The 121,896-nt window shown below is 46.9% G+C and overlaps 3 protein-coding genes across 7 annotated transcripts; all 3 read right to left on the reverse strand.

Moving 5' to 3' along the window:
* Nucleotides 1–52,755: 52,755 nt before the first annotated feature.
* LOC100195970 (fragile X messenger ribonucleoprotein 1) lies at nt 52,756–53,568 on the reverse strand. Its single transcript, NM_001140999.2, is given in 1 exon segment — nt 52,756–53,568. A coding segment is annotated over 1 exon segment (561 nt). The 5' UTR covers nt 53,479–53,568; the 3' UTR covers nt 52,756–52,917.
* On the reverse strand, nt 52,757–88,123 carry LOC106563646 (uncharacterized). Of its 5 annotated transcripts, none has more exons than XM_014129405.3 (8): nt 87,972–88,123; nt 86,788–87,077; nt 82,753–82,903; nt 82,470–82,587; nt 78,678–78,716; nt 78,558–78,599; nt 74,560–75,904; nt 52,757–55,821 (listed from the first exon to the last, which is right to left on the reverse strand). In XM_014129405.3, the coding sequence occupies exons 2-8, from the start codon at nt 86,951–86,953 to the stop codon at nt 55,595–55,597; spliced, it is 2,088 nt and encodes a 695-aa protein (XP_013984880.3). In that variant the 5' UTR covers nt 86,954–87,077; nt 87,972–88,123; the 3' UTR covers nt 52,757–55,594. The 5 variants fall into 5 exon arrangements, with proteins under 5 accessions (XP_013984880.3, XP_013984877.3, XP_013984884.3 ...); XM_014129402.3 differs by having other exon boundaries at nt 86,788–87,159; nt 87,972–88,104; XM_014129409.3 differs by having other exon boundaries at nt 86,788–87,035; nt 87,972–88,098.
* Nucleotides 88,124–108,040: 19,917 nt separating this feature from the next.
* Nucleotides 108,041–116,369, reverse strand: puraa (purine-rich element binding protein Aa). Its single transcript, XM_014129411.3, has 2 exons — nt 116,187–116,369; nt 108,041–111,093 (listed from the first exon to the last, which is right to left on the reverse strand). The coding sequence occupies exon 2, from the start codon at nt 111,014–111,016 to the stop codon at nt 110,159–110,161; it is 858 nt and encodes a 285-aa protein (XP_013984886.1). The 5' UTR covers nt 111,017–111,093; nt 116,187–116,369; the 3' UTR covers nt 108,041–110,158.
* Nucleotides 116,370–121,896: the final 5,527 nt, after the last annotated feature.

Raw genomic sequence — 121,896 nt, forward strand, 5'->3', positions numbered from 1 at the left:
CTACCAGACAGACACTCCAACACGACCAGACAAATACCCCAACACGACCAGACAGACTCCTCAACACTATCAGACAGACACGCCAAAACGACCAAACAGACACCCCAACACTATCAGACAGACACCCCAACACTACCAGACAGACACCTCAACACTATCAGACAGACACCCCAACACTACCAGACAGACACCCCAACACGACCAGACACCCCAACACTATCAGACAGACACCCCAACACTATCAGACAGACACCCCAACACTACTAGACAGACACCCCAACACTACCAGACAGACACGCCAAAACGACCAAAGAGACACCCCAACACTATCAGACAGACACCCCAACACTATCAGACAGACACCTCAACACTACCAGACAGACACTCCAACACTATCAGACAGCCACCCCAACACGACCAGACAGACACCCCAACACTATTAGACAGACACCCCAACACGACGAGACAGACATCCCAACACTACCGGACAGATACCCCAACACGACCAGACAGATACCCCAACACTATCAGACAGACACCCCAACACGACCAGACAGACACCCCAACACTATCAGACAGATACCACAACGCTATCAGACAGACAGCCCACCACTATCAGACAGACACCCCAACACTATCAGACAGACACCCCAACACTATCAGACAGACACCCCAACACTATCAGACAGACACCCCAACTCTATCAGACAGACACCCCAACACTATCAGACAGACACCTCAACACTATCAGACAGACACCCAACACTACCAGACAGACACACCAACATGACCAGAGAGACACCCCAACACTATCAGACAGTCACTCCAAAACTACCAGACAGACACCCCAACACGACCAGACAGATACCCCAACACGACCAGACAGACAGCCCAACACTATCAGACAGACACCCCAACACTATCAGACAGACACCCCAACACTACCAGACAGACACCTCAACACTATCAGACAGACACTCCAAAACTACCAGACAGACACCCCAACACGACCAGACAGATACCCCAACACGACCAGACAGACAGCCCAACACTATCAGACAGACACCCCAACACTATCAGACAGACACCCCAACACTACCAGACAGACACCTCAACACTATCAGACAGACACCCCAACACTACCAGACAGACTCCTCAACACTATCAGACAGACACACCAACACGACCAGACAGACACCCCAACACTACCAGACAGACACCTCAACACTATCAGACAGACACCCAACACTACCAGACAGACACACCAACACGACCAGACAGACACCCAACACTATCAGACAGACACCTCAAAACTACCAGACAGACACCCCAACACGACAAGACAGATACCCCAACACTATTAAACAGACACCCCAACACTATCAGACAGACACCCCAACACTACCAGACAGACACCTCAACACTATCAGACAGACACCCAACACTACCAGACAGACACCCCAACACGACCAGACAGACAGCCCAACACTATCAGACAGACACCCCAACACTATCAGACAGACACCCCAACACTATCAGACAGACACCCCAACACTATCAGACAGACACCCCAACACTACTAGACAGACACCCCAACACTACCAGACAGCCACCCCAACACGACCAGACAGACACCCCAACACTATCAGACAGACACCCCAACACTACCAGACAGACACCCCAACACGACCAGACAGATACCCCAACACGACCAGACAGACAGCCCAACACTATCAGACAGACACCCCAACACTATCAGACAGACACCCCAACACTACCAGACAGACACCCCAACACTACCAGACAGACTCCTCAACAATATCAGACAGACACCCCAACAGTATCAGACAGACACCTCAACACTATCAGACAGACACCCCAACACTACCTGACAGACACCTCAACACTATCAGACAGACACCCAACACTACCAGACAGACACCCCAACACGACCAGACAGACACCCCAACACTATCAGACAGACACCCCAACACTACCAGACAGACACCCCAACACGACCAGACAGATACCCCAACACGACCAGACAGACAGCCCAACACTATCAGACAGACACACCAACACTATCAGACAGACACCTCAACACTATCAGACAGACACCCCAACACTACCAGACAGACACCCCAACACGACCAGACACCCCAACACTATCAGACAGACACCCCAACACTATCAGACAGACACCCCAACACTACTAGATAGACACCCCAACACTACCAGACAGACACGCCAAAACGACCAAAGAGACACCCCAACACTATCAGACAGACACCCCAACACTATCAGACAGACACCTCAACACTACCAGACAGACACTCCAACACTATCAGACAGCCACCCCAACACGACCAGACAGACACCCCAACACTATTAGACAGACACCCCAACACGACGAGACAGACATCCCAACACTACCGGACAGATACCCCAACACGACCAGACAGATACCCCAACACTATCAGACAGACACCCCAACACGACCAGACAGACACCCCAACACTATCAGACAGATACCACAACGCTATCAGACAGACAGCCCACCACTATCAGACAGACACCCCAACACTATCAGACAGACACCCCAACACTATCAGACAGACACCCCAACACTATCAGACAGACACCCCAACTCTATCAGACAGACACCCCAACACTATCAGACAGACACCTCAACACTATCAGACAGACACCCAACACTACCAGACAGACACACCAACATGACCAGAGAGACACCCCAACACTATCAGACAGTCACTCCAAAACTACCAGACAGACACCCCAACACGACCAGACAGATACCCCAACACGACCAGACAGACAGCCCAACACTATCAGACAGACACCCCAACACTATCAGACAGACACCCCAACACTACCAGACAGACACCTCAACACTATCAGACAGACACTCCAAAACTACCAGACAGACACCCCAACACGACCAGACAGATACCCCAACACGACCAGACAGACAGCCCAACACTATCAGACAGACACCCCAACACTATCAGACAGACACCCCAACACTACCAGACAGACACCTCAACACTATCAGACAGACACCCCAACACTACCAGACAGACTCCTCAACACTATCAGACAGACACACCAACACGACCAGACAGACACCCCAACACTACCAGACAGACACCTCAACACTATCAGACAGACACCCAACACTACCAGACAGACACCCCAACACGACCAGACAGACAGCCCAACACTATCAGACAGACACCCCAACACTATCAGACAGACACCCCAACACTACCAGACAGACACCCCAACACTATCAGACAGACACCCCAACACTACTAGACAGACACCCCAACACTACCAGACAGCCACCCCAACACGACCAGACAGACACCCCAACACTATCAGACAGACACCCCAACACTACCAGACAGACACCCCAACACGACCAGACAGATACCCCAACACGACCAGACAGACAGCCCAACACTATCAGACAGACACCCCAACACTATCAGACAGACACCCCAACACTACCAGACAGACACCCCAACACTACCAGACAGACTCCTCAACAATATCAGACAGACACCCCAACACTATCAGACAGACACCTCAACACTATCAGACAGACACCCCAACACTACCTGACAGACACCTCAACACTATCAGACAGACACCCAACACTACCAGACAGACACCCCAACACGACCAGACAGACACCCCAACACTATCAGACAGACACCCCAACACTACCAGACAGACACCCCAACACGACCAGACAGATACCCCAACACGACCAGACAGACAGCCCAACACTATCAGACAGACACACCAACACTATCAGACAGACACCTCAACACTATCAGACAGACACCCCAACACTACCAGACAGACACCCCAACACTACCAGACACCCCAACACTATCAGACAGACACCCCAACACTATCAGACAGACACCCCAACACTACCAGACAGACACCCCAACACGACCAGACAGACACCCCAACACGACCAGACAGACAGCCCAACACTATCAGACAGACACCCCAACACTATCAGACAGACACCTCAACACTACCAGACAGACACCTCCAACACTATCAGACAGCCACCCCAACACGACCAGACAGACACCCCAACACTATTAGACAGACACCCCAACACGACGAGAGCAGACATCCCAACACTACCGGACAGATACCCCAACACGACCAGACAGATACCCCAACACTATCAGACAGACACCCCAACACGACCAGACAGACACCCCAACACTATCAGACAGATACCACAACGCTATCAGACAGACAGCCCACCACTATCAGACAGACACCCCAACACTATCAGACAGACACCCCAACACTATCAGACAGACACCCCAACACTACTAGATAGACACCCCAACACTACCAGACAGACACGCCAAAACGACCAAAGAGACACCCCAACACTATCAGACAGACACCCCAACACTATCAGACAGACACCTCAACACTACCAGACAGACACTCCAACACTATCAGACAGCCACCCCAACACGACCAGACAGACACCCCAACACTATTAGACAGACACCCCAACACGACGAGAGCGACATCCCAACACTACCGGACAGATACCCCAACACGACCAGACAGATACCCCAACACTATCAGACAGACACCCCAACACGACCAGACAGACACCCCAACACTATCAGACAGATACCACAACGCTATCAGACAGACAGCCCACCACTATCAGACAGACACCCCAACACTATCAGACAGACACCCCAACACTATCAGACAGACACCCCAACACTATCAGACAGACACCCCAACTCTATCAGACAGACACCCCAACACTATCAGACAGACACCTCAACACTATCAGACAGACACCCAACACTACCAGACAGACACACCAACATGACCAGAGAGACACCCCAACACTATCAGACAGTCACTCCAAAACTACCAGACAGACACCCCAACACGACCAGACAGATACCCCAACACGACCAGACAGACAGCCCAACACTATCAGACAGACACCCCAACACTATCAGACAGACACCCCAACACTACCAGACAGACACCTCAACACTATCAGACAGACACTCCAAAACTACCAGACAGACACCCCAACACGACCAGACAGATACCCCAACACGACCAGACAGACAGCCCAACACTATCAGACAGACACCCCAACACTATCAGACAGACACCCCAACACTACCAGACAGACACCTCAACACTATCAGACAGACACCCCAACACTACCAGACAGACTCCTCAACACTATCAGACAGACACACCAACACGACCAGACAGACACCCCAACACTACCAGACAGACACCTCAACACTATCAGACAGACACCCAACACTACCAGACAGACACACCAACACGACCAGACAGACACCCAACACTATCAGACAGACACCTCAAAACTACCAGACAGACACCCCAACACGACAAGACAGATACCCCAACACTATTAAACAGACACCCCAACACTATCAGACAGACACCCCAACACTACCAGACAGACACCTCAACACTATCAGACAGACACCCAACACTACCAGACAGACACCCCAACACGACCAGACAGACAGCCCAACACTATCAGACAGACACCCCAACACTATCAGACAGACACCCCAACACTATCAGACAGACACCCCAACACTATCAGACAGACACCCCAACACTACTAGACAGACACCCCAACACTACCAGACAGCCACCCCAACACGACCAGACAGACACCCCAACACTATCAGACAGACACCCCAACACTACCAGACAGACACCCCAACACGACCAGACAGATACCCCAACACGACCAGACAGACAGCCCAACACTATCAGACAGACACCCCAACACTATCAGACAGACACCCCAACACTACCAGACAGACACCCCAACACTACCAGACAGACTCCTCAACAATATCAGACAGACACCCCAACACTATCAGACAGACACCTCAACACTATCAGACAGACACCCCAACACTACCTGACAGACACCTCAACACTATCAGACAGACACCCAACACTACCAGACAGACACCCCAACACGACCAGACAGACACCCCAACACTATCAGACAGACACCCCAACACTACCAGACAGACACCCCAACACGACAAGACAGATACCCCAACACGACCAGACAGACAGCCCAACACTATCAGACAGACACCCCAACACTATCAGACAGACACCCCAACACTATCAGACAGACACCCTAACACTACCAGACAGACACCTCAACACTATCAGACAGACACCCCAACACTACCAGACAGACTCCTCAACACTATCAGACAGACACCCCAACACTATCAGAAAGACACCCCAACACATCCAGACAGACACCCCAACACTATCAGACAGACACCCCAACACGTCCAGACAGACACCCCAACACTATCAGACAGACACCCCAACACTACTAGACAGACTCCTCAACACTATCAGACAGACACACCAACACGACCAGACAGACACCCCAACACTACCAGACAGACACCTCAACACTATCAGACAGACACCCTAACACTATCAGACAGACACCCTAACACTATCAGACAGACACCCCAACACTATCAGACAGACACCCCAACACTATCAGACAGACACCCCAACACTATCAGACAGACACCCCAACACTACCAGACAGACACCTCAACACTATCCAGACAGACACCCAACACTATCAGACAGACACCCCAACACTACCAGACAGACACCCCAACACGACAAGACAGATACCCCAACACTATTAAACAGACACCCCAACACTATCAGACAGACACCCCAACACTACCAGACAGACACCCCAACACGACCAGACAGATACCCCAACACGACCAGACAGACAGCCCAACACTATCAGACAGACACACCAACACTATCAGACAGACACCCCAACACTATCAGACAGACACCCTAACACTACCAGACAGACACCTCAACACTATCAGACAGACACCCCAACACTACCAGACAGACTCCTCAACACTATCAGACAGACACCCCAACACTATCAGACAGACACCCCAACACATCCAGACAGACACCCCAACACTATCAGACAGACACCCCAACACTACTAGACAGACTCCTCAACACTATCATACAGACACACCAACACGACCAGACAGACACCCCAACACTACCAGACAGACACCTCAACACTATCAGACAGACACCCCAACACTATCAGACAGACACCCCAACACTATAAGACAGACACCCCAACACTATCAGACAGACACCCCAACACTACTAGACAGACACCCCAACACTACCAGACAGACACGCCAAAACGACCAAAGAGACACCCCAACACTATCAGACAGACACCCCAACACTATCAGACAGACACCTCAACACTACCAGACAGACACCCCAACACTATCAGACAGCCACCCCAACATGACCAGACAGACACCCCAACACTATTAGACAGACACCCCAACACGACGAGACAGACATCCCAACACTACCGGACAGATAACACAACACGACCAGACAGATACCCCAACACTATCAGACAGACACCCCAACACGACCAGACAGACACCCCAACACTATCAGACAGATACCACAAAGCTATCAGACAGACAGCCCACCACTATCAGACAGACACCCCAACACTATCAGACAGACACCCCAACACTATCAGACAGACACCCCAACACTATCAGACAGACACCCCAACTCTATCAGACAGACACCCCAACACTATCAGACAGACACCAACACTACCAGACAGACACCCCAACACGACAAGACAGATACCCCAACACTATTAAACAGACACCCCAACACTATCAGACAGACACCCCAACACTACCAGACAGACACCTCAACACTATCAGACAGACACCCAACACTACCAGACAGACACACCAACATGACCAGAGAGACACCCCAACACTATCAGACAGACACTCCAAAACTACCAGACAGACACCCCAACACGACCAGACAGATACCCCAACACGACCAGACAGACAGCCCAACACTATCAGACAGACACCCCAACACTATCAGACAGACACCCCAACACTACCAGACAGACACCTCAACACTATCAGACAGACACTCCAAAACTACCAGACAGACACCCCAACACGACCAGACAGATACCCCAACACGACCAGACAGACAGCCCAACACTATCAGACAGACACCCCAACACTATCAGACAGACACCCCAACACTACCAGACAGACACCCCAACACTACCAGACAGACTCCTCAACACTATCAGACAGACACACCAACACGACCAGACAGACACCCCAACACTACCAGACAGACACCTCAACACTATCAGACAGACACCCAACACTACCAGACAGACACACCAACACGACCAGACAGACACCCAACACTATCAGACAGACACCTCAAAACTACCAGACAGACACCCCAACACGACAAGACAGATACCCCAACACTATTAAACAGACACCCCAACACTATCAGACAGACACCCCAACACTACCAGACAGACACCTCAACACTATCAGACAGACACCCAACACTACCAGACAGACACCCCAACACGACCAGACAGACAGCCCAACACTATCAGACAGACACCCCAACACTATCAGACAGACACCCCAACACTATCAGACAGACACCCCAACACTATCAGACAGACACCCCAACACTACTAGACAGACACCCCAACACTACCAGACAGCCACCCCAACACTACCAGACAGCCACCCCAACACGACCAGACAGACACCCCAACACTATCAGACAGACACCCCAACACTACCAGACAGACACCCCAACACGACCAGACAGATACCCCAACACGACCAGACAGACAGCCCAACACTATCAGACAGACACCCCAACACTACCAGACAGACACCCCAACACTACCAGACAGACTCCTCAACAATATCAGACAGACACCCCAACACTATCAGACAGACACCTCAACACTATCAGACAGACACCCCAACACTACCTGACAGACACCTCAACACTATCAGACAGACACCCAACACTACCAGACAGACACCCCAACACGACCAGACAGACACCCCAACACTATCAGACAGACACCCCAACACTACCAGACAGACACCCCAACACGACCAGACAGATACCCCAACACGACCAGACAGACAGCCCAACACTATCAGACAGACACACCAACACTATCAGACAGACACCCCAACACTATCAGACAGACACCCTAACACTACCAGACAGACACCTCAACACTATCAGACAGACACCCCAACACTACCAGACAGACTCCTCAACACTATCAGACAGACACCCCAACACTATCAGACAGACACCCCAACACATCCAGACAGACACCCCAACACTATCAGACAGACACCCCAACACGTCCAGACAGACACCCCAACACTATCAGACAGACACCCCAACACTACTAGACAGACTCCTCAACACTAACAGACAGACACACCAACACGACCAGACAGACACCCCAACACTACCAGACAGACACCTCAACACTATCAGACAGACACCCAACACTACCAGACAGACACACCAACACGACCAGACAGACACCCAACACTATCAGACAGACACCCCAAAACTACCAGACAGACACCTCAACACGACCAGACAGATACCCCAACACTATCAGACAGACACCCCAACACTAACAGACAGACACCCCAACACTACCAGACAGACACCTCAACACTATCAGACAGACACCCCAACACTACCAGACAGACTCCTCAACACTATCAGACAGACACCCCAACACTATCAGACAGACACCCGAACACTATCAGACAGACACCCCAACACTACCAGACAGACCACCTCAACACTATCAGACAGACACCCAACACTACCAGACAGACACCCCAACACTGACCAGACAGACACCCCAACACTATCAGACAGACACTCCAAAACTACCAGACAGACACCCCAACACGACCAGACAGATACCCCAACACGACCAGACACACAGCCCAACACTATCAGACAGACACCCCAACACTATCAGACAGACACCCCAACACTACCAGACAGACACCCCAACACTATCAGACAGACACCCCAACACATCCAGACAGACACCCCAACACTATCAGACAGACACCCCAACACGTCCAGACAGACACCCCAACACTATCAGACAGACACCCCAACACTACCAGACAGTCACCTCAACACTATCAGACAGACACCCCAACACTAATAGACCGACACCTCACACTACCAGACAGACAAGCCAAAACGACCAAAGAGACACCCCAACACTATCAGACAGACACCCCAACACTATCAGACAGACACCTCAACACTACCAGACAGACACCCCAACACTATCAGACAGTCACCCCAACACTATCAGACAGACACCCCAACACTACTAGACAGACACCCCAACACTACCAGACAGACACGCCAAAATGACCAAAGAGACACCCCAACACTATCAGACAGACACCCCAACACTATCAGACAGACACCTCAACACTACCAGACAGACACCCCAACACTATCAGACAGCCACCCCAACACGACCAGACAGACACCCCAACACTATTAGACAGACACCCCAACACGACGAGACAGACATCCCAACACTACCGGACAGATACCCCAACACGACCAGACAGATACCCCAACACTATCAGACAGACACCCCAACACGACCAGACAGACACCCCAACACTATCAGACAGATACCACAACGCTATCAGACAGACAGCCCACCACTATCAGACAGACACCCCAACACTATCAGACAGACACCCCAACACTATCAGACAGACACCCCAACACTATCAAACAGACACCCCAACTCTATCAGACAGACACCCCAACACTATCAGACAGACACCAACACTACCAGACAGACACCCCAACACGACAAGACAGATACCCCAACACTATTAAACAGACACCCCAACACTATCAGACAGACACCCCAACACTACCAGACAGACACCTCAACACTATCAGACAGACACCCAACACTACCAGACAGACACACCAACACGACCAGACAGACACCCCAACACTATCAGACAGACACCCCAACACTACCAGACAGACACCCCAACACGACCAGACAGATACCCCAACACGACCAGACACACAGCCAACACTATCAGACAGACACCCCAACACTATCAGACAGACACCCCAACACTACCAGACAGACACCTCAACACTATCAGACAGACACTCCAAAACTACCAGACAGACACCCCAACACGACCAGACAGATACCCCAACACGACCAGACAGACAGCCCAACACTATCAGACAGACACCCCAACACTATCAGACAGACACCCCAACACGACCAGACAGACTGCCCAACACTATCGGACAGACACCCCAACACTATCAGACAGACACCCCAACACTATCAGACAGACACCCCAACACTATCAGACAGACACCCCAACACTACTAGACAGACACCCCAACACTACCAGACAGCCACCCCAACACTACCAGACAGCCACCCCAACACGACCAGACAGACACCCCAACACTATCAGACAGACACCCCAACACTACCAGACAGACACCCCAACACGACCAGACAGATACCCCAACACGACCAGACAGACAGCCCAACACTATCAGACAGACACCCCAACACTATCAGACAGACACCCCAACACTACCAGACAGACACCCCAACACTACCTGACAGACACCTCAACACTATCAGACAGACACCCAACACTACCAGACAGACACCCCAACACGACCAGACAGACACCCCAACACTATCAGACAGACACCCCAACACTACCAGACAGACACCCCAACACGACCAGACAGATACCCCAACACGACCAGACAGACAGCCCAACACTATCAGACAGACACACCAACACTATCAGACAGACACCCCAACACTATCAGACAGACACCCCAACACTACCAGACAGACACCTCAACACTATCAGACAGACACCCCAACACTACCAGACAGACTCCTCAACACTATCAGACAAACACCCCAACACTATCAGACAGACACCCCAACACTATCAGACAGACACCCCAACACTACCAGACAGACACCCCAACACGACCAGACAGATACCCCAACACGACCATACAGACAGCCCAACACTATCAGACAGACACACCAACACTATCAGACAGACACCCCAACACTATCAGACAGACACCCCAACACTACCAGACAGACACCTCAACACTATCAGACAGACACCCCAACACTAATAGACCGACACCCCACACTACCAGACAGACAAGCCAAAACGACCAAAGAGACACCCCAACACTATCAGACAGACACCCCAACACTATCAGACAGACACCTCAACACTACCAGACAGACACCCCAACACTATCAGACAGTCACCCCAACACTATCAGACAGACACCCCAACACTACTAGACAGACACCCCAACACTACCAGACAGACACGCCAAAACGACCAAAGTGACACCCCAACACTATTAGACAGACACCCCAACACTATCAGACAGACACCTCAACACTACCAGACAGACACCCCAACACTATCAGACAGCCACCCCAACACGACCAGACAGACACCCCAACACTATTAGACAGACACCCCAACACGACGAGACAGACATCCCAACACTACCGGACAGATACCCCAACACGACCAGACAGATACCCCAACACTATCAGACAGACACCCCAACACGACCAGACAGACACCCCAACACTATCAGACAGATACCACAACGCTATCAGACAGACAGCCCACCACTATCAGACAGACACCCCAACACTATCAGACAGACACCCCAACACTATCAGACAGACACCCCAACACTATCAGACAGACACCCCAACTCTATCAGACAGACACCCCAACACTACCAGACAGACACCCCAACACGACAAGACAGATACCCCAACACTATTAAACAGACACCCCCAACATTATCAGACAGACACCCCAACACTACCAGACAGACACCTCAACACTATCAGACAGACACCCAACACTACCAGACAGACACACCAACATGACCAGAGAGACACCCCAACACTATCAGACAGACACTCCAAAACTACCAGACAGACACCCCAACACGACCAGACAGATACCCCAACACGACCAGACAGACAGCCCAACACTATCAGACAGACACCCCAACACTATCAGACAGACACCCCAACACTACCAGACAGACACCTCAACACTATCAGACAGACACTCCAAAACTACCAGACAGACACCCCAACACGACCAGACAGATACCCCAACACGACCAGACAGACAGCCCAACACTATCAGACAGACACCCCAACACTATCAGACAGACACCCCAACACGACCAGACAGACTGCCCAACACTATCAGACAGACACCCCAACACTATCAGACAGACACCCCAACACTATCAGACAGACACCCCAACACTATCAGACAGACACCCCAACACTACTAGACAGACACCCCAACACTACCAGACAGCCACCCCAACACTACCAGACAGCCACCCCAACACGACCAGACAGACACCCCAACACTATCAGACAGACACCCCAACACTACCAGACAGACACCCCAACACGACCAGACAGATACCCCAACACGACCAGACAGACAGCCCAACACTATCAGACAGACACCCCAACACTATCAGACAGACACCCCAACACTACCAGACAGACACCCCAACACTACCAGACAGACTCCTCAACAATATCAGACAGACACCCCAACACTATCAGACAGACACCTCAACACTATCAGACAGACACCCCAACACTACCTGACAGACACCTCAACACTATCAGACAGACACCCAACACTACCAGACAGACACCCCAACACGACCAGACAGACACCCCAACACTATCAGACAGACACCCCAACACTACCAGACAGACACCCCAACACGACCAGACAGATACCCCAACACGACCAGACAGACAGCCCAACACTATCAGACAGACACACCAACACTATCAGACAGACACCCCAACACTATCAGACAGACACCCTAACACTACCATACAGACACCTCAACACTATCAGACAGACACCCCAACACTACCAGACAGACTCCTCAACACTATCAGACAAACACCCCAACACTATCAGACAGACACCCCAACACTATCAGACAGACACCCCAACACTACCAGACAGACACCCCAACACGACCAGACAGATACCCCAACACGACCATACAGACAGCCCAACACTATCAGACAGACACCCCAACACTATCAGACAGACACCCCAACACTACCAGACAGACACCCCAACACTACCAGACAGACACCTCAACACTATCAGACAGACACCCCAACACTATCAGACAGACACCAACACTACCAGACAGACACCCCAACACGACAGACAGATACCCCAACACTAAACAGACACCCAACATATCAGACAGACACCCCAACACTACCAGACAGACACCTCAACACTATCAGACAGACACCCAACACTACCAGACAGACACCCCAACACGACCAGACAGACACCCCAACACTATCAGACAGACAACCCAACACTACCAGACAGACACCCCAACACGACCAGACAGATACCCCAACACGTCCAGACACACAGCCCACCACTATCAGACAGACACCTCAACACTATCAGACAGACACCCCAACACTACCAGACAGACTCCTCAACACTATCAGACAGACACACCAACACGACCAGACAGACACCCCAACACTACCAGACAGACACCTCAACACTATCAGACAGACACCCAACACTACCAGACAGACACACCAACACGACCAGACAGACACCCAACACTATCAGACAGACACCTCAAAACTACCAGACAGACACCCCAACACGACAAGACAGATACCACAACACTATTAAACAGACACCCCAACACTATCAGACAGACACCCCAACACTACCAGACAGACACCTCAACACTATCAGACAGACACCCAACACTACCAGACAGACACACCAACACGACCAGAGAGACACCCCAACACTATCAGACAGACACTCCAAAACTACCAGACAGACACCCCAACACGACCAGACAGATACCCCAACACGACCAGACAGACAGCCCAACACTATCAGACAGACACTCCAACACTATCAGACAGACACCCCAACACTACCAGACAGACACCTCAACACTATCAGACAGACACCCCAACACTACCAGACAGACTCCTCAACACTATCAGACAGACACACCAACAAAACCAGACAGACACCCCAACACTACCAGACAGACACCTCAACACTATCAGACAGACACCCAACACTACCAGACAGACACACCAACACGACCAGACAGACACCCAACACTATCAGACAGACACCTCAAAACTACCAGACAGACACCTCAACACGACCAGACAGATACCCCAACACTATCAGACAGACACCCCAACACTATCAGACAGACACCCCAACACGACCAGACAGACACCCCAACACTATCAGACAGACACCCCAACACTATCAGACAGACACCCCAACACTACTAGACAGACACCCCAACACTATCAGACAGCCACCCCAACACGACCAGACAGACACCCCAACACTATTAGACAGACACCCCAACACGACCAGACAGACATCCCAACACTACCGGACAGATACCCCACCACTATCAGACAGACACCCCAACACTATCAGACAGACACCCCAACACTATCAGACAGACACCCCAACACTATCAGACAGACACCCCAACTCTATCAGACAGACACCCCAACACTATCAGACAGACACCCCAACACTATCAGACAGACACCAACACTCCCAGACAGACACCCCAACACGACAAGACAGATACCCCAACACTATTAAACAGACACCCCAACACTATCAGACAGACACCCCAACACTACCAGACAGACACCTCAACACTATCAGACAGACACCCAACACTACCAGACATACACACAAACACTACCAGACAGACACCCCAACACTATCAGACAGACACTCCAAAACTACCTGACAGACACCCCAACACGACCAGACAGATACCCCAACACGACCAGACAGACAGCCCAACACTATCAGACAGACACCCCAACACTATCAGACAGACACCCCAACACTACCAGACAGACACCTCAACACTATCAGACAGACACCCCAACACTACCAGACAGACTCCTCAACACTATCAGACAGACACACCAACACGACCAGACAGACACCCCAACACTACCAGACAGACACCTCAACACTATCAGACAGACACCCAACACTACCAGACAGACACACCAACACGACCAGACAGACACCCAACACTATCAGACAGACACCCCAAAACTACCAGACAGACACCTCAACACGACCAGACAGATACCCCAACACTATCAGACAGACTCCCCAACACTAACAGACAGACACCCCAACACTACCAGACAGACACCTCAACACTATCAGACAGACACCCCAACACGACCAGACAGACTCCTCAACACTATCAGACAGACACCCCAACACTATCAGACAGACACCCCAACACTATCAGACAGACACCCCAACACTACCAGACAGACACCTCAACACTATCAGACAGACACCCAACACTACCAGACAGACACCCCAACACGACCAGACAGACACCCCAACACTATCAGACAGACACCCCAACACTACCAGACAGACACCCCAACACGACCAGACAGATACCCCAACACGACCATACAGACAGCCCAACACTATCAGACAGACACACCAACACTATCAGACAGACACCCCAACACTATCAGACAGACACCCCAACACTACCAGACAGTCACCTCAACACTATCAGACAGACACCCCAACACTAATAGACAGACACCCCACACTACCAGACAGACACGCCAAAACGACCAAACAGACACCCCAACACTATCAGACAGACACCCCAACACTACCAGACAGACACCTCAACACTATCAGACAGACGACCAACACTACCAGACAGACACCCCAACACGACCAGACAAACACCCCAACACTATCAGACAGACACCCCAACACTACTAGACAGACACCCCAACACTACCAGACAGACACCCCAACACTATCAGACAGCCACCCCAACACGACCAGACAGACACCCCAACACTATTAGACAGACACCCCAACACGACCAGACAGACATCCCAACACTACCGGACAGATACCCCAACACGACCAGACAGATACCCCAACACTATCAGACAGACACCCAAACTCTATCAGACAGACACCCCAACACTATCAGACAGACACCAACACTACCAGACAGACACCCCAACACGACAAGACAGATACCCCAACACTATTAAACAGACACCCCAACACTATCAGACAGACACCCCAACACTACCAGACAGACACCTCAACACTATCAGACAGACACCCAACACTACCAGACAGACACACCAACACGACCAGACAGACACCCCAACACTATCAGACAGACACCCCAACACTACCAGACAGACACCCCAACACGACCAGACAGATACCCCAACACGACCAGACAGACAGCCCAACACTATCAGACAGACACCCCAACACTATCAGACAGACACCCCAACACTACCAGACAGACACCCCAACACTACCAGACAGACTCCTCAACAATATCAGACAGACACCCCAACACTATCAGACAGACACCTCAACACTATCAGACAGACACCCCAACACTACTTGACAGACACCTCAACACTATCAGACAGACACCCAACACTACCAGACAGACACCCCAACACTACCAGACAGACACCCCAACACTATCAGACAGACACCCCTAACACTACCAGACAGACACCGCAACACGAACAGACAGATACCCCAACACGACCAGACAGACAGCCCAACACTATCAGACAGACACACCAACACTATCAGACAGACACCCCAACACTATCAGACAGACACCCCAACACTACCAGACAGACACCTCAACACTATCAGACAGACACCCCAACACTACCAGACAGACTCCTCAACACTATCAGACAGAAACCCCAACACTATCAGACAGACACCCCAACACATCCAGACAGACACCCCAACACTATCAGACAGACACCCCAACACATCCAGACAGACACCCCAACACTATCAGACAGACACCCCAACACTACTAGACAGACTCCTCAACACTATCAGACAGACACACCAACACGACCAGACAGACACCCCAACACTACCAGACAGACACCTCAACACTATCAGACAGACACCCAACACTACCAGACAGACACACCAACACGACCAGACAGACACCCAACACTATCAGACAGACACCCCAAAACTACCAGACAGACACCTCAACACGACCAGACAGATACCCCAACACTATAAGACAGACACCACAACACTAACAGACAGACACCCCAACACTACCAGACAGACACCTCAACACTATCAGACAGACACCCCAACACTACCAGACAGACTCCTCAACACTATCAGACAGACACCCCAACACTATCAGACAGACACCCGAACACTATCAGACAGACACCCCAAAACTACCAGACAGACCCCTCAACACTATCAGACAGACACCCAACACTACCAGACAGACACCCCAACATTACCAGACAGACACCCCAACACTATCAGACAGACACCCCAACACTACCAGACAGACACCCCAACACGACCAGACAGATACCCCAACACGACCATACAGACAGCCCAACACTATCAGACAGACACACCAACACTATCAGACAGACACCCCAACACTATCAGACAGACACCCCAACACTACCAGACAGACACCTCAACACTATCAGACAGACACCCCAACACTATCAGACAGACACCCCAACACTACCAGACAGACACCTCAACACTATCAGACAGACACCCAACACTACCAGACAGACACCCCAACACGACCAGACAAACACCCCAACACTATCAGACAGACACCCCAACACTACTAGACAGACACCCCAACACTACCAGACAGACACCCCAACACTATCAGACAGCCACCCCAACACGACCAGACAGACACCCCAACACTATTAGACAGACACCCCAACACGACCAGACAGACATCCCAACACTACCGGACAGATACCCCAACACGACCAGACAGATACCCCAACACTATCAGACAGACACCCAAACTCTATCAGACAGACACCCCAACACTATCAAACAGACACCAACACTACCAGACAGACACCCCAACACGACAAGACAGATACCCCAACACTATTAAACAGACACCACAACACTATCAGACAGACACCCCAACACTACCAGACAGACACCTCAACACTATCAGACAGACACCCAACACTACCAGACAGACACACCAACACGACCAGACAGACACCCCAACACTATCAGACAGACACCCCAACACTACCAGACAGACACCCCAACACGACCAGACAGATACCCCAACACGACCAGACAGACAGTCCAACACTATCAGACAGACACCCCAACACTATCAGACAGACACCCCAACACTACCAGACAGACACCCCAACACTACCAGACAGACTCCTCAACAATATCAGACAGACACCCCAACACTAACAGACAGACACCTCAACACTATCAGACAGACACCCCAACACTACTTGACAGACACCTCAACACTATCAGACAGACACCCAACACTACCAGACAGACACCCCAACACTACCAGACAGACACCCCAACACTATCAGACAGACACCCCTAACACTACCAGACAGACACCCCAACACGACCAGACAGATACCCCAACACGACCAGACAGACAGCCCAACACTATCAGACAGACACACCAACACTATCAGACAGACACCCCAACACTATCAGACAGACACCCCAACACTACCAGACAGACACCTCAACACTATCAGACAGACACCCCAACACTACCAGACAGACTCCTCAACACTATCAGACAGACACCCCAACACTATCAGACAGACACCCCAACACATCCAGACAGACACCGCAACACTATCAGACAGACACCCCAACACGTCCAGACAGACACCCCAACACTATCAGACAGACACCCCAACACTACTAGACAGACTACTCAACACTATCAGACAGACACACCAACACGACCAGACAGACACCCCAACACTACCAGACAGACACCTCAACACTATCAGACAGACACCCAACACTACCAGACAGACACACCAACAAGACCAGACAGACACCCAACACTATCAGACAGACACCCCAAAACTACCAGACAGACACCTCAACACGACCAGACAGATACCCCAACACTATCAGACAGACACCCCAACACTAACAGACAGACACCCCAACACTACCAGACAGACACCTCAACACTATCAGACAGACACCCCAACACTACCAGACAGACTCCTCAACACTATCAGACAGACACCCCAACACTATCAGACAGACACCCGAACACTATCAGACAGACACCCCAAAACTACCAGACAGACCCCTCAACACTATCAGACAGACACCCAACACTACCAGACAGACACCCCAACACGACCAGACAGACACCCCAACACTATCAGACAGACACCCCAACACTACCAGACAGACACCCCAACACGACCAGACAGATACCCCAACACGACCATACAGACAGCCCAACACTATCAGACAGACACACCAACACTATCAGACAGACACCCCAACACTATCAGACAGACACCCCAACACTACCAGACAGACACCTCAACACTATCAGACAGACACCCCAACACTACCAGACAGACTCCTCAACACTATCAGACAGACACCCCAACACTATCAGACAGACACCCCAACACATCCAGACAGACACCCCAACACTATCAGACAGACACCCCAACACGTCCAGACAGACACCCCAACACTATCCGACAGACACCCCAACACTACCAGACAGTCACCTCAACACTATCAGACAGACACCCCAACACTAATAGACCGACACCCCACACTACCAGACAGACAAGCCAAAACGACCAAACAGACACCCCAACACTATCAGACAGACACCCCAACACTACCAGACAGACACCTCAACACTATCAGACAGACACCCAACACTACCAGACAGACACCCCAACACGACCAGACAGACAGCCCAACACTATCAGACAGACACCCCAACACTGACCAGACAGACATCCCAACACTACCGGACAGATACCCCAACACGACCAGACAGATACCCCAACACTATCAGACAGACACCCCAACACTATCAGACAGACACCCCAACACTATCAGACAGACACCCCAACACTATCAGACAGACACCAACACTACCAGACAGACACCCCAACACGACAAGACAGATACCCCAACACTATTAAACAGACACCCCAACACTATCAGACAGACACCCCAACACTCCCAGACAGACACCTCAACACTATCAGACAGACACCCAACACTACCAGACAGACACACCAACACGACCAGACAGACACCCCAACACTATCAGACAGACACCCCAACACTACCAGACAGACACCCCAACACGACCAGACAGATACCCCAACTCTATCAGACAGACACCCCAACACTATCAGACAGACACCAACACTACCAGACAGACACCCCAACACGACAAGACAGATACCCCAACACTATTAAACAGACACCCCAACACTATCAGACAGACACCCCAACACTACCAGACAGACACCTCAACACTATCAGACAGATACCCAACACTACCAGACAGACACACCAACACGACCAGACAGACACCCCAACACTATCAGACAGACACCCCAACACTACCAGACAGACACCCCAACACGACCAGACAGATACCCCAACACGACCAGACAGACAGCCCAACACTATCAGACAGACACCCCAACACTATCAGACAGACACCCCAACACTACCAGACAGACACCCCAACACTACCAGACAGACTCCCCAACACTATCAGACAGACACCCCAACACTATCAGACAGACACACCAACACGACCAGACAGACACCCCAACACTACCAGACAGACACCCCAACACTATCAGACAGACACCCAACACTACCAGACAGACACACCAACACGACCAGACAGACACCCAACACTATCAGACAGACACCTCAAAACTACCAGACAGACACCCCAACACGACAAGACAGATACCCCAACACTATTAAACAGACACCCCAACACTATCAGACAGACACCCCAACACTACCAGACAGACACCTCAACACTATCAGACAGACACCCAACACTACCAGACAGACACACCAACACGACCAGACAGACACCCCAACACTATCAGACAGACACCCCAACACTACCAGACAGACACCCCAACACGACCAGACAGATACCCCAACACGACCAGACAGACAGCCCAACACTATCAGACAGACACCCCAACACTATCAGACAGACACCCCAACACTACCAGACAGACACCCCAACACTACCAGACAGACACCCCAACACTATCAGACAGACACCCCAACACTATCAGACAGACACCTCAACACTATCAGACAGACACCCCAACACTACCAGACAGACACCTCAACACTATCAGACAGACACCCAACACTACCAGACAGACACCCCAACACGACCAGACAGACACCCCAACACTATCAGACAGACACCCCAACACTACCAGACAGACACCCCAACACGACCAGACAGATACCCCAACACGACCAGACAGACAGCCCAACACTATCAGACAGACACACCAACACTATCAGACAGACACCCCAACACTATCAGACAGACACCCCAACACTACCAGACAGACACCTCAACACTATCAGACAGACACCCCAACACTACCAGACAGACTCCTCAACACTATCAGACAGACACCCCAACACTATCAGACAGACACCCCAACACATCCAGACAGACACCCCAACACTATCAGACAGACACCCCAACACGTCCAGACAGACACCCCAACACTATCAGACAGACACCCCAACACTACTAGACAGACACCCCAACACTACCAGACAGACACCCCAACACGACCAGACAGACACCCCAACACTATCAGACAGACACCCCAACACTATCAGACAGACACCCCAACACTATCAGACAGACACCCCAACACTATCAGACAGACACCCCAACACTATCAGACAGACACCCCAACACGACCAGACAGACACCCCAACACTACCAGACAGACCCCAACACTATCAGACAGACACCCCAACACTATCAGACAGACACCCCAACACTATCAGAAAGACACCTCAACACTATCAGACAGACACCCCAACACTATCAGACAGACACCCCAACACTACCTGACAGACACCTCAACACTATCAGACAGACACCCAACACTACCAGACAGACACCCCAACACGACCAGACAGCCACCCCAACACTATCAGACAGACACCCCAACACTACCAGACAGACACCCCAACACGACCAGACAGATACCCCAACACGTCCAGACAGACAGCCCAACACTATCAGACAGACACACCAACACTATCAGACAGACACCCCAACACTATCAGACAGACACCCCAACACTACCAGACAGACACCTCAACACTATCAGAAAGACACCCCAACACTACCAGACAGACTCCTCAACACTATCAGACAGACACCCCAACACTATCAGACAGACACCCCAACACATCCAGACAGACACCCCAACACTATCAGACAGACACCCCAACACATCCAGACAGACACCCCAACACTATCAGACAGACACCCCAACACTACTAGACAGACACCCCAATACTACCAGACAGACACGCCAACACGACCAAACAGACACCCCAACACTATCAGACAGACACCCCAACACTATCAGACAGACACCCCAACACTATCAGACAGACACCCCAACACTATCAGACAGACACCCCAACACGACCAGACAGACACCCCAACACTACCAGACAGACACCCCAACACTATCAGACAGACACCCCAACACTATCAGACAGACACCCCAACACTATCAGACAGACACCCCAACACTATCAGACAGACACCCCAACACTATCAGACAGACACCCCCAACATGACCAGACAGACACCCCAACACTACCAGAAAGACCCCAACACTATCAGACAGACACCCCAACACTATCAGACAGACACCCCAACACTATCAGACAGACACCCCAACACGATCAGACAGACACCCCAACACGACCAGACAGACATCCCAACACTACCAGACAGACACCCCAACACGACCAGACAGACATCCCAACACTATCAGACAGACACCCCAACTCTATCAGATAGACACCCCAACACTATCAGACAGACACCAACACTACCAGACAGACACCCCAACACGACAAGACAGATACCCCAACACTATTAAACAGACACCCCAACACTATCAGACAGACACCCCAACACTACCAGACAGACACCTCAACACTATCAGACAGACACCCAACACTACCAGACAGACACAACAACACGACCAGACAGACACCCCAACACTATCAGACAGACACCCCAACACTACCAGACAGACACCCCAACACGACCAGACAGATACCCCAACACGACCAGACAGACAGCCCAACACTATCAGACAGACACCCCAACACTATCAGACAGACACCCCAACACTACCAGACAGACACCCCAACCCTACCAGACAGACTCCTCAACACTATCAGACAGACACCCAACACTACCAGACAGACACACCAACACGACCAGACAGACACCCAACACTATCAGACAGACACCCCAAAACTACCAGACAGACACCTCAACACGACCAGACAGATACCCCAACACTATCAGACAGACACCCCAACACTAACAGACAGACACCCCAACACTACCAGACAGGCACCTCAACACTATCAGACAGACACCCCAACACTACCAGACAGACTCCTCAACACTATCAGACAGACACCCCAACACTATCAGACAGACATCCGAACACTATCAGACAGACACCCCAACAGTACCAGACAGACACCTCAACACTATCAGACAGACACCCAACACTACCAGACAGACACCCCAACACGACCAGACAGACACCCCAACACTATCAGACAGACACCCCAACACTACCAGACAGACACCCCAACACTACCAGACAGATACCCCAACACGACCATACAGACAGCCCAACACTATCAGACAGACACACCAACACTATCAGACAGACACCCCAACACTACCAGACAGACACCTCAACACTATCAGACAGACACCCCAACACTATCAGACAGACACCAACACATCCAGACAGACACCCCAACACTATCAGACAGAAACCCCAACACGTCCAGACAGACACCCCAACACTATCAGACAGACACCCCAACACTACCAGACAGTCACCTCAACACTATCAGACAGACACCCCAACACTAATAGACAGACACCCCACACTACCAGACAGACACGCCAAAACGACCAAACAGACACCCCAACACTATCAGGCAGACACCCCAACACTACCAGACAGACACCTCAACACTATCAGACAGACACCCAACACTACCAGACAGACACCCCAACACGACCAGACAGACACCCCAACACTATCAGACAGACACCCCAACACTACCAGACAGACACCCCAACACTATTAGACAGACACCCCAACACGACCAGACAGACACCACAACACTATTAGACAGACACCCCAACACGACCAGACAGACATCCCAACACTACCGGACAGATACCCCAACACGACCAGACAGATACCCCAACACTATCAGACAGACACCCCAACACTATCAGACAGACACCCCAACTCTATCAGACAGACACCCCAACACTATCAGACAGACACCAACACTACCAGACATACACCCCAACACGACAAGACAGATACCCCAACACTATTAAACAGACACCCCAACACTATCAGACAGACACCCCAACACTACCAGACAGACACCTCAACACTATCAGACAGACACCCAACACTACCAGACAGACACACCAACACGACCAGACAGACAACCCAACACTATCAGACAGACACCCCAACACTACCAGACAGACACCCCAACACGACCAGACAGATACCCCAACACGACCAGACAGACAGCCCAACACTATCAGCCCCACACGACGACCCCAACACTATCAGACAGACACCCCAACACTACCAGACAGACACCCCAACACTACCAGACAGACCTCAACACTATCAGACAGACACCCCAACACTATCAGACAGACACCCCAACACTATCAGACAGACACCCCATACACGACACTATAGACAGACACCCCAACACGACCAGACAGACATCCCCAACACTACTCAGACAGACACCCCAACACGACCAGACAGACACCCCAACACTATCAGACAGACACCCCAACACTATCAGACAGACACCCCAACACATCGACAGACACCCCAACACTATCAGACAGACACCCAACACTCAGACAGACACCCCAACTCTATCAGACAGACACCCCAACACTATCAGACAGACACCCAACACTATCAGACAGACACCAACACACCGACAGACACCCCAACACGACAAGACAGATACCCCAACACTATTAAACAGACACCCCAACACTATCAGACAGACACCCCAACACTACCAGACAGACACCTCAACACTATCAGACAGACACCCAACACTACCAGACAGACACACCAACACGACCAGACAGACACCCCAACACTATCAGACAGACACCCCAACACTACCAGACAGACACCCCAACACGACCAGACAGATACCCCAACACGACCAGACAGACAGCCCAACACTATCAGACAGACACCCCAACACTATCAGACAGACACCCCAACACTATCAGACAGACACCCCAACACTACCAGACAGACACCTCAACACTATCAGACAGACACCCCAACACTACCAGACAGACATCCTCAACACTATCAGACAGAAACCCCAACACTATCAGACAGACACCCCAACACATCCAGACAGACACCCCAACACTATCAGACAGACACCAACACTACAGACAGACACCCCAACACTACAGACAGACCCCAACACTAAACAGACACCCCAACACTATCAGACAGACACCCCAACACTACCAGACAGACACCTCAACACTATCAGACAGACACCCAACACTACCAGACAGACACCCCAACACGACCAGACAGACACCCCAACACTATCAGACAGACACCCCAACACTACCAGACAGACACCCCAACACGACCAGACAGATACCCCAACACGACCAGACAGACAGCCCAACACTATCAGACAGACACCCAACACTATCAGACAGACACCCCAACACCAGACAGACACCCCAACACTACCAGACAGACACCTCAACACTATCAGACAGACACCCAACACTACCAGACAGACACACCAACACGACCAGACAGACACCCCAACACTATCAGACAGACACCCCAACACTACCAGACAGACACCCCAACACGACCAGAAAGATACCCCAACACGACCAGACAGACAGCCCAACACTATCAGACAGACACCCCAACACTATCAGACAGACACCCCAAAACTACCAGACAGACACCTCAACACGACCAGACAGATACCCCAACACTATCAGACAGACACCCCAACACTAACAGACAGACACCCCAACACTACCAGACAGACACCTCAACACTATCAGACAGACACCCCAACACTACCAGACAGACTCCTCAACACTATCAGACAGACACCCCAACACTATCAGACAGACATCCGAACACTATCAGACAGACACCCCAACAGTACCAGACAGACACCTCAACACTATCAGACAGACACCCAACACTACCAGACAGACACCCCAACACGACCAGACAGACACCCCAACACTATCAGACAGACACCCCAACACTACCAGACAGACACCCCAACACGACCAGACAGATACCCCAACACGACCATACAGACAGCCCAACACTATCAGACAGACACACCAACACTATCAGACAGACACCCCAACACTATCAGACAGACACCCCAACACCACCAGACAGACACCTCAACACTATCAGACAGACACCCCAACACTATCAGACAGACACCCCAACACATCCAGACAGACACCCCAACACTATCAGACAGACACCCCAACACGTCCAGACAGACACCCCAACACTATCAGACAGACACCCCAACACTACCAGACAGACACCCCAACACTATTAGACAGACACCCCAACACGACCAGACAGACACCACAACACTATTAGACAGACACCCCAACACGACCAGACAGACATCCCAACACTACCGGACAGATACCCCAACACGACCAGACAGATACCCCAACACTATCAGACAGACACCCCAACACTATCAGACAGACACCCCAACTCTATCAGACAGACACCCCAACACTATCAGACAGACACCAACACTACCAGACATACACCCCAACACGACAAGACAGATACCCCAACACTATTAAACAGACACCCCAACACTATCAGACAGACACCCCAACACTACCAGACAGACACCTCAACACTATCAGACAGACACCCAACACTACCAGACAGACACACCAACACGACCAGACAGACAACCCAACACTATCAGACAGACACCCCAACACTACCAGACAGACACCCCAACACGACCAGACAGATACCCCAACACGACCAGACAGACAGCCCAACACTATCAGACAGACACCCCAACACTATCAGACAGACACCCAAACACTACCAGACAGACACCCCAACACTACCAGACAGACTCCTCAACACTATCAGACAGACACCCCAACACTATCAGACAGACACCCCAACACTATCAGACAGACACCCCAACACTACCAGACAGACACCTCAACACTATCAGACAGACACCCCAACACTACCAGACAGACTCCTCAACACTATCAGACAGACACCCCAACACTATCAGACAGACACCCCAAAACATCCAGACAGACACCCCAACACTATCAGACAGACACCCCAACACGTCCAGACAGACACCCCAACACTATCAGACAGACACCCCAACACTACTAGACAGACACCCCAACACTACCAGACAGACACGCCAACACGACCAAACAGACACCCCAACACTATCAGACAGACACCCCAACACTATCAGACAGACACCCCAACACTATCAGACAGACACCCCAACACTATCAGACAGACACCCCAACACGACCAGACAGACACCCCAACACTACCAGACAGACCCCAACACTATCAGACAGACACCCCAACACTATCAGACATACACCCCAACACTATCAGACAGACACCCCAACACGATCAGACAGACACCCCAACACGACCAGACATACATCCCAACACTACCATACAGACACCCCAACACGACCAGACAGATACCCCAACACTACCAGACAGACACCCCAACACTACCAGACAGACACCCCAACAGTATCAGACAGCCACCCCAACACGACCAGACAGACACCCCAACACTATTAGACAGACACCCCAACACGACCAGACAGACATCCCAACACGACCAGACAGATACCCCAACATTATCAGACAGACACCCCAACACGACCAGACAGACACCCCAACACTATCAGACAGATACCCCAACGCTATCAGACAGACACCCCACCACTATCAGACAGACACCCCAACACTATCAGACAGACACCCCAACACTCTCAGACAGATACCCCAACAATATCAGACAGACACCCCAACACTATCAGACAGACACCCCAACTCTATCAGACAGACACCCCAACACTATCAGACAGACACCCTAACACTATCAGACAGACACCAACACTACCAGACAGACACCCCAACACGACAAGACAGATACCCCAACACTATTAAACAGACACCCCAACACTCTCAGACAGACACCCCAACACTACCAGACAGACACCTCAACACTATCAGACAGACACCCAACACTACCAGACAGACACACCAACACGACCAGACAGACACCCCAACACTATCAGACAGACACCCCAACACTACCAGACAGACACCCCAACACGACCAGACAGATACCCCTACACGACCAGACAGACAGCCCAAAACTATCAGAGAGACACCCCAACACTATCAGACAGACACCCCAACACTACCAGACAGACACCCCAACACTACCAGACAGACTCCTCAACACTATCAGACAGACACCCCAACACTATCAGACAGACACCCCAACACGACCAGACAGACACCCCAACACTATCAGACAGACACCCCAACACTACCAGACAGACACTCCAACACGACCAGACAGACAGCCCAACACTATCAGACAGACACACCAACACTATCAGACAGACACCCCAACACTATCAGACATACACCCCAACACTACCAGAAAGACACCTCAACACTATCACACAGACACCCCAACACTACCAGACAGACTCCTCAACACTATCAGACAGACACCCCAACACTATCAGACAGACACCCCAACACATCCAGACAGACACCCCAACACTATCAGACAGACACCCCAACACGTCCAGACAGACACCCCAACACTATCAGACGGACACCCCAACACTACTAGACAGACACCCCAACACTACCAGACAGACACGCCAACACGACCAAACAGACACCCCAACACTATCAGACAGACACCCCAACACTATCAGACAGACACCCCAACACTATCAGACAGACACCCCAACACTATCAGACAGACACCCCAACACTATCAGACAGACACCCCAACACGACCAGACAGACACCCCAACACTATCAGACAGACACCCCAACACTATCAGACAGACACCCCAACTCTATCAGACAGACACCCCAACACTATCAGACAGACACCAACACATCCTGACAGACACCCCAACACTATCAGACAGAAACCCAACACGTCCAGACAGACACCCCAACACTATCAGACAGACACCCCAACACTATCAGACAGACACCCTAACACTATCAGACAGACACCAACACTACCAGACAGACACCCCAACACGACAAGACAGATACCCCAACACTATTAAACAGACACCCCAACACTCTCAGACAGACACCCCAACACTACCAGACAGACACCTCAACACTATCAGACAGACACCCAACACTACCAGACAGACACACCAACACGACCAGACAGACACCCCAACACTATCAGACAGACACCCCAACACTACCAGACAGACACCCCAACACGACCAGACAGATACCCCAACACGACCAGACAGACAGCCCAAAACTATCAGAGAGACACCCCAACACTATCAGACAGACACCCCAACACTATCAGACAGACACCCCAACACATCCAGACAGACACCCCAACACTATCAGACAGACACCCCAACACGTCCAGACAGACACCCCAACACTATCAGACGGACACCCCAACACTACTAGATAGACACCCCAACACTACCAGACAGACACGCCAACACGACCAAACAGACACCCCAACACTATCAGACAGACACCCCAACACTATCAGACAGACACCCCAACACTATCAGACAGACACCCCAACACTATCAGACAGACACCCCAACACTATCAGACAGACACCCCAACACGACCAGACAGACACCCCAACACTACCAGACAGACCCCAACACTATCAGACAGACACCCCAACACTATCAGACAGACACCCCAACACTATCAGACAGACACCCCAACACTATCAGACAGACACCCCAACACTATCAGACAGACACCCCAACACTATCAGACAGACACCCCCAACACGACCAGACAGACACCCCAACACTACCAGAAAGACCCCAACACTATCAGACAGACACCCCAACACTATCAGACAGACACCCCAACACTATCAGACAGACACCCCAACACGATCAGACAGACACCCCAACACGACCAGACAGACATCCCAACACTACCAGACAGACACCCCAACACGACCAGACAGATACCCCAACACTATCAGACAGACACCCCAACACTATCAGACAGACACCCCAACTCTATCAGACAGATACCCCAACACTATCAGACAGACACCAACACTACCAGACAGACACCCCAACAAGACAGATACCCCAACACTATTAAACAGACACCCCAACACTATCAGACAGACACCCCAACACTACCAGACAGACACCTCAACACTATCAGACAGACACCCAACACTACCAGACAGACACACCAACACGACCAGACAGACACCCCAACACTATCAGACAGACACCCCAACACTACCAGACAGACACCCCAACACGACCAGAAAGATACCCCAACACGACCAGACAGACAGCCCAACACTATCAGACAGACACCCCAACACTATCAGACAGACACCCCAAAACTACCAGACAGACACCTCAACATGACCAGACAGATACCCCAACACTATCAGACAGACACCCCAACACTAACAGACAGACACCCCAACACTACCAGACAGACACCTCAACACTATCAGACAGACACCCCAACACTAAAAGACAGACTCCTCAACACTATCAGACAGACACCCCAACACTATCAGACAGACATCCGAACACTATCAGACAGACACACCAACAGTACCAGACAGACACCTCAACACTATCAGACAGACACCCAACACTACCAGACAGACACCCCAACACGACCAGACAGACACCCCAACACTATCAGACAGACACCCCAACACTACCAGACAGACACCCCAACACGACCAGACAGATACCCCAACACGACCATACAGACAGCCCAACACTATCAGACAGACACACCAACACTATCAGACAGACACCCCAACACTATCAGACAGACACCCCAACACCACCAGACAGACACCTCAACACTATCAGACAGACACCCCAACACTATCAGACAGACACCCCAACACATCCAGACAGACACCCCAACACTATCAGACAGACACCCCAACACGTCCAGACAGACACCCCAACACTATCAGACAGACACCCCAACACTACCAGACAGTCACCTCAACACTATCAGACAGATACCCCAACACTAATAGACAGACACCCCACACTACCAGACAGACACGCCAAAACGACCAAACAGACACCCCAACACTACCAGACAGACACACCAACACGACCAGACAGACACCCCAACACTATCAGACAGACACCCCAACACTATCAGACAGACACCCCAACACTATCAGACAGACACCCCAACACTACTAGACAGACACCCCAACACTACCAGACAGACACCCCAACACTATCAGACAGCCACCCCAACACGACCAGACAGACATCCCAACACTACCGGACAGATACCCCAACACGACCAGACAGATACCCCAACACTATCAGACAGACACCCCAACACTATCAGACAGACACCCCAACACTATCAGACAGACACCCAACACTACCAGACAGACACACCAACACGACCAGACAGACACCCCAACACTATCAGACAGACACCCCAACACTACCAGACAGACACCCCAACACGACCAGACAGATACCACAACACGACCAGACAGACAGCCCAACACTATCAGACAGACACCCCAACACTATCAGACAGACACCCCAAAACTACCAGACAGACACCTCAACATGACCAGACAGATACCCCAACACTATCAGACAGACACCCCAACACTAACAGACAGACACCCCAACACTACCAGACAGACACCTCAACACTATCAGACAGACACCCCAACACTAAAAGACAGACTCCTCAACACTATCAGACAGACAACCCAACACTATCAGACAGACATCCGAACACTATCAGACAGACACACCAACAGTACCAGACAGACACCTCAACACTATCAGACAGACACCCAACACTACCAGACAGACACCCCAACACGACCAGACAGACACCCCAACACTATCAGACAGACACCCCAACACTACCAGACAGACACCCCAACACGACCAGACAGATACCCCAACACGACCATACAGACAGCCCAACACTATCAGACAGACACACCAACACTATCAGACAGACACCCCAACACTATCAGACAGACACCCCAACACTACCAGACAGACACCTCAACACTATCAGACAGACACCCCAACACTATCAGACAGACACCCCAACACATCCAGACAGACACCCCAACACTATCAGACAGACACCCCAACACGTCCAGACAGACACCCCAACACTATCAGACAGACACCCCAACACTACCAGACAGTCACCTCAACACTATCAGACAGATACCCCAACACTAATAGACAGACACCCCACACTACCAGACAGACACGCCAAAACGACCAAACAGACACCCCAACACTATCAGACAGACACCCCAACACTACCAGACAGACACCTCAACACTATCAGACAGACACCCAACACTACCAGACAGACACCCCAACACGACCAGACAGACACCCCAACACTATCAGACAGACACCCCAACACTATCAGACAGACACCCCAACACTATCAGACAGACACCCCAACACTACTAGACAGACACCCCAACACTACCAGACAGACACCCCAACACTATCAGACAGCCACCCCAACACGACCAGACAGACATCCCAACACTACCGGACAGATACCCCAACACGACCAGACAGATACCCCAACACTATCAGACAGACACCCCAACACTATCAGACAGACACCCCAACACTATCAGACAGACACCCAACACTACCAGACAGACACACCAACACGACCAGACAGACACCCCAACACTATCAGACAGACACCCCAACACTACCAGACAGACACCTCAACACTATCAGACAGACACCCCAACACTAAAAGACAGACTCCTCAACACTATCAGACAGACAACCCAACACTATCAGACAGACATCCGAACACTATCAGACAGACACACCAACAGTACCAGACAGACACCTCAACACTATCAGACAGACACCCAACACTACCAGACAGACACCCCAACACGACCAGACAGACACCCCAACACTATCAGACAGACACCCCAACACTACCAGACAGACACCCCAACACGACCAGACAGATACCCCAACACGACCATACAGACAGCCCAACACTATCAGACAGACACACCAACACTATCAGACAGACACCCCAACACTATCAGACAGACACCCCAACACTACCAGACAGACACCTCAACACTATCAGACAGACACCCCAAAACTATCAGACAGACACCCCAACTCTATCAGACAGACACCCCAACACTATCAGACAGACACCAACACATCCTGACAGACACCCCAACACTATCAGACAGAAACCCCAACACGTCCAGACAGACACCCCAACACTATCAGACAGACACCCCAACACTATCAGACAGACACCCTAACACTATCAGACAGACACCAACACTACCAGACAGACACCCCAACACGACAAGACAGATACCCCAACACTATTAAACAGACACCCCAACACTCTCAGACAGACACCCCAACACTACCAGACAGACACCTCAACACTATCAGACAGACACCCAACACTACCAGACAGACACACCAACACGACCAGACAGACACCCCAACACTATCAGACAGACACCCCAACACTACCAGACAGACACCCCAACACGACCAGACAGATACCCCAACACGACCAGACAGACAGCCCAAAACTATCAGAGAGACACCCCAACACTATCAGACAGACACCCCAACACTATCAGACAGACACCCCAACACTATCAGACAGACACCCCAACACATCCAGACAGACACCCCAACACTATCAGACAGACACCCCAACACGTCCAGACAGACACCCCAACACTATCAGACGGACACCCCAACACTACTAGATAGACACCCCAACACTACCAGACAGACACGCCAACACGACCAAACAGACACCCCAACACTATCAGACAGACACCCCAACACTATCAGACAGACACCCCAACACTATCAGACAGACACCCCAACACTATCAGACAGACACCCCAACACTATCAGACAGACACCCCAACACGACCAGACAGACACCCCAACACTACCAGACAGACCCCAACACTATCAGACAGACACCCCAACACTATCAGACAGACACCCCAACACTATCAGACAGACACCCCAACACTATCAGACAGACACCCCAACACTATCAGACAGACACCCCCAACACGACCAGACAGACACCCCAACACTACCAGAAAGACCCCAACACTATCAGACAGACACCCCAACACTATCAGACAGACACCCCAACACTATCAGACAGACACCCCAACACGATCAGACAGACACCCCAACACGACCAGACAGACATCCCAACACTACCAGACAGACACCCCAACACGACCAGACAGATACCCCAACACTATCAGACAGACACCCCAACACTATCAGACAGACACCCCAACTCTATCAGACAGACACCCCAACACTATCAGACAGACACCAACACTACCAGACAGACACCCCAACAAGACAGATACCCCAACACTATTAAACAGACACCCCAACACTATCAGACAGACACCCCAACACTACCAGACAGACACCTCAACACTATCAGACAGACACCCAACACTACCAGACAGACACCCCAACACGACCAGACAGACACCCCAACACTATCAGACAGACACCCCAACACTACCAGACAGACACCCCAACACGACCAGACAGATACCCCAACACGACCATACAGACAGCCCAACACTATCAGACAGACACACCAACACTATCAGACAGACACCCCAACACTATCAGACAGACACCCCAACACCACCAGACAGACACCTCAACACTATCAGACAGACACCCCAACACTATCAGACAGACACCCCAACACATCCAGACAGACACCCCAACACTATCAGACAGACACCCCAACACGTCCAGACAGACACCCCAACACTATCAGACAGACACCCCAACACTACCAGACAGTCACCTCAACACTATCAGACAGATACCCCAACACTAATAGACAGACACCCCACACTACCAGACAGACACGCCAAAACGACCAAACAGACACCCCAACACTACCAGACAGACACACCAACACGACCAGACAGACACCCCAACACTATCAGACAGACACCCCAACACTATCAGACAGACACCCCAACACTATCAGACAGACACCCCAACACTACTAGACAGACACCCCAACACTACCAGACAGACACCCCAACACTATCAGACAGCCACCCCAACACGACCAGACAGACATCCCAACACTACCGGACAGATACCCCAACACGACCAGACAGATACCCCAACACTATCAGACAGACACCCCAACACTATCAGACAGACACCCCAACACGACCAGACAGATACCACAACACGACCAGACAGACAGCCCAACACTATCAGACAGACACCCCAACACTATCAGACAGACACCCCAAAACTACCAGACAGACACCTCAACATGACCAGACAGATACCCCAACACTATCAGACAGACACCCCAACACTAACAGACAGACACCCCAACACTACCAGACAGACACCTCAACACTATCAGACAGACACCCCAACACTAAAAGACAGACTCCTCAACACTATCAGACAGACAACCCAACACTATCAGACAGACATCCGAACACTATCAGACAGACACACCAACAGTACCAGACAGACACCTCAACACTATCAGACAGACACCCAACACTACCAGACAGACACCCCAACACGACCAGACAGACACCCCAACACTATCAGACAGACACCCCAACACTACCAGACAGACACCCCAACACGACCAGACAGATACCCCAACACGACCATACAGACAGCCCAACACTATCAGACAGACACACCAACACTATCAGACAGACACCCCAACACTATCAGACAGACACCCCAACACTACCAGACAGACACCTCAACACTATCAGACAGACACCCCAACACTATCAGACAGACACCCCAACACATCCAGACAGACACCCCAACACTATCAGACAGACACCCCAACACGTCCAGACAGACACCCCAACACTATCAGACAGACACCCCAACACTACCAGACAGTCACCTCAACACTATCAGACAGATACCCCAACACTAATAGACAGACACCCCACACTACCAGACAGACACGCCAAAACGACCAAACAGACACCCCAACACTATCAGACAGACACCCCAACACTACCAGACAGACACCTCAACACTATCAGACAGACACCCAACACTACCAGACAGACACCCCAACACGACCAGACAGACACCCCAACACTATCAGACAGACACCCCAACACTATCAGACAGACACCCCAACACTATCAGACAGACACCCCAACACTACTAGACAGACACCCCAACACTACCAGACAGACACCCCAACACTATCAGACAGCCACCCCAACACGACCAGACAGACATCCCAACACTACCGGACAGATACCCCAACACGACCAGACAGATACCCCAACACTATCAGACAGACACCCCAACACTATCAGACAGACACCCCAACACTATCAGACAGACACCCAACACTACCAGACAGACACACCAACACAACCAGACAGACACCCCAACACTATCAGACAGACACCCCAACACTACCAGACAGACACCCCAACACGACCAGACAGATACCACAACACGACCAGACAGACAGCCCAACACTATCAGACAGACACCCCAACACTATCAGACAGACACCCCAAAACTACCAGACAGACACCTCAACATGACCAGACAGATACCCCAACACTATCAGACAGACACCCCAACACTAACAGACAGACACCCCAACACTACCAGACAGACACCTCAACACTATCAGACAGACACCCCAACACTAAAAGACAGACTCCTCAACACTATCAGACAGACACCCCAACACTATCAGACAGACATCCGAACACTATCAGACAGACACACCAACAGTACCAGACAGACACCTCAACACTATCAGACAGACACCCAACACTACCAGACAGACACCCCAACACGACCAGACAGACACCCCAACACTATCAGACAGACACCCCAACACTACCAGACAGACACCCCAACACGACCAGACAGATACCCCAACACGACCATACAGACAGCCCAACACTATCAGACAGACACACCAACACTATCAGACAGACACCCCAACACTATCAGACAGACACCCCAACACTACCAGACAGACACCTCAACACTATCAGACAGACACCCCAACACTATCAGACAGACACCCCAACACATCCAGACAGACACCCCAACACTATCAGACAGACACCCCAACACGTCCAGACAGACACCCCAACACTATCAGACAGACACCCCAACACTACCAGACAGTCACCTCAACACTATCAGACAGATACCCCAACACTAATAGACAGACACCCCACACTACCAGACAGACACGCCAAAACGACCAAACAGACACCCCAACACTATCAGACAGACACCCCAACACTACCAGACAGACACCTCAACACTATCAGACAGACACCCAACACTACCAGACAGACACCCCAACACGACCAGACAGACACCCCAACACTATCAGACAGACACCCCAACACTATCAGACAGACACCCCAACACTATCAGACAGACACCCCAACACTACTAGACAGACACCCCAACACTACCAGACAGACACCCCAACACTATCAGACAGCCACCCCAACACGACCAGACAGACATCCCAACACTACCGGACAGATACCCCAACACGACCAGACAGATACCCCAACACTATCAGACAGACACCCCAACACTATCAGACAGACACCCCAACACTATCAGACAGACACCCAACACTACCAGACAGACACACCAACACGACCAGACAGACACCCCAACACTATCAGACAGACACCCCAACACTACCAGACAGACACCCCAACACGACCAGACAGATACCACAACACGACCAGACAGACAGCCCAACACTATCAGACAGACACCCCAACACTATCAGACAGACACCCAAACACTACCAGACAGACACCCCAACACTACCAGACAGACTCCTCAACACTATCAGACAGACACCCCAACACTATCAGACAGACACCTCAACACTATCAGACAGACACCCCAACACTACCTGACAGACACCTCAACACTATCAGACAGACACCCAACACTACCAGACAGACACCCCAACACGACCAGACAGACACCCCAACACTATCAGACAGACACCCCAACACTACCAGACAGACACCCCAACACGACCAGACAGATACCCCAACACGACCAGACAGACAGCCCAACACTATCAGACAGACACACCAACACTATCAGACAGACACCCCAACACTATCAGACAGACACCCCAACACTACCAGACAGACACCTCAACACTATCAGACAGACACCCCAACACTACCAGACAGACTCCTCAACAATATCAGACAGACACCCCAACACTATCAGACAGACACCCCAACACATCCAGACAGACACCCCAACACTATCAGACAGACACCCCAACACGTCCAGACAGACACCCCAACACTATCAGACAGACACCCCAACACTACTAGACAGACACCCCAACACTACCAGACAGACACGCAAACACGACCAAACAGACACCCCAACACTATCAGACAGACACCCCAACACTATCAGACAGACACCCCAACACTATCAGACAGACACCCCAACACTATCAGACAGACACCCCAACACTACCAGACAGACACCTCAACACTATCAGACAGACACCCCAACACTACCAGACAGACCCCAACACTATCAGACAGACACCCCAACACTATCAGACAGACACCCCAACACTATCAGACAGACACCCCGGCACAACCAGACAGACACCCCAACACTACCAGACAGACCCCAACACTACCAGACAGACACCCCAACACTACAACTACCAGACAGACACCCCAACACTATCACTACCAGACAGACACCCCAACACTACCAGACAGACACCCCAACACTACCAGACAGACACTACCACTACCAGACAGATACCCCAACACGACCAGACAGACAGCCCAACACTATCAGACAGACACCCCAACACTATCAGACAGACACCCCAACACTACCAGACAGACACCCCAACACTACCAGACAGACTCCTCAACACTTTCAGACAGACACCCCAACACTATCAGACAGACACCCCAACACTATCAGACAGACACCCCAACACTACCAGACAGACACCTCAACACTATCAGACAGACACCCAACACTACCAGACAGACACCCCAACACAACCAGACAGACACCCCAACACTATCAGACAGACACCCCAACACTACCAGACAGACACCCCAACACGACCAGACAGATACCCCAACACGACCAGACAGACAGCCCAACACTATCAGACAGACACACCAACACTATCAGACAGACACCCCAACACTATCAGACAGACACCCCAACACTACCAGACAGACACCTCAACACTATCAGACAGACACCCCAACACTACCAGACAGACTCCTCAACACTATCAGACAGACACCCCAACACTATCAGACAGACACCCCAACACATCCAGACAGACACCCCAACACTACCAGACAGATGGTTGGTATGTCCCTTAGTTGCCTTGGATGGTTGGAGCTGTCTGGCTGGTGTTGGTGAGAAAGAAGAGGCAAGAAGAGGCAAGAAGAGGCAGGAAGCAGAATATCCAGTGCATGGTTTTTACTTCATGTCTCACGAAACAAGTGCTGGTATTTACAATATATACAAATAATCCAACAAGATGCTGGACCAGGCTCAAGGTAAATTATTGAACTGTTAAAAACAATTCAAATGTATATTAAGACTGAAGATCAGCCTGACTAGCCCCTAGGACTCACAGCAAATGTCATTAACCCTTGAAGGGACAGGCAGTCATTTTAAATCTCAACCTACCATAAAGCTAAACTCCTACGCATTTATACCCTCCAGCCACTGGCAGAGACCAGGTGACCGGAAACAGGAAATAGTATTACAATTGAAAGCACTTTGTCAAATCAAAGGCAAAGCAAGAGGATTTCCTCTGCCCAAAATCTGTCCACATGAGATAAGCCCTTTTTTGTATGGGGCTCTATGAGAGAGTGGTTTGAGGTTTATTTGATCGAATAGAAGTTTCGTAATGTTTAGGCTGTTACAAATGTACTGATATAAGTGGATGCACGTGGCATTCTGTCAACTTTGAGAAAAAATACTTAGTTGTGCCTGTTGTTCACAAGTTTATCTGCCCTCTCATTGTCTAGAATGGTCCCACCTGATCTCGCATGCCTTCCATCGTTGAGGCAGACACCCCAACACTATCAGACAGACACCCCAACACGACCAGTATGTCCATTGTTAGAGCGGTCACTCGGCTATCTTGTCAAAATAATAGATCATCTTTGGTCAAACGAAGGAATCTGTAATTATTACAACATTCCTATTCTAAACTGGTTTACTGTTATTTGCATACAAGTTTGATTTTAAGGCACATGACAGTTCATACGTTTGTGAAGGCATTTCTGCCAAAAACACATTTTGATATAAAACTTTTTTTTTTACGTTCAAACAGCTCTCCTGTGAAGTCGTGACTTGCTACATAAGCCTTGTTTCCTGAATCGGGTCACATTTGAAAATGACTTCATTATCGTATGTCTAAACTGAAAGACACATCTTGGAGAATCTCTGTGTGTGTGTGTTTGTACAGTTGATTCATTGTGTGCTCAGTGTTGTCTGAATGGCTAATGGACTCTCTCTGTGTGTGTGTGTGTGTGTCAGAGGAGGAAGGTGGGAGGAGCATGTATGTGTATATGTGTGTGTACTGTACATGTGTGTGCATGTGTGATCTGGCTGTGTGTAGTCTTTGTTCCCAGGATACAGATAAATGTGTGATCTGGCTGTGTGTGGTCTTTGTTCCCAGGATACAGATAAATGTGTGATCTGGCTGTGTGTGGTCTTTGTTCCCAGGATACAGATAAATGTGTGATCTGGCTGTGTGTGGTCTTTGTTCCCAGGATACAGATAAATGTGTGATCTGGCTGTGTGTGGTCTTTGTTCCCAGGATACAGATAAATGTGTGATCTGGCTGTGTGTGGTCTTTGTTCCCAGGATACAGATAAATGTGTGATCTGGCTGTGTGTGGTCTTTGTTCCCAGGATACAGATAAATGTCTTCCTGCTGTGTCCTCTTCCATAAAGAGGCTAGAATGGTCTGCATTGGCGTGACCGGGCTCTCTCTCCGTCGCCTGGGGATGGGCCACAGTTACACAAACCCTCTGAGTTCCTCACATATTTCCTCACATATAGTTGGTGAGGACTGAAATCAGCACAACCCTGACCTGAGCTCCATGCTCTGGACTGACATGCTTAATGAACTTGATTGGCAATCTTCACTCGCTCTCACTCACTCTAACAACCTAACACGCAGCCATCACTGGCAGAGCTCATTTCCTAGCAACATGGACACTCTCCCTTACTCCACCTCTTCCCCCTCCCCCCTTACTCCCCCTCCTCCCCCTGTAACTGTGGCCATCCCAGAACGCCAAACCGAACACCCCACAGGCAATAACAGCCATCATGTGCTTGCAACATCTACGGTATCCTGGCAACCACAATGATTGGAGTGGTCACAGCTCACAGAGGCCATGTTGGCTGAGCCAGCCAATTGACGCAGCTGCAGGTGTTGTTGGTGCTGATGGTGCCCCCTAGAGACACTACACCCTCCAACACTGTCTAGGAAACTACCCATATATCTTGAGCTGCTTGTTTTCCTGTCACATGGGCTCCTAGACAGTGTGGAGTAGAGTCCCATCCCTGTTCCACATTAGACCCTCAGCATGGCAACACTAGACCCAACGCCTGTCTCCTAGCAACGATGATCGCGTCCCCTGACTGCGTCCCCTGCCCCAGGAGGAATCTGGTGGTCTGTACACTACCACTCACATGGTGCAGTTCTTGGAGGGCAAGTCAAACCCCCACCCCCCTGTCACCCACATCCCCCCTCCCCTTCGCTCCCCCCCTCTCTCTCCGTGACTCTCTCTCTCCCTTCCTCTCTCTCTCTGCTTCCCTCTCTCCCCCTCTCCCTCACGCTGGTCTACTCCAACTGGCTCCTACGCCAGGATTTGGAAGTACTCTCTCACACAGTCCTCTGCATGCATGCAATAACAAGGCCACAACAATGTCCCTCCCTGCCTCACAGAGCCTCACAGAGCCTCAGAGGGCCTCACAGAGCCTCAGAGGGCCTCACAGGTTCTCACAGAGCCTCAGAGGGCCTCACAGAGCCTCACAGAGTCTCAGAGGGCCTCACAGAGCCTCAGAGTGTCTCACAGAGCCTCACAGAGCCTCAGAGGGTCTCACAGAGCCTCACAGAGCCTCAGAGGGCCTCACAGAGCCTCAGAGAGACTCACAGAGCCCCAGAGGGCCTCACAGAGCCCCACAGAGCCTCAGAGGGCCTCACAGAGCCTCACAGAGCCTCAGAGGGCCTCACAGAGCCTCACAGAGCCTCAGAGGGCCTCACTGAGCATCAGAGGGCCTCACAGAGCCTCACAGAGCCTCACATAGCCCTCCTTCTTCTGGTTGGACATGCAGTAACGATGATGTACCGTCTCTCCAACACAGTTGGTCTCTCAGGATCACTGGATAATGACCCTCCCAGATGACTCTGCTGAGAATCACAATATCAGTTTAGTCTTCCAATTTTCAATCCTATATTAGACCACAATGAGGAAGAATACTATTTCACCCTGATTCAGGACTGTTTTGTCTTCCTTTTAATTTCTGCTATGTTTTGTACCATGTTTTGTAAAGAGTGACAGGATTGGTATCTTTCCAGGGGTAAATTAAGGTCTGTGTTCATTATTTATAAGGTAATTTTGAGGGTTTGATAATGTAAAAAGAGAAAATGTTTTCCCTGACCCTGCCTGACCCTTTGTTGTTCTTATATTTGGGTGAAAAGGAGAGTAAAAAACAAAGGCAAACAGATCAACTCTAGCGAGCACCCCATGGAACAGGGGCTAGCTCATTAAAGCTGTCTCCACACCTCTCTCCATGCGTGTGAGTCTACCCCCCCACCACCAAATCGCTATTCCCAGAGAATTCCCTGGACTCTTGGCTGCTCCCCCTCTCTTCTCTCGGAGGGCCCAGCTTTCCCACTCGGCAGAGGGGCTGCCTGCGTCGGCGATCCGCTCAAGCCCACCTTCCGCACATCTGAGAACCTCTGTGAAATCCTAATCCCCAGAGCGGGGTGAAGCGCAGGCCCAGCTTGCCTGACCTCTCCGGTTGCCATGGATACAGCGCACTATAAATAAAACCAATTTTTTTCCTTGAGCAGTTTGGCAGGGCTGTACGGCCTGCTCGCTGGTGGGGCTTATTTTCTCTCTCCCTCCCTCTCCACCTCTCTCTGTCTACTCTCTCCCCCCTTCTCTCCTCTTGATCATGAGGTGTCCATCAGTTTCCCTTATTCTCCCTTTTGCACTTGACTCTCCTCTTACACTTTTTAGACCGAGACACTAACCGTGACACTACCAACTTTTTGACACAACATTGTAAAAATCCTGGTAACCTAAAGCACGGTGTGAGAGAGTGAGAGAAAAAGTGAAAGGGGAGAGGGAGTATGGACCTTGTGAGAGGGGAGTTGTTTTGTGTGGAGGCCCTTTCTAAAAAAAAAGGACGCCTATTTTCTTCAAAGTGGCGGCAGAGAGGCGTTGACAGACGAGGGAGGCTGCGTGTTTGTGCACTGAATCAGGACTGTGCTGAAGATTTTTGTCTGGCGAGGCGAATCTCGGGAGGCTAGAAAATAATTTGGTCACGGCTGTGGGAGGTTGCTGGGGGCAGGCGGGCGGGGTGGGGGGGGGGTGAGGGTGGTGGAGGGACGGCTGGGAGGAGGCGGGGTTTAGACCGTCTCACTGCGGTGAGAACACGCTTGACACTTCATTCCTTTCCAGTTAATGCGGAGCGGACTGCAGGATGTTAACCCTATCCCTGCCTGCCTCCCTGGCTGGCTGCCTGGTCACTGGCCTTGTGCTGTGCTAAGCACCTCAACCAACCTGAAGACACCTTAACACCAGGCCTGGACATCACCATAATGAACCAGTGGCCAAATATAGGACACTGTATGTAAGAATGTGATTATTTGTATTGTGTGTGTATTGTGTGTGTGTCATGTCAAGTTGGTGAAGATCTGAGTCACTTTTTAAGACAACATTATGTTGCCTCGGTGCTGAGTGTCTGTCATTGGGATTTGACCATGACATAACTGGAGCCCCCTGTCTGAGAGATAAGGAGCAGTATGACACATCTCTCTGTCTGCCTCAGGTGAATTAGACAGAAAAACACCCTCACGAGGAGATGATGGTCACAGAGCTGGAGGCCAATCACATGGTCCCTCTGAGGTTCCTATCCACGTCATAGTATCAGTATATAGTCCTGTCCAGCCCATAGATAGGCTTTCATTAGCTTCTTTATTCTATTCTTTATTCTATTCTTTATTCTCCCAGGCATGTCTAAGGCCATGCCTGGGAGCCCATTCTGTAGGTAGAAACAACAGTACCAGTGTCATTGGATATACTGTATGTTGCTCCGTGAGTGACTTTGGGGGACTTGTGCCTCTAGGCTGGCTTAAGAAAAGCTACAGTACAGCAGGACACCAGAGGAGCTGAATGTGAGACTCTATACAGGGGAATCCACCTACATTAGTCTACAGCTATACTCCGAGGTGTGAGATCCTGTGATTGTTTAGGTGTACATCGCCGCGTCTGTGCCAGTGTGTGATGTGTGCCAGTGTGTGCTATGTGCCAGTGTGTGCTATGTGCCAGTGTGTGCTATGTGCCAGTGTGTGCTGTGTGCCGGTGTGTGCTGTGTGCCGGTGTGTGCTGTGTGCCGGTGTGTGCTGTGTGCCGGTGTGTGCTGTGTGCCGGTGTGTGCTGTGTGCCGGTGTGTGCTGTGTGCCAGTGTGTGCTGTGTGCCGGTGTGTGCTGTGTGCCAGTGTGTGCTGTGTGCCAGTGTGTGCTGTGTGCCAGTGTGTGCTGTGTGCCAGTGTGTGCTCTGTGCCAGTGTGTGCTGTGTGCCAGTGTGTGCTGTGTGCCAGTGTGTGCTGTGTGCCACTGTGTGCTGTGTGCCAGTGCTGTGTGCCAGTGTGTGCTGTGTGCTAGTGTGTGCTGTGTGCCAGTGTGTGCTGTGTGCTAGTGTGAGCGAGTGTGAGGACATGGTTAGCAGGGAGTTAACCAGGCAGGCAGGGCTGTGTCAGTCCTCCTGCCCCTCAGACAGATTAATCATGCAAGAGAGACATAGCAGGCCCCTGCTCGCTCTGCCTCGGGGTGAAGCCGTATCACATGGCCCCGGCCCCCCACTCTTTCCATGCTCTGCTCCACTCCTCCGGGCTGGGGTGCTGGGAATGGGGCTGGTGGGGGAAGAGGGGGGTGGCGGGGGAAGAGAGGTGGTGGTGGATGGGCTGGTAGGGGAAGAGAGGTGGTGGTGGATGGGCTGGTAGGGGAAGAGGTGGTGGTGGTGGATGGGCTGGTAGGGGAAGAGAGGTGGTGGTGGATGGGCTGGTAGGGGAAGAGAGGTGGTGGTGGATGGGCTGGTAGGGGAAAAGAGGTGGTGGGGGGTGGGCTGGTAGGGGAAGAGAGGTGGTGGTGGATGAGCTGGTAGGGGAAGAGAGGTGGTGGTGGATGGGCTGGTAGGGGAAGAGAGGTGGTGGTGGATGGGCTGGTAGGGGAAGAGAGGTGGTGGTGGATGGGCTGGTAGGGGAAGAGAGGTGGTGGTGGATGGGCTGGTAGGGGAAGAGAGGTGGTGGTGGATGGGCTGGTAGGGGAAGAGAGGTGGTGGTGGATGGGCTGGTAGGGGAAGAGAGGTGGTGGTGGATGGGCTGGTAGGGGAAGAGAGGTGGTGGTGGATGGGCTGGTAGGGGAAGAGAGGTGGTGGGGGGTGGTAGAGGTCAGTGGAACGCCTCATAACACAGTGCTTTTCTTCCTCGCCTTTTAATCTTTAACTTCTCATTCTGTGGGCATCAGGAGATAGAGGCAGAGAGAAGGAGGAAAACAGAGGCGTCCATCTCTCCTGTCAACAACAACAGTCCCTTTTTATCTCTCATCGAGGGCCCTGATGGTGGGGGGAGGGATGAGAAGTGGGGGGTGTGGGGGTGAGGAGAGAGGAGAGGTGGGGGGGCCTCCTGCACTCGCCTGGAAATTGCTCAGCGACATCTCTGTGCGTCAGAGAACAGCCATTGTTGCGCACACAGGGAGAGAGATCTAGTTAGGCGCCGTCTCATAGTTGTGTGTATCACTGTGTGTCTCTCTGTGTGTGAGTGTCTGCATCCATGGCTGTGTCAGTATGTGTGTGTGTTTCAGTGTGAGTGTCCGTGTGTGCACAAGCGTGTTTTGATATGTGAATGTGTGTGTGCGTGGGATGTGTGAAAATTCTCCACAAGGCTGATGTGCGGACTTCCAAAGAGTCTCATCCCCCTGACTGTGTTGAGATAAAACCTTGCGTGACATCACAAGGCCGTGCTGCCTCCTCGTAAAAATTTACATCACTCCTCCTCATCCTCCCTAACAATAGAACTACCTCCACTCTGTCTGGATGAGTAATCAAACACATGGGTCCGAAGAAGACATATTTACCACACTGAGGTTACAGGCTATTGTTTGTTTATGTAGCTGGCCATGTACTTACAAAACTCTAATGCAAAAAAATATTTGTTGAATACAATGCAAAATAAATGATTATTTTTGTGGTTTGGGAAACTGATTATAACATTAATGATCAACAGGGTGCTAAACGCTTCCTGTCATCTCAAATGTTTCATAGCTTGTCACAATATGTGTAGGGCTGATCAGAACTGCTTCACTCTCTCGCCGTGTCCCTCTCCTCCTCTCTGTCCTAAAGCTACTCTCCTCCTCTCTGTCCTAAAGCTACTCTCCTCCTCTCTGTCCTAAAGCTACTCTCCTCCTCTCTGTCCTAAAGCTACTCTCCTCCTCTCTGTCCTAAAGCTACTCTCCTCCTCTCTGTCCTGAAGCTACTCTCCTCCCCTCGGTTGGTGTCCCTCTCCTCCTCTCTGTCCTGAAGCTACTCTCCTCCTCTCTGTCCTAAAGCTACTCTCCTCCTCTCTGTCCTAAAGCTACTCTCCTCCTCTCTGTCCTAAAGCTACTCTCCTCCTCTCTGTCCTAAAGCTACTCTCCTCCTCTCTGTCCTGAAGCTACTCTCCTCCTCTCTGTCCTGAAGCTACTCTCCTCCTCTCTGTCCTAAAGCTACTCTCCTCCTCTCTGTCCTAAAGCTACTCTCCTCCTCTCTGTCCTAAAGCTACTCTCCTCCTCTCTGTCCTAAAGCTACTCTCCTCCTCTCTGTCCTAAAGCTACTCTCCTCCTCTCTGTCCTGAAGCTACTCTCCTCCTCTCTGTCCTAAAGCTACTCTCCTCCTCTCTGTCTTAAAGCTACTCTCCTCCTCTCTGTCCTGAAGCTACTCTCCTCCTCTCTGTCCTAAAGCTACTCTCCTCCTCTCTGTCCTAAAGCTACTCTCCTCCTCTCTGTCCTAAAGCTACTCTCCTCCTCTCTGTCCTAAAGCTACTCTCCTCCTCTCTGTCCTAAAGCTACTCTCCTCCTCTCTGTCCTGAAGCTACTCTCCTCCTCTCTGTCCTAAAGCTACTCTCCTCCTCTCTGTCCTAAAGCTACTCTCCTCCTCTCTGTCCTAAAGCTACTCTCCTCCTCTCTGTCCTAAAGCTACTCTCCTCCTCTCTGTCCTAAAGCTACTCTCCTCCCCTCGGTCCGTGTCCCTCTCCTCCTCTCTGTCCTGAAGCTACTCTCCTCCTCTCTGTCCTAAAGCTACTCTCCTCCTCTCTGTCCTAAAGCTACTCTCCTCCTCTCTGTCCTAAAGCTACTCTCCTCCTCTCTGTCCTAAAGCTACTCTCCTACTCTCTGTCCTAAAGCTACTCTCCTCCTCTCTGTCCTAAAGCTACTCTCCTCCTCTCTGTCCTAAAGCTACTCTCCTCCTCTCTGTCCTAAAGCTACTCTCCTCCTCTCTGTCCTGAAGCTACTCTCCTCCTCTCTGTCCTAAAGCTACTCTCCTCCTCTCTGTCTTAAAGCTACTCTCCTCCTCTCTGTCCTGAAGCTACTCTCCTCCTCTCTGTCCTAAAGCTACTCTCCTCCTCTCTGTCCTAAAGCTACTCTCCTCCTCTCTGTCCTAAAGCTACTCTCCTCCTCTCTGTCCTAAAGCTACTCTCCTCCTCTCTGTCCTAAAGCTACTCTCCTCCTCTCTGTCCTAAAGCTACTCTCCTCCTCTCTGTCCTAAAGCTACTCTCCTCCTCTCTGTCCTGAAGCTACTCTCCTCCTCTCTGTCCTAAAGCTACTCTCCTCCTCTCTGTCCTAAAGCTACTCTCCTCCTCTCTGTCCTAAAGCTACTCTCCTCCTCTCTGTCCTAAAGCTACTCTCCACCTCTCTGTCCTAAAGCTACTCTCCTCCTCTCTGTCCTAAAGCTACTCTCCTCCTCTCTGTCCTAAAGCTACTCTCCTCCTCTCTGTCCTAAAGCTACTCTCCTCCTCTCTGTCCTAAAGCTACTCTCCTCCTCTCTGTCCTGAAGCTACTCTCCTCCCCTCGGTCCGTGTCCCTCTCCTCCTCTCGGACCGTGTCCCTCTCCTCCTCTCTGTCCTAAAGCTACTCTCTTCCTCTCTGTCCGTGTCCCTCTCGGCCCGTGTCCCTCTCCTCCTCTCGGTCCGTGTCCCTCTCCTCCACTCTGTCCGTGTCCCTCTCCTCTTCTCAGTCCTAAAGCTACTCTCCTCCTGTCTGTCCGTGTCCCTCTCCTCCTGTCTGTCCGTGTCCCTCTCCTCCTCTCTGTCCGTGTCCCTCTCCTCCTCTCTGTCCGTGTCCCTCTCCTCCTCTCTGTCCATGTCCCTCTCCTCCACTCTGTCCGTGTCCCTCTCCTCTTCTCAGTCCTAAAGCTACTCTCCTCCTCTCTGTCCGTGTCCCTCTCCTCCTCTCTGTCCGTGTCCCTCTCCTCCTCTCTGTCCGTGTCCCTCTCCTCCTCTCTGTCCGTGTCCCTCTCCTCCTCTCTGTCCGTGTCCCTCTCCTCCTCTCTGTCCGTGTCCCTCTCCTCCTCTCTGTCCGTGTCCCTCTCCTCCTCTCTGTCCGTGTCCCTCTCCTCCTCACCGGTCCTAAAGCTACTCTCCTCCTCTCTGTCTTAAAGCTACTCTCCTCCTCTCTGTCCTGAAGCTACTCTCCTCCTCTCTGTCCTGAAGCTACTCTCCTCCTCTCTGTCCTAAAGCTACTCTCCTCCTCTCTGTCCTAAAGCTACTCTCCTCCTCTCTGTCCTAAAGCTATTCTCCTCCTCTCTGTCCTAAAGCTACTCTCCTCCTCTCTGTCCTAAAGCTACTCTCCTCCTCTCTGTCCTGAAGCTACTCTCCTCCTCTCTGTCCTAAAGCTACTCTCCTCCTCTCTGTCCTAAAGCTACTCTCCTCCTCTCTGTCCTAAAGCTACTCTCCTCCTCTCTGTCCTAAAGCTACTCTCCTCCTCTCTGTCCTAAAGCTACTCTCCTCCTCTCTGTCCTAAAGCTACTCTCCTCCTCTCTGTCCTAAAGCTACTCTCCTCCTCTCTGTCCTGAAGCTACTCTCCTCCTCTCTGTCCTAAAGCTACTCTCCTCCTCTCTGTCCTAAAGCTACTAACCTCCTCTCTGTCCTAAAACTACTCTCCTCCTCTGTCCTAAAGCTACTCCCCTCCTCTCTGTCCTAAAGCTACTCTCCTCCTCTCTGTCCTAAAGCTACTCTCCTCCTCTCTGTCCTAAAGCTACTCTCCTTCTCTCTGTCCTAAAGCTACTCTCCTCCTCTCTGTCCTAAAGCTACTCTCCACCTCTCTGTCCTAAAGCTACTCTCCTCCTCTCTGTCCTAAAGCTACTCTCCTCCTCTCTGTCCTAAAGCTACTCTCCTCCTCTCTGTCCTAAAGCTACTCTCCTCCTCTCTGTCCTAAAGCTACTCTCCTCCTCTCTGTCCTGAAGCTACTCTCCTCCCCTCGGTCCGTGTCCCTCTCCTCCTCTCGGACCGTGTCCCTCTCCTCCTCTCTGTCCTAAAGCTACTCTCTTCCTCTCTGTCCGTGTCCCTCTCGGCCCGTGTCCCTCTCCTCCTCTCGGTCCGTGTCCCTCTCCTCCACTCTGTCCGTGTCCCTCTCCTCTTCTCAGTCCTAAAGCTACTCTCCTCCTGTCTGTCCGTGTCCCTCTCCTCCTCTCTGTCCGTGTCCCTCTCCTCCTCTCTGTCCGTGTCCCTCTCGGCCCGTGTCCCTCTCCTCCTCTCTGTCCATGTCCCTCTCCTCCACTCTGTCCGTGTCCCTCTCCTCTTCTCAGTCCTAAAGCTACTCTCCTCCTCTCTGTCCGTGTCCCTCTCCTCCTCTCTGTCCGTGTCCCTCTCCTCCTCTCTGTCCGTGTCCCTCTCCTCCTCTCTGTCCGTGTCCCTCTCCTCCTCTCTGTCCGTGTCCCTCTCCTCCTCTCTGTCCGTGTCCCTCTCCTCCACTCTGTCCGTGTCCCTCTCCTCCTCTCTGTCCGTGTCCCTCTCCTCCCTCGACCGGTCCCTAAAGCTACTCCGTCCGGTCCCCTCCTCCTCCCGTCCTAAAGCTACTCTCCTCCTCTCTGTCCTAAAGCTACTCTCCTCCTCTCTGTCCTAAAGCTACTCTCCTCCTCTCTGTCCTAAAGCTACTCTCCTCCTCTCTGTCCTAAAGCTACTCTTTTCCTCTCTGGCGGGCACTGCGTCTCCTCAGAGGTATAATGCTTTGCTTTGACTGGCAAGCAGGGGGCAGCCAAGAGAGGTTAAATGAGGCAAGTGATGTTTTATATTAACTACCAAAATAGGGAGCTGTGAGGGAAAGCCTATAGGGAGTTTCTCCTCTTTTCTGGCTCTGAATTTCACCTTTGGAATCTAAAAGGAACAAAAGTTTGCTGGGTGGATATTTCTGTGCCACAAAAAAATGGTGGTTATAAAGTGGATGAAGAGAGAGGATTATATAGTACACACACACACACACACACCACTTTTTCTCTGAGAAAACTCACATCACTAGCGCCTGGATGAGTCAAATGATTTTATTGTTCCGCTGTGATTGCGCCACACAGGCCTGAGATCACACACAAAGTGCAGCACACATTCCATGTAGGACAACACTCATCACACAAGACAACACAGATCATCCCCATAAACACAGTAAAAAACAACAAAGAGTGCAACCAATCAGAAAACTGAGAGAATAATAACAAAGGTAAGACAGAACTGAGGAGTATTATTTAGCATGGACCGTGTGGCTTGCCAGAACTGAGGAGTATTATTTAGCATGGACCGTGTGGCTTGCCAGAACTGAGGAGTATTATTTAGCATGGACCGTGTGGCTTGCCAGAACTGAGGAGTATTATTTGGCATGGACCGTGTGGCTTGCCAGAGCTGAGGAGTATTATTTAGCATGGCCCGTGTGGCTTGCCAGAACTGAGAAGTATTATTTGGCATGGACCATGTTGCCTGCCAGAACTGAGGAGTATTATTTAGCATGGCCCGTGTGGCTTGCCAGAACTGAGGAGTATTATTTGGCATGGCCTGTGTGGCTTGCCAGAACTGAGGAGTATTATTTAGCATGGCCCATGTGGCTTGCCAGAGCTGAGGAGTAATATTTGGCATGGACCGTGTGGCTTGCCAGTGTTTGGTCCACTGGGACACAGAGAGGTGGCATTTGACACTGTCATTGTCCCATCTCAGGTAGGTAAGTCGCACACCGTGCTGCTTTGGCAAGGTTAAAGTCATGGGAGAAGTGACAGTAAACAAGCGGAGGGGGCTGTTCCCAGGGATCTAGGAGGAACCACCTCACTGATCCTGTTCGACCGGTCTGTTCATACTGTAATCCATCCATCTCCTTGGTCATGACATTATGTATGAACTATTTGTCCCTGTCAACATTAGCACAGTTTCTCTCTATGTAGTAGCCAACACCTCTTAATGACGAAATAAATATTACTGCATGTACTATGTCATTCAAGTTTACATTTGTCATACTTTTTGGGGATCACAAGTACAGGTTATGACCTTGATAGCATTGTACAGGCTTTGTGAATGTATTGTATGATAAGTGTATCAATGAAGTAGGATTTGTACATGATAATATTTCAGAAACAATATCAACAGGTGAATACATGGTCTGATATGGTCAATGATACGGTTGTTCCATGAAATTAGGGATATTTTAAGAAGGAATTGTGCACAAATAATTAACTTTAAAAGCCGGTTATATTAAATGAAGTGCCTTTTAATATAGACCACATGGAAAATTCAAGAATCCAATATGAATAAAAACTTGCTAAATTGCCAAAATTCTGCATTTTGACATGTCTCTCTGTGCACCCTCTAGCCACTGTGCTTCTACACCTACATTGCTTGCTTTGATTGATTGATTGTAACTTCTAGACTTTAACCCACTTAACCCCAAGATGTATCCACATTTACACCATCATTGTAAAGCCCTAGTTATTTTGTTGCTTTGATAAAGTCATTTCTAAAGATTATTATTTATTTCATGTGATTAGTTATTCCTTTTAAAGGTAAAAAAAACCTGTCCATTTTAAGGTCAAGTCTGTTACATGAACTGAACTCTCGTTTTAATACACTAAAACTAATCATTTTAAAATATGTTATTTTTAAAGAAACATTGAACATCTAATAGTCATTGTCCATTTTCTGGTGTTTTGTGGTGGAGAACTGAGCAGAACACGTCAACCCTGTTACCTATAGACAGACAGGCTAGAAATGTTTTAGAGGCCCGGTGCAGTCAAAAATGTGATTTTATAACGTTTACACACTTTGAGGTTGAAATAATACTGTGAAAAAGATGATAATGCCGTTTTAGAGTAAGAACTGTTTGAAGAAGAAAGAAAAAAAATGAAATTTCTGCCTGTTTTGGTGGAATGGCGTTCTGGCCTGCCTGGTGACATCACCAGGCCATAAATGAGTAAATAGACCAATAAGAAAGAGAGTTCCAAACCTCTCTGCCAATAACAGCTAGTTTTACATTTTCCCCAGCCTACTCAGACCACTCTCAGACAGTCCTAGCAAAATTCTTGCTTAAGAAATTGTTCTTTGCTAAGAAGCTATTTTTGTTTTCTTGTTGACCATTTTAATTGAAAACTGTTACATTAAGGTACTTCACTGTTACCCAGAAATGATTTGATATTGAGATAAAAACAGCTGCATTGGATGTTAACAAAAAAATATAATTGTGAAGCTTGCATTCAATTGTCCCTCCCTGTTGCACACAAAAAGCTTCCATTCCCTCTGTCACAAGGGGAGTTATGGCTGATTTAAGGTGAAGTTGTCAATCCTGTTACTTTATTTAGCACTTAATAGGCCTTACTATAGTCATATTCTTTTACCTCTTGAGATGGGAAAACAAATTTTTTATTAAGATGAACATTGTCCGAATGTTAAAATGAGGTGAAATAAAATTCTAAAATATAGTTACACTACTCAAAAAGGCATCTAATTGGTGGAACCAGCCAATACCTTTGTGAATATAAAAGGGCAAAAGCAGGATACAAAGGAAGATGCTGTTTACAATCAACGCTATTGGTTCTTCTTTCCCACAGAGAGAATTTACAGTACTGTACAATTTAAAATAAAACATGGTAAACATTTTTTAAAAGTAAACAAAAGTAAACATTTTAAAATCTCTATACCATTGCATTGCTTTTGGAGTAATAGCAATTGAGTCAAAGGTTTGGTTGTGTTCCTGAGAGACTCATGTGGCCTGCATGCCTGTCCCCAGTGGCTGAGGCCCCAGGCTGGATGTCCAGCAGCGTCCAGTGGGGCCTGGGTGGGGATGGAATGGGGGACAGGGGGTGGGCCTGGTGGTCTGGTCCTGTCCTGTGGATTACCTGAGTGAGGGGCTGGCAACGAGACGCAGGTGGCTGGGTTTGGTGGGGATGGAGGGCTTGTTGCCGTGGGGGAGAGGGGTCTGTGTGGAGGGAGTGGGGCATGTCACACTGAAGGTCTTCATGAGCTGAGCTACCCGGCCACGCCCTGTACAGGTGTCCCCTCCCCCATCAGGCACCACATCCTCAGACATGGTCCTGCGAGAGGCTGCCATCACACGGATATCTGGGAGAGGGAGACAGAGACAGAAAGAGAGAGGAAGAAAAAATATAAAAAGAAAGAAAGAGGGATTGACAGAAAGAAAGAGAGAAAGAAAGTGAGAAAGAAAGAGACAGACAGACAGACGGGGGAGACAGAGAAAGAAAGAGAAAGAGAGAGAAAAAGAGAGAGAGAGATGAACGGTTAGAGGTGTCTTGCATCAACTAATAGAGCTGAAGCGGACTATGGTTACTACGTCTTGGTGTGTTGGTTACTACGTCTTGGTTACTACGTCTTGGTGTGTTGGTTACTACGTCTTGGTTACTACGTCTTGGTGTGTTGGTTACTACGTCTTGGTTACTAAGTCTTGGTGTGTTGGTTACTACGTCTTGGTGTGTTGGTTACTACGTCTTGGTTACTAAGTCTTGGTGTGTTGGTTACTACGTCTTGGTGTGTTGGTTACTACGTCTTGGTGTGTTGGTTACTACGTCTTGGTGTGTTGGTTACTACGTCTTGGTGTGTTGGTTACTACGTCTTGGTGTGTTGTTTACTACATTTTGGTGTGTTGGTTACTACGTCTTGGTGTGTTGGTTACTACGTCTTGGTGTGTTGGTTACTACGTTTTGGTGTGTTGGTTACTACGTCTTGGTGTGTTGGTTACTACGTCTTGGTGTGTTGGTTACTACGTCTTGGTGTGTTGGTTACTACGTCTTGGTGTGTTGGTTACTACGTCTTGGTGTGTTGGTTACTACGTCTTGGTGTGTTGGTTACTACGTCTTGGTGTGTTGGTTACTACGTCTTGGTGTGTTGGTTACTATGTCCTGTTACTACGTCTTGGTGTGTTGTTTACTACATTTTGGTGTGTTGGTTACTACGTCTTGGTGTGTTAGTTACTACGTCTTGGTGTGTTGGTTACTACGTCTTGGTGTGTTGGTTACTACGTCTTGGTGTGTTGGTTACTACGTCTTGGTGTGTTGGTTACTACGTCTTGGTTACTACGTCTTGGTGTGTTGGTTACTACGTCTTGGTGTGTTGGTTACTACGTCTTGGTGTGTTGGTTACTACGTCTTGGTGTGTTGGTTACTACGTCTTGGTGTGTTGGTTACTACGTCTTGGTGTGTTGGTTACTACGTCTTGGTGTGTTGGTTACTACGTCTTGGTGTGTTGGTTACTACGTCTTGGTGTGTTGGTTACTAAGTCTTGGTGTGTTGGTTACTACGTCTTGGTGTGTTGGTTACTACGTCTTGGTGTGTTGGTTACTACATCTTGGTGTGTTGGTTACTACGTCTTGGTGTGTTGGTTACTACGTCTTGGTGTGTTGGTTACTATGTGTTGGTCAGTTGCAAAGCCTCCCTGTAACTGGGAAAGCTAATGATAGAGGTCTGGTTATTCATGGAATATTGTTCCTGATTCCATCTCCTCACTATTTATTCATGGAATATTGTCCCTGATTCCATCTCCTCACCAATTATTAATGGAATATTGTCCCCGATTCCATCTCCTCACCAATTATTAATGGAATATTGTCCCCGATTCCATCTCCTCACCAATTATTCATGGAATATTGTCCCCGATTCCATCTCCTCACCAATTATTCATGGAATATTGTCCCTGATTCCGTCTCCTCACCTATTATTCACAGAATATTGTCCCTGATTCCATCTGCTCACCTATTATTCACGGAATATTCTCCCTGATTCCATCTCCTCACCTGTTATTCACAGAATATTCTCCCTGATTCCATCTCCTCACCTATTATTCATGGGATATTCTCTGATTCCATCTCCTCACCTATTATTCATGGGATATTCTCTGATTCCATCTCCACCTATTTCTGTGCTTTCCCGTTCTCCTGTTCTCTCTACCCCTTCTCCCTCTTTTCCTGCTCTCCCTTTCTCTCCAACTCGTTCTTCCTGGGCTGTGGTCTGCCAGACTGGAGGCCATCCTCAGAGGAAGTGGAGCAGGGACGCAGCTGGGTGTAGTGTGTGTGTTTGTGAGAGAGAGAGGCCACAGTGTTTGTGAGGGGGTGTAATTGAGGGATGGCGGGATGGGAGCGGAGGAGCAGAGGAGAGGAGGGCTACAGGGACAACGATGGAGAGCAGACAGACACCACAAGGCTTGAGGAGCAGAGTATTTTTAGCGCCGTCCCCGGGGAACACAGATGTGAGCACACACACACTCACGCATATACACACACACAAGTTCATTTTACAACACATATAGATTGGTCAGACACATGGTCGCTCACACCACATTTTCTCTAACACACGCATAACCACACACACACACACACACACACACACACACACACACACAGACAGACTCAGTCACGCATGCGCCCATCTCTGACTAACCCCACCCCATAAAAGTCAGAGACACACCTAGAAGTTCTGTATGCAGCCCAGGACAGGCAGTCAGTTCTATGGCCAAAGAAGATTTGAAGTGAACACTTGATAGCGGTGAGGCATGAAAGAGAGAGGCCTAAACTAGCTTTAAAAGGTTTTCCTTTTCGTTTGTTGTTTTTTCTCCTTTCCTTCTCTTGCCCTCTCTCGCTCCCCCCCTCCCTCAGCCTTCCTCTGCCGCCCTCCCTTCCTCTCCGTCTCTCCCTCAGCTCCCTGACCCGCGGTTCCTGTGTTAATGTCCTCTCGCCGCGCTGCGTGGGCCTGCTTCTGATTGTCTCGCTGTGTTGTGTGGTCGCCACGGAAACCCTGGATAGGCTCCAGCAATTGAGGCGGACACACAAACACGCTCGCATACACACACACACAGGCACAGAGTAACACAGATATTCATGGTCAGAGGCTTTTTCGCGCTTGGGATTTTGGTATTGGTTCTGCGTGGAATGCTTAATGCAAGGAGTACATGTACAGTATATGCGTGTGTGTGTGTGTGTGTGTGTGTGTGTGTGTGTGTGTGTGTGTGTGTGTGTGTGTGTGTGTGTGTGTACGCGCGCTTGCATGTGTTTGAGAGTGCCAGTGTTCAATGTGTTGACTTTTTTTTTTTTTCATTTATATTTATATCCCTCTGCGTATATATCCATGTGAGGAAGGTTAAACTGATACCTCTCTGGAGGTAGAAATTAGACACCAGACCAACCTGTCTTAACAAACCAAAAACTGCCCAAACCCAGGCCGAATATTCTGCCTGAAATCCAAAGCCAAACATCAAGCTGATGAACTCTCAGCTCTGTCAACGCAAACGGAGCGGAAAAAAGCAGTCCGCTCCGCGGGTTAACTGACTGTGCAGCCATTTGTAGAAAACCTTGGCAACACCTGATCACAGTTGCATGACTTTCCTTCTGCTCTCAAGCCACTGGTCAACACAACGGTGACTGTGTCTGTCTCACTGTGTCTTCAGACAGACCACTGAGACAGGTCGCTGCCACTCTTCACACCCCAGCCCAGCCAATACAAAGAGTAGGAGGAGAAGGGGTGCTGCATTGTCACCCATCAGCACCAAAATATAAGCAGGCCTATCTCTTTAAATACCTCCTCCTTTCTGTCAGGGAGGGAAGGGGCAGAAGTGGGGCACAGGGTAGAATTCCGGAGCGGCTCGTCTGTGCAATGAGCCAGGCCGCAGGGAAGGGGGGGGGGGGGGGGGTCAGGGTTAGGAGGAGGGGGGGATGGTGGGGGGGAAGGAGGGGGGTGTACGGCATGGCGCTGTGTGGAGGCTGGGGGCCCCATAACTTATTAGCTCCGGCCGAACGTCACCCAGGGCCAGTCGCCCAGGGCCAGAGTCGGGAAGTAGCACTGGAATGTGTGTCCTTCCCTCTGAAGGTGAAGAGAGAAGAGAGGAGAGGAAAGCCGAGGGAGAAGAGCACACAAACACACACTCCACGAGCCAGCAGCTGCAGGAGACTGATACACTCGCATGCATGCGTATAAACAATATTCACTACCCCAACCCCCCACCATTGACGGGCATGACTCTAGGTCAATATACACACACATATCTTATACATCAACACATATTAAACCCAAATAAAACCTGTGGAAACACAGAGTAAAATCCCATACATAAAATATGGGCACCTACATGTACAACATTTTACAATTTAGTAATTTAGCAGACGCTCTTATCAAGACTGACTTACAATTAGTGCATTCATCTTAAGATAGCTAGGTGGGACAACCACATATCACAGTCCTAGTAAGTACAACCCCAAATAAATAGAGTATGTACACACAGACATAGCAGTCTCTCTCTGTTTGCCCAGCTCTCATTTGAGAACAGTTGAATATATGCTTTTTTGGTTACAACAGCATTCTGCAGCGATACACCATCCCATCTGGTTTGCGCTTAGTCGGACTATCATTTGTTTTTCAACAGAACAATGACCCAACACAACTCTAGGCTGTTTAAGGACTATTTTACCAAGAAGGAAAGTGATGGAGTGCTGCATCAGATGACCTGGCCTCCACAATCACTTGACCTCAAGCCAATTGAGATGGTTTGGGATGAGTTGGAACACAGAGTGAAGGCAAAGCAGCCAAGAGGTGCTCAGCATATGTGGGAACTCCTTCAAGACTGTTGAAAAAGTATTCCATGTGACTACCTCATGAAGCTGGTTTGAGAGAATGCCAAGAGTGTACAAAGCTGTTAAGGCAAAGGGTGGCTACTTTGAAGAATCTCAAATATAAAATATATTTTTATTTGTTTAAACCTTTTTTGGTTACTATTTGATTCCATGTGTTATTTCATAGTTTTGATGTCTTCACTATTATTGTACAATGTAGAAAATAGTAAAAATTAAGAAAAACCCTTGAATGAGTAGGTACATCCAAACTTTTGACTGGTACTGTATATCACCTGAATGTAAACATGCATGTGTATTTATTCATTTTCTTTACAACAACAACCTCAAACAAATATTCCAATCACATGAACATAATTATGCTGTGTCTTTTCAAGTGCTCAAAGTGGTCACATGGCCATAGCCACTGGAAGAAGGGGTGCTATACCCCCTGAAAAATCTGAATCAAACATATTAATAAAGAATTTAATAAATAGTGCACTGGGCTTTTTACTAGTATTAGCGAACTAATATACAGTGCAATTGGAAAGTATTCAGACCCCATGTCTTTTTCCACATTTTATGTTAGACTTATTCTAAAATGTATTAAATACATTTCTTTCCTCATCGATCTACACACAATACCCCATAATGACAAAGTGAAAACAGGATTAGACATTTTTGCAAATATATTGAAAATAATTAACAAAGTATTTTAAAGTATTCAGACCCTTTGCTATGAGACTTGAAATTGAGCACAGGTGCATCTTGTTTCCATTGATCATCATTGAGATGTTTCTACAACTTGATTGGAGTCCACCTGTGGTAAATTCAAATGATTGGAAAGGCACACCTGTCTATATAAGGTCCCACAGTTGACAGTACATGTCAGAGCAAAAACCAAGCCATGAGGTCGAAGGAATTGTCCGTAGAGCTCCGAAGACATGATTGTGTAGAGTCACAGATCTGGGCAAGGGTACATTGAAGGGAAGCATTGAAGGTCCCCAAGAACACAGTAGCCTCCATCATTCTTAAATGGAAGAAGTGTGGAACCACCAAGACTCTTCCTAGAGCTGGCCACCTGACCAAACTGAGCATTCAGGGGAGAAGGGCCTTGGTCAGGGAGGTGACCAAGAACCCAGTGGTCACTCTGATAGAGCTCTAGAGTTCCTCTGTGGAGATGGGAGAACCTTCCAGAAGGACAATCATGTCTGCAGCACTCCACCAATGGCCAGACGAAAGCCACTCCTCAGTAAAGGCACATGACAGCCCGCTTGGAGTTGACGAAAGGCACCTAAAGGACTCTCAGACCATGAGTAACAAGATTCTCTGGTCTGATGAAACCAAGATTGAACTCTTTGGCCTGAATGCCAAGCGTCATGTCTGGAGGAAACCTGGCACCATCCCTATGGTGAAGCATGGCGGTGGCAGCATCATGCTGTGGGGATGTTTCTCAGGGGCAGGGACTGGGAGACTAGTCAGAATCGAGAGAAAGATGATTAGAGCAAAGTACAGAGAGATCCTTGATCTTCGAACAGGACAATGAACCTAAGCACACAGCCAACACAATGCAGGAGTGGCATCGGGACAAGTCTCTGAATGTCCTTGAGTGGCCCAGCCAGAGCCCGGACCGCTTAAGGATCCGCCCCTTTTTTTTCAATTTTCACCTAAAATGACATACCCAAATTGAAATGCCTGTAGCGAGGATATGCATTTTCTTGGTACCATTTGAAAGGAAACACTTTGAAGTTTGTGGAAATGTGAAAGGAATGTAGGAGAATATAACACAATAGATCTGGTAAAAGATAATACAAAGAAAACAAAACAACTGTTCTTTTGTATTTTTTTGTAACATCTTTGAAATGCAAGAGCAATGCCATATTGTATTATTCCAGCCTAGGTGCAGTTTTGATATGCAAAGTAGTGCATGTGCAAAGTTTTAGACTGTTCCAATTAACCATTGCATTTCTGTTCAAAATGTATCAAGACTGCCCAAATGTACCTAATTTGTTAATTAATAACTCTTCATGTTTAAAATTGTGCACTCTCCTCAAACAATAGCATGGTATTATTTCACAAAAATAGCTACTGTAAATTGGACAGTGCAGTGAGATTAACAAGAATTTAAGCTTTCTGCCCATATCAGATATGTCTATGTCCTGGGAAATGTTCTTGTTACTTACAACCGCATGCTAATCGCATTAGCCTTCGTTAGCTCAACCATCCCGTGGAAGGGACAACGATCCCGAAGATGTTTAACCAAATCTAACATCTCTGGAGAGACCTGAAAATAGCTGTGCAGCGACACTCCCCATCCAACCTGACAGAGCTTGAGAGGATCTGCAGAGAGGAATGTGAGAAACTCCCCAAATATTGCTGTGCCAAGCTTGTAGCGTCATACCCAAGAAGAAGTAATTGGGAGGCGTGTAACTATCACACAATCTATTATGGAAACCACTCATTAGGAATGGATTATGGTTGAGAAAAAGAAAGAAAGAGAGATTGTGAGAGGGAGAGAGAGACAATGAGAGGGAGAGACACAGTGAGAGGGAGAGAGAGAATGTTCCTGACTACAATTGTATCCTATGTGTTGCTCCTCTCCTCTGTTACTCTAGGTCAGTGAAAGAAAAGGAAGTGATGTGGAGAATCAGGGCTCAGCAGCAAAAGGCAGGGAGGAAAAGGAGTTAGAGATGATTGGAGGGATAGAGATGTGGAGTGGGGAGGGAGGAGTGGAGTGAAAGGAGACTGGAGGTAGAGAGAAAGAGGAGGGAGAATAGAGAGAGAGAGGATGAAGCAAAGCAAGAGGAGGAAGCAGAGGGAGAGGAGAAAGAGGGAGGGAAGAGGGAGAGCACACCCGACAGGGGAGCCTATGTTTACATGGCTTGTGTCTGTCCTAAGTCCCATCATTCACCCTTGTACCACACAGCCTGGGCCTAATGTGACAATGGCAGGGGTTTTGGGGTTGTTTCTTAAAATGGTAGGAACTTATACCTTTTCCAGAGCTTGTAATGGATTACACCAAGTAAAGGGGCGGGGTTGACCATCTTGACCAACTGAGGAGCTATTACAATGTTGGGACGCACAGGCAGAAAATGGTGGAAGTATGCCTTTTGGGGGATGCTCAACATTGTCATCATAAATGTGTACATTGTGTGGGGGACCCTGCAGATGCCCCTTCCCAAGAGTGTGGCAACAGAGGGTGTGGACCAAGTTTTAACACATTTGAAAGCAGGTGAAGTTTGAAGGGTGCAAGAGAGGGTGTGTGGTGTGCATCCGGAGTGGACGCAGGGAAAGGGTGGGAGATGTGTAGAAGCCTCCTTTGGGTGCTCAACATGTTCTGTGCCACTTTTCAAGATGGGGCCGTGCTTCCAGAAGTTCCATGACATGTTGTAGGCTAAATGCAAACAAAGTGACAGTGTGAAATAGGAATTTGTCTTACAAATCTTTTATCTCTGAACTGTTGTGTTTTGTATATTCTCGATCAGTCTCTATCTAATACTTGTTGCATTCCCTGAATTGTCAAAGTAGGCTACTATTTCTACATTTTGTGTCAGGCCTGATCTTTACTAAATCTTATTGAGGTAACCTACATTTTTAAATAGTCTGAATAGTTGTTTGCATTTTTTACAGAAGTAAGAATCGTTGTCCGTCAAATAGCTTACCTTGTGTGGGACTTGAAATACTTTCTGAATATTGTCCTCTGGTCACATTTTGGATAATTGTATTTATATGTAAATAATAATATATTATACTTTGAACATTTTAAATGAGTCATTTAGTGAAATTTACTACAATTTAAATACTTTTTGTTGAGTTTCAATAGTTTTTCTCAGTGTCTTCACACAACGGAAGACACAATGAGGGTTATTCCTGTTGACATGGATGTGGTGTCATATTAAAGAAGAGATTGTGCTCTTTAAAACTAAGTTAGCTCAAGAACAAATTACTATTGCAAGTTATTTTGGGTTTGAAATGTTTGAGAAAATTAGCTTTATATTTGAAAATTCTCAGTTATATGCAGCAGCATTCTACAATTATATTGGGTTCTAAAGGGATAAGAACAGTATCTGTCAGGATTCAATAGCTGGAATTGTAAGAGTTACCCTGTCCCTTTTCTCTGCGATTGTCATTCTAATGGATTCCAGAAAGAACAAAACCCTGTCCTCAAATATGTTATGGGCAAAGACAAGCCAACATCAAATATTTTTCTTGATCAAATAACATGGAAAACAACCACTTTATGTGCAGTATTAATTGACCATCCTTACAAACCACTTAGTGCCTTGAAAAAGTATTCACCCCCTTGGCATTTTTCCTATTTTGTTGCATTACAATCTGTAATTTAAATGGATTTTATTTGGATTTCATGTAATGGACATACACAAAATAGCAAAGGGGGTGAAGTGAAATGAAAAAATAACTTGTTCAAAAAAATTCTAAAAAATAATAAACGGAAAAGTGGTGCGTGCATATGTATTCACCCCCTTTGATATGATGCCCCTAAATAAGATCTGGTGCAACCAATTACCTTCAGAAGTCACATAATTAGTTAAATAAAGTCCACCTGTGTGCAATCTAAGTGTCACATGATCTCAGTATATATACACCTGTTCTTAAAGGCCCCGGAGTCTGCAACACCACTAAGCAAGTGGCACCACCAAGCAAGTGGCACCATGAAGACCAAGGAGCTCTCAAAACAGGTCAGGGACAAAGTTGTGGAGAAGTACAGATCAGGGTTGGGTTATAAAAAAAGATCTGAAACTTTGAACATCCCACGGAGCACCATTAAATCCATTATTAAAAAATGGAAAGAATATGGTACTACAACAAATCTGCAAAGAGAGGGCCGCACACCAAAACTCACGGACCAAGCAAGGAGGGCATTAATCAGAGGCAACAAAGAGACCAAAGATGACCCTGAAGGAGCTGAAAACCTCCACAGCAGAGATTGGAGTATCTGTCCATAGGACTACTTTAAGCCGTACACTCCACAGAGCTGGGCTTTACGGAAGAGTGTCCAGAAAAAAAGTATGGTGTTCACCAAAAGGCATGTGGGAGACTCCCCAAACATATGGAAGGAGGTACTCTGGTTAGATGAGACTAAAATGTAGCCATTTGGACATCAAGGAAAATGCTATGTCTGGTGCAAACCCAACACCGCTCATCACTCCGAGAACACCATCCCCACAGTGAAGCATGGTGGTGGCAGCATCATGCTATGGGGATGTTTTTCCTCGGCAGGGACTGGGAAACTGGTCAGAATTGAAGGAATGATGGATGGTGCTAAATACAGGGAAATCCTTGAGGGAAACCTGTTTCAGTCTTCCAGAGATGTGAGACTGGGACGGAGGTTCACCTTCCAGCAGGACAATGACCCTAAGCATACTGCTAAAGCAACACTTGAGTGGTTTAAGGGGAAACATTTAAATGTCTTGGAATGGCCTAGTCAAAGCCCAGACCTCAATCCAATTGAGAATATGTGGTATGACTTAATGATTGCTGTACACCAGCGGAACCCATCCAACTTGAAGGATCTAGAGCAGTTTTGCCTTGAAGAAATGGGCAAAAATCCCAGTGGCTAGATGTGCCAATCTTATAAAGACATACCCCAAGAGACTTGCAGCTGTAATTGCTGCAAAAGGTGGATCTACAAAGTATTGCCTTTGGGGGGGGTGAATAGTTTTGCACGATCAAGTTGTTTTCTTGTCTTATTTCTTGTTTGTTTCACAAGAAAAAATATTTTGCACCTTCAAAGTGGTAGGCATGTTGTGTATTCAAATGATACAAACCTCCCCCAAAAAAATAAATTTAAATTCCAGGTTGTAAGGAAACTAAATAGGAAAAATGCCAAGGTGGATGAATGCTTTCGCAAGCCACTGTAAATGTACATTGCTGTATTGTACATAGGCTGGTCATCTAGTTTTGTACCGTCACCATGAAGAAAAACAATGCACAACACAGTAACTGAGTACATCAAGAGGTCTGTGATGATGTAGCCCAGTTGGTAGAGCATGGTGCTTGCAATGCTAGGGTTGTGGGTTCAATTCCCACAGGGGACCAGTACAAAAAAGCATTACAAATGTATGCAAACTTCTGTAAGTTGCTCTGGATAACAGTGTCTACTAAATTGGAAAAGCAATGAATACACCATTTCAGTTCCCCAGCAAGAATGGCGCTCTAACAGATGGCGGAATTAACAAAGAGTCACTGACAACAACCAAACAAAACAGGTGGGGTTGGCCTGCCATACTACTAAGATGGCCTGCCATACTACTATCGTGAGCCAACCTCAGTATCTCTAGTTGGAGCGTAACTGGAACGACAATTTGAGATACACTGGGCCAATCGTCTTGCCCAGAAGTGGCGCGAGAATGCCGTCTCTGTCAAACTAACCCACACAAACTTTATCAAACACCTCCTCTGGACGCATCTCAGCAACAACAGGGGAGAGGGAAACATCTTTACACTGTTCCGCAATCAGCTGCATCCTAGACATCAAAGTTTCAACTTTAGGGACCCTCTCTTCCTTCAGCGGTACTACAAACTCGCACATCTTTCAGTTTTGAAAGGAGAGGTCAACCCAGGTTTAGCAAAATCAGGATCGCCCATAAACATAAGACAGATCGACCATGGTGAGATTGCTGACATCCTCCTCAACACTAGACTTGATCCCGGCGACTTTCTTAGGCAAGGCACGTGTAACAGCACGCGTTGGGAACACTCTAGGGTACTTTTCTGATAACCTAATTCCTCTTCTCTGGGTTCTTTACAAAACTACAGGATTTTGCACGACCTTCCCGCCAGCCAAATTGTTTCCCAAAATTAATGTTTCCCCTTCATCGGTAGGCTAGGCGTCAACGGAACCAGAAAAAAGATCAGACTTGAGTTCCATATTTTACAAAGGAACTTCCATGCAACTTATCTCCATGCTTGTACTAACACACTAGCCAGTTGCTGAAGTGTCAGACAAAGGCAAAACACCCTCCAAAATGAAGGATTCTCACTGGCTGCTTAACAGCATCGCCACTCTGCAGAGACACAAACCCGTTTGAAACAAAGGGTTCATCTGATCTAAAATCTTGTTTAGGAGATACACTGCTCCCAACCAGAGACTTAATGGGCTGGAGTGCTCCCACAAGAAGAAACTGCTTTTTCTCTCTCATTCTTTGGCTTCAACTTAGGACACAGAGACAATGTGTCCTTTCTCATGGTAGTAATGACTAACTGGCGGATACGAAAACCCAGTTTTCTGACGATCTTTATCTTTGGGCACTGTAGAAATGGACTGAAACCTTGCAGTAGGAGGTGACTTCTCTGGATTTCTTTTTGCGTAGGGATAACTACTGGATGTTTTGTATGTGAAGGTAGTTTGAACACTAACTAATCTGCAAGAACTGCAGCTTTCTCAAAAGTGAGATCCTTGTGCTCATAAATGTAGGTTGCAACCCTTTTGTGAAGGGAATTTAACTGCTTGAGAATTATGAGTGTCTTTAAATCCTCAAGGTCCATGACCTCTTGAGAACCACAGCACCGATCAAAAAGCCGTGCTTGTTCCCTTTAAATTCAACATGCGTTGTGATTGTCTTTTGTAATTTACAGAACTGTTGTCTGAATGCCTCTGGGACCAACTCGTAAGCCCGAAGGATAGCCCAAAGGATAGCAGCTTTAACAGTGTCATAATCGGAACTCTGGTCAAGAGATAAAGCGCCGCACACTTTCTGAACCTTTCTCAAAAGAACACTTCGGAGGAGCAGTGACCAAATATCTCGCAGACATTTTAGGGATGTGGCAATTTGCTCAAACAGAGTAAAATATACATCCACCTATTTTTCATTGAAAGGCAGTACAAGCTTGCTGTTCAGACCAAGATCAAACTCTGTTAAGGGTGCAGGATGGCCTGACCGTGATTTGGAGTGTTTCCAGATCTACAGTGCATTCGGAAAGTATTCAGACCCCTTGACTGTTTCCACATTTTGCTACATTACAGCCTTATTCTAAAATTGATTTTTTTAAATTATAATAATCTAACGTCATACACAAGACTCAAGGCTGTAATCGCTGCCAAAGGTGCTTCAACAAAGTACATAGTACAGGGTCTGAATTCTTATGTAAATAAGGTATTTCAGTTTTTTTAAATTAGCAAACATTTCTAAACCTGCTTTTGCTTTGTCATTATGGGGTATTGTGTGTAGATTTATGAGGAAAAAAGTAATTGAATCAATTTTAGAATAAGGCTGTAACGTAACAAAATGTATAAAAGTCAAGGGGTCTGAATACTTTCCGAATGCACTGTATCTCTTGTAGGCGAATGGCATGCATACGTTCCTGATGTCTTTCCCTGTGCTCAAGCTCATTTATTTTGCTTCAATTTTGCCTTTAGTTCTACCTCTCTCAGTTGCATGTCTATGGGGTGTACTCTACGACCTGTAGGACCCTTTTCATCAACCTCCCTCTCCGGAAGGATTTCCTCCTCCACCAAAGCAGTACCAATCAACTCTTTGACTACTGCTTTTGGATCGCCAGGTGCCACCTTGATGTCATAATGTTTTTGGATCACCAGGTGCCACCTTGATGTCATAATGCTTTGAAATGACACACAGATTTGCCTTTGTACATTTAGCTAGCATCTCCCATGTAGGGTTTTCCACAAATGCTTCCAACTTAAAGTCTATGGCTTTAGTTTTAAGCCTGTGTGTTCATGCAGCTTGCAAAAGGATTTCAATCTTATAACACATTTGGGTGGATGTCAGTAACAGAAACTCTACCACAAAAGTGTATTTTGAACACAAATATCTGAGCACAGCAGAGCTTCATAGTAGGTGATTAGAGCGACTACCATACTCATGGGAAACTATATCTGACAGTTGTGGCTGCTTTGCGTGATGTATTGTTGTTTCTACCATCTTGCCTTTGTGCTGTTGTCTGTGCCCAATAATGTTTGTACCATGTTTTGTGCTGCTAACATGTTGTGCTGCTGCCATGTTGTGTTGCTACCCTGTTGTTGTTATGTGGTGTTGCTGCCATGCTATGTTGTTGTCTTAGGTCTCACTTTATATAGTGTTGTGGTGTCTCTCTGGTCATGATACGTGTTTCGTCCAATATATTTATTTGTAATCCCAGCCCCTGTTCCCGCAGGAGGCCTTTTGCCTTTTTGTCTGCTGCTGGATAAACATGTGTTATGGCTTTACACCCCCTGCTATATTGTGGATAAAGAGTTACCCGTCTACCAGAACACAGAGGGTGTTCTTAAATGGAAGTCTCTCCAACATAATCCAGGTAGAATCAGGAATTCCCCAGGGCAGCTGTCTAGGCCCCTTACTTTTTTCAATCTTTACTAACGACATGCCGCTGTCTTTGAGTAAAGCCAGTGTGTCCATGTATGCGGATGACTCAACACTATACACGTCAGCTACCACAGTGACTGAAATGACTGCAACACTTAACATAGAGCTGCAGTTAGCACACAGCTCAGACACCCATGCATACCACACAAGACATGCCACCAGAGGTCTCTTAACAGTCTCCAAATCCAGAACAGACTATGGGAGGTGCACAGTACTACATAGAGCCATGACTACATGGAACTCCATTCCACATCCGGTAACTGATGCCAGCAGTAGAATCAGTTAAGAAAAAAATATATACACCTCATGGAACAGTGGGGACTGTGAAGCAACACAAACATTAGCACAGACAAATACATACACACATGATAACATATGCTCTATTCATATACGTACACATGGTTTTTGTGCTGTAGTTATGTGGTAGTGGAGTAGGGGCCTGAGGGCACACAGTGTGTTGTGAAATCTGTTCTACAATTTTAAAAACATTACAATACATTTATAACTGCCTTACTTTGTCCGGACACCAGGAAGAGTAGCTGGTGCCTTGGCAGCAGCTAATGGCGATCCATAATTAATACAAAATACATAGAAATAAGTTGCATTTGCAAAGTATTTCAAGAAATTGGAAAACATATCAAGTAAGCATTTTTATATTCCACAAGTATGAACTGTTTTGTACAGATAATTATCAAATCAAATTTTAAGTCACTTGCGCCGAGTACAACAGTGAAATGCTTACTTACGAGCTCCTAACCAACAGTGCAGTTTCCAAAAAATGCAGATAAGAATAAGAGATGGAAGTAACAAGTAATAAAGTAAAAAGAAATAACAATATATACAGGGGGATGCCGGTACAGAGTCAATGTGCGTGCACCGGTTGGTTGAGGTAGTATGTACAGTTGAAGTCGGAAGTTTACATACATTTAGGTTGGAGTCATTAATACTGGTTTTTGAACCACTACACACATTTCTTGTTAACAAACTATAGTTTTGGCAAATCGGTTAGGACATCTACTGTGTGCGTGACACAAGTAATTTTTCCAACAATTGTTTACAGACAGATTATTTCACTTATACTTCACTGTATCACAATTCCAGTGGGTCAGAAGTTTACATACACTAAGTTGACTGTGCCTTTAAACAGCTTGGAAAATTCCAGAAAATTATATCATTGCTTTAGAAGCTTCTGATTGGCTAATTGACATCATTTGAGTCAATTGGAGGTATGTATTCAAGGCCTACCTTCAAACTCAGTGCCTCTTTGCTTGACATCATGGGAAAATCAAAAGAAATCAGCCAAGACCTCAGAAAAAAATGGTAGACCTCCACAATTCTGATTCATACTTAGGAGCAATTTCCAGACGCCTGAAGGTACTATGTTCATCTCTACAAACAATAGCACGCAAGTATAAACACCATCGGACAAACAGCCGTCATACCGCTCAGGAAGGAGATGCGTTCTGTCTCCTATAGATGAACGTACTTTGGTGCGAAAACTGAAAATCAATCCCAGAACAACAGCAAAGGATGCTGGAGGAAACAGGTACAAAATTATCTATATCCACAGTATGACGAGTCGTATATCGACATAACCTGAAAGGTTGCTCAGCAAGGAAGAAGCCACTGCTCCAAAACCGAGATAAAAAAGCCAGACTACGGTTTGCAACTGCACATGGGGACAAAGATTGTACTTTTTGGAGAAATAACCTCTGGTCTGATGAAACAAAAATATAACTGCTTGGGCATAATGACCATCGTTATGTTTGGATGAAAAAGGGGGAGGCTTGCAAGCCGAAGAACACCATCCCAACCGTGAATCAAGGGGGTGGCAGCATCATGTTGTGGGGGTGCTTTGTTGCAGGAGGGACAGGTGCACTTCACAAAATAGATGGCATCATGAGGCAGGAAAATTCTGTGGATATATTGAAGCAACATCTCAAGACATCAGTCAGGAAGTTAAAGCTTGGTCGCAAATGGGTCTTCCAAATGGACAATGACCCCAAGCATACTTCCAAAGTTGTGGCAAAATGGCTTAAGGACAACAAAGTCAAGGTATTGGAGTGGCCATGATAAAGCCCTGACCTCAATCCTATAGAAAGTGTGTGGACAGAACTGAGAAAGTGTGTGCGAGCAAGGAGGCCTACAAATCTGACTCAGTTACACCAGCTCTGTCAGGAGGAATGGCCCAAAATTCACCAAACCTACTGTGGGAAGCTTGTGAAAGGCTACCCGAAATGTTTGACCCAAGTTAAACAATTTAAAGGCAATGCTACCAAATACTAATTGAGTGTATGTAAACTTCTGACCCACTGGGAATGTGATGAAAGAAATAAAAGCTGAAATAAATCATTCTCACTACTATTATTCTGACATCTCACATTCTTAAAATAAAGTGGTGATCCTAACTGACCTAAGACAGGGAATTTTTACTAGGATAAAATGTCAGGAATGAGTTTAAATGTATTTGGCTAAGGTGTATGTAAACTTCTGACTTCAACTGTACATGTAGGTAGAGTAATTAAAGTGACTATGCATAGATGACAACAGAGAGTGGTGTGGAGAGGGGGGGGCAATGCAAATAGTCTGTGTAACCATTTGACTAGATTTTCAGGAGTCTTATGGCTTGGGGGTAGAAGCTGTTTAGAAGCCTCTTGGACCTAAACTTGGCGCTCCAGTATCGCTTGCCGTGCGGTAGCAGAGAGAACAGTCTGAGACAAGGGTGGCTGGAGTCTTTGACAATTTTTAGGAACTTCCTCTAACACCGCCTGGTATAGAGGTCCTGGATAGCAGGAAGCTTGGCCCCAGTGATGTACTGGGCCGTACGCACTACCCTTTGTAGTGCCTTGCGGTCGGAGGCCCGAGCGGTTGCCATACCAGGCAGTGATGCAACCAGTCAGGATGCTCTCGATGGTGCAGCTGTAGAACCTTCTGAGGACCCATGCCAAATCTTTTCCTTCTCCTGAGGGGGAATAGGTTTTGTCGTGCCCGCTTCACGACTGTCTTGGTGTGCTTGGACCATGTTAGTTTGTTGGTGATGTGGTTACCAAGGAACTTGAAGCTCTCAACCTGCTCCACTGCAGCCCTGTCAATGAGAATGGGTGCGTGCTCGGTCCTCTTTTTCCTGTAGTCCACAATCCTCTCCTTTGTCTTGATCACGTTGAGGGAGAGGTTGTTGTCCTGGCACCACATGGCTAGGTCTCTGACCTCCTCCCTATAGGCTGTCTCGTTGTTGTCAGTGATCAGGCCTACCACTGTTGTGTCATCGGCAAATGTAATGATGTTGTAGGAGTCGTGCCTGGCCGTGCAGTCATGAGTGAACAGAGAGTACTGGAAGAGGCTGAGCACGCACCCCTGAGGGGCCCCTGTGTTGAGGATCAGCGTGGCGGATATGTTGTTACCTACCCTTACCACCTGGGGGCAGCCCGTCAGGAAGTTCAGGATCCAGTTGCAGAGGGAGGTGTTGAGTCCCAGGGTCCTTAGCTTATTGATGAGCTTTGAGGGCACTATGGTGTTGAACGCTGAGCTGTAGTCAATGAATAGCATTCTCACATAGGTGTTCCTTTTGTCCAGGTGTGAAAGGGCAGTGTGGAGTGCAATATCTGTGGATCTGTTGGGGTGGCGATATGCAAATTGGGTGGGTCTAGGGTTTCTGGGATGATGGTGTTGATTTGAGCCATGACCAGCCTTTCAAAGCACTTCATGGCGAGCCATTCTCAAGTTACAAATGCTGGTAAGTACTGAATTACCTGAATTACAGGTACCTCAGCCAAGACAAATAAACACAATCATTCACCTCGTTGTAAGGTTAGTATATTTCCAGCCGGTAGAGACTAGAGGCTGGGTTTTGTTCCTACTAACTCCGGTGGAGGACTGGCTGCAGTGTGATCAGTCTTCCACTGGGTGGTGCTGGTCTAGCTCCCCTGTCTGTCGGTCTGGTTTGTGAACTGGGCCAGGGATGCGGGCAGCTTATCAAAACCACCAGCCTTTTCCTGATCAGCTAGAGGAACATGGTCCAAACACTGCTAATTAGACTGACACTAAACTCACTCCTAATATTAGATAGTTAGGGAAAACTAGACAACCTAAGATACTGAGGATTTCTATGGAAAAGGGGAGGCCAAATGAACTCAGTTCCTGCAACAAGAAACATAGTTAAGCTCCAAGGGCAAAGCCATGAAAACTATATGTGAGGGTCAGAGACATAAGATATCTAATCACAATCATACACTGATACAAGTCATGTTGTAGGGACTGTGGAAAACTACAGACAAGGAGACATAAGAAAGAAAGAAAGAAAGAAAGAAAGAAAGAAAGAAAGAAAGAAAGAAAGAAAGAAAGAAAGAAAGAAAGAAAGAAAGAAAGAAAGAAAGAAAGAAAGAAAGAAAGAAAGAAAGAAAGAAAGAAAGAAAGAAGAGAAAGAGAAGAGGGGATGTGTGACCATGACACAATCACAGTCACACTGGTTTCCTCCCCCTAAGGCTGGCCTGCTTTTAGTCTGCCAGTTCATAAAGACTCCAGTGGGCTGAGGCAGTGATTGGCTAGGACACTGGGCTAGGAAAATAAACCCAACTCACTAACCACAGTAAGAACCTACACTGAAGGTGTCTGCAGCAGAACCATGAACTGTCCATTATTCAACACACCAGGTGAAAGTGCTTCAAAGACAGATAATCATTCTCACATAGCCCCCAGGTGGCAGGGAAGAGAACTGCCTGTCATGACTTCATTAACATTGTGTGAAAGTGTGAAGTAAAACTGTGCAGGTGCTCTGGTGTCTACATGCTTCCGGATTTTGAGGCCAGAATCTGTTTCTCCCACCATAATCATTCACAACAATCTCAATATATTCAGCTCAGTGTTGTAATGTGAGGGGACTCAATCACCCATGCTGCTCCACTATCTTACCTCTGCTGCTGGGCGTCTCCTGGGGGTGGAGTCTGGTTGTAAAGGACAGCGGTGTGACAGTGGTCTTCTCTGCAGTATGTGTTTTGGCGGTGCTCTTCTTCAGAGCTTCTCTTATGGCCGTGCTGCTAGCCACAGGGGATGGAGTGACGGTCCTGTGGAAAGGGGACGGTGTATAGATGCTAGGGACAGGGGACCGAGTGGTACTGGGGACAGGGGACCGAGTGGTACTGGGGACAGGGGACCGAGTGGTACTGGGGACAGGGGACCGAGTGGTACTGGGGACAGGGGAGGGTGAGACACTGGGGACAGGGGACCGAGTGGTACTGGGGACAGGGGACCGAGTGGTACTGGGGACAGGGGAGGGTGAGACACTGCGGACAGGGGACCGAGTGGTACTGGGGACAGGGGACCGAGTGGTACTGGGGACAGGGGAGGGTGAGACACTGGGGACAGGGGAGGGTGAGACACTGGGGACAGGGGAGGGTGAGACACTGGGGACAGGGGAGGGTGAGACACTGGGGACAGGAGACATTTTGACACTGCTTGGGACATTGGACAGTGTGATGGGGCTAGGGACAGGGGACAATGTGATGGGACTAGGGACAGGGGACAGTGTGACGGTCTTCTCTGACGCGTGTGATTTGGCAGTGCTCTTTTCTAGAGCATCTCTGATGGCATTACTGCTGGGGACAAGAGGCAGTATGACACTGCTACTGGGGACAGGAGAAGGTATGACACTGCTGCTGGGGACAGGAGAAGGTATGACACTGCTGCTGGGGACAGGAGAAGGTATGACACTGCTGCTGGGGACAGGAGAAGGTATGACACTGCTGCTGGGGACAGGAGAAGGTATGACACTGCTGCTGGGGACAGGAGAAGGTATGACACTGCTGCTGGGGACAGGAGAAGGTATGACACTGCTGCTGGGGACAGGAGAAGGTATGACACTGCTGCTGGGGACAGGAGAAGGTATGACACTGCTGCTGGGGACAGGAGACGGTATGACACTGCTGCTGGGGACAGGAGACGGTATGACACTGTTGGTTACAGGGGATAGTGTTATGATGCTAGGGAAAGCAGACGGTGTGATGGTTTTGGGGACAGAAAACGGTGTGATGGTAGGAACAGGGGTTATGGTCTTGGGGACATGAGACGGTGTGACAGTGGGGACAGGGGATGGAGTGGAGCTTGGTACAGAGGACGGTGTGATGGTCTTGGGGATAGAGGACAGTGTGGTACCCAGCCTCAGGTTGGAAGGGCCAGCTCTGGGGTGAGGTCTGTAGGACAGGAGGACTGGAGTTTCCTGTGGACCATCTACTTCTACATCCTGCTGCAACTCAGCCTGCTGGGGAACAGGAAAAAACAGTCAGATTCATATGCATCATTTTATATATAACATTTCTTCTACCGGAACCAAATGTATTTATGTTACTGAAAGGTTTGATGGAATGCTTCCAGTGACAACATCACACTCCACCCAAATTGAATACTTCAATATTCTCTCTCTCCCCCCACCCCCCACTGTAGCAGCAGCACCAAATACAACTACATCAGCAGTACCAAATCAGTCCCCTCTCTCGATCTCACAAACAAATATCAACCACAAATAACCACTGCCAGATGTCTGAGTCACTGAGCCATTTGTACAGTTAAGATTGACAACCTGAATTCTACAAACCATAGAATCTCTGTCTCTTAGTTCAATCAGATGAAATAAAAGTGTGGGGTTGTGCATTGAGACATTGACATGGGTTGGGCAGAGACGTGCAGTGGCATGTTTGCGATGAGTCTTGGGTAAGGATGAAGTGATAGAGGGAGAGTTTTGTCCTGCGGTTCAGCTTGGCTGCATTAGGAGAAGAGAGGAAAGGAGAGCTCCCCTGCCCAAACCTCAGGAGACAATCCCACAATCCCATCCATCTGTGACTGACGCACTCCTCGTCTCTGGTGTTTCAGTTCCCTGATCAAGTTTAATAACCATCTGCTCCAGGGGAGTGTGTGTAAGTTGCTCTTACACACACACACACACACACACACACACACACACACACACCACACACACACACACACACACACACACACACACACACACACACACACACAATCAAAATACCCCCTTTCCCCAGTCCCACCCCAGTCCCATTGCAGCCTGTGGTAGAGAGTGATGACAGACATACTGGAGGGCCGCTACAGATCAGCTGCTCCCCCAAACAGACAGAGAAAGATGGGTGAGACGGCAAGGCCAGAACAGAGAGACAGGAGAGAGAGGTTAGAGAGGCAGGAGAGAGAGGTTAGAGAGGCAGGAGAGAGAGGTTAGAGAGACAGGAGAGAGAGGTTAGAGAGACAGGAGAGAGAGGTTAGAGAGGCAGGAGAGAGAGGTTAGAGAGACAGGAGAGAGAGGTTAGAGAGACAGGAGAGAGAGGTTAGCGAGGCAGGAGAGAGAGGTTAGAGAGACAGGAGAGAGAGGTTAGAGAGACAGGAGAGAGAGGTTAGAGAGACAGGAGAGAGAGGTTAGAGAGACAGGAGAGAGAGGTTAGCGAGGCAGGAGAGAGAGGTTAGAGAGACAGGAGAGAGGTTAGAGAGGCAGGAGAGAGAGGTTAGAGAGGCAGGAGAGAGAGGTTAGAGAGGCAGGAGAGAGAGGTTAGAGAGGCAGGAGAGAGAGGTTAGAGAGGCAGGAGAGAGAGGTTAGAGAGACAGGAGAGAGAGGTTAGAGAGACAGGAGAGAGAGGTTAGAGAGGCAGGAGAGAGAGGTTAGAGAGGCAGGAGAGAGAGGTTAGAGAGGCAGGAGAGAGAGGTTAGAGAGGCAGGAGAGAGAGGTTAGAGAGACAGGAGAGAGAGGTTAGAGAGGCAGGAGAGAGAGGTTAGAGAGACAGGAGAGAGGTTAGAGAGGCAGGAGAGAGAGGTTAGAGAGGCAGGAGAGAGAGGTTAGAGAGACAGCGGTGAGAAAGAGGACCTGGAGAGAGAGTGGGAGAGAGAGTGGGTGCCACTGTCCAGAAGCAATGCGTGATAGCTGTAACCTGCCACTACTTTTTATTTATTGTCACATACGGTACAGGTGCAGTTTTACAGGGTCAGCCATAGTAGTACCTCACCCCTGGAGCAAATTAGATTAAAGTGCCTTGCTCAAGGGCACATCAACAGATTTTTCACCTTGTCGGCTTGGGGAATCCAACCAGCAACCTTTTGGTTACTGGCCTAATGCTCTAACCACTAGGCTACCTGTAGCCCATAATGTGTTACTTTCTCAACCCCATACCTGGCCAGAAATACTAGAAGCTTAACATTGTGCTTTCCCGTCGTTGGTTACATGACAATTGATGGTATGCCACAGATGATATCATTATTGCTGTTCAGGAAGTGACAATAAGATGACCTTTCCCGTCACTAACTCAACCTTACTCAGAAACTGTGCATAGCGTTATACCTTAAAGGGGCAATCTGCAATTGCAACATACATTTTTGGACTTCTAAATTAACGATATTCTTGAAGAATATAACATATAAATGCCTACTATGGCTGACCCTGTAAAAACAACACATTTCACTGCACCTATCCGGTGTGTGACAAAACTTTTTTTATTTTTTATCTGTCGGAACCCAAAATATAAGCTTATTTTACTCCAATGTTTGTAAACAAAGTAAATCTATTGTAAACAAACACTTTATAGCCTCAAAACATGACTACAACTATAATTTTGATATCATGGATGGTCAGTCCTTGTATCCATAGCTCTGTCTATGAATTTGTGGTTATATTTCTCAAGCCCCATCACTCAGCTGTTTACTAAAACAAGTGGTGAAATGACCGCTTTGTTATTGAACTCCGGATTGGCCCTAAATTAATGTAGCATATATTTTTATCCAATCAACATAAGAGGTACCACACTAGTATATCTAACTTTAAACAAAAGTTAATCCTAAAAACAAATGCCCTTATAATGTAATAGTATAAGACAAACCCTTTACAGAACCCAAACTCAGAAATCCGTTATAATACTTACTTTTTCCACTGCTGCAGGTGGCTGCTGCTCACTCACTGCCACCTGTGGGTTGAACACACAAACACAGGCATTACAGAGTGAGCCAAGACACAGACAGTAACGTGCAGTACACAAACATACCTGTAGAGGGGGCAATGTCCTCACTTCCTCACTGTTCTCCTGTTGGAAAAGCAGGAACATGTCAGTTGAGCTGACAGATCAAAACACACTTTACATTTTCTGACAAGAACCTGCTAGGTGTTTGACATTTTTTGAATCAAGTATTCTTACTTAGAAAAATGTAAGCACACCGAAGACCACATAGGCATATTTAATTTAGATTCATTTCTTATGTGCTTATTCAGACTGTTCTACACAGAACAAAAATATATACGCAACATGTAGTGTTGGTCCCATGTTTCATGAGCTGTAATAACAGATCCCAGAAATTGTACATATGCCCCAAAACATTCTCAAAAATGTGCACAAATTTGTTTACATCCCTGTTAGCGAGCATTTCTCCTTTGCCAAGATAATCATTAAAATAAGCATGATCATTACACAGGTGCACCTTGTGCTGTGGACAATAAAAGGCCATTCAAAAATGTTCCGTTTTGTCACACAACACAATGCCACAGATGTCTCAAGTTGAGGGAGCATGCAATTGGCATGCTGACTGCAGGAATGTCCACCAGAGCTGGTGCCATAGAATATAAATGTTATTTCTCTACCATAAGCCACCTCCAACATGGTTTTTGAGAATTTGTCAGTACGTCCAACCAGCCTCACAACCACAGACCATGTGTATGGAGTCTTGTGGGCGAGGGGTTTGTTGGCGTCAACGTTGTGAACAGAGTGCCCCATGGTGGCAGTGGGGTTATGGTATGGGCAGGCACAATATGGTCAACGAACACAATTGCATTTTATCGACGGCAATTTGAATGCACAGACATACAGTGACAAGATCCTGAGGCCCATTGTCGTGCCATTCACCTCATGTTTCAGCATGATAATACACGTCCCCATGTCGCAAGGGCCTGTAGACAACTCCTAGAAGCTGAAAATGTCCCAGTTCTTCCATGTCCTGCATACTCAGACATGTCACCCATTGAGCATGTTTGGGATGCTCTGGATCAACGTGTATGACAGCGTGCTCCAGTTCCCGCCAATATCCAGAAACTTCTCACAGCCATTGAAGTGGAGTGGGACAACATTCCACTGGCCAGAATCAACAGCCTGATCAACTTTATGAGAAGGAGATGTGTCGCGCTGCATGAGTGATATGGTGGTCACACCAGATACTGACTGGTTTTCTGATCCACGCCCCTACTTATTTTTTTAAGGTATCTGTGACCAACAGATGCATATCTGTATTCCCAGCCATGTGAAATCCATGATTAGGGCCTAATGATTTGTTTTTATATTATTGACTGATTTCTTTATATGAACTGTAACTCAGTAAAATCTTTGAAATTGTTGCATGTTGCGTTTATATTTTTGTTCAGTATATAAACATTTGTGAATTTATGTTTGAAGGACCAGCTGTGGGTGCCTGGAAGGAGCCACATCTGAGTGGTCAATACTGTGCTCTACAGAATGGAGGATCCTGGTCAATACTGTGCTCTACAGAATGGAGGATCGTGGTCAATACTGTGCTCTACAGAATGGAGGATCATGGTCAATACTGTGCTCTACAGAATGGAGGATCATGGTCAATACTGTGCTCTACAGAATGGAGGATCCTGGTCAATACTATGCTCTACAGAATGGAGGATCATGGTCAATACTGTACTCTACAGAATGGAGGATCATGGTCAATACTGTACTCTACAGAATGGAGGATCAGGGGCAGGTGAGACAGTGTCCACCCTGGCTCGCACTTGCTATGTGCACAGGGTTGCCATGACAACGCAGAAAATCTTCTCCCTCTTTTTAAGATAGCTGAAAATGGAGTTAACCCCCCCCCACATCCACAACAACAACCCCCCCTTCACACACACACTTATGCACAATACATGTGACAACCACACTTGCCAATTGAAAATGTGCAGGGTTCACTATAACACAAAATAAACAAAATCACTCTACCTCCTACACACTTAACTAAAACAGCTAATGTATACATATAAATTGGCACATACACACATTAATGACAGACAGACAGACAGACAGACAGACAGACAGACAGACAGACAGACAGACAGACAGACAGACAGACAGACAGACAGACAGACAGACAGACAGACAGACAGACAGACAGACAGACAGACAGACAGACAGACAGACAGACAGACAGACAGGAAGGAAGGAACTGGACAAAAAAAGTGGAGAGAATGGAAAGGACAGGATAGAGGGAGAGAAGAGAGGAGGATGTGATTGAAAGGACGGGATAGAGGGAGGGAAGAGAGGAGGGTGTGATTGAAAGGACAAGATAGAGGGAGAGAAGAGAGGAGGTTGTGATTGAAAGGACAGGATAGAGGGAGAGAAGAGAGGAGGTTGTGATTGAAAGGACAAGATAGAGGGAGAGAAGAGAGGAGGTTGTGATTGAAAGGACAGGATAGAGGGAGAGAAGAGAGGAGGTTGTGATTGAAAGGACAAGATAGAGGGAGAGAAGAGAGGAGAGTGTGATTGAAAGGACAAGATAGAGGGAGAGAAGAGAGGAGGTTGTGATTGAAAGGACAAGATAGAGGGAGAGAAGAGAGGAGGTTGTGATTGAAAGGACAGGATAGAGGGAGAGGAGAGGTGGTTGTGATTGAAAGGACAAGATAGAGGGAGAGAAGAGAGGAGGTTGTGATTGAAAGGACAAGATAGAGGGAGAGAAGAGAGGAGAGTGTGATTGAAAGGACAAGATAGAGGGAGAGAAGAGAGGAGGTTGTGATTGAAAGGACAAGATAGAGGGAGGGAAGAGAGGAGGGTGTGATTGAAAGGAGGGGATAGAGGGAGAGAAGAGAGGAGGGTGTGATTGAAAGGACAGGATAGAGGGAGGGAAGAGAGGAGGGTGTGATTGAAAGGACGGGATAGACGGAGAGAAGGGTGTGATTGAAAGGACAAGATAGAGGGAGAGAAGAGAGGAGAGTGTGATTGAAAGGACAAGATAGAGGGAGAGAAGAGAGGAGGTTGTGATTGAAAGGACAAGATAGAGGGAGAGAAGAGAGGAGGTTGTGATTGAAAGGACAAGATAGAGGGAGAGAAGAGAGGAGGTTGTGATTGAAAGGACAAGATAGAGGGAGAGAAGAGAGGAGGTTGTGATTGAAAGGACGGGATAGAGGGAGAGAAGAGAGGAGGTTGTGATTGAAAGGACAAGATAGAGGGAGAGAAGAGAGGAGGTTGTGATTGAAAGGACGGGATAGAGGGAGAGAAGAGAGGAGGGTGTGATTGAAAAGACGGGATAGAGGGAGGGAAGAGAGGAGGGTGTGATTGAAAAGACGGGATAGAGGGAGAGAAGAGAGGAGGGTGTGATTGAAAAGACGGGATCGAGGGAGAGAAGAGAGGAGGGTGTGATTGAAAAGACGGGATAGAGGGAGAGAAGAGAGGAGGGTGTGATTGAAAAGACGGGATAGAGGGAGAGAAGAGAGGAGGGTGTGATTGAAAAGACGGGATAGAGGGAGGGAAGAGAGGAGGGTGTGATTGAAAGGATGGATAGGATGTGGTTGAGTTGGAAAGAGAAGATCAAGGGAGAGGGTCTTTGCTGTTGTTGAAGGCAATAATGGAGAGTAAAAGGAAAAAGAGATGAAGGGATATAAGAGTCCGGAGAGGGAGAGCTAGGTGTGATTTATTTGGCCACTGAGCGATGACTCTCCCTGGAGAACGTGCGTCTCACTGGCCCTCGGCTGTGCCCGAGATTAATGACAGCAACAGGAAGGTCACCTCCACACACACACACACACACACACACACACACACACACACACACACACACACACACACTCTCACCTTTAAATTGAGTTGTATCCCTGACTGTGTTTTGGGAGGCAGATCCTCTCTCCGAGTTCTGACAGGTTCTGAGGCTGGTCTGTTTACCAGGTTGCTCTTCAGGGAGGTTGTCTGGTGGCTGCAGAGACAGACAGGACCAGGCAGGACCAGACAGGAAAAACAAAAAAGGAATGATCGAAAATGTCAAACTCAGAAACGAACCTCTCACTCAATTTGATACCATTATCACAGCTCCACAGAACTGGAGGTAAAATCCCTGCTTGTGGTGCTGAGGTGTCCGTACAGTGCGTTACTGTGCAGGCTTGGTGGTGCTCTTCTTTCCGCAGGCCCAGTGCAGATGAGTTTGGAGGTCTTCAGCTCGTCCACCTCTCCAATCGCCATGACCGCCACATCTCCGTCCCTGCCCAGCAACCAGCTCACTTTCTTACTGTTGGCTACAGGAGACAAAAACACACTGGAGTTCTATTACTGGAAGCAACAGAGAAGAGACATTCTTGCCAAACTTGTAAAAACATTGATTTGTAATATTTATATTTCTGTGGTAAACAGACAATGCTGGGCTCCTTTTATGGACAGCAGTGGAAGAGATGGCAAAAAAAAATAGAAAAGTCACCACATCCTTAAATAGCATGACATGGCAACATTGGGTAAAGGCTGAGAAATGTTCCTTTATGGGAATAAAGCAGCACACACACACACACACACGCTGAGTCGAGGACCAGTAGAGGCACTTATTCAGCCTACTTGACTGTAAATACCCTTCGCTGTTCTAATGTTGTTTATAAATACGTGTTTTTTGTATGTACTGTATGTATTGTGATTGCTGCAAAAATGTATTGGCTCATTGACAAACGTTTTCTGAATCTGAACTGAGGGTTTGGGTTGAAAACAAGGAGAGGCACCCTTCCAGAGCAGACTACCAATTAACTGGTTCTGCCAGCCCATCCTGTGGCAACGGCACCACATTCCACCTGGGGCAAACCCCGACGACAAGCCCTGAACTACATGTACATATTACCTCTACTACCTCGTACCCCTGCACACTCTCCCGACTCCTTGTATATAGTCCCATTATTTTACTATTTCATACTTCTTAACTCAGCATTGTTGGGAATGGGCTTGTAAGTAAGTATTTCACAGTAAAGTCTACACCTGTTGTATTTGGTGCATGTGACAAATACAATGACATTTTATTTCATTGTATTTTATTTGAAACCAGACAATTTTCTCAACACGCAAGACATTTACATGAATGGCATGTGGGACTTGGGATATGACTTCACACTTGTCAAACTGGTAAGAGGTGTGTCCCTCTTGACTCTTGGAACCACGTCCTTGTCACAATAGTCCTGTTACTTCACCCCATGACTCTGACCACACCCCTCTCTAAAGACCAGGCCTCAATCATATTCCTCCACATATTGAACAGATTGAAAAGGGAACGGTGCCGATGTAGTACATACAGAAACCGGTATACTGTGGTACGTTCATGGAAGGACAGGTCTAGTTACTGTGGCAATAAGGTGACCATGACTTGCACTACATTCTATCATCTGCCACTAGCAAACGTCACCAGTCTGTCACGTTCTGTGCTCGGAATGGACATAACCCCACACACAGGAACACATAGTGGTGAACACATAGTGGTGAACACATAGGGGTACTAACACACCAAAACATGTACTGCAAAGCTGTCATACCAGTTGTATAGCCTACATGTTACAAATCATGCATGTACACATGCTACAGAAATGCAGGGACAGACATTCAGTAACACACTAACTACATACACCCCACACTAAATGACCTAAATATAATTGAACAGATGAATAACACTAAACCACTATCACACATTGCCTTATGCCTCCTGCAGGCTTCCTACTCTGCTCACACTTCATTGTTGGAAGGCATGGACCAGTGGGCCTGGAGTCACTTCCTGCTTTGCACAGACACCCGGGTCCTGCGCTTTAACAGACCCTTATTTTATTCTGCTTCACACCAACAACAACCAAACTAGGTCTGCAACAACTGTGGCTATAACATATGCTACAATGTCGTCTCTAACCCTATGGTCCAGTGGTGTGTGTAACTCTGCACTCTGTATCAGGGTGTGTGTGTGTGTGTAACTCTGCACTGTGCATCAGGGTGTGTGTGTGTGTGTGTAACACTGCACTGTGTATCAGGGTGTGTGTGTGTGTGTGTGTGTGTGTGTGTGTGTGTACACAGCAGTGATCAAATTATATTTCAACAAAATAATGTTGCAGGAATGCTAATCTTATCTGTTTCTATAGAAATTATTTCAGAACATTCTGAGATGGTGACTTGCTGAAATGACATGGAACGACCCAGTGTGTATCGGGGGAACGTTGACTTGTAGTAATAGCTGCCCTGGTCGTTAGCCGATATAGAGGCCTCTGTTCTCCCACCTCCCTGTCTGACATTCAGATGCTCGATAATCAGTGCTTTGTTGTCCAATGTCTATTGCAGCCAAAACCAGACTTCCCCTGATCCTATTGACACGTCAAGCAGAATGAATGCAAAAACGGACATGTGCTACAGTGACCTACAGCCAGCCATCATAGACTCATTTTCCTCCACTGTTGCATCTCTCTCTCTCTCAAACTTCTCATGAGAAGCTCTGTGATTTGTCTTGTGATCTCAGATTCCTCCTGTGGAATGTCAAGGTAAAGCACATTGTGAACCGAGTCATAATTATGACACAAATTCCTCACTCAGGGACTGGCTACTTGCAACGGAGAAAATGCAGACGGGCAAGATTTTGCAGTACACCAAACCAGTTTCAGGATAGAATTACAGCCTGCCTGCGTTTGTAGCATGTGCGTAATTACCCTTTTATTGCAGCTGATTTAAACAATAGAAGAACAGTTGAGTTCCTCTCTAACATAGAAAATAACAGTCTACTCTCTGTGAAACACTAGCTGGTACTATTTCTGTCTATCGCAAGTTCCTCTGTTCTGTTATCTTTTTTTTCCGACACACACACATTCCAGACAGCAGACCTCTCCCTTCACTGGGAACAAAATAATCTAAAGCATAGCCCTGTATATATATATATATTTACACACACAATCAGACCTCTCCCTTCACTGGGAACCAAATAATCTAAAGCATAGCCCTGCATATATATATATATACAGACACAATCAGACCTCTCCCTTCACTGGGAACAAAATAATCTAAAGCATAGCCCTGCATATATATATATATATATATATACAGACACAATCAGACCTCTCCCTTCACTGGGAACAAAATAATCTAAAGCATAGCCCTGTATATACATATACACATACATACATACATACATATACACACACACACACACACACACACACACACACACACACACACACACACACACACACACACACACACACACACACACACACACACACACACACACACACACACACACACACACACACACACACACAGAGAGAGAGATTAGACATTCTGCTCTGTTGTTGAGCATCAAACCTGCATGGCACCTGTTTCAGATGTTTGTTGTCTTACACTAAGATGGGCTTTGTGTTCACTGATAAGGTCCCTTTAAAAACAATTGATTATTGAACCAACGATTCAATCAACTGTGGGTGAGTCAGCTGTAAGTATGTCATTTCCTCAAACGAGATAGCAGAGCCACATCCTGGTCTGGCAGTAGGACTACTCTTTCAGACATAGTTACTGGAAGTGACTAGAAAGCCGAGTTGAAGACCTCCTCCTTTCTCTCACCTCGGTGATGCTACACGAGGCAGGGCTACTTCCTCATAGCCTCCAGTGTCCCTATTGTGACAGTACATGGTAACCCTGGTAACTGCAGGTAGTCATTTGACAAAAGACACAAGTAGCCTTTTTAGCCATTACCTACTCTCAGGCCTGCTTATCATAATATAAACAGGTAATGCCATCTCATTGAAACAAAGTGCATAACCTTGCAGGCAGACACACACACAGAGGGCCTGCAAAAAGCAGCAGTTGATAGTGACAACGTTTTCAGTAGACACATCATCACAGGATGTCTGTCAGAGGTAAACCACATGCTTGCAGCTCAACTTTACATGGCAGCTTCCTATTGGTTAATCCACAGCAGAAGATACACCAACATGTCTAAGACTTGTCTAAAGTACCTGGCTTCAGAAAGACCAGCCAGGTAGATTTCAATGGAACATGTTTGAAGGCTTATTTCATAAGCAGGTAATGATACTTTCTGGCACATAGGTACTATGGCTCTTGTCAGCCCCAGTATGTGAAGATGTAGTAGAAAAGGTAGAGAGGGGTGAGTGAGAGGAGTTGGTACCTGTCTTTGACTTTGGCCTATGGTCCGCTTCTTTCTCCTCACGTTCTGTCCAGCGCCGCACCTGCTCCTCTCTCATCTTCAGGAACAGGGTCTTCTTCTGGTCCTCATTTAGGGCCTCCAACACATCTGGGTCGATGTACATGTCCTTTAAGATCTGCTGCAGCATGGTGGCGGCGGTGGTGGGCTGGAGGTGGAGGGGTACTGTCCTGACTCCTTAAGCCAACAGTTTCCTGAAGATGAGTTGGTTTCTAAACGAGCCTCATGAGGAGAAGAAGAAGATCGTGGCTCGTCTGTCACAAACACACACACACACACACACACAAGCTGAAGACTGCTTCCTCTGTCGTCCTCTGAGCTGACACTTCCTCCTCCCTCGACACACACACACACACACACACACACACACACACACACACACACACACACACACACGTCAGTCGTAATCAGCCCTCGTCAGGCACCATCACTGGGAGACTCTGCTTCAGGGAAAATGTTACATCACATCTGTCTGCACTGCAGATGATTGGCACTCCCTAGTCCCTACTGAATGCTAATCCTACTGCTGTCTTTACTTATCCTAGACAGTTTTTCTTGCCTTGGTTTTCTTTATCTGTTCTCCTCTTAAGATGTCACTACTTACTGTCTTCTATTTCATTTCTTAGTAATCTCAGTATTCTACTTTCCCCTCCATCAAACCCTGGTTTCCTCACTCAAGCCATGTCAGGGCTCCGAGAGTGTGTCTGACTCTAGATGGGAACCGATTCCAAAGGAATGGGTGGGTTTTTCTTCCTCCTTCACACACATCCCTTTCCAACCCCCCTTCCTTTTTTTCAAACTCCCAAGAGACAGCTGCTCCATTTTAACATGGCCGTTACTGGGCTGTAACCAAACTACAAGGTCACATCCCAGGACAGCATCAGCAGAATGCTGTAATAGCAGAGGGGCTGAATAGACTTCACTAGGCATGGTGGTCATATTAACAATGGAAACAGCACAAGCAACACTTGGAGGGAGACAAAGGTAGCCGGAGACTGAGAACTGTCACTGCTGGCAAACACATTGGTTTCTTTCTACTCAACGCTTAGTGTGGGGGGAAAAATGACAGAAAAGGAGAGGGATTCAGTAATAGAAAATTCAGCAGAATGTGAGAGAACGGATGTGTTATTTAAGTAGGATGTACTCACAGTGGGGGTGCAGATGCTCCACAGCAGAGTAACTATTCGAGCGAGTGTGCTTGTGTGTCCTCCTCCTTGCCTTTGTGTATGACTGAGCTGATGACATCACAGCATTCCATGAACTGTCTCTCTCCCACACACACACACACACACACACACACACACACCACACACACACACACACCACACACACACACACACACACATTATCTTGGTGAAAAAAAAGAAAGTCAGGAAACAGAGCTCAGTTCCCCTAGCTGTTAAAGTAGTAACAGCATCCTGTTAGGCAGACAGACAGACAGACAGAGAGAGAAATCAAAACAAGCTGCTGTTTGAAAACCATGTTTCTATTGCCCAACTAATTGGATGGTTATTTTTTTAAAAAATGCTTTTCAAAAAATGTAATTGCACATTGTGATTTTATTCCTCACATTTCTCCTCCTCAAACTCAGCCTCTTTTCTTTTTTCCCTAAAGCTCTACCACTCCTCTTCCCCTGACTACACAGCTCCTCCTCCCATAAAACTATGGTCCGTTTCATCCCCCTCCACTCTACTACTCCTGTAAACCTCTCTATCGCTTTCTAAAAACCAAACTAACAAACAGAAAACGCTTGATTCCAAAACACAACAACACATAGAATAAGATTAGTCTAGTTGTCTTCAGAAATGCCAACATCAATACAATACCCCACTTCCAAATCTAAGTAAATAGCACACTCTGGTGGTCAAACACCTAGGCGTGTCAATGAAGATTATTTTTTTCACCATATTTGCAATTGATCTGATTTAGTCACATCAGGTTAGAAAAATTATATCAATAGGTTAAGGCCAAAAATTATTCAATTTAAAAAATAATAAATGGTACATTTGAAATACGAACAATTGACTATTGTGCAGTAGGATTATTCAATCTTCTGTATGCGGTAAAGCTTTCCTGTACTTACTTTGGTGGGAAACTCTGACAGCAAGTAGTCACCTGCTGTTTCCCCAAATATACACTGTACTGAAATCAGTGGAGGCAGCTTTATGGAGGCATCGCTCCTCAAGGTCCCTCACGTCGCAACGTAACCAATTGCTTTAACCAATTGCACCATCTGCTGGTTGTATTTGAAAAAACTACAGTGAGGTTTTTTTTTTCTCTCCAGGTTATCAAATCACATTAGGGTTTATTTAAAAACAAAATGTTTTCAGGAGCTCTGTTTAATGGGACCACTCACGCAGACATCTTGTACCGTCCCCCAAATGGTTTTTGGGTGTAGAATCATCATCGTTAAACTAACCTAGTCCCCTAATTGGAAAATGCTATATGGACACTCGTGACCCGCAAACCGATATTTCATTTCAGAATTGTATCAAATTAGGTTAGGGTCCCATTTTAGGCTATTTAGCAGACGTGCTTATCCAGAGCGACTTACAGTAGCAATTAGGGTTAAGTGCCTTGCTCAAGGGCACATCAAAATATTATTTTCAACTGGTCGACGCAGGGATTAAAACGAGAGACCTTTCAGTTACTGGCCCAGGGCTCTTAACCGCTAGGCTACCTGCCACGGGTTAGGAGCTTGGTTAAGGTTTAGCTAAAGCTCGATGTTGGTTAGTTGTTTTGCAGGTCGGCAGTGTCCTTAAAGTCTCTTCCCCCCAATCAAATAGTGTGTGATTGTGGCCCGCAATTCGGGGCATCCCTGCATGTGGTGATTCCTGTTGGTCAAAAGATTCAATAAAAGTATTAACATACTTTTTCGCTCCCGCCTGCTATGTACTGGTGTCCAATATTTTAGCACATTTTATTGGTCACATGCTTCGTAAAAACTGGTGTGGACTAACAGTGAAATGCTTACTTATGGTCCGTTCCCAACAATGCAGAGAGAAATAATATAAAAGCAATAACACGTAATAATGTTAAGTATTAATAGATACACAATGTGTAACAATAACTTAGCTATATACAAGGGGTACCAGTAGTGAGTTCATGAGCATGGGTACGAGGTAATTGAGGTAGATACAGTGCATTCGGAAAGTATTGAGGCCACTTGACTCTTTCCACATTTTGTTACGCACCAGCCTTATTTTAAAATTGATTAAATCCCTCATCAATCTACACACAGTACCCCATACATTTTTGCAAATTTAAAGCAAATACAAAACTGAAATATCACATTTACATAAGTATTCAGACCCTTTACTCAGGACTTTGTTGAAGCACCTTTGGCAGCAATTACAGCCTGGAGTCACCTTGGGTATGACACTACAAGCTTGGCACACATGTATTTGGGGAGTTTCTCCCATTCTTCTCTGCAGATCCTCTCAAGCTCTGTCAGGTTGGATGGGGAGCGTCGCTGCACAGCTATTTTCAGGTCTCTCCAGAGATGTTCGATCAGGTTCAAGTCTGGGCTCTGGCTGGGCCACTCAAGGACATTCAGAGACTTGTCTCGAAGCCACTCCTGCGTTGTCTTGGCTTTGAGCTTAGGGTTGTTATCCTCACCCCAGTCTGAGATCCTGAGCGCTCTGGAGAAGGTTTTCCTCAAGAATCTCTCTTGTACTTTGCTCCAATCATCTTTCCGTCGATCCTGACTGGTCTATCAGTCCCTGCTGCTGAAAAACATTCCCACATGCTGCCACCACCATGCTTCACCGTAGGGATGGTGCCAGGTTTCCTCCAGACGTGACACTTGGCATTCAGGCCAAATAGTTAAACCTTGGTTTCATAAAACCAGAGAACCTTGTTTCACATGGTCTGAGAGTCTTCCGGTGCCTTTTGGCAAACTCCAAGTGGGCTGTCATGTGCCTTTTACTGAGGAGTGGCTTCCATCTGGCCACTCTACCATAAAGGCCTGATAGGTGGAGTGCTGCAGAGATGGTTGTCCTTCTGAAAGGTTCTTCCATCTCCACAGAGGAACTCTAGAGCTTTGTCAGAGTGATCATCAGGTTCTTGGTCACCTCCCTGACCAAGGCCCTTCTCGCCTGATTGCTCAGTTTGGCCGGGCGGCCACCTCTAGGAAGGGTCTTGGTGGTTCCAAACCACTTCCATTTAAGAATGATGGAGGTCTCTGTGTTCTTGGGGACATTCAATTCTGCAGAAATCTTTGTGTACCCTTCTCCAGATCTGTGCCTCAACACAATCCTGTCTCCGAGCTCTACGGACAATTCCTTCGACCTTATGGCTTGTTTTTTGCTCTGACATGCACTGTCAACTGTGGGACCTTATATAGACAGATTTGTGCCTTTCGAAATCCTGTCCAATCAATTGAATTTACCACAGGTGGACTCCAATCAAGTTGTTGAAACATCAAGGATGATCAATGGAACAGGATGCACCTGAGCTCAATTTCGATCTCATAGCAAAAGGTCTGAATACTTATGTAAATAAGGTATTTCTGTATTTCCTAAAAACCTGCTTTCGCAGGGTCATTTTGGGGTATTGTGTGTAGATTGACGAGGAATAAGGCTTTAGAATAAAGCTGTTACGTAACAAAATGTGAAAAAGTCAAGGGGTCTGAATACTTTCTGAATGCACAGTAATATAAATAAAAATAAATCACTAGGAAAAAAGTAACAGAGTAAACAGTAGCAGCAGTGTATGTGATGAGTAAAAGAAGTTAACACAAAAAGGGTCAATGCAAATAAACGCAGAAAAAAAAAATGTCCTCTCACTGTCAGCTGCGTTTATTTTCAGCAAACGTAACACGTGTAAATATTTGTATGAACATAAGATTCAACAACTGAGACAAACTGAACAAGTTCCACAGACATGTGACTAACATAATTGGAATAATGTGTCCCTGAACAAAGGGGGGGTCAAAAGTAACAGTCAGTATCTGGTGTGGCCACCAGCTGCATTAAGTACTGCAATGCATCTTCTCATGGACTGCACCAGATTTGCCAGTTCTTGCTGTGAGATGCTACCCCACGCTTCCAACAAGGCACCTGCAAGTTCCCGGACATTTCTGGAGCAGTCAAGATGCTCTCAAATCTTTTCAGTCTCCTGAGGGGAAAGAGGCATTGTCGTGCCCTCTCCATGACTGTTTTGCTGTTTTTGGACCATGATAGATTCTTAGTGATGTGGGCACTGAGGAACTTGAAGCTTTCAACCCGCTCCACTACAGCCTTGTCCTATAGTGCACGATCAGCTCATTTGTCTTGCTGACGTTGAGGGAGAGGTTGTTGTTCTGGCACCACACTGCCAGGTCTCTGACCGCCTCCCTATAGGCTGTCTCATCGTCATCAGGCCTACCACCGCTGTGTCATCTGCAAACTTAATAATGGTGTTGGAGTCGTGCATGGCCACGCAGTCGTGGGTGAACAGGGAGTACAGTAGGGGACTAAGCGCGCACCCCTGAGCGGCCCCCGTGTTGAGGGTCCAGGATCCAATTTTAAAAAGGGAGATGTCAGTCCCAGGGTCCTTAGCTTAGTGATAAGCTTGGAGGGCACTATGGGGTTGCACGCTGACCTATATTCAGTGAACAGCATTCTCACATAGGTGTTCCTTTTGTCCAAGTGGGAAAGGGCAGCTTGGAGTGCAATAGAGATTGTGTCATGTGTGGATCTATGGTAGTCTGGATGCTTGCCAGCTGGTCGGAGCATACTCTAAGTACCTGTCCTGGTAGTCCGTCTGGCCTTGCAGCCTTGTGAATGTTAACCTGTTTAAAGGTACAGTTGAAGTCGGAAGTTTACATACACTTAAAACTATTTTTTCAACCACTGCACACATTTCGTGTTAACAAACTATAGATTTGGCAAGTCGGTTAGGACATCTACTTTGTGCATGACACAAGTAAACTTTTCCAACAATTGTTTACAGATGGATTATTTCACTTATAATTCACTGTATCACAATTCCAGTAGGTCAGAAGTTTACATACACTAAGTTGTACTGTGCCTTTAAAGAGCTTGGAAAATTCCAGAAAATGATGTCATGGCTTTAGAGGCTTCTGATAGGCTAATTGACATCATTTGAGTCAATTGGAGGTGTTCCTGTGGATGTATTTCAAGGCCTACCTTTAAACTCAGTGCCTCTTTGCTTGACATCATGGAAAAATCTAAAGAAATCAGCCAAGACTTCAGAAAACAAAATTGTAGACCTCCACAAGTCTGGTTCATCCTTGGGAGCAATTTCCAAACGCCTGAAGGTACCACGTTCATCTGTACAAACAATAGTACGCAAGTATAAACACCATGGGACCACGCAGCCGTCATACCGCTCAGGAAGGAGATGCGTTCTGTCTCCTAGAGATGAACGTACTTTGGTGCGAAAAGTGCAAATCAATCCCAGAACAACAGCAAAGGACCTTGTGAAGATGCTGGAGGAAACAGGTACAAAATTATCTATATCCACAGTAAAACGAGTCCTATAATCGACATAACCTGAAAGGTTGCTCAGCAAGGAAGAAGCCACTGCTCCAAAACCGCCATAAAAAAGCCAGACTACGGTTTGCAACTGCACATGGGGACAAAGATCGTACTTGTTGGAGAAATGTCTTCTGGTTTGATGAAACAAAAATATAACTGTTTGGCCATAATGACCATTGTTATGTTTGGAGGAAAAAGGGGGATGCTTGCAAGCCGAAGAACACCAACCCAACCGTGAAGCACGGGGGTGGCAGCATCATGTTGTGGGGGTGCTTTGCTGCAGGAGGGAATGGTGCACTTCACAAAAAAGATGACATCATGAGGCAGGAAAATTATGTGGATATATTGAAGCAACATCTCAAGGCATCAGGCAGGAAGTTAAAGCTTTGACCCAAGTGAAACAATTTAAAGGCAATGGTACTAAATACTAATTGAGTGTATGTATACTTCTGACCCACTGGGAATGCGATGAAAGAAATAAAGCTGAAATAAATCACTCTCTCTACTAGTATTATTTCACATTCTTAAAATAAAGTGGTGATCCAAACTGACCTAAGACAGGGAATTTTTACTAGGATTGAACGTCAGGAATTGTGAAAAACGGAGTTTAAATGTATTTGGCTAAGGTATATGTAAACTTCCGACTTCAACTGTATTACTCACATTGGCTACAGAGATCGTGATTACACAGTCGTCAGGAATGGCTGGTGTTCTCACGCATGGTCCAAACAAGCTTCAACACGATACAACACTCCTTCCGTGGCCTCCAACTGCTTTTAAATGCTAGTAAAACTAAGTGCATGCTCTTCAACCAATTGCTGCCCGCACCCTGCCGCCCGACTAGCATCACTACTCTGGACGGTTCTGACCTAGAATATGTGGACAACTAAAAATACCTAGGTTTCTGGTTAGACTGTAAACTCTCCTCCCAGACTCACATTAAGCATCTCCAATCCAAAATTACATCTGGAATCGGCTTCCTATTTTGCAACAAAGCCTCCTTCACTCATGCTGCCAAACATACAGTCGTAATCCTTGACTTCCGCGATGTAATTTACAAAATAGCCCCCAACACTCTACTTAGCAAACTGGATGTAGTATATCACAGTGCCATCCGTTTTGTCACCAAAGCCCCATATAATACCCACCACTGCGACCTGTATGCTCTCGTTGGCTATCCCTCACTACATATCCGTCACCAAACCCACTGGCTCCAGGTCATCTCTAAGTCTTTGCTAGCTAAAGCCCCGCCTTACCTCAGCTCACTGGTCACCATAGCAACACCCACCCGTAGCACGTGCTCCAGCAGGTGTATTGCACTGGTCATCCCTAAAGCCAACACTTCCTTTGGCCGCCTTTCCTTTCAGTTCTCTGCTGCCAATGACAGGAACGAACTGCAAAACTCACTGAAGCTGGAGTCTTATATCTCCCCCTCTAACTTTAATCATCAGCTGTCAGAGCAGCTTACCGATCACTGTACCTGTACACAGCCAATCTGTAAATAGCACACCCAACTACCTCATCCCATATTATTACTTACCCTCTTGCACCCCCGTATCTCTACTGGCACATCATCATCTGCACATCCATCACTCCAGTATAATTGCTAAATTGTAATTATTTCGCCTCTATGGCCTATTTATTGCCTACCTCCCTACTCTTCTACATTTGCACACACTGTACATAGATGTTTCTATTTTTTTCTCTCTGTTGTGTTATTGACTCTACGTTTGTTTATGTGTAACTGTGTTGTTGTATTTGTCGCACTGCTTTGCTTTATCTTGGCCAGGTCGCAGTTGTAAATGACAACCTGTTCTCAACTGGCCTACCTGGTAAATAAAGGTGAAATAAAAAAATAGAGCATAGAAGGTATTTAGCTCATCTGGTAGGCCTGCGTCACTGGGCAGCTTGTGGCTGGGTTTCCCTTTGTAATCTGTGATAGTTTGCCAGCACTGCCACATCCGGCGATTGTCAGAGCCGGTGTAGTAGAATTCGATCTTAGTCCTGTATTGACGCTTTGCCTGTTTGATGGCTCGTCGGAGGGCGTAGAAGGATTTCTTAAAAGCATCTGGGTTAGTGTCCCGCTCCTTTAAAGCGACAGCGCTGATGTTGCCTGTAATCCATGGCTTCTGGTTAAAATCACCAGCCACTAGAAGCGCCGCCTCTGGATGAGCATTGTCTTGTTTGTTTATGGTCCTAAACAGCTCATTGAGTGAGATCTTAGTGCCAGCATCATTTTTGATGGTAAATAAACAGCTACAAAAATATGGACGAAGTCTCTCTTTGTAAATAGTATGGTTACAGCTTATCATATGGTACTCTAACACAGCGAGTAGAACCTCCAGACTTCCTTAATATTGGAGATTGCGCACCAGCTGTTCAAAAGAGACACACACCTCCATCCTTGAGCTTACCTGACGCTGCCGTTCAGTCCTTCTGATGCATAGAAAAACCAGCTAGAATAATATCCATGTCCTTGTTCAGGATATTACGGTTCTTCAGGTCCCGTTGATAGGACAGTCTCAAAAGGAGCTCATCCAGTTTGTTCTCCTGTGATTGTACATTTGCCAATAGAATAGAGTGTAGGAAAATGATTTACTTGCCTCCGTAGTTTCATCAGGGTACCCCCACGTCGGCCTCTATGTCACCATCTCTTTCTCATGTCAGGGATTAAGACCTGGTCCGAGGTGAGAGTATGTCCTGTCAACTTATTGAAGTAGAAATCTTCATCCAAATCGAGGTTAGTGATGCTCTGATGTCCAAAAGCTCTTTTCGGTCATAGGAAATGATGGCAGAAAGATGTACAAAAAAAGTTAACAGTGGAAGAAAATACACAAAATAGTTTAGTAAGGAGCCCATAAAACATCCGCTATACATTCCAGCGCCATTCTCACCTGCTAACAGAACTGCGGGAAAACAGTGCCCAACAGGCGGGGGCAAAGGAAATGGTCTACCAGTCACTACCTGCTAGCTACTCTGGTACATAGTAGACAGGAGCGACACCGTGTGTTAGCTAATTAGCTAACTTGCCAGTTAGGGAAACCGTGTGCTCGCTAGCTTGGTAGTTAGCCAGCACACAGTGTCTCCCACGCCTCCAGCATGCTGTGTACCAGAGTCCTCCTAGGACTAGCTAGCTAGCACACAGTGTCCTTCGCTTCCACCACCCGAACACCTGCCCTCGTTGCCGTTAACAGAACTGCGGGAAAACTGTACCTGACAGGCGGGGGCGAAGGACACTGTCTACCGGTGTCACCCCCACCTCCCACTAGCTACTCCACTAGTACACAGCAGGTGGGAGGTAAGGGAGACACTGTGTACTAGCTATCTTGCTAGTTAGCTAGCTAGCACACAGTGTCCTTCGCTCACGCATGCTGAAATCTTGCCCTCGCCGTCATTAACAGAACTGCAGGAAAAAGGTGCCCGACAGGTGGGAGCGGAGGACATGGTCTACTGTTGTCGCCCTTGCGACTTCTTCTTCTATGGGGTTTTTAGCGGCGGTTGGTATCCAACGTTTTGGTACCTACTCTACTGGATCACATCCCACCTGTCCTATCTTAAAAATTGATCAATAGAAGTTTAAAGAGATGTTCTTGCAGATGCTGGAATGTAGGTGTGCCCAGAATTGTGGGCCGCAATTGCTGCACCAGATCTTATTTAGGGGCTTCATAGCAAAGGGGGTGAATACATATGCACGCACCACTTTTACGTTTTTTTTAAAATTTTTGAAACAAGTTATTTTTTTTCATTTAACTTCACCAATTTGGACTATTTAGTGTATGTCCATTACATGAAATCCAAATAAAAATCTATTTAAATTACAGTTTGTAATGCAACAAAATAGGAAAAACGCCAAGGGAGATGAATACTTTTGCAAGGCACTGGGAGGAATCTACTGGTAGGGATAACTAACCAATCATGAAATGGGAAATGGGATGAGGAGATGAACGCGGAATGGGATGAAAGCGGAATGGGAGCGGGATGGGGAGATGAGGAGATGAAGCGGGATGAGGCGATGAAAGCGGGATGAGGAGATGAAAACGGAATGGGGTCAGTTTCAGGAGTTGAGTGAACAGGAGCTGCTGCAGGTGGATCTCAGTGCAGATATAGAAACAGTGAATGATGCAGCCCCTACTATTGCTTCTTACTGCAAGGCAGGTGATACCCATGGGTACAGGGGGGAGAAGGAGGAAGGCAGGTGATACCCATGGGTACAGGGGGGAGAAGGAGGAAGGCAGGTGATACCCATGGGTACAGGGGGGAGAAGGAGGAAGGCAGGTGATACCCATGGGTACAGGGGGAGAAGGAGGAAGGCAGGTGATACCCATGGGTACAGGGGGAGGAGGAGGAAGGCAGGTGATACCCATGGGTACAGGGGGAGAAGGAGGAAGGAAGTTCCCTGGTGGACTGAAGTGCAGAGAAGCTGTAAAGAGTAGGAACAGGGCTTTCATGATGTTGAAAAGGTCCCATAGCTACCAGCAATTGATACAGTTTAAAAAAGCTCAAGCAGTATTAAGGAGAACCATTAGGACAGCTAAGAGGGAGTATTGGTGTCGGTTCTGTGGAAACAGGCAGGATTACTCTTGTGGGAGAGGTATGGGGGATGATTAAGAGGATGAGTGGGGTCAGACGAGATTGGGATATCCCTGTGCTGAAAAGTGCGGAGACAGTTGCAGTGAGAGACATGGAGAAGGCAAACGACATTAGCCCAGGCATTTGTGAAGATGGACAGCTCAAATAATCTGACAGAGTGACAGCGTGCAAAAGAGAGTGTCAGAGGGGAGTGTCCAGGGATTCTGGATCAGAGAGAGGTGGTGGAGGATGCATTCAATGCCCCTTTTACATTGGATGAGATGAAGAGAGTGATAACTAAAGCTGGGGTAACATTTACTGGAAAGGATTAGATGTGTTACATCATGATGGCTCATCTCAGTGAGAACGCAATGACAAAAGTATTAGGCTTTTACAATAAGGTGTGGCAGGAAGGGAAGCTGCCTGACAGTTGGATGCAGGCAGTAGTGGTGCCGAAACGGAAAGCTGGGAAAAATCCTACTAATCCATCAGGTTATAGGCCAAAAGCATTGACACCTCATGTCTGTAAACTTATGGAAAGGATGATAACCGAAATGCTGACATACTTCCTGGAGAGCAGAGGCCTAATGTCACCAAATCAAATGGGTTCAGGAACGACAGATCCTGGGCAGGGGAACGACAGATCCTGGGCAGGGGAACGACAGATCCTGGGCAGGGGAATGATAGATCCTGTACTGGGTCTAGTCAGTTATATGGGAGGCACAGGCAAATAAGGAGGTGGTGGTAGCCATTTTCTTTGATGTAGAGAAGGCCTATGATATGTGGAAAGAGGGCCTGCTTATCAAACTGTAAAGCATGGGGGTTGGAGGAAGGGTTTTTTAACTGGATAAAGAACTTTTTGGACAATCAATACAAGTGAGGGTGAGGAGCTCCATGTCAAAACGTTACGAGGTAGAGAATGGTACCCTCCAGGGAAGTGTGATTAGTCCTTTGTTATTCTCTGTTATGATTGACCAGATATTGGGAGGTCATTGTTTTTGGATGGCGGTGCGCTGTGAAAGAGAGCGAGAAATATTCCCCATACAGCCGGGAGAGTTCAAAAAGTGATCAGAGAAGTTGACCGTGTTTTTTACTAAAAGGTAGGTTGGGGAGGAAATATGCCTGAAGCTGTACGGGAGGAATCTGGAGAGGGTGCGAGTGTTTAGGTAATCGGGGGTGTGGTTTGACACTCAAATTACATATACAGAACATATTAACAAAGTAGTTATCAAAAGGACAGAAAATATTGAATGTGATGCATTGCCTGTCAGGAATGGAGTGGCGGGGAGAAGAATGCCATTGAAAGCGTTTATATATAGTGCTATCAAGGTCATCACTGGACTTTGGAAGTGTAGCATATGGATCAGCAGCTCCGACATCTTAAAAAAAAAGCTAGATGTAATCCAGGCTCAAGCTTTAAGAATATGTAGTGGAACAGTCAGGACCTTCCCAGTGGCAACGCTGCATGCTTGACAGGGTAAGAGCTGGTGAAGAAGGAGTAGATACAGTAAATATTGTAAGTAAACATTTAAGAACTCAGTACTATGCTGTCTGGAATATATTCACTGATGGATCCAAGAACCCTAAAACAGGGAGGACAGGTGCAGCTTTTAGTGTTCCTGAGTTTAAGGTTGCAGTGACAAAAAGGGCAACGGATCATTTATCTGTTTACAAAATGGAGTTGCTGGCCATACTCTTCTTTGCAGAGTAGGTGGAGGATGTGAGGCCAGACATCTGCTCTGACTCCTGTGCAGTACTGATGAGCTTAAATTCATTTGGAGCAGACAGGATGTATTGTATGAGGTTTTGCAGTGCTTGTATGGTGAGACAGATGGGGGTATTTGTGATGTTCCTCTGGGTACCAGCTGATGTGGGAGTAGAGGGGAATGAGGAGGTGGATGTAGAGGGGAATGAGGAGGTGGATGTAGAGGGGGATGAGGAGGTGGATGTAGAGGGGAATGAGGAGGTGGATGTTATCACCAAGCAGGTTCTTAAACATTCTAATGTTGAAATGGAAATGTCCATCAGAAAAGCAGAAGCCAAGGGGTTGATAAAAACTGTGGTTAAAAACAAATTACAAGAGTTTTGGAAAAGAGATGGAAAGGGAAGACAACTACTTAAGATCCAGGAAAAGGTGGGGGCAGGGAGGTCCTCAGGTCGAGAGAGAAGGGAGGAAAGTGTGATTACAAGGCTGAGATGGCCTCCCGAGTGGCGCAGTGGTCTAAGGTCACTAGAGATTCTGGGTTCGAGTCCAGGCTCTGTCGCAGCCGGCCGCAACCGAGAGACCCATGGGGCGGCGCACAATTGGCCCAGCATCGTCCGGGTTAGGGGAGGGTTTGGCCGGCAGGGATGTCCTCGTCCCATCACGCTCTAGTGACTCCTGTGGCGGGCCGGGCGCAGTGCACGCTGACACGGTTGCCAGGTGTACGGTGTTTCTTCCAACACATTGGTGCGGCTGGCTTCCGGGTTAAGTGGGCCTTGTGTCAAGAAGCTTGGTTGGGTTGTGTTTCGGAGGACGCACGGCTCTCGACCTTCGCCTCTCCCGAGTCCGTATGGGAGTTGCAGCAATGAGACAAGACTAACTACCAACTGGATACCCCGAAATTGGGGAGAAAAAGGGGTAAAAAAAAAGTTAAAATTACAAGGCTGAGACACACAAGGCTCAACAGTACACTGAAATGGGTAGGAAAACATCCGACTGGGAGGTGTGATCACTGTTAGGAGGAGATGAAGACAGTGGAAGACGTGCTATTTCAGTGCCAGGAATATGGGAGAGAAAGGGAGAGATTGTTATCAGATATATGGAGTAATTGAGGAGCCAAGCATAAGTTAACTGCTGGGGAAATCTTCAGGGGATGTAGTATTTAATTATGTATTTTGTTTCCTTAGTAAGGAGACAAGAATAATGAATTCCATGTCTCTGGTCCACACTCCAGTCCAGTAGGTGGCGGTAATGCACCTTAAAGTTGGTTACCAGCCACCTTATAAAATCCACAGCAGCAATCACATTTCTCACAAGTAACAATGATATAATTACTTCTAGGTGACTTATATTTCCAAAGGATGAATGCACTAACTGTAAGACGTTCTGGATACGAGTGTTTGCTAAATGACTCCAATAAAATATATTTACCATATACGCCTTTTTAAAAGAATTGCAAAAGAATACAATATCAAGCATCTATGAAGTTTAAGCTTAGTCTAACTGACAATGGAGCTGCAAATTTCATAACTCAGCTGACTATGCTTTGTGGGAGCAGGGTACTGTAGGGAGGTCAGGGCATCTTGGTAACTTGGTTTATTTGTTACCTAGCCTGCTGTTAGAATCATATAATTAAGAGTTAGAATAGATAGTAATTTAATAGGATATCTATGGTTAAAATCACTTGTTTCATTTACTTTCAACAAGCCGGGTTGTCAGGCAAAAAGGAGGAAAGATGCAATCCAAAGCCAGAGCCATGCTGTCCTTTACAAAAAGCAAGTTCTGCAACTCCGATAGGTCTACAGGTATGGAAGCTTTTGATAAAGGTATTGCAACTGCTTACTGTTTATCTTCTGGTGTCATTAAAGTGAGAGATATACACCTGCAGTAGGCTATCACTTAGGTTGTGGCGTGGTCACATGGCTGCTTTAGACAGGCAGCCCAATTCTGATCGTTTTTTTTTCACAAATTGGTATTTTAACCAATCAGATCCGCTCTGAAAAAGATCTGATGTGAATGGTCAAAAGACCAATTAGTATAAAAAATATTTGAATTGGGCTGCCTATGTGAACGCAGTCTAGTCATTTCCTTCCATCACAATTTAATCAGGTTAGGACATATTCAAACCTTGGAAATTGGTTTTCATTTAAGTTTCTTCAGTTTATCCATAGGTAAAAGCTATTCAAATGTGCCCAAAGTCCGTTTTTTTATGACATAGTTTTGCAATGCATCTACCATTTGGGTTAAATGCGGAATACACATTTCAGTTTAATGCATTCAGTTGTACAACTGACTAGGTATCCCCCTTTCTATTTGTCCTTATGATATTGTAGCAAATGTAGAGGTAGCCCTATTGGGATTTGCACCCAATAGGTCCCTGTGACCAGAGGCGTCATGCCCAAAAGGGGCACGTGCCCCCTCAGATTTGTCCTGTTATATAAATAAATAAATAAATAAATAAATAAATAAATAAATAAATATGTGTTGTTTCTCTGAAGTACTACAGTACTAGCCAACTAGTAATTTAATGAAGTTTAATGAAGTTAGCTAGCCCAGATAGGTACCTAACCTCATAACTAGCTATGAAGAAGCCATTTCAGGCTATCAATCAAGTTAGAGATAGCTAGCTTGTCCAACTATCGTAGCTGGCATGCCTGCTGGCAAGGTTGTTAGTCTTTAGAAAAGCAAGCAATAACTAAATGAACTGAATAAGATTCTAATTCCTTTGTCTTTTACCCAGATTTTTGTAGAGATGCAGAGAAGCATATTTAGTTTCTTTAAAAAAAGAACCACCAGTCAGTCAGGAGGATACAGACAGCTCAAGAGGTACGCTTAGATATGCAGAAAAATACTTCTTTTTTTTTCACATAGAATTAGGCATAATTATTATTGCTCTAGATTTCAGAGAAAGACTGTTTCAGGTGTTTGAAAAATGCTAAATTCTCCAACTTCCGGACGGGGAACTTCCAAACGACCCCACAGCCATCCTCGCGCACTTTGTGCCCCCTCAGATTTTTGGGGTGCATGACCCCTGCCTGTGACTATCAGTCCAACAATTAACCATTGCACCAAGAGGCTCAGGCCTCTTGTCTTGTCACGGTCACTGTTGTACAGAGATTGCTACTCTCCCCTTCCATCAGAAGTGTCCCTACAAGTCCCTCGTGCTGTACAGAAAGACTCCAGGAACCCAACACAAGCATTTCAATTCAAATCAAATGTTATTAGTCACGTGTCAGAATACAACAGCTGTAGACCTTCGGGAAATGCTTACTTACAAGTCCCTAACCAACAATGCAGTTAAAAAAAAATATGAATAATAAATAAAAAAGGAACAAGTAATTAAAGAGCAGCAGTAAAATAACAATAGCGAGACTATATACAGGGGGTATCGGTATAGAGTCAATGTGTGGGTGCACCGGTTAGTCGAGGTAATTGAGGTAATATGTACATGTAAGTTGAGTTAAAGTGACTATAAAATAACAGAGAGGAGCAGCGGTGTAAAAGAGAGGGTGTGTGGGGGGGGGGGGGGGGGGGGGGGGGGTAGCCATTTGATTAGATGTTCAGGAGTCTTATGGCTTAGGGGGGAGAATCTGTTCAGAAACCTCTTGTATCTAGGCTTGGCGCTCCGGTACCTCTTGCCGTGCGGTAGCAGAGAGAACAGTCTATGACTAGGGTGGCTGGAGTCTTTGACTATTTTTAGGGCCTTCCTCTGACACCGCCTGGTATAGAGGTCCTGGATGGCAGGAAGCTTGGCCCCAGTGATGTACTGGGCCGTAAGCACTACCCTCTGTAGTGTCTTGTGGTCGGAGGCCGAGCAGTTGCCATTCCAGGCAGTGACTCAACCAGTCAGGACGGTCTCAATTAACAGGTGTGCCTTCTTAAAAAGTTAATTTGTGGAATTTCTTTCCTTCTTAATGCATTTGAGCCAATCAGTTGTGTTATGACAAGGTAGGGGTGGAATAAAGAAGATAGCCCTATTTGGGAAAACACCAAGTCCATATTATGGCAAGAACAGCTCAAAAAGCAAAGAGAAATGACAGTCCATCATTACTAAGACATGAAGGTCAGTCAATACAGAACATTAAGAACTTTGAAAGTTCTTCAAGTGCAGTCGCAAAAACCATCAAGCGCTATGATGAAACTGGCTCTCATGAGGACCGCCACAGGAAAGGAAGACCCAGAGTTACCTCTACTGCAAAGGATAACTTCATTAGAGTTAACAGCCTCAGAAATTGCAGCCCAAATAAATGCTTCAGAGTTCAAGTAACAGACACATCTCAACATCAACTGTTCAGAGGAGACTGAGTGAAATCAGGCCTTCAAGGTCAAATTGCTACAAAGAAACCACTACTAAAGGACACCAATAAGAAGAGACTTGCTTGGGCCAAGAAGCACGACCAATGGACATTAGACCGGTGGAAATCTGTCCAAATTTGAGATTTTTGTTTCCAACCGCTGTGTCTTTGTGAGACGCAGAGCAGGTGAACGGATGATCTCTGCATGTGTGGTTCCCAACGTGAAGCTTGGAGGAGGAGATGTGATGGTGTTTTAGCAAATGTATGAAAAATTTAAAACAGAAATACCTTATTTACCTAAGTATTCAGACCCTTTGCTTGTTTCTACAACTTGATTGAAGTCCACCTGTGGTAAATTCAATTGATTGGACATAATTTGGAAAGACACACACCTGTCTATATAACGTCCCACAGATGACAGTGCATGTCAGAGCCAAGCCATAAGGTCGAAGGAATTATCTGTAGTGCGCCGAGACAGGATTGTGTTGAGGCACAGATCTGGGGAATGGTACCAAAACATTTCGGGAGCATTGGAGGTCCCCAAGAACACAGTGGCCTCCATCATTCTTAAATGGAAGAAGTTTGGAACCACCAAAACTCTTCCTCGAGCTGGCCGCCTGGCCAAACTGAGCAATCGGGCTCGGGCGAGAAGGGCCTTGGTCAGGGAGGTGACCAAGAACTCAATGGTCACTCTGACAGAGCTCCACTGTGGAGATGGGAAAACCTTCCAGAAGGACAAACATCTCTGCAGCGCTCCACCAATCAGGCCAGCCGGAAGACACTCCTCAGAAAAAGGCACATGACAGCCTGCTTAGAGTTTGTCAAAAGGCACCTAAAGCCTCTCAGACCATGAGAAACAAGATTCTCTGCTCTGATGAAACCAAGATTGAACTCTTTGGCCTGAATGCCAACCGTCACGTCTGCAGGAAACCTGGCAGTGAAGCATGGTGGTGGCAGCATCATGCTGTGGGGATGTTTTTCAGCTGCAGGGACTGGGAGACTAGTCAGGATCAAGGGAAAGATGAACGGAGCAAAGTACAGAGAGATCCTTGATGAAAACCTGCTCCAGAGTGCTCACGACCTCAGACTGGTGCAAAGGTTCACCTTCCAACAGGACAACGACCCTAAGCACAAAGCCAAGACAACGCAGGAGTGGCTTCGGGACAATTCTCTGAATGTCCTTGAGTGGTCCAGCCAGAGCTCAGACTTGAACTCGTCTCTGGAGAGACCTCAAAATAGCTGTGCAGCAACGCTCCCCATCCAACTGGACAGAGCTTGAGAGGATCTGCAGAGAAGAATGGGAGAAACTCCCCAAACACAGTTGTGCCAAGCTTGTAGTGTCATACCCAAGAAGACTCAAGGCTGTAATTGCTGCCAAAGGTGCTTCAACAAAGTAATGATTAAAGGGTCTGAATACTTATGTAAATGTTCAGGGGCTTTTCGTTGATATAATTTGCATAAAATTTAAAAAAAACTGTTTTTGCTTTGTCATTACGGGCTATTGTGTGTAGATTGAGATTTTTTTTTGTATAAGGCTATAACATAACAAAATGTGGTAAAAGTCTAGAGGTCTGAATACTTTCCAAATGCACTGTACACACACACATATATTAACATACGCACACACACACTTTTAAACTCACCATATGCAGCTGCTACTCTCCTTTATTTATCATATTATTATCTATCCTGATGCCTAGTCACTTTTACTCTGCATCGTTGAGAAGGGCTCGTAAGCAATAATTTCACATTTAAATCTACACCCGTTGTATTCGGCGTATGTGACAAATAAAAAGGTATTCTATTTTGACACTTTCCATGGTCTCCTTGCACGCCATCCCACTTAAGTGAGTCACCAGACATCCATGTTACTATGAAGATGGTGGATTGGTTAGATACCAGCACAACATGAAACATGCGTCACTGTAGCATACAGCAGCAGACTTGAATTCATTTTTACGTTAATGTGAACATTACATATATCATGACCGGTGTCATCATGAGAATCATAAATATTGCCACCGTAGCAGTGTTGAGTTTGCCCATGTGGCCATTTTGGGTATATGAATAATACATTTTACTAAACATATACGGGGTAGACATATAAATACATACCTTTTACATTTCTTTGCATTTCATTTCAATGTTTACATAGCCTTTGCGTCACAAACAGCAGGTCTCATTCTATTCTAACACCAGCCAGAAAGGAATTTGCTTGACCTTCACATGTGGATGTCCATGGGTAGCCTAGGACAAATGTGAATCTACACAAGCAGTGAAGATCTTGAACAGACTCTACAAAAGTCTTTAACACTGGAGATTGTAAAAGAGTCATCATGACTATGTGATGCCTCTTCTTCAGAGGTAGTGTTTTTATAATACATATCACTGTCCGTCCTAAAGCTTCTGTTAACCCTACAAATCATGTTTTAGTCTCTACTGGCAGTGCAGCTGCTGGTTCTCTAATAGTCCAGCAGTCACAATAATATTCAATCATCTATAGATTCCAGCACACCAAATATGTCCCCCCTCCTGACTTAGAAATTGCGCATTGATGTCAATGGGAGGATTTGCACATATGGGGAGGTAAATCAGTGATATGGAAACCTAGAACCAATTAGCTGCTACACATGATGGTGGTAGAACATTGAGCTGTAAGTGTTAGTTTACAAGTTTCTGTAGGTTATTGCTTGGCAAAACAAAAGATAATCCTAGGATAAAATACAAAGCGCATATCACTGCAAGCCATATCCATTATAACATAGTAAAATAAAGCAATCACAAACATGTAATGGGCGACATGATGCTCTAGTATCTGATAGATTAGCTGAAGTGTTTCTGTAGCATGGCAATATTCATAACCGAAAATAGACACGGAGTAGAAACCCTACCCAGTTTGGCAATCTCACATTGCTATTTCTTACAGAAGAGAACCACATGAGAAAAAACACATACATACTAAAGATTCATTTATGTCAGATGTGGGTAAATTACATTTATTTTTTTACAATGTGTAAAATGTACATCAATTATATTTGATGCATCAACACCGAATTAGTTAATCCATTATCCTCTTTGTAAAGGGCGGCAACGTAAGAGAGAAAAAATACATTCCTTGTTGAGATCATTTCAAACTAATATTGGTCTGACATTTCATCCACCTGGGAAAGCAATGTGCTACAAACATCAACCACTGAAGACAGGAAGGAGTACACCATACACCTTCATAAATATCGTACCAAATAAAGAAACAAGGCTGTAACCTGCTTTTCCTTTGCAGCAAAACTCAACATATTTTCATTCCCTACAATCATCCAATCCATTTACTCTTCCCAAGCCATAGGGAGAGGTAATAGAGGCCTACGAGACAGACTTCCCAAGCCATAGGGAGAGGTAATAGAGGCCTAGGAGACAGACTTCCCAAGCCATAGGGAGAGGTAATAGAGGCCTAGGAGACAGACTTCCCAAGCCATAGGGAGAGGTAATAGAGGCCTACGAGACAGACTTCCCAAGCCATAGGGAGAGGTAATAGAGGCCTACGAGACAGACTTCCCAAGCCATAGGGAGAGGTAATAGAGGCCTACAAGACAGACTTCCCAAGCCATAGGGAGAGGTAATAGAGGCCTACGAGACAGACTTCCCAAGCCATATGGAGAGGTAATAGAGGCCTACGAGACAGACTTCCCAAGCCATAGGGAGAGGTAATAGAGGCCTACGAGACAGACTTCCCAAGCCATAGGGAGAGGTAATAGAGGCCTACGAGACAGACTTCCCAACCCATAGGGAGAGGTAATAGAGGCCTACGAGACAGACTTTCCAAGCCATATGGAGAGGTAATAGAGGCCTACGAGACAGACTTCCCAAGCCATATGGAGAGGTAATAGAGGCCTACGAGACAGACTTCCCAAGCCATAGGGAGAGGTAATAGAGGCCTACGAGACAGACTTCCCAAGCCATAGGGAGAGGTAATAGAGGCCTAGGAGACAGACGACACTATTCCTTAGCATGTTAGTTATTGTGAATGTTAGGGTGTTGGGTGTGTCCTCATCAGGAAGGATGAAGCTTGCTTTGTTAGATTGACTTTCCTCCCAGGTTGGACTTCTGTTTAAGTGCAGATAAAGGCATTTAAAACCTTGAAGAGAAATAAACATGGAATTCAGCCACATGCGTTCAAATATTAATCATATATTTAATTGATATACATATTGCCACCAATCGGCACATAGGATATTGCACACAGTAATGAAATGTTGCACTGAAAATAAAATATCCTTTGTGAGCAAAAAAAAAAAAAACATTCAAAATGACAAAGATGTGGAATAACGCTGAAAAGTTCAAACTAAAAAACTAAACACAAATCAAAATAAGACATGCTTACTACTCCCCCTAATTGAGGTCTTTAGCAACTTACAAATTACACATTACTGCCCAAGCCATAGAACTACACACAGAGAGCATCACAAGAGGGCCTCCAACAAGCCTTCTCAATCCAGTCCACAGTGATGTTACCAGTCAGCCCCTGCTCTCCGCTCCACCTCACCAGGCTGGGCCTGTGAAGAGCAGCCTCCTATGCATTGTCTTCCAGGTGACCACCCCCTTTCACGTTTACATGTAGGCCGATACCTGGATGGCTTGGGGATGAGAGTGAGATTGGGAAAGGGGGAAAGGTTGCAGAAAAAGCTTTGTAATCTGCCCCTTTTCTTTTCGGAAGGGTTCTTAAAGAACCCCTTGGCACCACAAGTTGTGCTGCGGCACACGGAAAAGCAAAGCGGGAAAAAAAACAAGAGCCCAAACTGTGATCCAAAGCATCAGGCCCGCATGTAATCATGCGGAGTGTTTAAGGCACCAGGTTGTTTATATGCCGAAGAGGACGCTCCCATCCGTGTACCATTTACACCAGTGGCTTTAACCAGGGGGCTCAAGGACAGTTAGGCCTGCTGCTTTATACTCCATCCAATACACCAGGTGATCTTTTCACTGAATACTGGGGTAAATCTGACATGATCTGATTGTTGCCAGCGTCTTTGGTAACAACTGAGATATTCAGACCAGCATTCAATCTAAAGATCAGTTGAGCATTTACAGGGATGAACACGAGCTTGGAGAGGTGTCCTTGAGCCACAATGTGTGAAAACCAATATCAGGCTTTGTACAGGTAAACATGCAGCAACAGCACTCATTGGTACATTGGCATCTTATTGGTTGGCTGATATTTGCTGGTCCTTTGTGTGTCAAATTCCCCAACAGAAAACCTCTTATTCATAAGTGCTGATGTTCACATACATCTCAGACTCTCAAAACCATGCTTTACTTTTATTAATCAGCACTATCAATACACCATAATGCCAATTAGGCGGTGCTAGCAGGATTGAGTGGTCTATATGACAAATATGCTGTTCTCAACCACTTCCCATGTAATGTGCTGCATGTTGTCACTGCACTTCCTTAATCTAAGACGGTACCTTTTTAAAAAACACATTGCATGACGAGACACAAAGATAGTCTATAGTATAACGATCTGCATGACGACACTTTCAATTGAAACAAAGGTTACAACAGTAATATTCCTTTTGAAAGTCTTCATGTCGAGTTCCATTGACCAGTTCAATGTGTTCGAGTTCAATGCAATGCATATTGCACGAGAGAGAGAGAGAGCACTTGTTTCGTTGCATGACATTGAAAAAAGTACATAGGCAGACTGCATGACATCTAAACAAAATTCCAAAGCAGGCCTAGCCCTCATATGATTCATGTGTAAACAAATCTCTACTCACAGGTACAGGTAAATAGGGTGGCAAGTAGGCCTACACTATGTCAACCTCTTAAAAAGGTTTTAAATTTCGGTTAAAAAAAACTAAAATATCTGATTTGTGCTGAAGTCAAATGAAAAGGACTTGTTTCTCATAACTCGGCAATAATTCCATTTGAATATTGCAAACACTAATAATATCTTTAACGTGTACAAAAGTTATTGGTTAATAAGAGAAATAAACACTCAGTTCTTTATCATCTGTCATCAAGTAGGAAACACGGTTCATATATAATGTTATTACTTTGTTTAGCAGCCGCTTACTGTATTAATGGTGGGTAAGTGGGTAACATCCAGCGATGGGTGACAACATGTCTTAACTGTCAGTTTGTGGAGGTTTCTTTTTTTGTGGGTGGTGCTCCCTTGGAGTTAAACAGTTACAGTTAAATCTTTAGATTTCTTTCTTTTTACAGTAAAGTTATTATAATTTCTCTTTTTGTTATTTTGATTATTTTCTTGCATGTTTTTGCTCTATATATCAATCCTCGTCTGCATCATCAGCATGCATCTCCTCTTGTTGCTGCATTTCACATGCCCTTTTCTCCCGCTGTTTCTCCTGGATCTTCTTCATCTCCTCCGCGTATTTACAGAACGTATTTCCAAATTTGGACCACACTTTGTAGGGCACCGTGATAGAGTTGCGGTATGTTGGCTTCACCTCGCTTACCCTCATGAACACTCCGTATTTATTGGAGCCCACGTCGAAGAAAAAGCGTTTGTTGTCCACTGTCAAGGAGGTCCCCTCTGGCAACTCCGCAGGTTCATCATCTACTCCGTAGTCGTCAATGAGTTTTGCCAAAGCGTCACGAAACTCAATAAGTCCCTGGGCAGGCAGAGCAATTGTCTGGCCTTGCGTGGATCCCAAACCGGGCCCCCGGTTCACGGTCTGTCGAATCCTCAGAAACCGGCCTCTCTGGTTCTCTTTCAGATCCATGTAGTACTTCCGATTCTCCCGGACCAAGAATTCGCTTTTAAGTGCTCGCCTCGGCTCATCCTGTGCGATGTCCGGATTGCTAGGACCTAATTGGGCATAATGTTCGATGAAGTCCCCTAAGTAGTCACGGAACTCGACTGCCACTGACATGGAGAGAGTGAGGCGGCTCTTGTTTCCACCGGCCCCGACTTCAGCTATCTTTAAGAAGCGGCCTTTTGCGTTCTGCTTCACGTCCAGATAGAAACGTTTATTTTGAATGTCAACCCGTTTCGACGCCAGCTCTTGCGTCTCGTGTTGCAGCCCGGAAGCCGAGCCCGCCCCTCCTGTCACTGGGTGCATGGAACCGACGCCCGGGCCCGTGGCTGCTCCTCCCTGCTCACTTCCACTGTCTCTGTCCGCCATGATGCTGCCTGCCTGCCTTCTCCCTCTGTCTACTGCAACCACACAGCCAGCCAGCCACGCCACCACTCTCGCGAGATCTACACAGAGGGAAATACAAGAAGAAAATCTATTGAGGGGGCCTCAAAGTGGAAATTCTATAATATAATTTAGGCCTACATACAATCGTGGCGCATTCATACATGAATTGCCGTTTTTCCTCGGCGTCTAAATTCTCAGGTTATTCTGATTCAATCTTACCACTTCAAAGCTTAAATTGAAGTTATTATTTTGACTGTCAAATTGGATTAAGAGCAATCCTGAAGTGCAATAATCGTGGCATTTTACTTGGATCGTGTAAATAAAACCTTAATTCTTAATCTTAGGTCTATGCCTAAAAAGGGCTTAATTCCTCTAACGGGGGTTATTACTAGGTTATTGCACTGTTGGTTATTGTCTGTTATGTTTGCGAATTTGTTGTGCGTAGGCCTATGTTTTAATGATGATAAATAACGCAATGGGAAAAGAGGTGAAATAAAAATTAAGAACTCCATGTTTCCAATAAGCTATGCATAGAATGAGTGACAGTTTATGGTGGCCGAAAAACATTGCAGAGCGTCACCTTCAAGGAAACATTTGACATTAGACTACATACGTTAGGGTTGCCCTTGCAGCGTGAAAATACTATGTTGGTCTACCATCTATTACTACTTTGGTAGTAGGCTAAGTATGAAACCCAAATGGATGTCTAGGCCAAAAGGTACATTTTACGCATATCTATTTATACACTGTTAGTCTATCCAATGTAGGCCTACCAATTAACCGCCACTGTTATCAAATCAATGTGAAAGCCTTGATTCGTGACATTTGGAAACCTGTTCTCTGTCTCTATATTAAGTATTGTAAGTGACACCCCTATTTGGAAACAACTGGAAGGTCTGCTGCCAGGTTTAATAAGAACGTCTGTTGATTTAAGTGTTTCTGGCTTATTTATTTGTCGTTTACATACAGTTGTTGTACCAACCTTTCCTGTTTCGACCTTGTGATGATATGACACAATTTAAGCCAAGACAGACACGCTATCATGGTGAAAGGGTGAGTATTTTTTTCAATCCCCTGTTAATGTGGTCTACTTAAAAGAACCGTTACCATTCGTTTTGTTAGGCCTACCAAAAAGAAAGTAGCCTTAGGTCTACCAAATAGAGTATGGTTAGGCCTACTAGAATAGACTGTAGGCCAACATTTCATAATTGCACTTTTGTGATACCTACTCGTTTCTCAGATTTTAGGCCTACGTTGATCAGATGTTTCTTTTTTTTTAATTTATGAAAACCAAGTCTTTTTATTTGAATATGAAAATAGTAGGCCTAGTGATCCAGTCATATGCAACCTGATCTCACGAGTTCCAAACTGCGCAAATAACTTCGAGACAAATGCACAACATTTTAAACTTAAAATTTCAATTTTACATATTTCAAATATGATAATTGACATAACTAACTCATTATTTAATTTGAAATAGGAGATGTTCAACTGTAAGCCAAGAACTAGATATGTATAGCCTATTAATCATTAGTCATAAAATTCCGTTGTATCAAAGTCCATCCGTCCGATTGGATAGCTTTCAGAATTATTTTTCGTACGGTATGTTATCTAAACAGTGCTTCTATTACTATTGTCTTATAACTTGTGTGAATTAAAGAAGTAGCAACTATTTTTGCATTTTATTTAACCTTTATTTAACTAGGCAAGTCAGTTAAGAAGAAATTCTTATTTACAATGACGGCCTACCTCAGCCAAACCCTAACGAGGCTGGGCCAATTTTGCGCTGCCATAAAGGACTCCCAATCACCGCCGGTTGTGATACAGCCTGGAAACGAACCAGGGTCTGTAGTGACGCCTCTAGCACTGAGATGTAGGCTATAGTCCATCGTTAGCCTATGTACAATAGAATTGTAACTTTTATTCAATAAAACATTATATCTCGTGTGTAATCGACTATAAACCATTTTTTCTTACGTAATTATATTTGCTGAAATGTCTTTTATAAAATAGGATTTAAACTTAATTTAATTCATTTTACGTTCCTTTTTAATTGATTTAACATTGGTGAAAAATAGCACAGGCTATTGCCATTATCAGGATGTAAAGGACGTGTTTGAAACTGTGTATTTGATCGAAAATGCTAAAGTACCAACGATTTAAGCGTTGCAATAAAATACATTTTATTTTTTATTAGAAGAGAAGAACACGCATATAACTATACAAATAAGTGTATACTAGTGTTACAAAAACAAGTAGAACGAATTAAATGCATCTAATATTTAGATTATTAGATTCTGATTTGATTAAATTCCTTGTTATTCAGATGTACTTGAATAAGCTAATATATGATATATCGTATACAGTATAATGTATGACCACAAACATCTTCGTTTGATATGCATGATGTTGATGTTCACTTGAGGAAGGAAGAAATTGAAAATTTGGTGCATCATGCGCTGGTTTATGAATTCTTTCAGGCCTAAGAACTAATATCTATCAATAAATCAAACAGATGCATTACTTCCATTCTCTAGTCTAGCCCACATGCACGCCATCGAATGATATACATTGTTTGGTTGTGGAAATATTCATTTTGGCTATGTACACATGAATGCCAATGGGACTTTGTAGACCTGTAGCCTACTCTGACACAATTCATTTGAAAACTGAAACGTGGGTGCCTGTGCTTTGTAGACATATTGCCAACTAAATGAAATAAACTATTGTATTTATTTTAATTTTGAAAGTGACGTTGACACCAGCGGCAGATGCACCTATATCTATCCTATTTGTAATTGTTTATATAGCAAAAATTATTGCATTTGCTTTTTATGTAGCTGGTCTTATCACAGCTAAATTAATATTATTGCTGATTAGACTTTGCTTTTAAGTGTTTTTCATTTGGCTTCATACATCTCAACTAGCAAATGTTCCTTATTTCCACATTGCTGGTCACATTTTGTGTAACGTCTAATTTCTTTATGAAAACAATACATTTGAAAAAAATACCTTTCTAGATCCCTCAAGGTGGAAAAGGGGGGCGTATCTAGGGCCTAATAAATTCAAATATATTTCGCAGTTCTCGAGCAAAGTAATAGTGAATGACGGGACATTTGTTGAAAAATATTTTACAAAACGTCCTCATCGCCTACAAATTGTTTACAAATCTCTTTAATCAAAATGGAAATATCGAAAATAGACGCTCACTGAGAATAAACTGCAAGGTTAGGCTACAAATAGACTAAGAACCAACGTGTAAGTCAAAGGAGATATTGTATAGGTGAAATGTTTCAAAAATAGACCGAAGGATAACTTTTATCGAAGAGGAAACTGTTATGATGTTGCTGAAAAACAATGATATTGCTTCGGTCTCACTCGCAACTAACAACGAGACCCATAAAACGTCAGACAACAGCTTTACCTATAGGCAATCATTTTATTTAACAACGACAATAGAATTTGATGGATATATGATAGTATTTAGCTTGTCTTTCCCTCCCGCCCATCAGTGCAGAGGCCTCAAAATGTATGTTGTCTTGTAGCGTATGTGATTATATATCTTTCGATTAAGATTATATATATATATCTCACTAAGATATCTCACTGCAACGTTTTGGATTCACACATCAGACTATATTGTGCCAAGGTAAGATACATTTTCACAATTGTATAGCTGATTTTGTACAGTCAGAGCCCCCCCCCACACACACACTTATTGAAATATTAGTGTTATAGAACTTCTCATAGCGCAGATGTGGCCATTTATCAGTTGTATAGGCTGGTGTTCGCTTCCATTTATCATAAGAATGTTCTCGTCTTCTTCATGAGTCCAAGAATTGGGAACTGTGATGGATAAGAACATTGTTTCAATGGTCCCTTGATATGTCATTATTTGGATTCATACTTTTGATCATCCCCATAAGTGTTGACTTATCCCCCACAACAGGTTGACTTATCCCCACAACAGGTTGACTTATCCCCATGACTTATCCCCACAACAGGTTGACTTATCCCCACAACAGGTTGACTTATCCCCCACAACAGGTTGACTTATCCCCCACAACAGGTTGACTTATCCCCCACAACAGGTTGACTTATCCCCCACAACAGGTTGACTTATCCCCCACAACAGGTTGACTTATCCCCCACAACAGGTTGACTTATCCCCACAACAGGTTGACTTATCCCCACAACAGGTTGACTTATCCCCCACAACAGGTTGACTTATCCCCATGACTTATCCCCACAACAGCTTGACTTATCTTCATGGGCACAAGGGTCAAAGAAGCAGAATAAAACAAAGAAAACTAATCCACCTCTGAAAATGGGGGGATATTCGGCATGTTTTCACTCAGTTGCAAATATTACGCTAATTAAGTCTGTATGCTATATACATGCACGTTTAATGATGTAACATCTCTAAAATGCACGTTTGTCCCACCTTCCTCTGGAGTTACAGTTGCATTTTCAGACGCTGTCTGGTGGATTTTTATTTTGTGTGTTCGTCTTGGATCATAGGTCAATATTATACAAGGGAATGATACGTTTATAGACGTTCTTTGACGTTTGGCTCATTTGTCCCAGGATGCTTGATCCAAAACACTGCAATATGAAAGTCATTAAAAGCAAAGGTCAAACACTCAAGATATCCAGCAATCTCATAAATGACTTCAAGAGGTGTCATGTCAGTAAAGGGGTTGACAAAGGAGGATGCAACAAACAAAAAAACACTGATTGGGCTGTGAATGTATGTGACAACATTATCATTGTGTGAAAAGTATATTTCTTGACTTAAAAACGCCTAAGATTTGTGTTGAGGTATGCTATGAATAAAACCAGAGGGCGCGATGTAGGTTGTCAGTCTCCATAGGCTTTTGCAGACATGTCTTATATGGCTTCTGTCGATTCACTGCAGTGCCAGTTGTCAACATTGCTTGACTGGCAACTACTTTCGATATTACCGGAAATCTCGTCTATCACGTCAAGGCTGTCTGCCTACTGTCCACTACTGAGGGAAATCGCTTGCATACCAGAGCACCAATTGAGTGAGAAAGAGGTTTGCAGTGATTAACCCAATGACATGTAAATAAACCCGTCGTCCTCTTCCCAAAGTCACAGACCTATTACAACAAGGATAGGCATATCTTACCCCGCTTAGTTTACAGGCAGAGCGCCTGAACAGCCTCGGTGTAGTCTCGTCGCAGACACACTAAAAAGACAAAGGTGAATAACTCCTTGTAGGCCTACTGTCAGTGATTCACCGCTTCACAAGATGGAACGAAACAGCGAGTCGTGGCATGGAGAGGGACGCACGTAGTCTACAAGTTCAACGCCGCACGCGTGTCCTCTGATGTCAGCACGCTCAGTTACTGGGTGAACTGCAAAACGCGTGCGCCTCGCACTGTTGCTCTTTAGAAATTGCAGCTTGAGAAAGATTTCTCAACCCAATAGTACTTTCTGGATTTTCTTTTTGAAGAGAACCAAAACCTGTGCTGTTGCGTCTTACTAAATCTATCCCTCCACTTCAATCTATTCAGGCATCTTGTCTTACTTTAATTTATTCGGAAAATTGAATACTTATTTGATACGTGCACTGTCTCAATGTTCAGCCGAAGGCTAACTAACCTATACGCCCGCTGTAATGTCTTAATTCAATGAACACACCTTTTTAATTATTCGAACACATTTTTTATTTATTGAAAACCCTTTCTAGTAGATGTGAAATTTGCTCTTCTGGGGTAAAATAAAAGATTCCTTCCGCATAGCCCAATCCTGTACAGTAGGCGGCAGGCCTAGTCATGTAACGTAGGTGAGGTTGTATGTAGGTTCTCTCTTTAATTGGTCGTTAAATATGGCCAACCTGTTTATGCTGACAGCCAGAGACGTACTTTAGTCCTTATCCCCAGAAGATGTATCAAATGCTGAGCTAATTAGCCTAAATGGGCGGTTTAATCTAGACATATTGTGGTTGGTGGCTAAATTGAAATTTCATTAACAAATGTCTTCTCATGGATATACAGATTTTTTTATTAGCACTTACAGAATATAATACAACAGCTGAGTAGACTTGAAATAGCCGCACGAGAGATTTGTAAATCGCTCTGGATAAGAGCGTCTGCTAAATGACTTAAATGTTAAATGTTAAATGTTAACGCGCTTCTCCAGTTGGGCGTGATGGGGTTAGCACCATGGACAGCTCTCCGATCTCGTGCGTTCCATGGGAAGATCATGGAGTGGGCGAGATCATGGAGTGCTGCGTCTCTTGGGCCATTTCACATACTCATCTAAGGTCTTTCCTTAGTAGGTAGGCCTATTTGTTGGAGAATCTCTTAGTATGACAAACTTTGTGCTGCTCTTCATGAGCGTTTCTTAGTAAGTTTGGTGGAGAGGTGGGGGGATATTAATACATGAACTTCTATATTTAAATACGGTCTTCATGTTTTGTTCATGGGCGGGTCAGCTTTTCTTATGTTACCAAAGAGGCAATACACGCTATCTTATGTGATAAAGTGGGCCAAAATAGTAACAAGACTGGATAAGTTCTCCCTTTATGTTTTTAGTCAGCCTTCGTGTTTTAAGGCTGTGTTGCCAATGTCATTTCTTCCTGTCGGTCTGTCTGTCTGTCTGACCTTGCTATGTAGGCTTCCTTGGGGTTGAGTATGCTATGTTGCTAATCGTCATATTCGAGGCGAGCATTTCAGAATCTGACGTACGTTCCTCACCTGCTCTGGGGAGTGTTTGTTGGTCAGCAGATGTCGCCCTTCGTAAATGCTTTCAGCTTCACATCCAGGGACTCTCTCCGCATTCAAATTATAGCCTTATTTAGCTAATTCACTATACAAAAACAAGAAAGATGTGTGCTTCTGAATGTGTTGTATAGGCCTATATTCAATTCCAGTTTGCATGTTCTCTCCATGCCATTACGCATGTCTCATTGACCGCCCACACACATAAAACAATATGCACCAAGTGTCTGTCCATGCATTGTTATATTGTGAAAGATATGGTTTTCTCCTGTCTTTAAAAGCCCATTCGCAGCTGTTTTACTTGTGTGGATTTGATGCAGCGCCTCAGCATCCGTTTTTTTTTTCAGAGGCAGAGCAGCGAATGTGATCTGAATGCAGGGCATGACTTCATAATGGAATGAGACGCAAAACTCATTCAAAACAGTCTGATGAAGAATCCAAGGCTTTGAATTGCTTTCGCAGCGTCATCTCAGCTGAAACACCTTATATCTAGTGCACTGATTCCAGCTGCTTTTTCAATCGATCTTTTACCTTTTTTCTTTGGAGGGATATGTCTACTCTAATAAGCTATTTTAAAAACGGACGCGTGATGCATTTCAGTATTTATTTCATTATTTCATTTTAACGTCAAACCATTTGGTGATGGGGAAGAGCATGAAGTGATAGTCATTTGTTGGCTTTGGGGGGGGGAGTGTGGTGATCGAAAGCGGTTGTGTCGGCGTAGGCTATATCGTAGTGCTCCAATCTTAAATCATTTTATTTTTGTGGTAGAGCCTTTGGCAATCAGCATATGTTCTCTCCGTCTCTGGTAAGTGGGGGAGGCGGAGAGAGACGGGCTGTGGGAGAAGGCTGTTTATTACCCGTGGAGCAAAACACAGTTTATTTAGAGGGATGAATCGTATGCATTTTTTGCAAGTGGACTACAAAACTAATCGTTGACTGCAGTATTTGGCGTATTTTCTCTGTGGTGAATGATACAGAAAGCCATCACTGCTGAGCAAGGCGCCCACCAGACCACTGCAATTTTTGAGCAAAGATAGACTGGCGTCGTCTTGCGGATAGGCTACTATGTCAGCATATGGCATCTTCTGAAGGGAAGAATCCACGAATCCTTTGCATTTTAGAATGTATTTTTAGCAGAATGCAGTGACGGGATTTTGAACCCAGCATCATTAGCCTACGCGGTTTCCGGTTCCTAGCTGGTGTTTCCCCATTGCAAAATTATCGGAAAAAGCAGCGGATCCCGATGGCATGGACACTTACGCAAGGTCTGCCGCGCCGCCGTGCTTCTGGAGCCTATTTGCTGTCTCTCCCTTCAACCCAGCTCCACCGCCATCGCCCCGCAGCCCAGAGAGCCCTGCCGCAACGCGACCAGCGACCACCGAGCCAAAGCAGGCGGCATGAGGCTTGATTCAGTACATTTATCCATGCTGGTCATCGGGGTCTCTTTCGCCTGCTACTCCCCGAGTTTGAATTCTCTGCAGGACCAGGCTTACAATTCCGCCGTGGTGATCGAGGGCAAGGTGCAGTCCGCGCCTCTGAACGACTCAGCCGAGGCGTACCGTGTGAATGTCAAAGTGCTGGACTTGTGGCCGCGGAACAGTGGAGGTCTGGAACGGGAGCAGCTCGTCACCGTGGGGGAATTCGGATCGGAGGCTCTTTGCACCACAGTGATAAAGAATCACAAGTATATTTTTTTCATGGACCCAACTGATGAGCCTCTGGTTTTCAAGGCATCGTATGCTCCCCTAGACACTAGTGGGAATAATCTAAAAAAAGATGTTGGGAGGATCTTGTGTGAAAACTGCGGTAAGTTTATTCTTTAATCTTGACAGTGAAGTCGATCCTGGCAAAGCACATCAAATGATTAGAACTGTAGGCTAATTCCTTCAGTTGCAAGTGGCCATACGTTCTCCCCTTGTCGACATAGCTATAGTCTACATGTGGAATAGTGATTTAAAGATGTTTGAGAGTGAGTAACAGATGGGAACCCATGGGGCGTCTCTGCAGCAATATTCGACAGGCTAAACATTTAGGCGAGTGGTTTCCATAGGCTACATGATACGGTTGATATATCCCACACACACACACACACACACACACACACACACACACACACACACACACACACACACACACACACACACACACACACACACACACACACACACACACACACACACACACACACATGCGCGCGTACACACACACGCACACACAGGCACTTGACATGTCGTAAGATTCCAGAAATGCAAGGCATGGATCATTTGGTTGATTAAAACTATACATTCATTACCCAAGGTGCAACATAGTCGTGGCTTTGCTTAATAAACATGAGGTTTGATGCAGTAGGCCTACACGCACATGCGTATAGTATATTTATTATCGTGGAAATCATTTCTTTCTTCAAAAATGATTAGAAACTTCACCGTGATACATTTACAAAACAGTGGCAATAGTAGATGTCAATAAAAACAAATATTATTTCCTTAAATCCATGATAACGTAGACTGCATGCGATCTCTAAAATCCCAGGCAAAGTTGGTCTCTTCTGCCGGTTGCTGCTTTGCGCTTGTGCTAATGAAAGCACTGGGCTTTCATAGCAACTGTTCCGGCAGTAGATGCCTTTAAACAAGTTAGGACGCATTGAACCTGTACTTCTCCATCCCAATCAACGTCATATATGCGTATCTCTGCGTAAAAGGAAGAAAACTGCTGTGGTCAACGGGTGAAATTGATGTGCGCACAAGCAGAGGCTGTCATGGTTATGATGGCTTTAAGCCTGTAGGCTCTGGCCCTTACCCATATATGTTCAGATCCGGACAGTAAATAAGCGGCAGGTCTACCGTAGGATACTATCCATTGAGAGAAATAGGCATAGTGGATGGTGTAGGACTTGACAACGTGCAACCATCATCAAACTAACACAACTAGGCTCTCCTGACTTCCTTGACTTCGAGGAAATGAATGTATTTCCCATAATTGCAGTTATCTTATGTCTCTGTGTGAACAGTCTGTCCGGTCTCTGCTGAAAATATTATGGTCATGCTCTTATATAATGTTTCCGTTAAACAACAATAGTGACGCAGAAGAGCAAAATGGCAATTTAAACCCCTGTCCATGGTGCTGATTCTTTCGCGCCGCAACTGACCAGTTGTCTAAGACCGAAATGGGCTGGGCCTTACGACCTTTCACGAAATGATTCAAATCATGAAGGATCTCCATTTTCCCACCGGGAATGGGGCTACTTCTGACAATTTTTTGGTCCACAGTTTTATACCTTACTCGTAGTAGGCTTATAGCTTCTGGATATTAGACTGGATAAAATGTTTTTTTTTGAGATTTCTGAATATAGAGTTTATGTTTATTATGAAGTGCCACCATTACAACTAGTGAGGTGCTGGATGGGTGAGGAGAAGGACATTTTATATTGATTGTCTGTGAGTAAACATTGTGACACTCCAGGTTCAGCATTTAGCAGCATCTCTCTGTTCAAGCTTTAAGGAGGCACCATTTGTTCCTCACTTGATTGGTGAGGGGCGGCTTGTGCAACTAACAAGGACAGACTGCAGTTTCTACCAAAGGGAGTGAGCGTAGCTATTTATGAGCTCATTTCCTCTTAAGTTAGCATTTTAGTTTTTAATATTGGACAAGGAAGTTAATCCAGTAAACTATAGTCCGTTATTAATCCGCCTGTTTTGCTAATATCATTTGGTGTTATTTGTTTTAGAAGTGTGCTGAGATTTGAGAGGTCCCAGTTGATGTAGCTGTGGTAGCACCGGTTGACTTTGTTCCTCTCTGGATTGACAGAGTCAGAGACAGACAGAATCGACACACTAACTGAGTGGGATTTCAAATACTGTATGTTACGTCTGCCTTTTAGCTCACATTTTGGGATAAGAATATCCTTTTTGTCGGTCCCTTATGCCTGGGCCTAGATTGAAAGTCTCTTTGCAGGTAGTGTGGAGGGGGCCACTAGCTTTTTGTCTAGCCATACACCCCATGGAGGAGACCTACATATTAGCATCTTCTAGCCCATGTATTTATGTGTGTGTGTGGGGGGTGGGGGGGGGGGGGGTGGGGGGGGGGGGGGGGGGGGGGTATTTGTGTATC

This window comes from Salmo salar, chromosome 11 (assembly GCF_965601325.2).
Source record: "Salmo salar chromosome 11, fSalSal1, whole genome shotgun sequence".
NCBI classification, from domain to species: domain Eukaryota; kingdom Metazoa; phylum Chordata; class Actinopteri; order Salmoniformes; family Salmonidae; genus Salmo; species Salmo salar.

Bases quoted from the DNA above. Each gene is read 5' to 3' on its own strand.
- puraa (XM_014129411.3), bottom strand. From the start codon at position 111,016: ATGGCGGACAGAGACAGTGGAAGTGAGCAGGGAGGAGCAGCCACGGGC.
- LOC106563646 (XM_014129405.3), bottom strand. From the start codon at position 86,953: ATGCTGCAGCAGATCTTAAAGGACATGTACATCGACCCAGATGTGTTG. The intron at 82,588-82,752 runs GTACGGACACCT...CTGTCTCTGCAG, and splicing joins AGCCTGCACAGTAACGCACT to CCACCAGACAACCTCCCTGA. The intron at 75,905-78,557 runs GTAAGTATTATA...CCTGTTCCCCAG, and splicing joins CACCTGCAGCAGTGGAAAAA to CAGGCTGAGTTGCAGCAGGA.